General features: G+C 40.2%; 8 protein-coding genes across 9 annotated transcripts; 2 read left to right on the forward strand and 6 right to left on the reverse strand.

Annotated features, from left to right (window-relative positions):
- Positions 1-627: 627 nt before the first annotated feature.
- On the reverse strand, positions 628-2,957 carry gpr84 (G protein-coupled receptor 84). Its single transcript, XM_034138744.1, has 2 exons — positions 2,880-2,957; positions 628-2,067 (listed from the first exon to the last, which is right to left on the reverse strand). The coding sequence occupies exon 2, from the start codon at positions 2,064-2,066 to the stop codon at positions 828-830; it is 1,239 nt and encodes a 412-aa protein (XP_033994635.1). The 5' UTR covers position 2,067; positions 2,880-2,957; the 3' UTR covers positions 628-827.
- A 2,025-nt stretch (positions 2,958-4,982) lies between these two features.
- On the reverse strand, positions 4,983-31,350 carry LOC117489455 (zinc finger protein 385A-like). Its single transcript, XM_034138742.1, has 8 exons — positions 31,042-31,350; positions 19,989-20,134; positions 15,872-15,982; positions 8,981-9,152; positions 8,049-8,366; positions 7,279-7,466; positions 6,934-7,020; positions 4,983-6,809 (listed from the first exon to the last, which is right to left on the reverse strand). The coding sequence occupies exons 1-8, from the start codon at positions 31,049-31,051 to the stop codon at positions 6,573-6,575; spliced, it is 1,269 nt and encodes a 422-aa protein (XP_033994633.1). The 5' UTR covers positions 31,052-31,350; the 3' UTR covers positions 4,983-6,572.
- A 12,027-nt stretch (positions 31,351-43,377) lies between these two features.
- Positions 43,378-45,001, reverse strand: LOC117489457 (neurogenic differentiation factor 4-like). Its single transcript, XM_034138745.1, has one exon. The coding sequence runs from the start codon at positions 44,999-45,001 to the stop codon at positions 44,003-44,005; it is 999 nt and encodes a 332-aa protein (XP_033994636.1). The 3' UTR covers positions 43,378-44,002.
- Positions 45,002-50,992: 5,991 nt separating this feature from the next.
- On the reverse strand, positions 50,993-57,087 carry endou (endonuclease, polyU-specific). The gene is made up of 9 exons (XM_034139527.1): positions 57,010-57,087; positions 56,337-56,459; positions 55,634-55,756; positions 52,609-52,792; positions 52,319-52,524; positions 51,813-51,926; positions 51,616-51,722; positions 51,375-51,517; positions 50,993-51,288 (listed from the first exon to the last, which is right to left on the reverse strand). Exons 1-9 carry the CDS (start codon positions 57,065-57,067, stop codon positions 51,168-51,170), a joined length of 1,179 nt encoding a protein of 392 aa, XP_033995418.1. The 5' UTR covers positions 57,068-57,087; the 3' UTR covers positions 50,993-51,167.
- A 2,492-nt stretch (positions 57,088-59,579) lies between these two features.
- Positions 59,580-63,206, forward strand: tsfm (Ts translation elongation factor, mitochondrial). The gene is made up of 6 exons (XM_034139359.1): positions 59,580-59,698; positions 59,967-60,116; positions 60,222-60,350; positions 60,853-60,975; positions 61,355-61,436; positions 62,277-63,206. The coding sequence occupies exons 1-6, from the start codon at positions 59,651-59,653 to the stop codon at positions 62,669-62,671; spliced, it is 927 nt and encodes a 308-aa protein (XP_033995250.1). The 5' UTR covers positions 59,580-59,650; the 3' UTR covers positions 62,672-63,206.
- Positions 63,207-65,021: 1,815 nt separating this feature from the next.
- myl6 (myosin, light chain 6, alkali, smooth muscle and non-muscle) lies at positions 65,022-69,787 on the forward strand. Its single transcript, XM_034139360.1, has 6 exons — positions 65,022-65,116; positions 65,383-65,410; positions 66,797-66,940; positions 67,441-67,614; positions 68,114-68,191; positions 69,420-69,787. Exons 1-6 carry the CDS (start codon positions 65,114-65,116, stop codon positions 69,446-69,448), a joined length of 456 nt encoding a protein of 151 aa, XP_033995251.1. The 5' UTR covers positions 65,022-65,113; the 3' UTR covers positions 69,449-69,787.
- Positions 69,788-70,614: 827 nt separating this feature from the next.
- smarcc2 (SWI/SNF related, matrix associated, actin dependent regulator of chromatin, subfamily c, member 2) lies at positions 70,615-84,015 on the reverse strand. 2 transcript variants are annotated; one of them, XM_034139358.1, is made up of 26 exons: positions 83,897-84,015; positions 82,491-82,610; positions 82,123-82,208; positions 81,916-81,991; positions 81,236-81,328; positions 80,646-80,715; positions 80,492-80,561; positions 80,200-80,275; positions 79,457-79,701; positions 79,145-79,269; positions 78,438-78,491; positions 77,916-77,953; positions 77,694-77,824; positions 77,186-77,257; positions 76,953-77,066; positions 76,712-76,865; positions 76,369-76,485; positions 76,220-76,282; positions 75,867-76,125; positions 75,199-75,360; positions 75,012-75,073; positions 74,800-74,920; positions 74,546-74,709; positions 74,327-74,461; positions 72,868-73,240; positions 70,615-72,637 (listed from the first exon to the last, which is right to left on the reverse strand). In XM_034139358.1, exons 1-26 carry the CDS (start codon positions 84,005-84,007, stop codon positions 72,573-72,575), a joined length of 3,156 nt encoding a protein of 1,051 aa, XP_033995249.1. In that variant the 5' UTR covers positions 84,008-84,015; the 3' UTR covers positions 70,615-72,572. The 2 variants fall into 2 exon arrangements, with proteins under 2 accessions (XP_033995249.1, XP_033995248.1); XM_034139357.1 differs by having other exon boundaries at positions 81,916-81,997.
- An 8,885-nt stretch (positions 84,016-92,900) lies between these two features.
- On the reverse strand, positions 92,901-109,376 carry LOC117489769 (complement C1q-like protein 4). The gene is made up of 2 exons (XM_034139301.1): positions 108,103-109,376; positions 92,901-93,368 (listed from the first exon to the last, which is right to left on the reverse strand). Exons 1-2 carry the CDS (start codon positions 108,640-108,642, stop codon positions 93,189-93,191), a joined length of 720 nt encoding a protein of 239 aa, XP_033995192.1. The 5' UTR covers positions 108,643-109,376; the 3' UTR covers positions 92,901-93,188.
- Between the last annotated feature and the right edge of the window lie 29,803 nt (positions 109,377-139,179).

Consider the following 139,179-nt stretch of genomic DNA (forward strand, 5'->3'; position numbering starts at 1 on the left):
ATACTACCCTGCAGTATACAAAGTCATTACAACTAGCTGCACCTTTACCAGCTTTGATAACACTTTAATTATTAATCATTATAAAACACATCATATATTATATTATTCTGAAATTGACCAATCTGCAAAATGATTACTTTTACTTTTGGTACTTTAACTATATTTTGATGATAATACTTTTCTACTTTTACTTGAGTCACATTTTGAATGCAGGACTTTTAGTAAAAGTAGACACTTTTTTAGTGTTTTTTACACAAATATGACTCAGCCTCTACCCCAGATCATGACATGTGCCAGGTAGTATACGATTGATGATTGTAATTTGGCTTTGTCAGTTATAAATGCTTTGACACTATTTAAACATGCTTAAACAAGCACACTCCACCCACATGTCAAACCTAAGGCTAATTCACCAGAAAACGTTATCATGAGTCATGTATAATCAGCGTGTCAAAGGCAATACGTGGATGAAACACAGTCATACAGTAGGTTATTACTTAGGCATGTTTGTTGGACAGGAATATCCTGTGCTGATGTTGTAATTTGGTGGTTTCTCATATGTAGTCACCGATAAAACTAGTGGTGGTGAAATATTGGCTAACTCAACATTCTGTATCCAACCATGGATTGTGTATTACAAAATGTAATTTATTCCATACAAGACATAAACACACATTTTATATGGATATTGTGAAGTAAATGTAGCCTGGAATGTTGGCAATGCACGTAAATGCATTATAGGAAAAACATTTAAAACTTGATTGTTCCTTAATGACAGCTATTTGTATCAGGAGGAGAAACATCTGGCAAATTTGAGCTCACAGAGTTTAGAATCTCAGCGTTGACCTCCAGGGCCAAAGGCAGGAAAAAGGTGAGGCAGCCCTGGTGAGCAGCACGTGGTAGGCCTGTCGAAACTGTCTGTTCATGACGGCATAAAGCACGGGGTTAATACAGCTATTGAGCCAGGTGAGGTTTGCACAGAACATGTGCAGTACTTGAGGGGCGCGGTTCTGTTTGTCAGCTATGTTGAGCAACAGGAAGGGGACAAAGCAGAAGACGAAACACAAAAAAACAGTAAAGCACATGCGTGTCACCCGCTTAAATTCATCAGCATCTCCTGAAGTTGCTGAGTTGGAGGAGGGTGCTGCATTGGCGGGAGCAGGTCTGGTTGAAGGTGATGTTTTGACAGTATCAAGGGGTTGCTTAGTTACTGATGGATCTAGAGCCGTCACTTGGGTAGATTTGGAAGGTTTTTCACAGGTGATCTCATCTGTATTTTGAGTTAGATCCGCCTGGCTGCTCATCTCACAGCTACATGTCTTTGCCATGCCACTTTCTACACCACTGTCATCGGTCTCTTGTGTCGAAGAAGCTGGTTTCTTCCTGGAGGATCTGCGGCTGAATCTGTAGCGAAGCAACGCTTGAGACGCAATCATGACACGTCTGTAAATAAGGAGGTAGAAAACACCAACAAAGCCCAGCCCAATGAAAAAGTAAAAAAAGAGCAAGATGGTACTGTAGGGACGACCCCTGGTGCGATGGAAACTGCATGTGCACACCTGTGGCACAAATACGTAAACAGGCCAGAGTGGGCCAAAGCTGGCCAAACCCAGTGCCCACGTTGAGATCAGTAGTAAAATAAGACCACGGCTAGAGAAGACACGCTCAAACAAAGCCCTTTTTGCCACCAGAAGATATCGGCTCACAGCAACTAGGCAGAGGGTGATAATGGAGACAGAGTTGGAGAGGAAGAGGAGCAGGCCGAAGATGCTGCACCAGAGCTCACCACTGCGCCATCTGAGGTGTAGATAGGAGTCGACTGATATGGGCTGCAGTATGGTGCAGTATAGGAGATCAGCTACAGCCAGGTTGAGGATGAGCACGTTGAAGCGAGTCCTCAGACGTGGGTCTAGAGCAAAGGCCAGAATGGTCATCAGGTTCCCCACCGTACCAACGATGGTCACCGCACATCCCCACAGCACGGCAAAGTACCGGTAGCCCACGACTGAAGGACTGTAGCAGGAGAAGAGGTCCTCCTCTGTTTGGTTTGTGTAGTTCATCAGCATTCTGTCAACCAACAAGATTCAGAATACAGGTAATGCTTTTTTGTAGTGTGCCTACAGAAAGTTACACTCGAACAGAAACCAAGTTGTCCCCACCCCTCTTTGAAAAAACAAAAAGGAACTCACAGGCCGTTACTGTGTTCACCACTTCCTTTTAACAAACTTCTCAGTTATTTTAGTTAAGTGAAAATAGCATTACCACAATGAAGAATTACTGCATTTAAATGTTATAAAAGTCCTGCATTTATTATAGAATCATAATATGATATATTATTGGATTGGAATCATTGATGCACTAATGTTTAATTACTTTAATGATGCAGCTGGTAAAGGTGAAGCTTACATTCAAGTTTATTGTAATTATTTGATATATTGCTCAGTAACTTCATATAATATGACATCATGTATAAGGTGATTTATAATGTGTATCAATAAGCTGAATCTGCAAAGTTACAAGTTATTAAAACTGTCAAATAAATGCAGTGAAGTGTTTCTCTGGTATTAAGTCAAAGTATAAAATAGCCCTTAAGGAATGTATAAATAATAAACAATACAATAATACAATGGTCCTGTATTTAAAAGCCCTGTCATTATTTGATATATATCATTATCCTCTTAGCCTATGTTCAAATCACTGCAGTAAATTCTGCACATAACTCAAATAATAAAACATGCCATACAAAAAAGCAAGAATTAGCAACATTGATAAAACAAACAATAACAAATATTTTAAGATATTTTAAATAAATGTATAGATTTATTAAAAATGTATAGTGTAAAGCCTCTTATTATAACATATCATTATACAGGTCTTACCTTAAAGCAGAAGATGTGGCCAGTCTTCTAATTGTGTGTGTGTGTGTGTCATTCTCTGCTGTAATCTGGAGCTCTGAATGTCAGGCTTCCTGCTGGTGTTACATTTTATGTGCATCCTCTGTGTGGCCTAATAACAATCTACCCTCTATTGCACGGTATGAGGTAAGGTTTTTCCAGTTCATAGGTAAATTGGGGAAGAGTAAGTTTGCTAAACATCATTTTCATCAGAATGGAATAACCAAATGTGGAGAAAAAGGGTATCATACTGCATCTAAGTCACTTAAACCTAGGGACTGTATATTCATATATATATATATATATATATATATATATATATATATATATATGGAAAGTACTTATTGTCTGCAATTTCAATGATAAATTAGTGATGGACATATGAGAATAAAGGCTTTAATACACAATTTGACAATTTTTCTGATTCACATAGACGTTTATGTCAAACAGTGGTGGACCAATCTATACCGAACCAAGTGTGAAAATCTAGTCATACGGCAAATACCAAACAAGTACTTTAATGTCAGTGACTTTTTCCTTTTAAGCCACAAAAACAGAACTCAGGTTTTGGTATAATGCTGCTACTCAGTTGTATTGAGATGACAGTGTGTTTTTGTGATGGCTTGATGTGATAAACACATTGTTTGGCGTAGTTGAAATTGTATTAATAAACCTTTACACCCATATCCTATAATTAACCTGCGATTCTCCCCACCAAGTGGAAGTAATGCACCCAATACGGTTTCCTGAACTGTTAATATAGAAGTTAAGACATCTTAAGAGCCACAGTATGGTTAGGGGTTTCCAAAATGAATTGTGATTGTGCACATCAGTAATGTAGACTCCAATTCTTGCAACTTGTCTTTTGTTTAAGAATAATACAAGAAACATAACTTCAACATCCAGGAGTTTTGGATGACAGCGATGTTGAGAAACAGGAAGGGGTAAAAACAGAACACAAAACAAACAGGAACATGCTTAAACATGTGTCACACATTTTATTTTGCTTCTCATCCCCTAAATCTGAGTAAACCAACAGGTTTGCGATGGTGGGAGCAGGTGTTGTTCAAGGTGTTGTTTGAACAATATCAGGGTAACTTTGGAGGGTTCTTCAGAGGTGATGTCTTGTGCTGAAGAAGCTGCTTTCTTTCTTTAGCCCACGACTGAAACACTTTAGCAGGAGAAGAGGTCAACCTCTTTTTGGTTTGTGTGGTTCATTAGCATTTTGTCAACCAACAAGAGTCAGAATATAGGTTAGCTTTTTTGTAGTGTGCTTACGGAAAGTTAAACTCCGACAGAATCACAGCCCATTTTTGAGTGTTCTAGGTGAAAGCAAACTCAGGTTGTCGCAATAGTTGACCACTTCCTTTCGAACAGACATCTCTCTCTGAAAGAAACCTTTGTTTTCAATCCTCATTATGTCTTTTTTGTAAGTTCTGGCATAGCTCAAGAATAGCTTTTTACATTAATCGCACAAAATGTAACTGCACGATAACATATTTTAGGTGTTACCAATTGTGTCAGTTCGCATACATATTAGTAATCTCCTAATACTTTGTGTAAATGATAAACAAGAATAAAGGTATGTTGGGTCAGAAGGGCGTCAGAAGTAGGGGCTCCAAGGGGCTCCAAGGGGCTCCAAGGGGCTCCAAGGGTCCCCTACTTCACCCTTTCCCACATTTCGAACAAGATTAGGTAAAGGGAACGATTTCAAAAATTCCACAAGCTTTGATACTTGCTGTACTTTTGTGTGAAAATGATCACGGCTGGGTTAATAAACAATCAATATATTTACAAATGATATTGTTGGTAAGATCTAATGTTTTGCACTTTGGTGCTCTGACAGTTTCATGATAATCAAATGTAATTTATATTACAACTGTTGTTCGGCAAAAACATATAGAATATTTCGTACTGTATGTCAAAAGTGACTTGAAATAAGTAGTATTCGATTATCACATTACTAAACTACTTGTACAACCAAATACATTTGTGATTTATTGTTATTGTCATATCTCATTACATTTGAAAAACAGAAAATAATTAAAAAAAAATCAACATTGCTTACAATGGTAAACTCAGTTTAATGATTTGATATAGAATTTAGTTTAGTTAACAACAAGTTAACAATTAGGGAGCCCCAACATGTACCTTTTTCATATGTTTTCAATAATCTACAGTTACACTATATGTTTTAATACACTTGTCCTAAATAACAATTCATACATTTGAAGACAATAGTCTTTTTATTGCAGTTAACAAGAAAAGTTAGCAGGAGTGCTTAAAGTATTGCTACTGTTTCCTAAAACGTCCCTCTAATGTTTCACAAACCATCATGATAGTTTCACAGGGATAGATCGGGCTCATGTAGGGTCGGAGCGCACAAGGCAGAGCAGAAAAACGAACAAATGTTAACCCACTACAAGCCTATAATACTACCCAAAATGTTGTGTTTTTTTTTGCATACAACTACTCAGCTGTGTATGTGGCCCTTTTCCGTCTGTAACATATATCTGGTGTCCTTCATCCCCCTTGTTTTGGTGAAAATGTTGTAATTAAATGTGCATATATTGCAAAGACCTGCTACTAAAGTTATTCATCAACCATGTTCCTCCTTTGCTCACAGTGTTGAAACGATCTGATTGAGACACTTAAACCTTTCTGTGATGCGTAGTGTGGTGAAAAAAACATATTGTCATTTTGTTTGAATTTCAGCTGTTTACATTGAGAACTTTCAACACGTATGTGCTTTGTTGGACTTTATGCACATGGTTGTCAGTAGCCATTTAGGGAGAACATGGAGAATCATCTGGAGAGACCGTTACATTGTTGCCTTCACTAAAGAAACTAATAGCATAGGTTTACCTTCTTTTCTCCAAACTTACTGCATTTCACACTGACACTGATATCTGCATATTGCACTTTTTTACTACAACTACGCTTCCCAAAATGTAAATGGGGTTGACATACACATCAGTACAGTTTTAAGACATAATGTAAATTCTTCCCTTTTTCTGTTCCTCTTTTACTTCCTGTTTCTGTTAGGTTAATATACACCACCTGGGACAGCTACGAAAATGTAGACGTACAGTACAGACAAATGTTTACCAGTAACTGCAGCAACAATATGGAAATTATTGGTACCTTTTTGTCTTAACAGGCCACAAAAACAGAACTCTACAGTGGTATATTCCACTATACTGTGACAGATACCAGCTAACATCAGACGCAATGACTATATCTAACCCAGCGGGCATGTTTCTGACAACAATGATGCTTTGGATATGTGATGAATTCTTGCAAAGATTAAAGTGAAAAACATAGGAGAGGTAGGGTTTTGAGACGGATACAGTGGATCATATGCTAGATGAAGATAATGATTTGGTTGCAGATTATCCAGACTCTACTTGATGATTGGCAGATAGTTGATTGATGAAGGAAACTGGGGAGGGTGGAAACATACAGACTCTTTATCATGTCTCTGGTTCTCCCTGTTAACGTAACAGCAGCCGTCTGCAACCGCAGAATGCAACATTAGAGTCATATTTATGTCCGCTGTTTTTATTCTATTGAAACAGCAGCTGCAGCCACAGCAGCTGATTGGCTCTTGATGACACAGGGTTGCAGGCCTCCACTTCACAGTGTGCTTCTTCCTCATTCTACCCCGTTCTCTCACCGTCAGTAAGGAGTGAAGAGGATTGGCCCATGCGTGGTGCGCATGGGGCCAGGGGCGGGTCTCAGCAGGCTGAGGGGGGTTCCCTGTAAGAGGTGGTGGTGGGGGTGGAGGGGGTGGTGGTGGGAGGTTGGGCAAGGGGGACGTAGTGCCAGCTGATTGGAGGAGACTGCGGCTGCCATCGCTGCAGCCAAAGCCAGGGGATTTGGTAAAAGTCCAGCCCCCATTGATTTTGGAAGTTCCTTCAAAAAAGTAATGGGAAAAAAAGGACATTTATTGAGGCATGCAATCATTTTCATAACCTCTAAATGATAGTGTTGGAATATGGAATATGGAATATGTGAGAAAGATCCTCTGAGTTCTTACCATAAAGTCTGTGCGCTTCTTGTGCCGACTGAGAAGGGGATTGGGTTTCCCTGCAATTCCATCCCGATGCCTTCGGCTAGATATATGCTGAAACAAAATGAAAAAGAATGATAAATATAATTGTATTTATTGGGATTGCTAGTGCCATTATAACCACCGTGGTTAACCACTATTCCCTGTGTTTTTGTTTTTAATATTTCTGTTGTAAATTATTGTCTTTTATTGTGATTGTAGTAATGTGTTTTTATTACATGTACAGCACTTTGGCTCGACCAAAAATCGCTTTTAAATGTGCTTTAAATAAAACTTGATTTGATTTGATTTGACCGTGTGGGTTTTTCTCACTTGTTTGAGCTGCAGTTCTGAGTTGACTCTGACATTGCAGATCTCACAGTGGAAGGTGCGTTCCTGAGTGTCGGGGTCAGAAGACAGCTCCCCCCCCTGCTCTGGGCTGAGTTTAGGGCCCAGACGTGGGTATGCTTTAATGGGCCCCAGTCCACTGCGAGCCTCCAGAATGGTTTTGTGTTTGGTACCTTGAAACAATAAAAAAACGGTTTAATCTACAATGGCAATTAAGGGGCGTAACTTTGTAATGCATACACTGAAAACTAAGGCTATTTCAAAGTTAACGTTGACGACTAGACATTAAAGTGCAAAAAAGGAATGACATTTAGGAAAACTACATCAAGTGATATGACAGAGCTCTCCAGAACAGCTACTAAAGGACCTTGTCATGACATTGTTTGCTCAAGCTGTCAATGTTATAAAATATATCCACTTGAGGTATGAGGGTTTTCCTGTTATTGCATTTACTGCTTGTGACAATATATAGTGTAGGTGGTAGGAGGTCAAGTTTTTATGACCACCAATCTAACCATTTAGATCATGCAGTTTTGAACCTATCATTCTCTCCACTAGGTGGTGCTAATGCACCTGGTTTAGCTTTTAGGACTTAAAATGCAGAATACAAGTGCTTTGAAAGAGCCATGCTTCAGGGTTTCTGAAGTTTGTTCTAAAAGTGAATAATACTTAATGCTGTTGTTTGTCGGGATTAATTTATTGCATGTTTGGCATACTCAGTGATGTGATGTTCTTGTGAACATGTTCACTCCTACCTTTGTTATGTGCCTCCAGTTGTGAGAGGGAATTCACAACGACTTTGCACAGGGAACAGTAGAGAAGCTTCTTGGCTTTCTCTTCCTCTGATTCTCCTGAAGAAGGGCTGGGTGCTGGAGACGGGGTGTCGGGAAGACCAGACGCTGCTGGTTCTACTGGGGGGGTACTGAGGAGCGCGGTGGGGGAGAGAGCGGAGGGTAAAAGTGTGCTGACAGAAGGCATGAGGGGACACTCTAGATCTGAGCTTGGTGTTGGTGTTGGAAGGCAGATAGGTGTCAAAGGTGAATTGTTAAAGTTGGGACAGGATAGGATGTCATCTGTAAAAAGCACAATGTTTTCTGATTAGTCAACTATTTGTCCAAAGTCAGCCATATCATTAAGTCTTCAACCCTAATTGTCAAGATATAAAAGTATGAAAACAACAACTTTACAAAAGATTTGCATATTTTCTTATTATAAACTTGGGCCTGGCAAAAATCACATTTGATCATCTGTTATATTTCAAGGCAATCAAATCTTGATGAAATCCTATTTGAAGATATTGTGATACGTAAATACCTTGTGTATCAATAATAACAAGCATATACTAACTCGTATTTCTCAGGAAATATGATGCAAAATATTTTTGAGGAATATAATATGTGTTGCTTTCTGTATGTTACCTAATGTAGTTATTGACCGGAGAACATGCTATATCGAGATGTAGATAGTTTTTGAGATATGAAACTAGCTATACTGGGAAAAAAGATTTTGGCCATTTTACCCATCCCTATTAGAAAGCAGAGCATCAACACTCATCTCTGCTTAGTTTCTATCCTATTACTTCACACAACAGCTGTGCTGTGCATCTGTGCCATTTAGAGACAGATTTGAATGTGTGTGTGTGCGTGTGTGTTTGTGTGTAACTTCATATGTCACAGGTGATGCTCACCCTGCTTATTAGGATCAGGCTCAGGGCTAGATGGTGACATGCCTGGTGGGGAAGGAGATGCAGGGGGAGGGTGCTGCTTGTCGCCATCTTGGAAACGAGATGTTTTGGATGTTTCAATCCCCTTCACCCTCCGAGCATGGCGGTTCCCCTTGTAGTGGGCCTCTGCCTGGCTCTGGTGGAAAAACAAGACATATCTGAGGTAAAATGAAATCCTGGATTTAATTTGGCATGACTTGATTCATGAAAGTGAATCTTCCTCCCTTTTTTCTTTGACACTATGACCTTCAGTTAGAGAGTCATTGAGGTCAATAAAGAGAACCACACTCCAAGTGAGCTCGGTTCCATTAGTAACACTGGTATTAAACATTTTACTTTTTTGTTGCCTTTGACCTTAATAGTTACATTGTTGTGCCATAATTAGTTGTTTGTCTGTTTATTAGTAATTAATCATAACCTTTTCAATTTAATGGATAAACATGGGCTTGATCGTTTTCTATTACCAAAGAGCCTCATCCAATACAGGCAAATGTAACACCAGTTAAACCTTTAATATGTAAGTCCAATATATATATATTTTAAACAAGTGAACAAAGCAGAAAGCACCTACAGTAGATGCAAGAGCTATCCAGTGATGCAAGTGTGGATGTGTTGATAAAGTAGCAGGAAGTGATTTTTGGTTTGATACGAGGGATGCTCAGGAGACTTCAGTGGACTTGTATTAAAGAAAATGTTACTGAACAAACCCATGTCTTTTTTGTCCCATGGATACTCCAATAATTCCTCACAAATTACGGCACTCTGTGTTGGGATCAGGGGAGCACAGGTTCAAACCCCACTGCAGTCAGCATGTCGTTGTGTCCCTGGGCAAGACACTTCACCCCAAATTGCTCCTGTGGGGATTGCCCACAGTATTGAGTATGTAAGTCGCTTTGGATAAAAGCGTCTAACAAGTGACATGTAATGTAATGTAATGTAATATTAACTGGCTGTGGAGACGATGGTTTGCGGGTCTGATGTGCTGATGAGGTTGTCAGGGAAGATTAGCCTCTAGAATATTCTTGTCTTTCAACACTACTGGTGTAATCACTGAACTGGCCTGCTGAGCTCATGATGATTATTGAGTGGTGGGATTATCTAAAATGAGTTGGAGGGCTGGGGGCACCATTGACAGTTGAAAGCTACTGAGAGAAAAAAGGGAGACAATCAAGAAGTGTTGTTATCTGGATGTTTGCCTGCTTGTCCATGTAAATTGCAAGGGGTTAGTTTAGACTCAAGGGAAACATCAAGAGGAGTGGACATTTCAGTAAGTCCTCAGTACGGGTGTAGAGTTTTGTGTCAGGTTATCAAAGCTAAAGTTAAAGTAACAGTAGACTATATACCTGTTTAAGATGTAATCCTTAAGATTTGCAGGAAATCCGACCCCATTTTGTTACTATTTTTAAGGTTGGCTTTTTCAGAAAAAGCCATTCAATATATTTACAATGTGTTAGTGCCTGTACTCTGCAATTTGTATTTACTGAAAACACTGTATGAATGTAATCCAGTGTTTTGTGTTCATCTGATTGATAGCAGCCTCACTATTTACTGTTCACTCACTCATGATAAACATTTTCTACTGCTGCTTCACATTCAATATATTCAGCTGGTGGAAACTCTTTTATTTGAAGCAGTGACAGGAAACAAAATGTATTGGTCAGAGCTGACAGCGATCATTCATCAAATCTGCACATGACGACAATAACTGGTTGTGGAGAGATCAAGGTTAAGGTAAATAAACTATTGTTTAGGACATAATTAATATTCGGCATCTAAAACAAAGACAAAGGCCTGTCCACACCATGATCGCTTACTATTATGATATCTACAGTATACATTTAACAATATGAACATTGGCTCCAAGCTCCAGCTGAGCCCCAGAATATGTATTGATGAGCTGTTCCTGCTGTGTTTTGCTCAAAAAAAGAAATTAAGATAAGAATATAAATAATGAGAATAACAAAGTGTTGAAAAGTTTCCGCTGCAGTGTCGCACAGCGTGGGGTCGAAATATGCACAGTATTATAGAGGCGACGAGAGACCGATGCTGTTTATTTCCCTATCTACTTTATTGCTGTTAAAGAAATAGGACCACAATTTATTAATCCACCCTCAAAAACGAATACTCTTTTGTATTTGGATTTTAATTGTCTCTCAGAGTTTGTATCGGTCATAAAATCGCTGTGATCCCAACAACATAATTTCCCACTGTTGTTGTTATAGTTGTAGTGAGGACTCAGCCATCCTCTTGAGCTAAACTATTTTCAGAAATGATATATTTACAGTTATCTTTTTGATGTGGCCAGCCCTTAAGGTTTGAGAGATTGAGGTTGTGGTTGTATAGTCAATAAAAAGGTCTGTGTTGGACGCCAACTCCTGCACTAGCACCTAATATTGGCGTTAGATCTCAATTGTGAGGTCCACTCCCAATCAAGTGAAATCAAATGAAAGAGTGAGACTTAAAGGCAAATATATAGTTCCTGTTATCTTCTCTCTGTTACAGTAACAAAGATGATATGTGACTGTGTGTGTGTATGTGTATTCACAAGCCGAGGCCTGCGGAAATAAGATAAGGTTTCATTATGTCAGTAACAGGACTGAGGGACCCGAGGCACGTGACGGGTACATGTTGGGGACTGAGGGGTGGGATGCTTCACTGAGGCAAAGGGCCCACTGGGACGTGTCCGCAATGCCTCTGTAAGCTGGAGGTATTAACTGCCAATGATAGTTACGCATATAGCCCTCATCCTGATTGGTGATGACAGAAAGGCAGATATAGCTTTGCCTGTGTAACCCAACTCCTCTGGCTGCTGCTATACCCAAGGCCCTGCAATTAGACAAGGAGATGAAGCCCTACAACTCCAGGAACAAATGACAGCAGAGAGTTTGAAAAGCTGACGTACTCAAAGCTACTTCTTCTCTTCGCAGTTCACACAGTGCGCTGCCATCCTACTTATTTTCCTCTCCCTTACTGCAACTCCCGATTGTTTTCTTTCTGCCCGAGCTTTGATACTTTCACTCTCCCTGTGACCTTCAGTGTCAGATCTTAGGAAATCAATGAAGGTGTGCCGTCAATTCAAGCATAACGTGCCCAATAGCCTCAGAGGTGGGGGATGAAAGCAGTTGAAACAATAGGATGTAAAAGAGATTAACGCATCCAATCTTTTGAACAAAAGTGAATAATGATAACATATAAATGATGTACACTATTGTGTGTGAGAGAAGCTACGAAGGAGCCTATGGAAATAAGGATTAAGATGAATGAAGAAGCAGAGATGGGATTTAAGAGGAAGAAAATGAGAGCAAGTGAATGTCCCTGAAATCCTTTTTTTCTCTAAGCAGGATGTGCTTTGATGTTTTATCTATAAAGCGACAAAGGCACAGAAAGCAGAGAGAGTGGGTCTAGCGAATCTACTGTAGGGGGTACAGGCAGCAGCGACAGGAAGAGGGGGTGGGAAGTAGCTGGAGAGGTGGAGAGAAGGACAGATGATACTGTATACCCCACAGAGGGGGAAGCACAAACAGGAAAACTGACAAGGAAAATAGTGAGCAAACTGACTTGCTGAACAGACGGGAGATATGAATGAAACAAGGTTTGCTCTGGGCCTGAGAAGTAGACGGAGAGAGCAAAAGAAAGAGAGAGAAGTGTCCAGTATGGTACTGCAGTGGTGACGATGGCTAATGCAGCATGGTGTGACGTCAGCCTTGCAGCAGAGCTGAGCTCTCAACACTGGCAGGCTAATCTGTCCTCTGTGGCCAGAAATGAATTGCATTGTTATAATTGCAACATGTGTGGCTACAGCATAGTAGCAGTGAGAAGCACCTGCTACTGAATGGCCACTATCAATCAATCTGCCTCTTTCACTTTCTGTTAGTGACCGGGGACTCCCGTTTAATCCCCCACCCCCTCAGTAATATACATGAAAGAAAAATGTTGGTTTTATTAAAGCACTTTAGTGGCATATGACCGGAAGAAGTCTTGAGTGAAAATAATGAGTGTTTGTCTGCCTTTGAAGTGCAGCCCAGCCCAGACAGCGCGAGTAAGCCCAGCGCTGTACTGTAAGCAGAGTATTCCTTCATTATTAAAGAATGTCCACCGTGCTTTAAGCTCCCAGTCTCTCAGGTTACTGTGCAATGTGCCGTAGAGCTGCAGCAGAGCAGATGCACACAAGTAAAACAGCAGGCAGGACAAACAGGTGGCTCAGTATTAGACATCCCAATGCATCTCACTCACAGACGGGACACCAGTTACAGACACTCAGGATATACATATATGTGGGATTTTTTTAATTCTCATCCAACACAAGCACTGTTTAAAAACAATCTCTGTCTACATAAAAACCACAAATCCACAAGAGGCTGAACACACACACCGTCAGCGTGTTGGTGGGTTCTTTGTCGTGGGAGTGTTGGGTAATGAGGCAGTGACCTCTGTGGCGCATTCTGGCTCCTTATATAATGGAAGACTAACTGTACCTTAATATATACTTGTGTAAAAAGTCCTTTTAGAAAGGTTAAACCAACCCTACTTTGTAAATGTCACCTCATTTTGTATGCTTCTCAACGGAGGTATCGGCACAGACTCTGATTTTACAAGCAAAGACTGATCAAAAGCTCAGTTTTCCGTGAGCGCACAAAAGGCAAAATAAAGCCTGGAAAAAGCTACGTGTGTGTGGACTCGTACACACGCTGATTTTCATAGATAAACATGTTTATATTCATACATACAGTTTGTAAATATGAACATGCGCTTTGCCTCCCCCAGTCATGTTCTGTATCCAATCATGCTCATATAGACCATGTGAGAACATGCAGGTCTGAGCAGGGGAGATATAATTAAGCGGCCCCTCACAGAGAGAACAGGGCAGCGTTACACGAGTTTCAGATGACACACGCTTGTGTCCTTTACACACCACTGCATTTAGAGTGCAAGTATTTAGCGCTTCATCCCTGGAATGCATTCATATTTTTAGCCAGTCTTGTATATGTCAAGTTTTTGTTTGATTTCCACTCATGTTAAAGTTAGAGTTCACAGTGTAGATCCTAAAAAGCAGGAATGTTTCATCTGTAAAATTATTTTACATTACTCAAATTCAGATTCAAATTCTAACCCTTAAAAAGCATTGCATTCAAATTCAGCTTTTTCTGTAGAAATAAATGTATAAGAGCGAGGCCACACATAGTTGATATGTAGAGAGGCAGCGTGATCAGAAAGGTTGTGGTCCACTGGGAAATGTGCTGTTTAGTTTCAGATATCTCCATGCTAAGAAGGAGTCTCAAACCATCAACATATTTCATCTAAACACAAGTACTTACAAATGCACTCACACACACTGTAAGATGCCCAGTACTTGACTCTCAACACATCAGTCATGTCATTCAGTAGCCGGGGTTTGGATGTCCACATTATGAGTTATTTGCTTTTCAACTACTGCCTCTTTAATGGGGACACTCAAATCATTCCTCTAGAGTTTCATCACTTCTGTCCTTTTATTTTGGTCCCTCTGCCTCATGTTGGCATAGTCCCGTCTGTCAAGTGTGAAATGCAGAAAATGTGCTCCATCAGCTTTAAGGCATAGCTTTGAGGACAAGCTCTTGTAAGCTGTGGTTCACTCTCACATGTCTCATACCACTTATCACATTGGACTTCAATACTTGTTATACTCAAATGTGTTTTCCAAGACTCAGCTCTTCTAAATCTCCGTACACTTAAAAGAAAGGTTCTTCAACTTGCTCGCTCTCCTTTTTGACGCCACAATCCCTTTAAGCCTTTGGTTCTCGAGTGCAGAAGGACATCACAAATGATACTGGGACAGTCACAGAATAAATTAGGCAGGCAGGGATTTTCTCAGTCGTCCTCCCCCACACCTCTTCCTGGACAGGCTAAAATTAGAGCTGTGAAACTGTGAACCAAGTTCTCACCTGCTCCAGCTGTACAGTCAATCACCAACTAACTTTGACTCCAGCCAACAAAGTCTTTGGGTCTTGATTTAATGCACCATGACTGCAGGTGCAGGGCTCTGCTACAGGTTGACTTTTGGCTAAGCTCTGCCGGACTCAATTACTGTTGCTACGCTTGTCAAGCTTACGGTTGCCTTCACAAGAACGGTTGGTTTTGGCAGCTGAAATGACAACTGCCACTGACCAGGCCCTCAGAAATGGCACAGGGCAGTGAAGTGATTTTGACATAGTGGCATCAGCGATTGTTTCAACTTCCTCTTTAGAAGGAATTACAGTAGTAGTTAGTCAATGACGTGCTTGATTGCTACTGTAAGCTAGTTTGCCGGATATGCTAACATTTGTAGCTAACAATTGAGCAGTTCAAGATTAAAAGGTTTTAATGTCATATGCACATAAACTACAGTGTAGAAATGGAAATGAAAATCGTATGACCCGAGCCAATGATGCAACATATATAATAAATACAAATAAAAAATAGTGCAAGAAGTCTATATACACGTAAATAGAATATGATATATATATAAAGAACAGAATGTAAAATGTAATATTGTACAGCAAAATGAAATTAAACACGGTGTACATGTATTACGCTGATAACTATTTAGATAAATAAGTAAATTGCAAGATGACAAACAGATTAATGTTTATCGAGGCACTGAACAGATTGTTAAATTACACTGTTTAATCCATTTCTTCCATTTTGGCCTATATGTTTTCAAGTTGAAAAGGCCACAAGAGGTTAACGTTCCTTTAAACTCTTCAAATGTCAAGTTTCACTCTTATGCCGCCCGTGCACACTGCTCTGGTGTCTTTTAGAAATCCAAAGGTTAACAGGTCTGCTGTGCCATCTGCTATAAAAGAAAATCCTTCACTTGAAGTATTTAAGGTTTCATACCTCTGAGTTGAAGCGTATTTGACAGACATTGCAGGAGATGATTGGCCGCTTTGTCTTCACCATAGGCGGCCCAAAGGTGTGCGTCATCACAGCCTTCTGGACGGGGTCCATCTGAGAACAGACAACCCAGAGGTCACATCGAAGATTCAGCAACACAGGAGGAGCTCAGAGAGGCTGTCCAGTTATTGTGGATGACAGAGAAATGTTAAAGGAAAGGTGCAGGTGAATGACAGGGGGTGTCGCTGAGGGGGGAGAAAGCTGGGAGATAAAAAAAGAGTAGAGTGAATTGTAGAGGGAGCAGAGATTGATGTGGACAGGAGGGTGTGTGTTATCTCAGTAGAAGCTGCTGCTGCCGAATTCTTTGGCATGCCTAATGACAGACTCCCTATCTCCAAAAATGCGTTCTTTGTTTGCGCTACGAGTCGCTGCTTTTCAAAACATCCTGCTAGAATATTACACAAAACAAGAGAGATATTTTCTGTAAAGTACCTGTGGAAATGTATTTTAGATAAGTAGGGACAGTAGGGTTCTTGCTCTGAGAAAAGCAATCAAATATGGCTGCAGGGTGATTTAATTTAACATTACGAATAATCAGCACATTAAATAATAAAAATACAGAAATAAATATAGAAAAAAGACAAGAATGGTTGTACATGAAGTATGCTGAAAAACAACAACTGAGATTTGTAACATTTATAGATACATTTGAGATGTATTACACTTACAATACATATTGGGTATACATATTAATTTAACAGATTTGAAATGAGTAAATGATGAGAAATGTATCCTATTTATCATAAGTAAATCCAATTATAGTATTAAAACAATCATACAAATCTATTAAAATAGATATAACCGAACAAATGGACATTTAAATGTTAAGTAAGATTACAAACAGTATACTCTAAACACTTTATATTTACATATGAAAAACAATGGGATTAAAGACTTGGGTTTCTCCCTCAAAATTCCAAATTTAAACATCTGACTCTTTTCCTTAAATAAACCGACCAACCCTGTATTTTTCGGATCAAGCACAGATACTGCATTTGCCACATCACTCTGAAGTGTTACCCCATTTCTAGAGGACTTGAAGGGACACGTGTGAGCTCTCTGACCCTTCGGCAGGGTTAAAAAACCACAGCTCTGGGTGTTGCCCTCATTAAGCAGCCAAAAGTACTTTGTGGTTTTACTTAGCCTCTCATCTCTTGCTCACTGTGCTGACTGTGAACGTCTGCTGCCAAATGAGAGACTGTTTACGTTCTCAAGCTCCAGGCACAGGGGGAATAGTATAATTGGTCTGAAAACTTAAACCCTGTTTGAATGCATTGTTCGGAATATTTATAGAGTTCACTCTCCTGCCTCGAACTCATGCCTCCAGTTCACCTATCTCTTGTTTTGTGCTTGTATGTTAAGACCTGTAACACCTCCAAATTGGTTTGTTTACATCTGGGGCAACATTGTGTGTGGTTGAGTGTATGACAGCCTTTGTGTGTATCTGAGTGAATTCTGTATGTGTGTTTCCATCCACCTGTTTTTAATGAGCACATTGCAAAAAAAGGTTTTAACGCTTGGCTGAGGGGGAAAAGTTGTTGTTTCGATAAAAGCAAAATACAGCAAAGTGCAAAGGAAACACATCTAGTGAATTAATGATGACATACATTGAGCATGGGACTTCCACATCCACTAAATCTTCTGCTCTGCTGAAGAGTCAAAAATAGCCTGAATGCTTCACACAAATCAGATGTTACCGTCCTCACATTAATACATGAAATAAACAAAAATGACATGGTTCTCCCTAAAATTACGATAGCAGTTGGCATGTTCTGTCTAAATGCACCAACGACTGTTTACCTCGTTTAACCAACTTTGCATTTTCTTTTTCCAATTTTTGAATGGAAACTCGTCTAATGTATCCCAATTTGCGCGCTAACTAGGTTTTCAGTGTCATGGGAGGAGTAATGATTGATGAAGAATGAGTTAGTATAATGAAAAAGAAAGCAGAGCCTCTGATCACAGTTCCTTTCTGCCATTCTTTAACCACCTGTTCTCGTCATGATCTCTTTCTTAACACCTGTCCCTACTGCAATACCCTCATTAACCTATTAGTCTGCTTTCTGTCTCCTCTTTCTCTTTTTCCTACCTCAAACAGTGGAGATTTTGTAGCAGCTACAGTAGCTTACACTGTGTGTCATATTGATACATGTGGCTCTCTTCAGCTCCATTCCTAAATATCAAATGTACACTGTATAGTGTGAAGAGTAAGATCATTCAAGTATTACTAAGATTTTAGTCTTGATAGATTTGGAGGTAGCAACTAATGTATTTTTGTATTACAGGTTCCATTTTTCTGTTGAAATCGTATGTTATTGACCACAGGCTGTAGCCATCACATTCAGAGTCTCCACAATGGAAAAGCAACTTATTTAACTGTTAACAACACACAGTTTGTATAAAGACAACTAAAGATGACAGGAAGCTTCTTAATCTGGTGCTCTTTGACAGCTAGTTGCCGTTAGGGAAACAACTGAACCAATCAGAGCTTTGCAGGGAGAATAAGGATTGGGGTCGACATCTGCGCCAGAGCCAGGAAAGTGTTGACAAGGCTCCAGATCCATGCAGTTATACAGGCTCATTTTAGTAAACTTAAAGTTATATCAGCTCTTAAATCAATAATATAACTTCACTCAACATGAAAATTGTAAACTGCTCCCGGCAAGCTGTCCTGCAGCTTCTGTGTCAGCTGAAAATGATGTGGGACAGATATATTGCCTGCTTCTGATTGGTTCGGGGGAAAACTAACATCCTCTCCCTCACAGAAAACTGCCGCTATGTATTATTATTATTGCAGAAGGGGTGTATAAATGCAAACTGGATTATAGAGAAACACAGAATTACAATTGTAGTCTGTTTAACAGGTTAGATGCCCATTGTATTTGACAAGGTAACAATTAACTATTGATCTTATCATGTACTACTGAACACGTCCGATATGTGCATACATTGTTTCCTATCAGTTCATTGTCTATTGATATTCAATGTGAAGGGTTGGTAGAATCAATATAAACTTAAACCATAAACAATATCAAAAAGAGCTTTGATATATTGAAAGTAATAATAATTATAACTTTGAAATAATATTTATTTTCCACACTGAGGAACTATAGATTGTACAGAAAATGCATTTCTCTCTGGAGCAAAATCTCTGCTGTACTGCACAGCTTTTGTCTCAATGCAAGAAGGTGAGACCTGCAGTATCCTCCTGAGAATCTTAATTATTTGGAAATTAGCTGTATTCCTGGTAAACTACGCCTTATATAAACCTCTAAATAACTTGCATAACTCCACACTCCACAGAATGTGCATACCCCAACTGAAGCATAATACAGAAATATATTTAGGTAGTTTGTCCTTCTCTGTGTCCTTTAAGACTTTAAAGACGTGCTGTCCACTTTTTAAATTAAAACTTGCTGATCTACGGCGTTCTATCACTGGATGACAGCTGTGTTTTAGACTTGTTTACATTTTTACTGTGCTGACAGAGAGTGATTTGAATTTAGGTGGTCTGGCATTAGTGGCCACACTCATGTCCTCGCTGAGGCAGGATGAATGATTGACCTGCTGAAGGGTCATTTTGCCCGAGTGCAGATAAGCCTGATGATAATTTGTGTGTGTGTGTGTGTGTGTGTGTGTGTGTGTGTGTGTGTGTGTGTGTGTTTGTGTGGATGTGTTGCATGTGCATCCCTGTTTTCCGCCACGCTGACCTTCACATGGAACCCAATCTAGAAATGAGAGGAAGCTGCAGAAAATGCTGACTGGAGAATCCAGCCCTGTGCCTCTTATACAATTGATTAGCTGTAATTCATTTTATTGCAGTAAAACAGTCACCAGGGCATTTTCTCAATTATGCTGAAACTCACTCTGCGGAATAAAAAGTAAACAGCTGTCACCTTATCATTTTAGATTATACAGTATAAATCCTCAACACTTTATCACTTGGAGGCAACGCTCCAAAACCACAACAGAATACCGGCTCTGTCTTATGTTAAGTGAAACAAGACAAATATCAGAGGTGTGTTAACGCTCGTGTGCAGGTAAGGCTGTGAGCACTCACTGTATTAAAGTTGTGGAAGAGGCCGATGCTGGCGGGGTGAGGCGACTCCAGGGGGAACTGGAGGAAGTGCTTCATGTCCAGCGGGGTCGGGAAGACAGAGGGGCTCCTGAGGAAGGCAGGGACCGGCCCCGGGCGGTTTACACTTCCTGTGGTAGAAACAGGGAAATAAGAGAATACAAAATTAGAAAACAATAAAGCCCTATTAGTCATTTATACCAAGTGTTGCTCTGACAGACGAGAATCACAAACTGAAACGTGTGCACAAGGTTTCTTGGTGAAAATGTTTTCTCAAAGGACTAAATGCACATACGCTTTCTTGTCGATATTTAGATACCAACTGCGAAAAAATGAGAAAATCGTGTTGGTGAACACGAATCAATAGATTACATTTTGTGACTATAACACGAAATGCCGTGAGACGGGGTTGTAGATACAGCTCTCATAACAGGTAATGGGGACACAGATGGCTCTGGCCTGGCTACAGTACTGTATGTCCAAAAGGTAACAAAATATGCCTACCGGGACCTCTAAAGGTCACTTATTAACAAGTAATATCTTGTATGTTTATTCCGTACTATAAACGTAAGTGTAAAATTATACGTTGTGGTTTCACAGGGTGTTTCCAGGATTTCTTGGCCGGGAGCAATACGTTCCCACAGTACATTTAGATAGAGCCAGGCTAGCTGTTTCCCCCCACTAGTTATGCTAAGCTAAGCTAACCAGCTGCTGGTTACATTACTGTTCGAACATAAGAGTTGTATTGAATTTCTCATCCACTCTCGATAGAGTTATACTAAATCTCAAACTATTTATTTAAAGCTAAGTATTATATTATAAGTACCTGCTAATCTCATATTCCCCTTTTTCTCATTGCAAACCCTCATCTTCTGCGTCATTTTCCCCTATTGAGCCCCGCTAACCACCCACACTTCTCCTCTCTCGGCTTCTCGCTCTCACTCTTCCCTCAGCAGTAGCTCAGCAGCGGTGAATGCCTGCACTTGAGGAGTCTTCTGTGATGGGCAGGGGGGCTAAGCTCCTTAAGCCTCGCAGCTGGGGTGCTGCAGATATCTGCCTTTTCTCCATTTCTGCCTGTCTCTCTCTCGCCAAGCACAGTATTCTATCCCCATTTCATGGTCCCATACTCTGTCTGCCTGCCTCTGTATCGCTCATCTCTACTTCTCACTCCAGCACTAGTCCTTCTAGCTGTTTTGTTTCTTCCCCCTCATCCTCTTTCTATTTTGCTCCCTCTCAACTTCTGCTTGCCATTGTTCTTCTTCGATTTAGTGTTAAAATAAAAACAGCAGGGTGCTTCAAACCCAATTTTTCTATACAGACAGAATTTGTATAATCTTTTCCCCTGAGATTAGATGCAGTAGACATCTTTTATTGTCACTGCTTTGTGATGACTACTTGCCAATTTCGTTACATTTGAAAAGAAAAACTGGTCACTTGTCGAAACAAAGGGAAGAAAAGGCTATTTTAGTGACAGCAGAGGAGGCTCCTTTCACTGACAGCAGGGGAGACGTAAAGAATGTGCTGTCAGCATCAGAAATAGATGGAGGGGAAAGTCTCTCCCTCCTCAGACTGCTTTAGGCCTTGGGAGGCTGTGGCAGCGGAAGCTAAGCTGTAGCAACTGTCACTGCTGCTTTTGCATATGCTGCATGAGAAGTATGTAATCTCGGAAGCAAAACAAGATATTAGAGTGGAGGTCACGGTATAAGTGTCCTTCAGGCATCCCATGGACCCCCACAGCTCACATGGCGGCCATTATCACCTCTGTAAACCAAGCACAGCAAGGTCTGTGCTGAGCAAAATAAAGCGGTAATAACACACCTCCTGCATGTTCACACCAGCGTACGAACATGCAGGAATGAGTGAACGCTCAACACCAGATATCCCAAAAGAATGTAAGCTTAAGTGGTACTACACTTTAATGATGCCACAAAGTTTGACGTATTTGTTATTCATGTGGTCAAAAAAGTCAATATTAAAGGATGGTGATATTCTTCAGTATATTTGAAGACATAAAATCCCATTAAAAAAAGCCAAACTGACCAAGCCCCTGCCATTTTGTTCCTACTGATCAAACAAAAAAACGGATAAAAACACGACACAGATAAAGACTTTAATTTTTAAATGATGTAGAGTTTTCTTGAAAAGATGGACACTGTTTGTAGAAGCAGGAGTAAATTATGATTCTGTTGGGGAACATTCTCCGCCAACGATGAATGCACATTTTGTGGGCTACTGAGTACGGTGTATGTGGGATTGACTCAAAATCAATAACCCATATTAACGGTAGTAGAGAAACATTTCATCCAGTCCAACGGTGTGTTTCAATAGTATTTGACCACAGTGGAGCTCTACAGCACAAACGGTATGAACTAGATAATCAGGCTTTATCTACACAGTTGCTTATTAGTAGGATCAATGGTTTTGGTCTTCTCGTGGGATTTGTGAAGAAAAATATAGAATATTACCAGACCTCTCCTTTTACATTTCTAAAATTCTTTATGCACCTAATTATTTTTTTTCAAGCTATAAGCAATAAAGGAGAAGGATAAATTGTCCAAGAGGCAATTAAACATTTGGCTAACAAAGCATATAGTGGGACAATAGTGTTTCAGCTTGATGGATCGGCTGAGAGGTCTCATCAATGTGTGTCTAAGGTTAGTGAAGCGTATTCCCGGCAGCTTCTGGTAAATCCGCAGCTCATTTTACGCCACATTACAATTTAAAGGTCAAAGCGTGTCTGTCGCTTATAAATCTGCATTTGCTGTGCAGACGCTCACAATAGAGTAATGTATTTAATGCTGGCACACAGTCTTTTCAGGGTCAAATTATGCACAGCAGCTCGATGCAGTGTGAGTGTAGTGGCAGCATCCCCCGACCTACCCTCCTCGTGAGTGATTTACAATGACATCAGATAAGTGAAAGCCACGACTCTTAAACAGCATCCACGCAGAGAGGGTCTGCATTGATTGGACACATTCTGAGGTGTGTTAAAGTGTTAAAGTGCTGCCAAACTCTATAAATCCAGCCTTCACCATCTATCTACACTGCAATGAACAGACAGGGCTGTCTCACCCAGACCCTCATCTTACTGACTTTTTTTTTTCTAATGCAAATGTTTGGGCAAGAAAAAGATCAATGCCTGTGTAATAGCTTATTGAATTTGTGTGTAGATTGTGAGCAAGAGGTAGTAGGACAGAAATGAAGAGACGCAGAGAGGGGGGACAAAAGAAAACAGACAAACAGAGACTCAATCTGATTGTCACAGTAGATTTCACAAACCCTGACGTGTGCACACAGAGGCATGCACACACCAATATGCTGTGACTAAGGCCTCTCAAATTGGCAATTCATTTAGCCAATTTAGGTTTAATCATCACAGAGGTAATGTCAATGTCAGTGAGGTTCCTGGAGCCTCTCTGTATTCTCTGCCTGCCACCATCTTTGTGCTCCATGATGGGACAGGAGACTGGGTGACATGCTGTCTGACAGAATGAAGTCTGACGAGAGGCAGAAGCACTGCAGGGTCCAACCGAAAAAAGATATTGAAATAAAAAAAGAAAAGAAAGCCAGCCACCTTTTTAGTTCCAGCTCAACACTCGAAGCTGGCTTGGCACACGATGCCAGTCGCCTCACATCTGCATCTCAATGGACTGCTGTGCTCACAAGACTCTGAAATGTGCTTCTGTGCTAGATTGCCCAGCCTCCCCTGACAAAACCCATTGACTGGAGATATAAAACCAAACACAAAGACAATTCTTGAGGCAGCTCGTCTGTTCACCTAAAAACCAACGGATGTGCTGTGTTCTTGTTCGTCTTTGCCCTAGGTTTTGTGTACAAGGCTATGTGAAAAAGAGCGGATCCATCATTAGGCAGCAGATGACACCATTAGTATGTTGACGATCGTCGTCTGTTCAAGTGATTTATGACTTCAATTTGTTGTTATGTGACAGGAATGCTTTGGCACCAGGTGACATTTTTAACCAGTTCTCTGCGAGATAAACATTTTAAATGATTTGTCACATCTGCTATTTCCCATGTGGTGTAAATGTAATGGAACTGTGTTAGGTGGTCTAACCTTTAAAGACACAGAGTGCTAACTTTGCGGTGATGCAGAGGGAAGATGGCTCTGTCTCAGTGTCGCATACAGCTGCTGTGAAGGACTGAGCATAAAATCCAATTTACTGCAGCTCAGTTTACCCTCAAGTCAAAAGCAGCTATTTCAAACTAAGCCGGGGACAGGCGACAAAACACACACACACACACACACACACATACACACACACACACACACACACACACACACAAACCTTTGTAGTCTAGAATGAACGAAGCTCTAAATGAACTAACGTATAGGCTCAATGCTGATTAATGTTGTGTTTGTCTGTGTGAGATCTGGACAGTGAGGAGGGAACACGATGAAGAGGAGAGCTGAGTGCTGGCGGTGAAGGAGAACACAGTTGATTTCAGTCTGCACTTTGTTTTAATGATAGATGCTCTGCGCCCCAGTGGCCAGGCTTAAATGCCACCTCCAAGAGAACTCTCAGAAGAGCTCTTTCACTGGAAGTGTGTGTGTGTGTGTGTGTGTGTGTGTGTGTGTGTGTGTGTGTGTGTGTGTGTGTGTGTGTGTGTGTGTTGTGTGTGTGTGTGTGTGTGTGTGTGTGTGTGTGTGTGTGTGTGTGTGTGTGTGTGTGTGTGTGTGTGTGTGTGTGTGTGTGTGTGTGTGTGTGTGTGTGTGTGTGTGTGTGTGTGTGTGTTTTTATGCAGTGCTCTTGAGATCAGCCAGTCCTTCTGCAGCCTCACTCTGATTTAATGCAGTATTTGTAACTAATGAAGACTTTAGTTTTCCCCAACAGATTTGCACTGCTCTCATTAAAATGAAAATCATTATGTAATGATGGAAGTACGTTGCTGTGTTTAGACTATTCCTGGCTAACAATTTCTCATGAAAAATTCTGTCTGTCTTTCCGTAGTGCCAGATAATGAATCATCACAAAGAGGTCAAAACTCCCTGATTGGCAAAGAGGAGCTTTGAGAGAGAAGATGATGGCAGTGGCAACCGGAGAGAGTCGGTTGAGCGAGGAAAAGAGGTCTGGACGACGGGGGTAGATGAGGTGGAAAGAGAAGGAAAGCATCGAGGAGGGGGAGGGAGCCGCATGTTTTGAGGTGAGTCCAAGGTGACCAGAGGAGGTAAAGAGCCATGTTAACCTGCAGGTTAACTGCCTTCTATTAAGAAAGCAGTTATAACCCCCACAGCTAAACAACATGCTGTATTGTCCATGTGCTAAATTCTCATAGTAGTGTTTTCAAAATGGAGAAAGCAATCCAATCGGTACAGCTGCTTGTGAGGGTTAACCTTTGGCTGTCACATGCAAAATGTTATACACGCATGAACAATTTAGGGTTATTTAGTTGCCCTCCCTGTAGCTTGTCTGAATGTCATGTCTTGTTTTAAGCATTTACTGAAATCTTGAGACATTGATTTGGGAAGACAGGTCATCTTTGTTTGTTTTAGTTTTTTTAAACCAATTCAATTGTATTGAATTTATTTACAATTGCATTACGAAATAAATCAATTCTCTCTTTCCCTCACACATATGCAAACCAATTCCCTAAATAATCTGCAGGTCTCCTTTGCAAATTAGACAGACATAAACAATAATGATAGTGATTAGGGGTGTAACGGTATACGTATTCGTAACGAAAATATTCGGTATGGGCCCTTCGGTTTGGTACACGTGTGTACAGAAGTGTACCGAAGTGTACCGAAGTGTACCGAACAAATATAACGTTACACGTAAAAAATTGAGAACGTGAAAAACCTTTTGGAAGTAATCTCAGGTGCTGCGTCGCAGCATTCAGTGTAATTTGCTCACATTGGGTTCAACGTGTCATAGAGCGACCAAGTCGACCAGGGATGCGTTCAAAGGGATTTAGTCAGTAGTTTGAGGAACTGTTGAAATTGCGAACGCAGATAAAGTTGACCTCGAAAATCCTCCAGCATCATTGAAGTCTCCGGTTTGGGAACATTTTGGTTTCGCAGTTACGTACAAGGATGACGGACAAAGACAGGTATGACCAAACCAAAGCTGTTTGTCGGCATTGTTCAACTAAAATTGGTTACGCGGCTGGCAATACATCAAACTAGCACACTCGAACGTGAATATCACCGGTACCACAAGAAAAATGACTGAAATGCAAACCCAACTCCCACTAGCATTTAAGCCTCCACCACTCGCAAAAAGTCCAGTGCCATCTTAGCAAAGCGCTACCTGGCTGTATCTGCTACCTCTGTCCCTAGCGAGAGGGTGTTCTCCACATCAGGAGACATTGTTAGTGCCAGCAGATCTGCCCTTTCGGCAAGCAATGTGGACAAGTTAATTTTCTTCAAGCAAGTCCTAATGTCAAACTAGAACAGTACAGTTCAAGTACAGATTATTTCAGTTCATCGAAATGCTGCACCTTAATGTTTATTTTATTATATTTTGTATTTATTTGAGTGAATACATTATTCACAGTTTAATAATCATTAAAAACCCCACAAAAAATATTTTATGTGTTGTGATCATTTTTTCTGCTTTACCGAAAACATACCGAACCCTGACCTAAAATCCGAGGTACGTACCGAACCGAAATGTTTGTGAACCGTTACACCCCTAATAGTGATAATAATAATCATAAACAAATAACTAAATACAAGTAACTAACAGGACATACATCAAATAACTATTGGTAAAGTGGACTAGTATTAATGTAACAAATTGGGTTCATTAATGATGCGTGTTTGCAGCTTTGTTTAAATTGTCAGTAAGAGTGGGAAATGTTTTGCTACATTAACTGTTGAGTGTTTGCATCATATTAGAATTGTTGAAGTTGATTTTCTACAAACATTTTGACAAATGTTCTTGCATTGTGGTTAATAGAAACAAATGATTCTATTCCAGGCTTTCTGTAATCACTTTATTTCGGACCCTCTGTGTGTTCATACAGAATCTATGGATTTGTTTCCTTGCCCTATTCATGTGATTATCTAATGCCAGGAAACGTGTCACTTACAGATATTAATTGTAACACTTCAGACTGACAGATCTCAGAAAGCACTAGAAATTCCACTTCTGTTTGTGGTTGTCTTTTTTTCCTTATATCTATATTGATGAAGTTGAATTATAGACTCAGGATCAGCTAAAAAAATGTCTGCTCAATTTGAAACCTTTTGATAATACTCTCCTGAGGAAATCATGATCTACGTGAACAATGATCTTTCCATAACCTTAATTTTTAACAGTTTAATAATGTCACCAAGATGATGAGGGCCTGGCCAACAGCCTATCATGTCTTTACATTTTTGTATAAAGGGTAAAACATTCTTCAACTCATGCAGATGCGCCTTTGTCTCATTTAAGGTGATACAGTAGGTAGCGTCTATTCACGCACACTTTGATTATTTCCATAAGCTTTGTATGAAGTCACGCTTATGCAGTCATGAAAAAATATATAGGGTGCTATTTTTGCTGGAATATGTGTTACCTAAATATCTAGAGCAAAGTTGTGAGTAAAAAGTTATCATTCCCAGTAGTTACAAAAGATAGGAGAAAGCATGGTAGACAGTTCATATTAGATTTTTAGCAGTATGTTACCATAGTTGTAATGATATAATCCATCTGTGCCTTTTTGTTCTGTAAATGGTAACAACCTGGATCCTGGAGCTCATGAGTAGCTGTAGCTCCTCTCAGGCTTCAGCTCTGTAGGGCGGTGTCAGAACATCCTGAACCTGGCTGTCAGCCCTGCGGTCATGATGTAGCACAGTTTGAGGCAAACAGAGAGCACTACCGCATGCAGAGCAAAGTAAGAACCATTAAGGGATCCACCATGTCAACATCACCTGCAGCCCTGCCCCACATCATCATTCTGTGTGTCAAACCATTTACACACCTGCTGGGAGCTGGCAGGACACACGGCTGCAGATACAGACCTACAGAAACCTGAGCATGTAAAGTACACAAGCAAACACACAAAGGCACATGTGCAAAAGGATGAACACACAACACGACAATGGCATCGGACGTAAAGAAGCCAGGTGCATGTCCTTATGATGCTAAACAATAGAGAGCACACAAAGGCAATGAATACTTGATTTTCAATAGGCAGAGAAATCTAATCAAACAACAGGAGTATGTATGCAGCTGATCTACATATAGCACATTGTTTGTTCCCGCAGACGCAGAAATTATAGGCTTCGTTTTGGAGTCTTGAGGCTAGAGTGTGATTTTATGCTATATGCTTTGTGCTTGTCTGGGTTGTTATGCTGCGTAAAAGGCTGGTGGCTGGTGGCTCAGCTGTGACCTGCATACCTTCAGGACAATAAACAACAAAGATACTTTATGTTTAGCCTATTTGCCCTCTTGCCATTTTTGGCATCCTTGTAACCAGTCAAGTAAATACACTCGTGTTTTGTGCTGCAGCTATTCAGGCCTTCTACTTTTTATAAATATGGTCAAAAAGTCCTTTAAACGTATTGACTAATATGTCGTTGTCATGCCTTCCAAAACAACATATACGTCAATATCTTCTGATGTTACTTGCAAATCAGCAGGATGAGATAGTTTGCATTCATGCACCATCACCTTCACATCACCACTACTAAAACAACAATGATTAATACTAGAGTGTAGTGATATGGTACTGCTATGGATATGGTTCAAGCTTAAAAAACCTTGTTGGTTAATGTTGGGATCAGTATACACATATTTATTGTGTATACATGTTTTGTCCAGAGTGAAATATCTCAACAACTACTGAACTACTTGTACTGTAGTCTACTGTTCCAAAAGCTTGATGCTCAACGCTTGTGTGTCGACTCTACATTTAAAATCTTAGTCTGTCCTGCTCCGTTACCATTTCTTTTCTAGATGCGCATGCTTCCTAAATACTTAATAATCACCGAGTGGCTGTGATTCCCAGACCCACCTGATAGCACTAATACCTCCCATCTTTCATTCCCACATGTTTACAGTTGTGTGCACAGGGGCACTTTGGACCGTTATTAGGCTGAAAGCATGCAGTGAGATGTAGTCCTGGCAGAAGGTCAGACAACCATCTTGGTCATGGTTGATGTTGACTGGGGTATTTAACGGGAATGTGTCCTGTATCTCACATTGTTTGGACATCAATCCACCCCAAGCTCCTCTAAAAGGTTGCTTTTTAAAGTCACGCATCATTTTCCTTACGTTTTGAAAGACAAGAGTCATATGGTCGATTAAAGCTTGTTGTCAGATAAAAGTTAAGGTTGTTTTTAAAATATGAATAAACAACAATTGCTTTATCTTGTGCGGAGAGACAGTATAGTATACATACTGTAACTATGGCCCGTCAGAGGTACTTGACCTTCACTTCGTTGCTTACCATTGCTGGTTTTACTCCGTGCGTCAGTTGGCGGCTTCAAAGACGTTTGAAATCTGTGTCAGTTTGTCAAACACACAGAGTGATGCACTACGCATTTCTTCATTTTAAATGTCAATACTTTTCATCCCTCGCTGCAATGCCTCTCTTCAAAGGTCATGTTGTTTATCAGGAACAACAAGCACCTGCAGGACATTAATGAGGGAGGGTTTTCTGTGTATATGGATTACTTCATATTGGTTGAGTGAACAGTGATGCAAGCTACGAATCTTTTTTCATAGGGCTGAGTGAGGTCCTTGCGTCATTCTAGAAGAAGCCTTGGCCTATTTTTTAAATAAATAAAGACCTGAAATATTCATCATAAAAATCACTAAGTTGCTAAACTGCGATGCACGCTGTTCTGCACCAGGGGAGATAAGCCTGCTTTAACACATTTCTTTCATACTTCGCTGCTGATCATGTAGACGTGTTTGAATTTTGCCTTTCATTAAATAAATACAGTATTCAGATGGCAGTGAATGGATTGGGAGATTTTTTTCTGATGATGGACAGCCGGAGAGGAGACTTTTTTCTCCATGTTTGTTTTTCCATCTCTTCCTGTCCACACTGTCACTGTCATCGCCTTTCATAGACACTATTTTAGTCCCTGGATTTACATCTATATCTCAGTAAAAGGAAACTAATACAGTATATAAAACGCCGGAGCCCCATGTTGATGTGATCTTGTGTCAGTGTGTTTAGTATCTCGTGCATACAGAGTTAAAGCTTCAGCTCCAGGGAGGGATTACCACAAGCTCAAACTCACACTCAGATCACAGGAAGACTGAGGCAGGGGTAAGATCAAGCAAACAAAAATAAAGTATTGTAATATTTAGTTATGGAACAAGGTCATTGCATTTAATGAAAGACGAGAAGCAAGTATCAATATTGATGAACTAAAAAGATAAAATGTTTAAACTAAAAATGTAAAAGTCTACTGTTTAGGACTGCGTCACATTGATACAAAATAAATATTTTATAAAATGTGCATTTTAGTCTATTAATACCTATCTAGCACAGGCTGTGAAATGCATTAGGATCACTCTAAATCATATATTTTATAAAACATATTTAAACTAGATATATACATGATTTTTACAAAACATAATTTGCAAATAACTATTATTATTATTATTAATATGTATACAGGATCAGTGTTATTGAACCGCTTTGGGCTTTTTTAAGGAAATACAATGGATAAGCAAATGGCCTTTTGACCTCTTCTTTTATTGCTATTTTGTTTCAAAGCTTATAGGACACGGAATTTAGCGACTACAATGTACACATGCGTTTATGAACAATTGTGACGACTGCAGGATTAATGATGAAAGTCACATGAACAGGAACAGCAAGGAGCCTCGCTCACACCATCCTACAGATTTTCCAAAGAGGGGAATCCTTCTATCGTGCATCGCTCTTCTTTTTATGACTATGTGACAAAGTCATCTAAGATGCATCTGAGTTTCCCATAGCAGCGCATGCAGCCGAAAGTTTGTACCAGAGATAAATGATAACCTTGGCATAAGAAGAATGTAACTGTGAAAAAACAGACCGATCGGATCAACGAGAGCAAAAAGAAAAATGCTTTCTGATATCCTCTTACCCAAGATCATCCTGAACACGTCCACTGTCAACTTCTTGTTCCCACGCTATCTCCTTGCTCAGTTCCTCTCTCCCTCGATCAGCAGTGACTCCAACCTCTCTGGCTCTCAAAACTCAAAGTGAGACAAAAAAAGACGTCTCAACACCACAACCATCACTTTGCATCCTGCGCTGTGTCTGTTCCGCTGCCTCCGTCCACATGAGAAGCTTCTCCTTCTTCAGATCTTGACACGCTCAGCCAGCTGTTGCCAGAGCACAGCAGAACCCCCGACTGCAACACCACACGCACTCAGTCTCCTGCAAGGCAGCCTGTAATTTATTCACTGTTATATATATTCACTCAGTGGAGAAACACCACAGTGTACAGCTGAGATGGAGCCCTGCCTCACTGGAGGAACCTCTGCACCACAGTGTGCATATCTCTTTTCCTCTCTCTCTCTCGCTGTCTCTCTCATATTTTGGGGTTGGGTATAACCTAAAGGCACCTTGCATTCCTGAGCAGCGATTGGCCGGAGGCTCGGCCAATGAGAAGAGGAGGTGCTGAGCATTTTCTTGGTGTGTTTGAATGAGGAGGCAGAGTGATAATGCTGCTGTCGATTTTGCTTTCCCTCTCCCTCTGGCACCCCTTTTCTGCTGTTTACTATTGACTTTTTCTTTCTCCCATGTGTCTCACTCTATGCCTCACGATGACGGCATCTGAAACACGTGTGCCGTCACAACATCCCCCCCACATATGGAGGATTTATGTAGAATCTACCTGTATGTAGTGTCAGGTGTTACATTGTGAAAATACTGACACACAGTCCACACCACAGTGGCTTTTCCAGACAACTGTTTGAACAGAGAAAAAAGAAAAGCAGACACAGAGGTTCAACAGAGACTGACAGCTCCAGAGACTCTATGAAGCAGTGGAGGGAGGGGGGAGGGGGGAGATTGAGGTTAACACAGACTGACTGGGGATGAAAGCGGTGATGAAATGTGGAAGATATGATGGAGCAGGAGGATGAAGGGGCGTGCAGACAGCTGTTTGACAGGCAGAGTGCTGAATGAGCACAAAAAGAAGCTTACTCAAATTATTCAAAGCTTATTTTCCAAACTTCATCAAACTATTTCCCACAAGATCCGGCAGCATGCCCTCCAGCTTTAAGCAACGTGAAGCTACCTATTTCTACATAATTAATAACAAATACATACATACAGTGAATCCGATAATGCTCTGTGACAGACTGTGTGTATGTGTGAACCCAGGATTGTGTGTGTGTGTGTGTGTGTTTGTGAGCGTGAGATAAGGTTTCCTCATTAGTTGAGTCGGGCTGAATAATGCAGGTTGGTGTATTGTTGTTTCCAATGGGCCAGGTGCTAATGTGGCTGTCAGAGGGTAAAGGGGCAGACACAGCATGACTTTAATGGATGTCACCATGGGAAACTGAAACCGGACCACTGGACTCGGGTGACACACCATCCTGTGTGTGTGTGTGTGTGTGTGTATGTTTGTCCTGTGGCTTTAAGTTGTTCACTTATTAAAACACTTTGCTGGTTCTCAGAGAACTGCTTTAGGGTTACAGGATGTTGGTGCCATGTTGATAGAATACAGTTACATTTATTAAAGAATGAGCTGAAATAAGCTTTTACTATTCAAATATATGCACCTCTTCATGCCTTATTGCATGAAGGAGCAGGAGTAATGTCAACGTTATATTAAAAAGCTTTGACAAATGAGGTTGCAATTATTTTTTTTAGTGTGGGAAAATGTTCTAGAGTAGTGTCAGTTTAAAGAGGAAGTGAAGTCTTTCTATATGCCTAAAATATTTTCTATGATTGTTTCTGTATTCTCTTAATTGATTTACATGTTACTGAGAATCTATCTGTCTAGTTAAATGGGCTATTGATTTTGACAAAACTCTCATCTTTTTTTTTTCAACTTAAAAGATAAAACCTTTGGCTTCTGTCGGGTCCTAAATGTCTTGTTAGGGGATGAGATTTGTCTCAGTGGATAGCTGCCTTTTGCCATTTACTGCTTTATTGGATACATCGTGTCTTTTTTATTAGACAGTTTACAAAAGATCAACTGATTTGAACATATACAGCTCTTAAGGGTTTCAGGCAGATGCATTGTAATATTTCAAAGTCAAGCATAATGTGGTTTTAATATTGAATTTAATTGTGATTCATCAAATATCATTTGCAGAGAGATTGTGTTTTCTTATATATGGAGTCGTTTCTGTGTCTAATGTAATTTAACCGATGCTAGCAAAAATAACAAAGCATAGTAAATACAGCGCATATACAGTCGAGTTGGACTGTTTCACACAAAACTCTACTTTTCTTTTGCATAAAAAAGTCTAGATATATTGAATGCAGTTTGTATCGGTTGTGCAGTGCAGTCGGTGTACCTGTTCTCCGTGTTAGAGCATGTGACCTCAGCCATCCTTTCATTCTCTCATCTGCCCCTGGAGGCCATAAATGTGTCGACAGGCTTGTTGAACTCTAATTTTAGCCGTGATCGTTAGCGGTGAGTTCTGATGAGGCCTGCCAACATTTAATGAAGTCTTCATTTCTAGTGTAACTCTGATGAAACAGCCTAAAGCATTGTGTTAAAACAGCCACTTGCAGGTTAAAGTGGCCAAACAGATTAAGATAAAGAGATAAAACCAACCTGAAAATCTTTGTCATTTACTATCCTGCATGCACAAGTATAATTTAGTAATGGTATACAAAAAAAAAATGTGTGGACTTATTGACAAACCCTAGTGACTGATAACAATATTATAATTCAAAAATGTGTCGTTTTGTTACTGGTTACTGGTTGTGCTGTTTGAGCTGTGTGGTCAATCAGCTCAGGTCCAGACACAAAGTGAACAAGCAGCCAGCTGTTTGTGGTTGTACATCTGTCAGATGGAGAGTTTCTCCTCTCCTGGCACAGTGAAGGAGGCTCAGAGCTCACTACTCGTCTCTATACACTGACTGTAAGAGGTAGTGGTTCACCGCATGTACAAAAGAAACATGCTTTGTTAGGGAGGGGGTCGACTGGTCATGGTTTAGTACACTAAAAGTCTTTATTTTTAAGTTTAATTTTTCCAAAAATGTGTTATATATGTTGTCAATGTCTTTGACTGAATTATAAACGGTATCCTTTAACAAATCCTCCCACTCTGACAAACTGAAGTTCAATATACAAAAAGCAGAAAATACAAAAGAATACAAGTTATGAAAACATGAAACTCGATTCAGAACTGCACTTAATTGACTAGATGTCCACTTACTAACTTTTGTAGAGCATTAATAGCCAACATTTGAGACAGAGGTTCTAATCCCCTATGACAGACCAACCCATATTATGACCCGAGTTCATTACTCATATCAATAGAGCAACTCCCTCCACTGAAGAAGTTGAGTGAACCTAATATTATCTTGCTTTTGTCAAACACACTAACATCATTTCCACTGAGTTATGTTTACATGGAGTAATGACTAATGACTTAATCCTGACATCTGATCAATTCCTTTCACTCTATATAATTAGCTCTTTTTTAATTCCAGGCACATTTCAACGTGTTTATGACGGGGTGAAAGGTCAGTGTGCTCAAGTCAATGAACCTCAATCTAATCAACATGCAAAAAAACACACAACTGTGTCTGTTATCTGCAGTGAGAGTTTAGGCTGACACTGAGTTAGTGTGAATCTTGCAGTTGAGTCCCCGTACACCGGAATCAGTACACCCTTGATTTTATTAGTTAATTTGCAAAGCTATAACTACAAGTCTTCCTCGGGCAAAATGTGTTCCTTGTGTTGCATTGATTTTTTTTGTATCCTTTACCCATATCCTTCTGACACTGACAATCCTCATTTGAACCAGAAAACTTCTTGCACACATTGCTCATTATTTCTCCCGAGTCTGCCTAATTCTTCCATCCTGTTGTCATGTCGCTTTCATTAGGGATGTAACACAGTACAGAGACAGTGCCCTCTTTATATAAGCCTCTGTCTTTTCTCTCTTCCCCTCCCTTCATCCATGCACCACACCGATGATGTATGTGAAAGGTCGGGGGTCAGACCAGGTCTGAGTGCAACTCTTGTCTGACTGCTGACATTTGTTAAAGACCGCCATAACACTCATCAAAGAGAGAAAGCTTCAAAGCCTCATGGAGGTCTGTCACTGGCTCTTTATTTCTGCTCACAATATTGCAATAATGAGGGGATCCTGGCTTATCCAGCTCTCGGTTCATTTGAAGGTGATCAAAGGAGGAATGCTCAGAGTTGTGGGTGGGTTAGCATCGCTCAGAAGTCCATGATGTTCTTACCTGAGCCCCACATTGGTTGCCTCTGTTCCTCACCAGGGTCGAAAGGATCCAGTTCTTGAGTCCAAAGGTCAGTGTGTCAGCAAGGTCCTCTTTGAGTGCGATAAATTAAAGTTTGCTCACGTTACTGTGAGGAGATAGATAAAGTAGCAATGAGCGACATTAGCGCAGACCTTGCACCGGTCAGCTGGAGAGCGCAGAAACGCTCGGGACAAGAAGCCGCATGCCCACAGTGAAGCTGCATCAAACAGAAAGCTGCATGATGTTCAGTTTCTTCCTATCCTCCTCTGTGTTTCTCTATATTCTCTGTTTGTTGTTTTTAATTGATCCTTCCTGCCGTCAACTCTTTCCTGGGAGCTAAGGAATCAAGTGCATGAGATTCCAGAGGCTAATTCTGCCTCTTAGGACGGGGGAACCTAATATGTGAGGACAACTGTGGAAGGAGGGAGATACAGGCAGAGAGAGAGAGAGAATGTGAGGAAAAGGAGGGGCAGGACCGAGAGGAGGGGGACCCAGCGACGGATGGCAGATCAGACGAAACAAGTGTGTGTTGTCGAGGAGGAGCAGGGTGGCAAGCCGTTGAAACTTGAGAGACATGAAGCAGAGCAGGAAAATGTTGACATGGTGAAGCATAGAAGAATATGATTGGCGGATGAATCAGATGGCTTACAGGCAAATAGGTTGTTTGTTTTAGGAAATGGGTTCCCCCAGAATTGGCTCTGCCTAACAGGTTCTTTTCTCAGATAAGGTTATTGGCTTGAATAAATGGTTTCTTAAAAAAGTAAGTTAATTAATAAGAAATAAGGCCTCACATGGTCTTAAACTGTCTTAAATATGTTTTTAAAACATGGGAAGAAGGTTTGATGACACACTTCTTTCCTGCCATTACAGCAAGTCAAATATCAAAATAATTGGTAGCATCACTTTTTTGCAATACATACGTTTGGGATAGCGGAAAAATAACAGTTTAAATTCGTCTTAAATGTATTTCTCTGAGGCATTAAAAAAGTCTTAAATAATCTTAAATCTAACTTGCCTTTAGCTTGCGGAACCGTGAATAAATGATATAAAAAAAATGTGCCCTACAATTTTTCAAACCATGGCTGAGGGGGACTCTCATGAACTTTTGTGCTTTCATGCACAATTTTGAGCTAATATGGAGATGAAAGCATTGCAAAAAGCTGTAAGCACATGGACAAATCTTTAAAGCAGTGTGCACATATTTTGTCTGATTCTTGCCTTTCTTTTAATTTTTTCTCCATCACCTATAACAGTTCAAGTTCATGTGCCTACTCAACAACCGCTTAAACGTAGTCATACATTCCCAACTGTTTTTACAGCCTCCTGTGGATGTTGCTTTCTCACTCTCACATCGCACAGTTAAAAGCATCAATTATCAGTAGGTGGCTCTTTTGTTTATTTGCACATGCATGTAGAACAGACAGTACAAATCAGGAAAAAATTGCTTTTTTAAGATATCTGCTCTTTGAAATAGCAAGAGTTATACTTCATAACAAATAATAGCAAGATATATACAAAAACGGATGAAAACAAAGTAAAAAACATTTTTAAGTCTAAGCAGTTATACACATTGAGTTGAGGTGCATGTTTTATTAATGTTGCTAATTAAAGTCCTTAAAACGCTGATCCACTGCAAGTCCAAAACTCTCTCAGCCTCTCAGTCATCCATTGCGCAGTTCAACTAGTCATCCACTGAAACACCCAACGTAAAGTGCTGAAATAGCTGGGATGATGAAATTAAAATGTGGATGGCTGTGAGATGAACAGTGTCTGACAAAATGTACAAACATGATACTGTTGGGCTCCTGTGTGTGCTAGCATGTCGATTCCTCTCTGCTGCCAGTAAGTGTATATTCAGATTGGATATCGTAAATGTGCTTGCAACTGTGGTTTTAGGAAAGTAGGAGAGTATAAGGTGGAGGAGCAGGAGGAGAGGCCGGAGGTGAGACTGACGCATGGCGCAATGTCGACTAAATGTCAGCCCAATTCTGATATGCTAGAAGGCGGGTGAAGAATCGATCTGCTCTGCATCGAGCATTTTACAACTCACCTTGCAGGACATGCCGGATAAATGTGGGGTTAAGTACAGGCTATCAAATGTAAATGAACAGTTTATTGGCATTTACTATGTGAAGTGCTTTTGTGTAAATGAGAGTGAGGCTGTTTAGAAAAACTAAGTGTTTTAATGTTGGCATTAAAAGCAGTAACAGTGCCGTCCTGTCAGCCTTGGCAGGGTCCCACTGTGACACTTCAGAGAAAGAGATGCCCATGTAAACTTAGAGCCTGGTTTAATTTGAGGCAGACACCTTCCCTTTATTTCATTTGCATAATACACACACACACACAAACACACACACGCGCACACACACACACACACACACACGCACACACACACACACACACGCACACACACACACAAACACCCTCTGGCAATATCCCACGTAGGGGTTAGGTTAAGGGACAGTGGGGAAGGACAGCAAACTGAAGCAGTAAGCACATTTCATCAGGGGATACAGTTACGCACACACACACACACACACACACACACACACACACACACACACAGACACAGACACACACACACACACACACACACACACACACACACACACACACACACACACACACACACACACACACACCCCTCCCCCTCAGGCTCGCTGTTCTCTATCTAAGCCATTCTCTCTCTCTTTATCTGCTATAAAATGTTAAAAGAACGCCCAGCATTACTTCCGGCAGAGTAATGCAGGACGTGTCTCTGTCTCTGATCTATAAATGACTCATCGATGTTTACGTACGTTTCCATTCCACTTGACATGTGGATCTGTTTGGACTGAGGCACCTCTTCCAAGCAGCTAATTACAGTAAAAGACTGTTGGCCGAAACGATGCTGTTACATTTTAACGGCCCTCTGCTCACCTAACTTTTACCCCAGGTTGACATTTGCGTCACATAATTAATAGTAACAGGACACCTGAGACTACGTTGAGATAGGGGATTTCTGTCCGCACAAGGTCAAGGAAGGTTGAATTGTTGGACACTTGCTTCAGAAGATCATTAACTTCTCATAATGGACCCTTTACTGTCTTCTCCAAAATGATTGAACTCCAAAATCAAAAGTATGTATGTAAGGATGAGAGATCAAATTAGAAACAGAAAATATTAAAGGTTTTCAATGTAAGATCATTGAACACATTTGAAAAAGAGATAGATGTTAGATAATAAAACTCATTTGTGTTGGTCATAAGTATTCAAATCTTGTTCTTAAAGGTGGGGTAGGTAATTTTGAAGAAACCAGCTCGAGTGCGCTAGAATTTGAAAATACACGACCGGAAAAAATCTACCACTTCCTTATAGAGCCCCTCCTCCAACACACAGGAACGCGCACATGACCAATGAGGGCACGATATAAGTTTGTGCACAGATGGAAGGCTGACAGGCAGGTAGGCCATCCAGTTGTTTTAGCCGGGCAGGCTAAAATGATTGGTCGTGCTTTTTACAGTACTACGGCTTCCACAGATGACATTTTTTTATGGATTTGTTGTCAAAGCACTTAAAATATTCATTGCTATCGGGATGTTAAGAGCATTCCATGGAATATAACAAAAAGTGTATCTCGAGCAGGTTTCTCAAACGTACCTACCCCACCTTTAAGTACAAATAAAAACATGTTACATTTTGCATAGACTCACCTACATCAGAATAATTTGTCTCATTGTATAAACAATAACATTTAAACCATTAAAAGAGTTTTACTTCAAATAGTAGTTGTGTTGTTCCTTCCATGTTGTTGGCTTCTTTTCAGCCCACTGAGCCAGCAGTCCTGGAGAACACTGTCTGTTTTTGTTCTTGGTTTTTTTTCCTCCGCAAAGATAAAAGCACCAACCACATCCCTCTTCCCTGTTATAGACCTTGCTCTTCAGCGCCGCCTTTGAAGATTTAATCAGTCAGATTTCCTTGATTAATCCTTTTTCATGTCCTTTCACGGTAAATAATTACAGATACGATCGCTAGCTTGATAGAGAGGACAGCATGCAGATTTCTGATTGAGCCGAGTCCCCAGGTACCTCCATTAGCCTGATTATTCTGATCCAAACACACTCCATCAACCAGTTTACATGTAAATAGGTTCATTTCATTCCCACTGCTCGCTCACTCTGCTGGCAACACTGTATTTAACAATGGGAATCTTACCAAAATGTTTCTGTTTTATTTAGTCTTTACCTTGTGCAACAATACTGTCAAATGTTTAATTTGCACATTAAAAAGGCTGATATTTAATCCAGTTTATTGTGTTTGACAGATGACTAATATTAAACCTCTTACTGTATGAAGCTCAAGAACAGGGACTCTCTTTCTCGACTACAGTATTTCTAGAAGGCTTGTATCAGACTCCACAGTTACAGCAGGTTGTCTAATGGTGACATCTAGCGGCCAAATACCCATCATCATCTCGTTTTATGATTTTATTTCAGTCACAAGCTTTCACCACTTGGTGGCAGTGCAACTCTACCTTTTACATTCATTGAGTCAGCACTAACAAATTAATCTCATGACAGAAACATTATTTCTCATTGGCACAAACATAACAGGCTGATGCTTTTTCCTGAACTATGAGTTAAGATACCTTTATCTGTGCCTGGGCGAGTCTTTAGCATCATTGGTTCTTTGTTGTGGCTGTAGCTGCGAACCGTTGTGAAACAGAGGAGAAGATGATCTGCTGCCCCGACTGCCCCTCTCCCCTCAGGATTAGTGAGTTAATGCAACCATTCAGACACTGAGCTCCGATCAGCTGCTTAATACTGTTTCATCCCAAATAACACAACCATGCACGCAGCATGGTGCTTCACGGACGCGCACATAAACATATACCTACTTAATCCAACAGATTAAATATACATTTTATATGTTTTTGAAATGTAGATCGCTCACTCGAAGCTACAATATGAACAAAAACTCTGTGAATGCTTTGTTTTCTGGATTTCTAATTTTAAAGAATTGTCTATATATTTCCCAGATCTTAAGTCCAGAATTATTACAAATATAAGTCTCTTTGAAAGAGGTGCTTCATTTAACCCATAGTAAATATTAATGTTTTATTTTAAACTATATTATCCATAAATATAAAATGGTATTTGTACATTTGTGTATGCTCAGTTGACCTGTGCAACAACTAAAAGCCTTCGAATGCAAGGGTTAGCGTTGAAAACTGTCTCTTTTTTTATGATTTGTACCAATTTACCAGAAGAAAACGTAGTATTTTACATACATGTAAAAATGGGATTTTACATTAGTTTTAGTTAGCATGAGATATTGCTGCTGCCATCATGGTCTCATTTAGACCATTTTGTCGTCACAGTCAGAGGGGTCAGGGGTCAAAAAGGACGAATTCAGCCCTTTGTTTGTCTTGGGTGAAAAAGTGGCCTTTCAAATGGCAAATCCTTTTCCCCCTAAAACTCTGGTCTATCAGCGGTCTATCATCTATCATGAGGGTAAATCAGGAATATCCCACATATCGTGTGAGACGTCCTGTGCCTTCAAAGAGCAGAGAGATGCCCTGCTTTTGTTATTCATCCGGCCCCTTCAAAGTCACTCCCTGGTCCCCCTGGTTAGTAGCGCAAATGCACTACAAACACACACACACTCACACACACACACACAGGCTTATCCTAATCCTTGTGAAAACAAAGTCATATATTTTTCCCACCACGGGTCAGGCGTGGGATGTTCATCAGCATGTTTATCAGGATTATGAGCATTTCATCCATAATATAACCTCTCACATCATACTTACCAAACACTCAGTGTTCCAAATGAAAAGCTGTGGTGACTTTGTGCAGGAATAGATGATGAGTTGACCAGCAGAAAGAGGACTCAACTGGCGACCATGACTCTTTCAGACCATTCCCACCAGTGAGCCATGACCCAGTGTGACCTTGTGACCCCCGCTCACTGACCTCTCAGTGGGTGGCCCTCACACTGACCAGCCTGGACCATGAATCAACACAAGTGGCTGCTCTTAGATCAGATCTTTGTTATTCTTTTGCCATTGTCTTCTCCACTTTGACAGTACATTTCCAGCCCGATATATTTCTACTCAGTCAGTTATTTGTTATAACGTTGCCCTTTTCCACCTGTTGTCGTTCAAACACACAATACTTATTTTTCTGCCCCAAGGGTTTCTCAATCAAACAATAGCAGGAGACGGAGTTTGATGGAATCCATTTCACTCAGATTTGTTGAGGAGGCTTCAAACAGCAACCGAGGTATCTGCCGATGTCTCCACGCCAAAACAAACTGACCAAGTGAGTGAGACCAGTTTTAGCAGTTTAAAAATGCAGTTTCTTCAACGGTGGTCAACTGCTCCTAGTGTCTGCTCAGATTATTTTTCTGTCCTAAGATCTAGATATCCAATGACTAAAATCCTTCCAGCAGTTATGACAGCTTTTGGTAGACAACCACAACGATGCTTTAATGAAACGTACCGTTACCTTGTCTTAAATCACAGATTGCTCTTGGTTTGAAAATTGTTGAAACATATATACAATAAATGTTTATGACTAAAAAACATAAATAAAATAGGTCTGGTTGTTTTTAGACTTTTAAATGTGGAAAGTATATATCATAACCTAAATGTTTCTCCATTACTTTGTAATCCTCAGATTCACTCGTGCTTCTTCGTAGAAAAAATGGAAAGTCTTATATTTCCAACCCTATCAATCCTGATTTAGATTGCATTAGGAATGTGTGTGTTCCTGAATGTATGTGTACAGTATATATGAAAGGTCACCAGTGTAAATGTAGAGACATGTGTTTATTACATATGTGAAGGTTAAGTTGTGGTCTGAGTGAACGTCATGACGGGATTATGCCGTCCCAGTGTGAGTACAGAAGAAATCTGTGGCAGCCATGTTAATCATAAATCTTTATCTTACAATCCTGCCTCGCACATCCGCCCTTTCATTAAAAGACGGCCAAAGGATTAGTGAAGCTAAACCATTGAGATCTGGGGAGAAAAATGAAAAACAACGTAGCGAGTAACAAGGATCCTCGCCCTGTTGATGGTGCTGCTGAATTGATGGGTTCATATGATAAAAAGAGGAAGAAGAATTGCTCTGATAAATAATGTTAATATACTTTGTGTCTACCTACACTCACCTAAACAATCAACCAGAGTAATGACTCATAGCATGCTAGTCCATCATAATCCATGCTTAATCATAATACCGTTTACCGATGGTAAAACAGCTGTGACTTGTTTTCTTGCATTGTAAAGACTCTATGCTGCATTATAATGGATTATCATGTAAAACAGCAACATGGAGGGAATCCCAAGTAACCTGTCTCAGCATTTTTGATGGGATTTTAAATTAATCAGAAATCTACAGTTGTTTATGGTTTGTTAGAATATTCACTTTTAATATCTTAAATACAAATGTACAAAATGTCTATCTTCTTTTTCTTTGAATATATCTATATGTCTTATACCCTTAAGTACCGTTCCGAAAGCAGTCACATTTGACTTGTGTCTGCTTTCAGGTATCTTCCATAATAATCACACACAGTATAATGCAGCATAGATTATTTTAAATGGTGACATGGCTTTCTTTGTGTTCTTTCACTTTGTATGTTTCGCTTCGCCTTTAAACATCTTGGGACTATGTTGGATACAAGTTATTTCAAAAATAAGGCGTCTGTCTATCTGTGTGTCTGTCTGTCTGTGTGTCTGTCTGCCTGCCTGCCTGTCTGTCTGTCTGTCTGTCTGTCTGTCTGTCAGTCTGTACTGTCTGTCTGTCTGTCTGCCAGTCCTTCTGTCTGTCTGTCTGTCTGTCTGTCTGTCTGTCTGTCTGTTTTACAAAAAGCAAACACAAAATCCACGGACTGATTGATTTCTTAATATTTTAATAACATAGAATTTTCAAAAAGACAACAGAAATGAAAAACACTAACAAAATGGACATGTCCAAAGCAAATGTGTTGAATTTATTCATGAATAACCTGAGAATGACATTTCTGCTTCTTCACCTTGATCCTTGAATCTTGATGTTTAATCAATACATCTTTCTTCTTCAGACAACAGCTTCCGAAGATCAACTACACCGCGCTAGGAATTCTACATCTGAATTTGTTTGGAGTGCAAAACATGAAATAATGTAACGAACAACAAAGAAAATGACACAAAAGTAATATAATAGATTGACCACAAATATGTACAAAAGGAAACCAGACACACAACTGCACATCAGCACAAAGTTCATTTACACTGAATTAAATAAGAGAATAAATAAAAATACTTTTAATTTATGTAGAATATCTGATGTTACCAAAGTTAAATTAGTGCTTTTATCACAGTAACAGGACATCTGGTCCAAATGGTCAATGTTACGTTTCTTGTAAAGACCCTTGGAGGTTCTTAATTTATTTGGTAATCAGAGATTTAAAAAAATGTATTGGTTTCAAATGAATTTCCTAATTTTACCATATTCAGCCGTGCTAAGGTGCACAACACATGCTAGCAAACCATGTTTTATTCTACGGTTCCTTCACAAGCATAGAGACTGATCCTGCAGCCAGTCAGTGTTCATGAAGGATCAGATCAGTTCATTGAGGGTTTGAAGCAGAATCGACACTCCTGATCCGTCTTAGTCTCTGTAGACGGAGGTGATCTGTCGGGGGGGCATGTGCTGGGGGTGGTAGGAGTCATACGGCCCCTCTAAGTGTACGTCGTAGCCAGTCTGAGTCTGATACAGACCCTGCTCCACCGGGGAGGGGGAGTAGTGGTGTTGAGGGGGGTAGTGCGGTGACGGCTCCTGTTTGGGCACCAGGTTGCTGCTGATGCTCAGAGGCGGTGTAGGGGGGCCATCGTACGGAGGGGTCCCCACACCACCGCCATTATACTCATTTGGGGAGTGATTCTCATAAACTCCTCCTTTCATGGCCCTCAGGTGAAGCATGTGAGCAGAGTCAAACGTGCCGTACGGAGGGCTCGGCAGGCCAGGAGAGGAGTAGCCCACCACGCCACCGAGAGGAGCAGCCGCCGCCCGGACCCTGTGTCTGTCCTCAGGCCTCATCCCGGGCCCAGACCCCGGCCCCAGCTGCAGGCAGCCCGCCACCAGGTTGCTGGTGGGCTGTGAGAGGCCCTTACACAGGGTGTCCATGAAGGACCTGCTCTCTGTGGAGATGCCCCCATCCAGGGCTTCGGACAGAGCGCAGATGTAGTTGCGGGCCAGCCGTAGCGTCTCGATCTTGGACAGTTTCTGTGTTTTGGAGTGACAAGGCATGATGGTGCGCAGGCTCTCCAGAGCGTCGTTCAGACCGTGCATGCGGGAACGCTCCCTGGCGTTAGCCTTGACTCGCCTCACACGGAAGCGCTCCTGCCGGGCCTTTGTCATGCGCTTTTTCTTTGGCCCACGTCGTTTGGACTCGTTTTCATCCCCCTGTCCCTCCTCGTCATCCTCCCCGTCTTCTTCGTGTGCATCCTCGCTCCCCAGCTCCCTGTCCTGTTCATCTCCTCCATCTCTGTAGTGGTGTGATGAATCTGATGCATCTCCATCAGGCGAGCTCATGTCTCCGTCCACCCACTGCAGAGGGCTGGCGGCCTCCTCTCCCTCGCCTTGTCTTACATATGGCTTAATCATCATTGTACTGTAGAAACAAGGAAAAGGGATTGTCAATTTCATGTGCTGTGCAAATAGAATCATCATTACCATTTTACAGCCAAAGAATGCCATTGGACAAAAGCAAATATTTACTGCATGTAATGCTAAATCAAAACTAAGTAATGCACTCACTGTGATTCATATTTGATGCTACTACACCAATTAACGGCGGCAAATGTTGTTCTTTTAATCCATATTTAAATGGTTTGTATAGATATAGATGACCAGTTTATAATATATGTATTGTTTAAAGGTATGTTAACACAGCTACAACCAAATAATGATGCATTGAAATGTAGCATCAATGCTTTTACCTAAATAAAAGGTCTGATTTGTGTCCCCTTCTAAATATCTCTTCCCTGGCTTCTTCTGAGAAGACACTGAGGTCAAGTCCCTTTAATTCTTTCTCAGAATTGTGTTAGTAGGGCAGGACAATCACATATTAGAATTTAAAACGTGTGTGCATTTATAGGTTATAGATTAAAGACTGATTAAACCTTAATGTGATTGCTTTGATTGAAATAAAAACAAAGGATTCTGTATTTCTCCACCTCAGGCTGTGAAGAAGGTGAGCCCTCATTTCAGATATAAAAATATACGGAAATGTAACAGTTAACTGGAAAAATAATCAGAACACTAAGAACATTTCTTTGGTGTCTTCTGGTGTCTTTTTCTAAGGAGTTTAAGGGGATTATTTGGGGCTGTAACCTGGAGCCAGGTCATTTTAACTTTTTTATTAACCAATAATAATAATCTAACTTCTAAACCCTGCCTGCCAGCAGTTCTCAAAGTATTTCAGCACCGGACAGCTCCCTCTCGCTCCTCCGCCACAGGTGTGGGTGCTGTTTAGCCGACACAATAATGCGGAAGAGATTATCTAAAACGAGTGACCTTTATAGTGAGCGTTGGAAATGTGAGTTTTCATAGATGCATTATCTATTTTCATTCCTTTTCTCCCCCTCCCCCGTCACAGTAATCCCGGTTAACTTGTGAACTAGTAATGCCCGGCCTGCGAGATAAAGTCACTGACAGGACTTCAATCTGGGGCATCGCAGGATTTTCTCCGTGGATGAAGCGACGACCATGGGATTAAATGAAAGATCGACGTCCCCAGATCAGCGACAGACAACTCAGAGTGAATTGAAATCAGACCTTTTCAAAACGCACAACTATTATTGCCTCGACACAAATTGCTTGCTTGAGCTGCTTTTTGCTAAATGTCAATATTAGAATAAGCCTCTTTTACTAGTTGTATACTGTCTGTTGACTTGTTGTGTTTACCAGGAAATCATCAGCCAAATAAAAGACGTTAAACTCATGCGATTGAAAATAAACATGAAATCGAGTCACTTTAACTCTACCAGCCAACATAAATAACTTTAACATTTTAAAAACTTAAATCATACCCGTGTTAATATGCCCCGGTCCTCCACAGTAGGTCTGGCGGATGATACTCGTTTTTCAGAGTTATGTCTCTGTCAATAAGCGGTGAAGTGTCGCTGTGTCCCACAGTGTGAGCCTCAGTGTGGGTCACTCTGCGGGGGATCGGGATTTTAACCTCCCCGGTGAAGCTCCTCCCCCCGTCCCTGTCCTGCTGACGCGCTTGAGCTCGCGCGTGGCCGACCCGTGGCTCAAGCTCTAGTCGTGTGTGTGTGTGTGTGTGTGTGTGTGTGTGTGTGTGTGTGTGTGTGTGTGTGTGTGTGTGCGTGCGTGCGTGCGTGTGTGTGGTGTGTGTCACTTAAACTCCAGACAAACAGGAGAGGCCCGGGCCTTTGTTGCTTTGCGCCAAATCCGCAGCACGTTCGCATTGAGCGGCGCAGAGACGCGCTCAGTCGGCTGAGCCTAACTGTATGTGACAGCTTGAAGTTGCGTGTGAGCAGGTGTTTGCTCCATCCCTTCTTCCGTCCAGCCATCCATCCCTCTGCTCTGCGGAGACAGGCTGTTGAACAAGTTCATCTCACCCAGGCGGCAGCTCTGAGCAGCCGGGTGAGTTTGCTCTCATTGCAGCTATAGCATCAGTATATCTCTGGGACTCTTTAATGGCCTCCTCTCTGCACTATGGAGGTCCTTCTGCAGCTTAAATAACCACAACTCACACTGAATGTTCTAGGAGGACTTCTGATTGAAGTGTATATATACTTTGCCATCACATTTTGTCTGATCTCAATGTTTTGATTTACAATTAGGTTGTCTTAATTGATAAAAACAAGCACATAACTCAAAACTCTCAGTTGATCTGAGCACACTCAGTTCAATCTAACTGTTTGCTTAATGTGATTACTTTAGTATTTGTGTGTACGCGCATGTAAACAAAGTCTTTAGCTGGAAATATGATTTGTTTGTCTATACAGTCATTTCATTTGAAACGCTTGTTCTTAAGATATATACTATTTATTCATTAAAATACAAGAAAACTTGTAAGTCAAAGCATGATGAAAGCAAGCTGAGATTATAATTATCATAATTCCATTTTCAATTAAAATAAAAGAAGGTATAGGATTTGTTCATTTACCAATGATTTAGGGAGTTCATAAAGCTGGCAAAGAAGCCCCAACAAACACTGCTTTAAGTGACATCACTAAAGGCAATTGATCAGACTTCATGCAGCTCCCTCTGCAGCCACAAAGCTTCTTATACAACTTTTAATCACAAATGCAATAAAACACCTTAAAATGTAGTATTTGGGTAAATTATCCCATGTACTTTCTTAACCATAAGGATTGTGACCGTTCTTGGAGTGATTGTTACTGTGATTCATCACCCGATAATAATAATTATAGATCAAAGTTCAAACTTAATTCTAGTTGTAGATATGGCATTGATATACATAGACTAATTAAAGTGTATGGATACATTAAGGGTTGCAACTAACAATTGTTTTTGTCATTGATTATTTTTGCAGATTATTTTCTACATTAGTCAGAAAATAGGAAAAAATGTCCATCCCAGTACCTAAAAGTCTTAGGTGATGTCTTCAAAAGTCTTGTTTTGTCAGTCCAAAACCTACAAATATCTAATTGAATCCGATATAAACCCAAGAAAAGACGTCTTTACATTTGAGGGGCTGAAAACTACTTTTTTGCATGAAAAATAACAGAAAACAATTCAAATGCGACCAAAATAGTTTGTGATTACTTTTCCGTCAATAGATAGGTTTAATTGTTGCCGTTTAACATTCCTTAAATATTCAATTATAATTGAATATTTCTCTGAATCACACTTCAGTGACAAAGACGTGCACAACAACATTATATATTATAGACCCTCATCAACACTGATCGGGGAACAGAGAGCAGGGAATGTGCATGATTTGGAAACAGAGCACCACATGCCCTAACAGGGAGAATTGAGGTAGGTTACGAGGTTATCCGCACACCCAGACAAGGCTCTTCTCCATCCCCGTTCACTCCCAGGCCGACCACCTTCCCCACTGCCCCTCCCTGTGGGTCTCTGCCTTTCCTATTCCACACCTGCAGCCTGAAATGGGAATAGCAGAGCCGGGCCTCTTGCATCCCAGGAGTGGTACTAGCAGGGGAATATAAGAGCTGAGGCCCTGTGTCCCCATTACTTATACTCATAACACCTTTAATACAACTTAATCAAATCAGAATTTGTATTTGAAATTGTTTTAGGGCTATAAAGTTGCATACATAAACACCTGTAATGTTGAAACTGAAATGTTTCCTTTATTTGGATTCTTCTCTGTTTGACCCACTTACTGTGTATCACTGTCTTCAGGTGGGGCTCAAGTGTAATTCTCTATGTGTGCCATAATGTCCCATAAGATCCCTCAGTGCTGACCACACATGATGAAGTCCTGCTGCAGATGGCCCTCTCTTAAACATATCTCTTATTATAACAGTCTGTGGCTCAGATGCTCATCTATTCTCCACCGGCTGCTCAGCGCACTCAGCATGTTCACATGGCTCAGAGGACACCGCCTCACCTTATCTAGGTATGTTCGTGAGATGGGAATTGTTTATTATAATGAAATACGAAGGACAGATACAACTTCACTCCAGTACACACACAAACATGACCTTGCCATGAATCCCCTGTGAATCTGTTTGTGACAGTGGGGGAAAGTGGGCTTTTTCCATCTGTCATACTGGAAGTCCTCCGAGAGATGTCATCCCCACAGCACGAGGAGTGTGTGCATGTCAGTGTGTGTGTGTGTGTGTGTGTGTGTGTGTGTGTGTGTGTGTTTAGAGTAGTGGAGGGATTGCATATGCAGCAATCAAATACATTTTTCCTCCAACAATATCCAAAGCCTATAACAAGGTCAGCGCAATGCATCAAGATTTTATCCATCACTCTGCATATGTCAGTAACCACTAAGAATGACAATGCGGTCTTCAAATTGTTTGGAAAGTACAAAAACAACTCCAGAGAATGAACGTTGCTCTGTATTTCATGGTCCCGCATCAACTTTAGAAAAGGCCGGCATCTAAGCCAAAACCTGAACCTCCCTCCAGCCGAGCACCGACCCTGGGGAGACAGGGGTGATGTTGACCATGTGTCCTACTAATCATCTCCATGATGGACCCCACTACTGGGTAAAATAGACACCCCCCTGCCTGAACCCCTAAACCCCCTTAACCCTTCCCTAAACCCTCTGTTGGCCCCCCGTTGTGCGTGCTCATTGGCTGACCGCCTTCAGGCGTCCCTTTTCCACAGGCCCATTGTCTGGCCCCATAAGCAGCTTTGTTTCTGCATGTGCAGCTGGGCTGGCCCGCGCAGCCATTAGCCACAACACGCTAAAAGGAGAGCGGGATAATATAATTACAAAACAAAAGTCAGGTGGCTCACGAGATCTGCCAGAAAAAGCCCATTTGGGGGAGATGCGAGGACACGCTGGCGGGTGGCCAGCTATAATTCGATTATGAAGTTGTGTGAGTGACAAAAGAAACAATTGAATCTTTTTTTTCTTTTATTTGCCACACTGTGGTCTAATTTGATTTCATCGGGGCCTTAAAAAGAAAGCAGTCTGAAAAGAGAGAAGATTTACTCTTCTAATTTCTAGAGTCACCGGCTCAGAAAATGTAATATGCTCGGACAAAAAAGCGAGAGAAATTCTTCCCTGGGCTGACTTTATTGTTGCCGAACACTTTGACTGCATGTGAGGCCCAATTCAGATAAATCGCTGAGGTTTTCCTGCGAACTGGTCTTGTGCTCTTGTTTCGCATGAATGCACACAGACGGGCGGACAATGGGATCAGTGGCAGATCCATCTCCTGTTATACTTTCTTCAAACAGGGCTGCAAGTGTGTCCCCCTGTTCTGTCGGCAGACCAGAATTTATCCTGTTAGTCACCCTAGATGAGTGAAAGACTAAAATCAACCCCCATCCCAGCTGGACTCTCACACACACACACACACACACACACACACACACACACACACACACACACACACACACACACACACACACACACACACACACACACACACACACACACACACGCACACTTTACCCCCACACTGGGGAGTTAGACACACAGCTTTATGGACAGCTGATAAGAACAGGTTTAGCTGGTGGCTACTGTTTGAAGCAGGTCAAGCAGAACAGGATCTGTTAATGTCTTTTTGTTTCTATAGTTCATTCTGAAAAAGACTGCGTTTTGTTTTTTGTTTTGCTGTTTTTATAGACAATAAGCAATTGTGTCAGATGCACACATGCTCTTAACGCTGAAGGGTTGGTGTCAGTATTGTGCCCACGCGGGGTGTGTAAACGCCCATTTTTTGCCCCATTAGGCACAGTTTGATCGTGCCCCTGGGAGATCAGCACATTCTCTTGGTCTGTGAGACTGTGCACGAGAGGCTACACTGCAGATTAACCAACTCTCTGATTTACCGTTTTATTTGTACAAGTGGAAGTGCCACTGAGGGCTCGAGAAGCAAAATGTGAATATATAGGTTATTTTATTCCTGCTATCGAAACATTTCAGGAAACAAAATAAGCAGATGCGAAACATTTATATATCCATAAAAATCTTTTTTATTTGTATTTTATTTTAAACAGAAAAGTTGAATTACATTTATGAAGACCTCTCACTGAGAAAATCCTTTTTCTTGGGAATATTATTATTTCAAGTGATTACATAATGAGGGTTATGAAATGTTTGCTTGTTATTTAGAAGATGTCAGCTTTAGTTCCTGGGGGTTGCAGGAAAGGCAGAGGCGATGTACTTCTTCCCATCACCGTAGAAAGAGTTTTCCCATGTGTAGGTTTGGATCATGAGCTCCTTCCCTTCCAGGCTCAGGTGACACCTGCGGATGAGGGATAATATAAACAAATCGGAATCAGGAACGATCTACATGCAAGAAAACATCGCAGGTCCTTTAGGTATACTCACTGTTTTCCAGGGCGAGTGATGTAGCAGAGGCTGTACAAAGCAAAGTCAAATTCAGGGCTGCAGCCAATGACTGCAGATCCGACCTGCTTGAAGTAGCCCTCCCACATGAACTGCATTCCCAGGACATCAGGGTAAGAAGTCCACTGAGAGCAGGGGAAAGAAAGAAAGAGGAGAAATGACGGAGTGCTACACATTTCACATTTTAAAAGAACACATTGAGGTCTGTGTTGTGTATGCTTACAGGCCCATTGAAGCTGTGGCTGTAGTAGTTCAGCTTTCCGCTTTTCTCCAGAAGGTAAAACTGGATCCAGTTGTGGAACCCAGACACTTTTCCTCCCTTGATCTCACCTGTCACAGAATGTGTTTCTTAATAATCATGAAAAAACGTTTTGGGGCAAAACATCTGTGCTTTTTGGAAGTAATGTGCACTGTCCGAACCTGCAAAGATGTGTTCAAAGCCGCTGGAGTCCTTCTTGTTGTTGTTGCGAGAGTACAGACCAAACCACATCATCTTCAGGTCCTGAAGGAACTCCTCCTCTGAAGCGTACACGCCTTAAAATACAGAATCATATACAGAACACTGTAAGCACTATATATGTTAAACTGTGAGAGAAATACATGAGGCAAAGATACTGCACGTGTACTGTAAAAGGCAATCGTGGAATTTGAAGAATCCTTTAAAATCCTTTTACCTGTAACGTTATCCAGTAGATTAATTTAAACACTGACAATAGGATCATGGAGCTCACCTGATACTTTAATGGCGCCAATTTGACAACATATAAACAAATATAGGCTTGAAAGAAAACAACTGGGCTTAAATTGTAACCCAAGGATGTTACTTTAATACATATTTTGTCTCTCAATTTGTGATTACAATTTATTTTGTAATGTTGTCATGTGGCTGGTTACTCCCCCCTGCTGTTACATGTGGACGTAGTTACCCTTGGTGTAGAGGAAAGCAAACAGCTCGCGGCCCAACTCGGTGTTGGCCATGGTCTCCCTGACGAAGTGTTCCTGCTCGGCCAGCTGCTGCGGGCTGAAGTCTTCATTCTGACCGGTCATCCTGTTGTAGTTGTCCAGCACCGCCAGGAAGGCATTGTAGGTGGGCCTGGAGAACAGAACCTCCTCGTTCAGGTATCGGAACAGGCTGGGGGCACAGAAACAAACACATGATGAGACAGGAAAATAGGGTAAAATATACTGAACATTAGTGTCAAGAAGATCTCCTCACTTTTCAGAGGAGAGATCGTTCATGGAGCTGGTCTGAGAGTCGTGCACCAGAGCCTGAGGGTTAATGATCAGCTCTGAGGACGAAGCCTTGTTTGAATCCAGAGCGTAGAGCGCCTCAGAGAGAGACTTGATCTCAGCATCAGTGATCACACCACCACTGCCGCCGCCGCCGCCTCCTCCATTACCTGCACAACACCACAAACACAGATTATGTCTTCATCATATTAGTGTTTCAAATGGGGACCATGCAGGTTAAACAAAAAGAAAGCTATATCAAAACATAGGTTTACAATGTCTCACACAATTTATCATTATTTAATAAAAACACTTTCTCAAGTCTCACACTTCAACAAGCTGAACTACTCATCCATGCAAGTCCTGTTTATGCAATATTCTACTGATAAAGCATGTGTTTGGGAAGTGGGCACACAACTGGAAAATGAAACTTTAAAATTATACTACCCAAGAGTTTGTGAACTTGTGTTTTCATATAGTTATGCTGTTGTCCAACGGGATCCTAAATGGGTTCAATTTATCAAGACTTTCTCTGTTGATATTTCATTTACCGCGGAGGCATGCAAATAAAACAAAGTTTTCTTGAAGAATTTAAGGTAACAGGTTGAGTGATTTAATATACAAAAATATTGTTTTGAGGGTTAAGTACAGTATATAAAATAAAATGGTATAGTTACTAAGTTCCAAAAGTTCATCTTCCCTCATGATATTGTAATGATAATATAAAACACTCCGCAATGGTCATTCTTCACAATGAGTACTTTTACCTACAGAGTTCAAGTTGAATTTGTAAGTAAGACTTCTGTAACTTTACTTTAGCACATTTTTTAAGGAAAGACGTGTAATGGAGTACATTTATATTGTAGTATTGCTTTTTGTATTATAGTAAAGGACCTTAATACTCCTCCCACCACTGAGTATTATAACTGTTGAAGAATGGTGCCGTTTAGAGGGAAGAGCAAACTGAACTTTGTTTTGCTTGCAGTACGTTTTATAGCACAACAGCAGCACCCGCTGGTCAAACACTGAAAAAAGATTTGACACAAGGGAGGTCGGCCACTAAAGCAAACAGTGTTGAAATATTCAGCCTTCACTGAAGGACACTTACTATTACCACCATTTTAAAGATTTTTATTACGAGTAAGTTTCTTCATTTAACATCTTTCTTTAGTTAAAGTTAAGATTAATTATCAGCAAAAATGTAGGCTACTTGAAGTATCAAAAGTCAAAAGTCCCTGTGATCAATATGTTGATATATATTAAAATAAATGACTTTATTAATACAAATGCATACTTCCTCTACAGTTGGGTAGTTTAGTCCAGTGGTTCCCTACCTGGGGGCTGTGACCATACAAAGGGTCCAAAACAAATCTTAGGGGTCGTGAGGTTAGAAGGAGACGTAGAAAGAATAAAATAGTTGTAGTTTTCTTTGGATTCTCCTATAATCTTTGCTTTTTTGTGAAATGTTGGATTATTTCACTCTTGAAGCCTCGAATTATTGTTTGAATGACAGTATAAGGGATAATCTCTTTTTTAGCACAACTCATAGGTTTCTGACTGTTTTTGAGAACAGCACCATGGGACTGATGATGGGTTAGATTCAGTGTCCACCATGGGAAAGGGACCAGGGGCCTCATTTATAACGTCTTGCGTAGGATTGACGTGAGAAGGTTGCTTACGTAGTACAAAGCAAAAAAATAGGTACAGAAATGTTCCGACATTTTCCGATTCACAAAACATTGCGTACCGGCGAGGGAAGTGCGTACCGGCACTTCCTACGCCTGTTTCCCTTTATAAATCACAATCGACTCGAAATGCGGCGCAGCTTTTGCAGGCTTCACGTAACGCCCATATTTGCCTATAAATAGTCAAAGAAACACCCATTCATTCATTCATTTTGACTGACTGCATCAAGAAGATCGCAGGAAATTACGACCGAACAGCTAAAAAAGACATCTCACACCGTGTCAGATTTTGGTTATTTTGGGAAGGTCGAGATAAATCATATTGTTTGGTGGATGCAGTTTGAACCAGAGTAGCAGCATGGAGGTCGGATCGTCACCAAAATAAATAAATAAGTGGTCCGAAAAAAGTTAATGACAAAAAAAATACACATAACCTTCCTCATGCAGTGTGTTTGTCCCGGGGACAGGAGACACCCCCTTGATGAGAAACTGTAAGAAATGATCGGGGAATCCCTCCGGAGTGGAGTCATGACGACTGGATCTGAATTATTTTGTTGTATTTGGTGGTTTGTGTTCCAGCTTTCGATCAGCAACTATATATCCATAATCCACCAGTTAAAGGAAATACAACTAATGTGTTGTGTTATATTAGCTGTACAATTTACCACATATGGTGTTCTTAGTTTCCATACCTCCTGTGTTTTACGAGCGACTTATCAAGTCTTGGCAAACGGCATAAAACACGATTAAACGTGATAGTATATAAAACCATGCTCGTATCTACAACCTATAGAAATGCAAAACGGCGTCAGTTTAGACGTAATTCTGTCCTCCTGCTTACCGCATCATTTATGAGAAAACATTTCATAACATTAACACAACATATTCGAGGTGGTTTTAAATAACATATCCGTATTTATTTATTTCTCCAAGTTATGTTTTTGTGTGCACTGAGGAGTCGCAAACAGGCGTTTGTTTAATCATTTTAAGATTGGCTTTAATCAATGTTTGAAAATGAATTCTTCATATGATAAATGAGAGGTAACATTTTATTTATTTCCACATATTTCTCTCCATTCTTCCTTCTGCCAACGGTGTCGCAGTTTCTCGTCTCTCCCGTTGTTGTGCTTAGTGCGTACGCATGGGTTAGAGTTTGCGTGGAGGACCGCACATTTTCCCGTTAGTATTTTATAAATCGCAAACATTGCGTAGAAACTGGCGTACGCCATTTTTTGAGCGTATATCCCTTTATAAATGAGGCCCCTGGTGTCACGAGTAGCTGCTTAGGAAAAACAAACAGATAAACACAGGGTGGGGGGGTCTTACTGTCACAGAGGTCTGCGTAGTCGCTGCAGCAGTTTTGGTGCTGGGCACACTTGGAGTTGCAGTGGCACTCGTTCTCAGAATTGAATTGCTCATCACATCTGCCTTTACAAGATAAGGCCGAAGCTAGAGAGGAAAATAAACCGTTAATTTTCTACAGAAGTCTACTGAGTGATAAAAAAGAATTAAACCCTCATGGATGAAAATGTAATATAATTGAATCTGTGATACAAACAATAAACATTAAGCTTGTATCTCTACATGAAGATATTCTTTTTGAATTAATCTGAATTGTATTCAAACAGAAGACATTGTGCATGTTTTCTCAACTATGTAATGTCGCATATCTTTTTAGCTACACCCACACAAGAAACAACCAGAAGTATTTCTCAACCTCCAAATGCACAATGGAGAATATTGCATCACTGGAAAAAGTTAATGCTTTAGCAGCAACGGTTCAAAGGTATTCAACGGTCTGAATCAAAACTGGAGGTGTAATCAATTATCAAATGCACTGCCTGTGGTTTTAATCATTATCCAGTACTACTAAATATGTCTTATAATCATTTAATCTAAGTACTGGTTTTGCTTGATCTACATAATAAGTCAACTTAAAATAGTAAATCCTGCTTGATTTGCATGATAATCAAATTCAAGTACATCATTCAGAATATTTTAAGTTATAAAATAAGCTTTTGTCACTCACTTTTACAAACGTCGGTGTAGTCAGAGCAACAGTCTTTGAAGCGCTCACAGGACGGGTTACACTGACAGGAGAAACTGTTGTCGGTGCCGTAACCACAGCGACCCACACATGTGTCCAGAGAGTCTGAGGAGCAATTTGACACATTAGTAACTTAAAAACAATCCTATTTTAAACTGTAATCAGTGTTTGGGAGGCTACTTGGAAAGCAAGGTTTTGCAAGCTTACGTCACTTTTGAAAAGGTTGAACTACAGCGAAGCTACCCTAGGGAGGAATTTAGTTTAACTGAAGTTACTTAAAAACAAGTTGTTTAAACTAATCTGTGGGGGGGGGGGGGGAAGGGTCAATGCAGGCCTATGGAGACAAAAGCAAATGACATAATAACATAATAAAGTCACATGCCAACAACTTTTTTAAATATTTAACTTATATTTAAAAGCATTGATGGCCAAAGGGGGTTTCATTTAATTAAATAACTGTATTTTTATGGCACATTTTTTGGATATATTATGTAGTTAATTACACAAAGAAGGCACAATAAATATAAATGTAGTTGAACCACTACCACTACAAAATATAGTTAAAATACCAGTCCAATCACATGTAGCTAACTTCTCCCGAACAGTGCCTGTAGTAATAGCTTATGGTGATAAAAGAGCATAAAAAGTATCTTACTGCTGTATCCCTGGTGGAACAGGGTCACCCAGAGTGCGAGGAAAGCGATGACCTTCATCTTGGCTCCGCTGCAACGTGATACTGACTGTTTCAACGTTCCTCTTTTATAACAAGTTTTGCATGACCCACCCAACACTGACTTAAATCCAGCCCATTAGTCAGGATGCATCACTTCATTGCAATGATGTCCCTTAGAATAGATAACTTATGTTGTCAGGTCTTCCTACTGTAACTATGAGCTTTTGTTCCTTATTGTGATTTGTGAAGGATTAATAATCGATATGTTGTAGGACGTTCTATCAATTATACATTTCATAAAGTGTAAATATAACTTTCTCTCTATCTTATCTCTGTGAAACTGCTCACCTGTTTAGCACACAGTTTAATGTATCAAAGCAAATCCATATCAAGGTGCGAGCTGCGATACTGACTACTGATTTGAATGTAATTGTTTTAACATTGATACTAAGAAACAAAATGTCCCTTTAATTTTATTACAATTTAAGGTGCTACTGTCAAATACAAGTTAAATTTAAAGAAAAGAAAATTACAGGACTAGACGTTCATATTTCTCCTGCCAAAAGGTCCAGATGCTGCATTTCACAGGCTTTGTGCAAGGTCAGTGAACTCAGAATAGCTCACTGCCTCTCTGTCCGAGGGCACATGCTCCCCCACTGCAAATATTACACTGTAAAGGTGCATGTGGGCTCTCTAAATAATGAATATATGTATACAATAAAATGGTGATTATTACTCTGAGGCTTTTACATGCTTTAAAACAGACACTTACAAAACAAAATGACAGCTGAGTTTCAGTTTGAAACAATAAGAGATAACCTCAGTAGATCAAGAACTGTTTGCAGTTTTACCTGCAGTTGATGCCTTTCTTGTCCGTGTAGTTTGAACAGTAAAAGTTGAGGTATTCAGATATTTTACTGAAGTAGGAGTAGTGAGACTACAGTGTAGTTAAATTCCTGCATTCAAAATTGTACCAAATGCAGTTATTTAATTAAATGTACTTTAATCACCCATCTCTATTTCCCCAATAACCATACATTAAATTGTAGCTTTTTATTTCCCTTATCAAGTATAGTGCCCAGTAGTGAGTTAGAAAAGAGAAAGATAGAGAAAGTGTTTATTTCACAAATTAGAAGCATAACCCAAAAGCTAGTTAAAAAAAATAAAAAAGAGTAGGCCTATTGTATTAAGAGGAGAAACAGGAAAGGTGAGATAGAGGCTGAAAGGTACTGGTGGGGTGGGGCTGAAGAAATGTCAACGAAACAGGTACGAACAAGAAAATATATGTAATTTATTTGTTGTTTTGTCTGTCTGACTCTTTGTCTGACTGCCTTTTGTTTTTGTTTTGTTTGTTTTTACTCCTGTTTATCTTTGTAAAGCGACCTTGGGCCCCATGAAAGGCGCTATATAAATCCAAGCTATTATTATTATTATTATTATTATAATTGTGATTTGAGTGATATATAGTATCCGATGCTCCTACTGTATACTAGAAGGATAAAGCAACCAGATACAATTTGATAACTAGGTAAAATCTGAAATATTATTTTTAATTACTTTACGAACTGCTGGGTAAAAGTTTCATTAATCATTAGTTGATTTATATTTAATTCGGATTCCCCAAAGTTACTGGTAACTAATGTTGTCAATAAATGTAGTATTGTAAAAAGTACAATATCTGCTGTTCAAATAATAGCCTTTAAAGTAGCATAAAATGGAAATAGTGAAGTGCCTCATTATTGTAAGGCAAGGCAAGGCAAGGCAAGTTTATTTATATAGCACCTTTCAACACAAGGCAATTCAAAGTGCTTTACAAAAATGGAAGACATTAAGAAAATGGCATTTAAAATCAGTCATTAAAAATAAAAGATAATAAAATTAACATTAAAAGAAAAAATACATGGATAAAAGTTACAGTGCAGTTTAAGATATGAATAGTTCAATTAAAAGCAGCGGCAAAAAGAAAAGTCTTCAGCCTGGATTTAAAAGTAGTAAGAGTTGCAGCGGACCTGCAGGTTTCTGGGAGTTTGTTCCAGATATTTGGAGCATAATAACTGAACGCTGCTTTACCATGTTTAGTTCTGACTCTGGGGACAGAAAGCTGACCAGTCCCTGAAGACCTGAGAGTTCTGGATGGTTCATAATTTAGCAGTAGGTCAGACATGTATTTTGGGCCTAAACCATTCAAAGCTTTATAAACCAGCAACAATATTTTGAAATCTATTCTTTGACACACAGGAAGCCAGTGTAAGGACTTCAGAACAGGAGTGATGTGATCCACTTTCTTAGTGTTAGTGAGGACTCGAACAGCAGCGTTCTGAATCAGCTGAAGCTTTCTAATAGATTTTTTAGTGAGACCTGTAAAGACACCATTACTTACATTGTAAGTAGAATACATTATTAAATATCCTTAGTAACATGTATTGTAACCACAATGAACACGTATACTGTATGTAGCCTACCATGTGAGACAGGCTGTGAGCCCTCCCGCTCTGTAGGGGGCGCTGAGCAGCGATAAGAGCCTTCTCACAGTCTGTTTGACCCTGCGCGGCTTCCGTACACAGCGTGGATTCAATGACACTCTGAGCTTTCATAAGTCATTTCAGTCCAACAAGGTTTAAAGATGTCGTTTACCTTTTTATTCAGAACAATTACAAAAGACCTTGCAAAGGTGAGCACAACTAGCTTTACACTAAGTCTTATTTGTATCATTTTACCTAAAGCTCGAACTGTCATTCACTGGTTTGTTGGTTAGCTTCATTACTTTCTGATTTACCGGCTTAACATTACTCTGCCAGTCTCAATGTGTTACCTCGCTAATATATTCTTAATTAATGTGTTATCTGATATCACTCTTGTTAGACGTCTCGCTGTAATATCTACTCAAAAGATCAACTGGATTTTTGAAGTTATGCAATTCTCCCTTCTGTCATCCTCAGGTGAACACTTGCCATGTACAGTCACTACACACAGGTCTCCAGCTCCTTGCAGCTGATAAAGCCCTGCTGATGAAACTGCGGAAAAACACCGGCTACACTTTCATTAACTGCAAGAAAGCCCTGGAGAAGTTTGATAATGACATGGCACAGGTAACCCACCTCTCTCAACCCCTCTGCACAACAATATCTGTATGTTGTCTTCTGAAACTACTATCTTTGTGAATGTGTTACTGATGTTAATGTCCAATCTTTCAGGCTGAGACCTGGCTAAATGAGCAGGCGCAGAAGGAGGGCTGGAACAAAGCAAACAAGCTGGAGGGTCGCAAAGCCAAAGAGGGGCTGATTGGCCTGTTCATGGGAGATAAAGCTGCAGTTATGGTGGAGGTAAGGCCCGTGATACAGTGCTTAAGGATGCATTATAAATATTTCTACATTTATTTTCTTAATAGAAGAAGACTTTTCGATTATTTGACTCTTGAGAAACAAGCCAAAGAAAATAACCCTACCTCTGACGTTTTAAACCAAGCTACATTTTGAGAATCAATGATTTATTTGGTGGGATGTTTATGTATTTAGCATTAATGTTTTTAGTGGGTGAAATCATAGGGTCGGATTGTTTTAGAGAGCAGTGTACCTCTGGAGATAATTTGTCTCCTGGTAAAAACCTACTGAACAATGAACGCTGAAATAATTCTAACCGGTAAAAGCACTCTCAAACTTTGTCTTTTGTCATTCTCTTAAATAAGTGATACCCACTTATAGATAACAACATATTATGCTTTTAATTACCAGAAGCATCAATACTTAAATTGATCACTTTCTAGTTTGTTTGATGTAGTTGCATTCAGATATATCTGTCTCTTTTCTTCTTGTGCGCTTGGTGCAGGTTAACTGTGAGACAGACTTCGTTGCCCGCAATGAGAAGTTCCAGCAGCTGGTTAAGGAGGTGGCGCTTGCAACCTTGGCTCACCACCGGAATAAAACACAAAGCCAGGGTGGATATGTGAAGGTAAAACCACATTCAGGAGCTGTACTTGGGGAAATTCCCATCATTTGATGTCATGTCGTTTTCTCTAAATATGTAAATAGACACATACAGAGGCCTAGTTGTCTGGATGAGCCTTTTATAAGAGAGACGCAAACAGCAGGACCACAGGCCGAGCACGGGCACTGCTCGAGTTAAACCAGTCAATACGTCGTCATAGTTACAAAGTTATAAGTATTGCAAGTACTTTACATAAATACACACTGCTTCATCTGCATACTACATTTTGGTGTTTTATAAGCAATTTTTCATATTGACTTCTTAAACATGCAAAGGTTATACATGGTAAGGCTGTTTTCTTTGCCCTACTGTAATGCTGCTTCCATACATTGTTTGTTTCCAGAGTGTCCTGGTAGGCGATGAGTTAAACAAACTCAGCTTGGAGGCAGGAGCTTCACTTTCTGACAGGGTGGCTCTCACAATAGGTCAGTAAGAAAATGTTTCTTTAATTATCTCTAAAACATTGTTGTCTTGGTTTCAAACACATATACCTCCTCGGTCCCTCTACTAGAATTTAAAGTTTTTCTTCAATTTGGGTTTCATGAGCAATGATGGCAGTATAAAACATCATTCGGAAATAAAGTTAATGTTTTCTTGTAAGTTTGTTTCCACGCATGCTTTACATTCGAAACATTGTTGGGCATAAACATCCACATCTTATAACACAACTGAGAAGTGTGAGAGGGATTGTGACAGATTTACAGTCACACAATATCATTGAAGTGTTGTTAATATACCAGATGTTAAGTATGTACAACTTATCATCAATTAACAGCAAAAAAAAGAACAAACAAAACATCTTTTGACCTATACTTTAAATATTCCATAACACTATCAAAACTGTTCTTTACCACTGACCCCCATTGACACAGACTCATAACTCCCATAGTCACTATGTGTTACATTAACGGTAGTGTCCCATTAACCGGCATCTAGTGACATGTTTGTGTCCTTCCTGATTCTCTATACTGTAAACCTTTGCATATTCATAGGACTATTTAGCACATTCCTTACAACACTCACACTTTTATTTATTTGTATCTTTTATAGTACTTTTTACAATAGTTTGAATATTATTTCTATATTTGCTCTTTTTGACATCTTAATTCCTCTTACTGTGTTTATGTACACACCATTATACACCAAAGCAAATTCCTGTCATCTGTAAACCTTCTTGGCAATAAACCCGGTTCTGAAGTAAAACACGTTTTGCTGAAATCAGTATATTTGTGGTTTATAAAACATGTTTCGTTCTTTCTCCCCAGGTCGCCTCGGTGAGAACCTGTCAGTGCGGCGGGCGGTGACGGTGGGTGTCCCGGCTGAGTGGAACATCGGCTCGTACGTTCACGGTGGTGTGAGCGGCCAGACCGAGGTGGCCATGGGTCGGTACGGCGCCCTGGTCGTGTTTCAGGGAGGAGAGGAGGGAGCGCAGGAAGTTCTGGGGCGTAAGCTGGGACAGCACATAGTGGGGGAGTCCCCGGTGTCCCTGGGCAACATGGATGACCTCCCCTGTGGGGAAAGTGAGACCCGCCTGCTGCCTCAGACCTTCCTGGGAGACCCCAGCAGGACTGTGGCTCAGTTCCTCCAAGGTCAACAGGCTCGAGTGCTGGACTTTGTCCGATTTCAGTGTGGCGAGACAGCCAGTGAAGAAGCCAAATGAAGGATGAGAATGTATCTAAAAGGATTTGTCATGTGTCTTAATTAAACATGAAAATTAGATGCCCATTTATCCAACAGTCACACAGTATCAGTGTGAATTACAAAGATATACATATATACAGGTCAACCAACAAATTACCAATCCAACAATAAAATGTGTTTTTTTTTCTTGGAAATCTTTGTCCAAATGAATTTGTTTATTTTTCAATTGTTTTGAATTATAAGACTTGTTTTTAATCATGGGTCAACCTGCTGACATAATTTACATATCCTTATGTTTTCTTAGTTCCTTCTATCCTTGTATGTATTTATATGTTGTTGAATTCAAGAAAATGTATCTATTTGACCTCTGAGATGAAGTGGAGTAAAATTATAAAGTAGCACAAGTAAATGCAAGTAAAGTACATTACCAAAAGTGTTGTACTTTACTTAGCACAAAACGCGTAGTATTTAATAAACATTGCATTTGCTTGAAGCTAAAACAAAAATGTAACAGTACTATTTCTAAGATTACTTTTATTAAACGGTGTGCCAATTGTTGTATTTTTTTTTTGAATGAACCATTGTTTTAAACAAGGGAACGTGGACACAGACATGGAATCCTTCTGTCAATGGTAGAAGAATAAGGTTGTAGTAATATTCATCTTAAATGTATCGATATTGTATAAAATAAACACAGGAAAATGCTTTAAATCATAATAAACTTAACCCTCTATGGCATACTGTTGCCCTCAGGCAACAAACCACTTTTTTCGAACTCACACTGGCCCTCTAAATATATATATTTTTTTGAATATACCCAATGTCATCTGACATGCTGGTGTCCAATAAAATGAGGGAATTGTATGGGTGTGGCATTTTGTCTGGGGGTGGAGCAGTCCTTTCTGCAAGCAAAGCTGCAGGGGACTCAGGGCCACCACTTGGTAAGATACATTTCACTTTTTAACATATTTGAAATGTACACAACTTAAAATAAAAAATATGTGCATGAATACGTAAAGAAGTATATTTGATTGTTTAAATACTTATGTATTTATTAATTAGCTAAAACTGTTTTTTTGTTCGTTGCCTCAGGGCAACACTGTGCCACTTAGACCACTTTTTTCCAGGCAATATCATGCAAGTGTGCAAATGTGCTCAGCTGTAAAATGATAAACCTAGTCAATGTTTTTACTTTACCATCTACTGATATTTACAGGAAATGGACACCAAAACATGTTATGGGCAGAAGGGACACGATCAGGCTGTTAGGGCTATTCCGTCTGACAGGACAGTGAAGGTCAAGATAGGGTTAGGCACACAGACACATACACACACATACACACACATAAACACACAGACACACACAGACATACACACACATACACACAGACACACACACAGACATGCACAGACACACACACAGACATGCACGCACGCACGCACACACACACACACACACACACACATACACAGACACACAGACATACACACACATACACACACAGACATACACACACAGACATACACACACACACACATACACACACACACACACACACACACACACAGAGACAGAGACACAGTCACACACACACACAGACACACACACGCATACATGCACAGACATGCACAGACACACAGACACACGCACACACACACACACATATACACACACACACACACACATACACACAGACATACGCACATACACACACACACACATACACACACAGACACATGCACACACACACACAAACACACACACAGAAACAGAGACATAGTCACACACACACAGACACACACACATACACAGACACAGACACACACTGACACACACAGAGACACACATACACAGACATACGCACACAGACATACGCACATACACACACACACACACACACACACACACACAGAGACACAGTCACACACACACAGACACATACACAGACACACACAGACACACAGAGACACACACACACACACACACACACACACACACACACACACACACACAGACACACACACACACACCTTTTGAATTCATATAGAGTTGTTTTTTCTATTTCTTCTGAATTGTAGAAATCCTTGGTGTTTCAATACCCTCGTAGCACAGTGTTGCCCTGAGGCAACAAACCAACCCCTGGTTGAAGGGTGTGGGGGGGTCACATTTTATAATTTATATAATATCAGGGACCCCTAAGCTCCTAAAACACATGGTGAAACATTTTTTTCATGTCATGCCATAGAGGGTTAAATAAACGCAACATAATTGTAAAAAGTGATGGTGGGGCATTTTGTTGCTGCACTCCAGCAAAAATGCGAACTATGCAACTGTGAAAAGGAGGACTGTGATTGGCTGTTGCTATAGAAGCTGCAGTGACGTCATCGTTGATGTAGTGCCGGTGTCCTCCTCATTATCTGAGAGACCCTCGCCCGTCTGTCATCACAGCCACAAACAGACATGGTGAGTACAGATATTTCGCAGACTAATTCATATAAATAGCTCAAATTAATAGATTCGTAATAAATGAAATTACGTTGTTCTTCATTCAGAGATTTTGAAGCGACTCCCACAGTTAACGTTAAGCTAGCTGCGTATCTACTGGCCTGCTTCTCTCTGTTTAAGCCTTTAGCCACAATCCTTGTCTGTACGCTGGCTCCAATGGAGGATTAACTTGAAGCATCTGAATAACACTAACAACGGTCTGTTTTTCCTTTTGTCTCCACCAGTCTGACTTCACAGAGGACCAGATTATAGGTGAGTTAACATCTGATTACCAAAAGGGATTTCTCTTTTTTTATATAATATATTAGGTTATATACACATACCCTGTCGTAGCATTTTAACAAGCTTCATGAATTCGTCCATCTGACCCTGTAGTTTGACTACTGTCTCTGCAAATCGCTGGACCCCTTCAGGTAACTCTGACAGACTGGGATAAAATAACACATTTTCTAACCGTGTGAGGTTCAATGCTTGTCACGACTTACACCTGGCAAATACCATCTGAATGTATCACAAGCAGTAAAGAATATCCTACCAACCAGTTTCAAACATGTCAGCAGCAGTCATAAAAGTGTAGACAGTTTGTGTTTTTTTAGCCATATACAGTCTATGATTTTAGCAGACAGCATAAGGATCACTTCATGTTGCCAGCAGGGGGCGCTATAAAAATGATTTAAACTAGTCTTCAGATTAGTCGTTTTCCTCATGAAACTTTACATTTGGAAAAGATGGGACCATGTTGAGTGCTATAATAAGCCACTCTACTTAGTCCATACACCCAATGGATCATGGTGTAGGCTCAGACTTAAAGGCGTGGCATGTGTCACTAAAACTATCCTTTTGTGGCACTAAAACAGTTTGTCAGAACAGATAGTATGCATGAATGATTCAGGTCACCAGCTACTTGTTGTTTAACATGACAAGTCTTGTTGGAGTTGGAAACAATTGGTGCTTTTAAGAATAGCATTTATCCAACAACCCCCACCACCCACAGGCACAAGAGCTGCTGCAGGCAATGAGTGTTGTAGATTATGTGATAAAACACAACACAGCATATTTCAGTTTTTCCTTTAAAGTGGGTCAGCTGTTGATCTGATGCAAAGTAATTCCCTGGAAAAGAAAACCTACTAGCCTATGTAAAGCTGCTGATAACATTACATTAAATGTTATTTGGCTTTCAATTTTTTCTAAAGCGACTTACATACACTTATCATGTAGACATGCCAACAGCAGCAATTTGAGGATAAGTATTTTACACTAACATGTTGACGGCAGGGAAGGGATCAAACCCTAAAACCCCTGATTGGCAGACGTGACGGCATCATTAACAGGCCAAAGTACTTTAAATACTGTAGGTGCTGTGTTATTGTTAGCAGCACATTGCTATAATGCTTTTGTTGTTGTTGAGCAGTTTAAACTGATAGGACTCTTTCCTACACAGAAGTGCTCCTGCCATGCAACTACAGAAAAGAGTAGACTTAATGACATGTCTCACTGTCAAATACAACACTTTTATTCAATGAAATTCCACATGCAGTGTTTTGAGCCCTTTGGTGTTATGCATATGTGTTTGTGAGTAATGGTTGTTAATGGTATTTTCAGCTAAATCTGACTTCTACCTCTCTGTCTCCATATCAGAGTTCAAGGAGGCCTTCCTTCTGTTTGACCGGACGGGTGAGGGGAAGATCACCTACAGTCAGTGTGGGGACGTGATGCGGGCCCTCGGACAGAACCCCGTCAATGCCGAGGTGCTCAAGGTCCTGGGAAACCCCAAGCTAGAAGGCAAGGCTCAACTATAATAGCCCATTTCATCTTTCTACATTATCGTTCCTTTGCCTAACAGTTAGGTTGGATGTTGTGTAATCATTATAGCCCCTTATAGAATCATGTGCTGAACCTTTTGGGCTTGTTTAGGGTATATATATTAGCATTTATTTTATTTTTGATGACCCATTAAAGCCTTTCATATTCACTAAACAAATCAGGCCTCTTTTTTTTTTAACTCAGTAAGGTCTGTATGAAGGTCTGTGAAAGGTATGCTATTTTGTATATTTAAAATCAATGAATATATAAGTTTTTTTGCAATCCATGAATTGATGCATATAATTAGTTAGAGACCATCTTGTAATGGGATCATCACCCAAGCCCCTTCCATACTCATACCCCCTACTGAAAGCACCTACTCTTGCACCCATCTGAAATTTCAACAACATATTTGCATACTTTAATCTTGCATGTTCTGAGGCTATAACGTTTGACAATATCTGTCCACCTACAAGCAGAGATGAACTACAAGATGATGGACTTTGAGCAGTTCCTGCCCATGCTTCAGGCCATCGCTAAGAGCAAGGACCAGGGCTCCTTCGACGATATTGTAGAGGGTCTGCGAGTGTTTGACAAGGAGGGAAACGGCACAGTGATGGGAGCAGAGCTGCGCCATGTTCTCACTACACTGGGTGAGTCAAGAAAAACCTGCAAAACAAGAAGATTTGTCTTTGATCCTGATCTCGCTAAGAGGACCCATGTCTGTCCGTCTTATCTCCAAAGTGAAATCCCTACAGGCACTTATCTGTGGCAAGAACTTTGTAAACAAGCGGGCTGTTTTTATTTCATCTTATGGCCCTCCGTCTATGAATTCTTTCATGGCATCCTATATTTTACGTTTTTAACTTTCTTTAACATATTATAGTATACATGTTCTTCTTTTGACATTTTGCACCAGGACATTTTTTACTTTGTGACAAAATATTACTTTTTCTATGACTTTTCTGCTACATACTAACATAACCAACAAATAAATAAATACAACAAATAAAATATTAACTATGACCTTTTTTCACATTTTTACATCATATACTAGGATTTTAGTACCATCTGATACTATTCATTTTCTCTGACTTTTTGATGACACTTTTATCACATCTTATGTGCATTGTAATTCTTTGTTTGTTCCAGGTGAAAAAATGTCAGAGGAGGAGGTAGAGACTCTTTTAGCGGGACATGAAGACGCCAATGGCTGCATTAACTATGAAGGTAAAACTGCACAGTGTATGAAGACACTATTTGTTTACTGTACTTGTACTTTACTGTTCAACATGAACATACACTACTGTTCTGGATAGTCAAAAAACAACTAAAGCCATTGTGTTTTTGTCTCATATGCTCATTAATCCGTGGTCTCGTTCCAAAGCATTAGTCCCCCCCTTCATGTCCTCTAGCTGAGCAGAGTAAGAGCAGACCCCTAAAGCCTCCTTAACTGCCTGTATCAGGGAAGCCCATCACTGCTCAGGGGCTTCACTTTCAGTTCGAGAGTGAGTGTAGACAGTTTTATACACATTGTAACATGCAGAGGGAGCGCAGTGTAGCAGGTTTACTAACAACAACAGATGTGTAGGTCAGACACAGTCATTCACATAGGGAGATGTGCTATTAGTGGCAGCCGACCCGGTAAATAAACGTTCATTCCTTAACCAGAAGAGTAATGGACGCTTTGCAAACTGTTTCAGAACTACAGCCCCTGCACTGAGAATATGATTCATTGTAGCCATTTCTGTAAACAATTTTGTTGACTGCTATAATGATTAAATTATAGCTTTCTTAAGCATCAGAGCCTTTCATTCAGACATTGGAATCCGGACTTAAAGGTTGGGTAGGTAAGTTTGAGAAACCGGCTCGAGATACACTTTTTGTTATATTCCATGGAATGCTCTTAACATCCCGATAGCAATGAATATCTTAAGTGCTTTGACAAAGAATCCATAAAAAAATGTCATCTGTGGAAGCCGTAATACTGTAAAAAGCACGACCAATCATTTTAGCAGGCCCGGCTAAAATAATTGGATGGCCTACCTGCCTGTCAGCCTTCCATCTGTGCACAAACTTATCTCGTGCCCTCATTGGTCATGTGCGCGTTCGTGTGTGTTGGAGGAGGGGCTCTATAAGGAAGTGGCAGATTTTCTCCGGTTGCGTATTTTCAAATTCTAGCGATCTCGAGCCGGTTTCTCAAACTTACCACCTTTAATAATCAAATCGCCTGAATAAATAAATGAAAACCACACAACCAAAACCATAGTTACAATAGACATTCTGGCTCTGTAAACTAAATATAGTTTTTTGTTAATATTGTAAATCAGGAATTTCTGACCCGTCCAAGTGTTCCAGGAAGGAGAGACCTTGCATTCCCACGAACAGATGTTTTTTGTGCAGTTTTCTCTGACATTCTTCAGATGAAATGCTGATGTTGTTTCTCTTCTCCTGACAGAACTCGTCCGGATGGTGATGAGCGGTTGAGGATTTCAGAAACACACTTCCAGCTTTAATTGTATTCCTAAATATTTTTGTATTGTTTGACCGTTCCATCCAAGTCACCCTACAAGTCTGTCTTTTTCTTTTTTTCACATCTTTATCTTATTTTGAAAGTGCCTTTTCTGTCTAATGTGAAGAAACCCTCTCATGTTCAGCCTCACAGGTTCAATCGGCACGAAGGTAAATTATTTCACCCGTTCCATTTTTGTTAATCAGCTCGTCTTGCTGTCAAGTTTTCTGTTGTTTTTTTTTTCATTTGGATGGCTATGATAATGTGACATGTTACACCTAACAGTGTTGAATAAAAACCCTGCTTTCCAAACAGTCTTTCAGTCTTTGAGTCTTCAGCTTGGATTAACAATTTTTTTATAGGTTTTAGATCACATACAAGATATTATTTGTAAAATAAATGTAAAAAATTGGAAAAAAATATATAAAAATGTATATACCTGTATAAGTAGAATAACAGACATTTGTATTAATATATAAACATATTTGATGTATTGTTGGGTAGTTTGATCTTCTGTCCTGTGGAAAACACGTATCTAAAAGCTTTCATGAACTCAGACAAACTGCCATCTTTTCAGCTTTGTGATGATACATGTTCCAGCTGCTCAAAAAAGCTTTTGAAATCGTTGATTTAGCTCAAGAAGTAGAAACATTTTCTGATATATAAAGGGACACATCGTCCTTCATTTTGTCTCAAATATTCAAAATAAACACGCCCAAACTAGAGATACAGCACATGGTCTTCATTGGATAGGAGATTGGAGAAAGATGTGTAATCTGAAAGGAACTAAAGCTAATAAATGTAGTTGAGTACATTATTTCCCTATGAGATGTAGATCGGTAGAAGTGTTAAGTTAAAAATAATGAAATAAGAACAAGTACCTTACGTTTGTGCGTAAGTAGTGCTTGAGTAAATGTACTTAATTCCATTCCAGGACTTTGCTTTTTCTACTGTGAACACGTTTTAACAATCCACCTACACCTGGTAGCCAGTCCATTACATAACAATTACATTAAATAACAGGAGTGTGATCTTTAAATATCCTGACAAACCAGTAAGATACTTTATTATGTTGTACCTTCTCATATCCTGTTACCAGTCTGCTAATTGATGACAGAAGAAAAACACTCATCACAATGACTTCCTCTTCACATCTTTATTTTCCCCCCAACATTTTGTAATGAAAACCTGGACCTCTTTTCTTTTGCCTCTTTTTAAAATACAAACTGAGTAACTGTCAGCACGAATGCGATGATTTACTGAGGAAAAAATGATTTCTACCGTATAATAATCAATGCAATCTGCTGCTAGCTTCAGCATAGTGAAAAACATACAGAAACTAAACATACACTTATTTCATATCACAAAGTCCACACAATGTAGTAATTACAGTTAAAAGAAGTCCAAGTATTCTCACGGCTGTGGTGAGGTCTGTAATACTGGCTTGACGGACACCGACTGTAGAGCTTCACCTTCTGACTGGATTATATTTCATGACACTGACGTGGTGGCCGTGTGCACAATGAAGCCTGCTTTTTTTTTTTATTCTGGAAACGTTATGACACACGGCAAATGGCACTGGAAATAAAACTGAACGGAGGTTTTACAGATGTTCATGGCATGCGTTCACATACACACATGCTCACACTCACATCTGGACGGATCCAACAGACCTGCCTGAATCATACACAACAGTGGAGAGGGTAAATATAGGCTACAAAGGGAATAATATACAGGTACAATTCTGACATATAAAGAAAAGATGGAAAAAACATACAGTAAAAAATATAAAAATTGATAGGATATAAAGTGAGGATATTGTTGCAGATATGAAGGACACAATTCTCCATTGTCAGCTGTTTAAGGTGCGAGCTCCCTTGTTTGTTTTTCTTGACAGCATTTACATTTCTTCCATGTGTAACTTGAAATGCACCAGAGCTGCTAAAAAAAAAATCCTCTTTTTTCCCAAGAAACCACAATAAAACTCACTGAATAAATGTGAGATAAAAATGATTATAAAAACCTTTTGGTTTAGCAATGAACACAAATCATGAATAAAACACTAATGCGGTCGCTGGTGGAATTATCATATCATGTCAGTCCTTCTGAACAAAACTACATTCCTCACAAGACTAGATGCTTTGAAACCACCCAGATTTAGAAAACATGAAACCCTTCGCTGACATGTTTTCTATAAGTGCTGTTGAAAAGAGGGACATTATTGAGATCGATTTAAAGAGCTCTTTTCAGAATGAAGATCTCACGGGGTCAGTACTTTCAAATATCATCGTTATAGGGCAACACAAGGTGTGTTCGTAACAGAAAATCCAGTCTACAGTACATCTCCTCAAACTGTATCCAAACTTAATTTCCAACCGGCTTTTGATTTGTTTCCATTCATTACTGACGCAACCTTCAGGCCATGCCCTGTAGAGTGACCGTTTGACCATTTAACACAAATAAAGGTAACATTCCCAATCAAGTTTTCAAAACCTCCAGCATGAAAAAGTATTTAAGACAACAAAGGGATAATATAAGTGCTAAAGTTCAATTTCATGGATGCGTCAAGTCTTTCAATGAGAACTTGGGAAACATGTTAAAAGTGCATTTTTTGTCTTACATATCATTTAACTTTCGTACCTTCAGAACAAGCGGGGGAACTCTGGAGAGATTGTGAAGCTTAAGACGTTACAAGCAAACTGTTGCAGACAATAAATGCAACCATTTCCAAAACACTGAAAACAAGTCTTTTCTCCTCTTCTCCTCGAGCGGCAGCATGTCGGTGAGACTCTCCTAGTTCAAATATGTCGTGAGATGTTGCTGTCCAATCGACCTCACCGGAGGGACAGCTTCTGTTTGAAAGTACATTTCTTCATTGGCAGATTACATTTGAAAGGGACTTCTTTTTATAACAGAGTCAAAGTAGAGCTGGTTTGATTTAGTATTTTTTTCTTGCATTAATTGTCCTGTTGGAAAAAAAAACAAGAGCTGAACATGTGAAATGTGTTCTCTTCCTTCATGTCATGACTTCTTCATTTGAGATAATACCGGCAGGATTCAAAGTGGTCAGAGTCATTGGGAGTCTCAGGCAGGTTTCTCTCACTGTGGAGGCGGGACGGGAGCCGAGGGGTGGAGGGTTTCCCCGGAAAGAGGGGCGGCGGCCTCTGTGAGGGGGGGGGGGGGGAAGAGCAGGAGAACTTTTTTAACACATTTAAAAATAACTTAACCTTAACAGTCATACATTTAAGATGTTATCCTTCATGGAACCTTTTGGCGCTAACCCAAATCATATTTTTACCAACTAGTGGTATTGAGGAAATGAACAAAAAGTCTCTCTGTATCATCACATTAACAACTTCTACATTTGGTACATTGCGGTTGACTTTAAACTCACCATGGAGTGGAGTAATGCTGGAGCTGGAGCTGGAGTTGGCAGCGGGGGTCCCGCCGGGGGGGCAGGAGGGCGAGGTGTGAGCACTCTGAGGGGGCTGGGACTCAGGGGCCGGGGCAGAAGCTGAGGCTGGAGGGGCGGGGCTGGGGGGCGGCTGCGGCGCTGGTGTGCTGGGAGCCGACTGACCTGCGGTGGGACCCTGGCTCGGTGGGGTGGGGGCCGGGGCCGCCTGGTTGGCATGAGGCCCCCCCGCCTGGTGCTGCTGGTGCTGGATCTGCTGGAAGTGCTGCTGGCGGGCCCTCATCTCCGCGTACTTCAGCTGCTCCATGTGGAAGGACTGCCGGTCAGCCAGCAGCTGCTGACGCTGGTACTCCAACTACACACACACACACACACACACACACACACACACACACACACACACACACACACACACACACACACACACACACACACACACACACACACACACACACACACACACACACACACACACACACACAACACACACACACACACACACACACACACACACACACAAAGTTAGTTACTCAGCCATGCTGCTGGTGAGAATAGGATGATTGATGGTTCATCATGCTCATGTTTTCTGGTCTTATTCCCCCTACACACCTGCATTTTCCTTTGGGGATTGATAAAGGTTTACCTAATCTTATCTTATCTTATCCGGATTTAAAGGTAGGTAAGTTTGAGAAACCGGCTTGAGATACACTTTTTGTTATATTCCATGGAATGCTCTTAACATCCCGATAGCAATGAATATCTGAAGTGCTTTGACAAAAAATCCATAAAAACATTTCATCTGTGGAAGCCGTAGTACTGTAAAAAGCACGACCAATCATTTTAGCCGGCCCGGCTAAAATAACTGGATGGCCTACCTGCCTGTCAGCCTTCCATCTGTGCACAAACGTATCTCGTGCCCTCATTGGTCATGTTCGCGTTCGTGTGTGTTGGAGGAGGGGCTCTGTAAGGAAGTGGCAGATTTTCTCCGGTTGTGTATTTTCAAATTCTAGCGATCTCGAGCCGGTTTCTCAAACTTACCTACCCTACCCTTAATGAAGGATGTGGTAACAATCATCTTAAAAACATTCCATATTTTTGAAGCAATCAATCTTCTAGAACAGTCCACCTTATCCATATGATTACAAATAGACCAGGGAGGAAAGGTGGAACAAATTGTGTGCTTATTTGAGACAAACTTTTAATATTGTTTTATAACAGTATGCAATATTTTAATTAAAAATAGTGAAATCTGCTTGACTTACTGACCATGACCTCATCTTTGTTTGCTTTTTTGTTTCTTATCATATCTTTTAGTTACTGTTCTTATAATGTGACTTTTTTTATGGCAAATGAATACAAGTATTTGTAATGAATCGTTTTGCACTCTTATAAGGTTGTCTACTTTCTTGAGATACTACATTTCCCAGAATCCCTCACTCACAGCCTCCCTCTCTCTGTCCATGATGGTTTCCAGTTCTTCGAAGTGTCGCAGTTTAATCTCCAGCTTCTTCATTTGGGTCTCCACCAGCAGCGCCACGAGAGATTTGATCTTCCTCTCCTCCACCGCAGCCAGGTGCTACAAAGACAGGAGGAGGAGCTTAGAGAAGAGACCATTGGAAGCAGACGGGGAAGAGTGTGCTGCAGGACACGGCTGGTTTACCTTGGCTTTGACAGCAGCAGCAGCGAGGGCAGACGCAGCGGCGGTGGCCAGGTTCCCCTCTCCCACATCTCGCTCCACTTTAGCCTTCCTCTCTCCTTCGCTCTCCGCCTCTCTCTGCCCTTCCTCTGTGCCCTCCTTTCCGTCCTTCTCCTTCTCCCCATCGCCTACAAGCGGGAACAAAGTTACATTTGTATCACCTTTGACACGGAACCTGTATTCACTGTGTCTGCTTTACTGAGTTGCTTTTTTCTTACCCATCTCCACCTCTGTTTTGTCCGCCTCCCTCTCTCCCTCTTGTTCTCTCCCTCTTTCTTCTTCCTTCTTCCCATTCTCCGGCTGCTTCTCCTCTTCCTCAGTCCCTCCATCTTTGTTCTCCTGCACGGGAAAGCAAACAGGGCACAATGAGCTTTGCAACAGCAGAACTCACAAATCAGAAATACAAAATAATAATCAACATGCGTCATACCTTGGCCTCCCTCTTTTCTTCACTTGGCTGGTTGTCACTCTTGTTTTCATCACTGTTTTCATCTAAAGAAAGACAAATGACATGTTCTTATCCTGTGTGTGTGTGTGTGTGTGTGTGTGTGTGTGTGTGTGTGTGTGTGTGTGTGTGAGTGTGTGTGTGTGTGTGTGTGTGTGTGTGTCCCTCCTACCAGGTCTCTCCCCCTCCTCCAGGCCGGTGCCTGCGATGCCGCTCCCCTCCAGGCCGTACAGAGGGTCTTGTCGCCCGCTGACCCTCGCTGCCTCCTCCACCCGTCGGACATGAGCCTCCACGAGCGCCGCGGGAACCTCCTCCTTCATACGAGAAAACTCCTCTGAGAGGGAGGAAGACAGGACGAGGTTATCAGTGTAAGGGACGACTACGAGTAATCAATAACTACATTTATTGGAGACCGTTAACTTATCTTAGCATCTTGTATGAAAAGTTTGGTATCTCTAACAGTAAGACGTGACAGGCATTGTTTATATAGTATGTGAAGCCGTTAATGGCAACTTGCCAGCATATATATCTTCCTTATTGAATCGTTCCTATAGTCTTGATTTAACTTGTTCAAGGGTTTAGTTAATGCTTAAAGTCCTGGGTGCAAACTAAACTATTTTTTTATGTTTTACGTTTCACAACATTCATCAAAATGTACCAATGTAACTGTTTTGAACTGTGTCCTGTTCTCTGGTTGCTGTTTTTATGTTTTATTGTGTTTACTACAGGTTTAGTATTTAAATAAGTGTCATAAGTGGAATGACCAGGAACATTTTAGTTTGAAATTAAAAATAAAACCCTCAAAAAGACAAATGAAATTCAAAATAAGCTTCTTCTCACCCAGAGCAGACTTGGCTGCAGCCGAGGCGACGCGGGGGTCGACGACCGAGGCGAGGAAGGCGACTGAGCTCATCACCGGGTTTCCTGCCTGGCTGAAAGGAACCGGCTGGAAGGCGAGCGGCCCCAGGGACGAGGAGTTTTCCTCCAGGTAAGGGTCTTCGATGGGCAGCCGCAGGAAGTGAAGGATGCACTCATCCTGCGTACGGCTGCCCACGTGTTCTGAAACCTTGTTCCAGTCGTCCTTGAACATCTCCAACCCCTGAAGGGAGTAGAGCAACATTTAACTTCACATGTTTACTTTTACCAAATACTCAACTGCATTCTAACACAATTACTTTTAGAATCATTTGTACCTCAAGTAGTAGAAGTGTTTCTTGTTCTGTCCACTCCCTCATAGAGCTCGCTGTACTCTTGCTCTGTGCAAAGACACCACCATTTGTTAATATGAGCAAACAATAACAGCAAACATTTGTTACTCTCGCGCAGCTCCCTAGACTTGTACCTTCACAGGGCCCGTCTTCTTGCTGTACATGTCAGTCCTCAGCCCAAAGTTCTGCAGATCTGCTGGTTTCTCCTTCACTTTATCAGGGAAGGAGATCATCTGCTGGGTGGCTGGGGTCTACAGGTGCATAAGGTAACATAGGGACATGTGTCAAAGATAACTGCTTAGGGTTAGGGACATTTTTGCAGCCTATGGCAAACAAAAGACCAGAGTGTTATTGGTTCCACTATCCTGATCAAGAAGTTACTAGTACTTGTATCAGAATACCATTTTTTAAAGTAACGCTCCCAGCCCTGCATGTGTCTATTTTGGTGTGGGTGTATATGTGGGTGTAAATATGGACCTGGGACGTTTTGGGCTGCAGGGGAACCAGACTGGACGGAGTGTCTGCCAGGACGTGGAAGTGAGAGGTGGGTGGGGGGCCCATGGGTGTGGGTCTGCTCTCAGAGTCCACCTGGTAGTTGATGAGGCCCCACTGCTCCAAGAAGGCATGAACTCTGGACGTAAGAAGCACAGAGTGAGCACGCTGACAGCAGTTTGAGAAAACACGTGAGCTTGTGTTAGAATGATCCACCTGCACCTACCTCATGATGGCACAGACGTCTCCGGCCAGGTTCCTGCGGCAGGCGGTGGACGTCAGGTACTCCTGAGGGTTCAGTCTGTAGGTGTCAATCATGAAGTTCCTGTACGCCAGGTAACTGAAAGAAGCAGGTGCATAGAAAGATATTTCTGTAGTCCCACGTGGGAATCATTATTTTGGTGTATTTAGTGGAATAAAAACATGTTATATTGGGATGTGTGCTGATGAAATACTTACATCTCCGGAGTTTTGGATTTGTTCTTCCCATTAAAGAACTCTGGCAGGGCTCTGCGCTCAATGGCATGAACACTGTGGGAAAACAATTACAACACGGTGAGGACTCAAAGCAGAAATACTAATAAATGACTGGCCTTTGAGACATGTTACATCATTTGAAACAATATTGACACCAGCTGATTTCAACCCATGCTTCTTCACATGTCTGATGTCTGAATTGTATTAGAACATTACAGATATCTTTACTTTCACATTATCCCAAACATTCATATATGTCATGTTCACATAAGAAACGTGTAACGTATCACTGCTGTTGTCTTACCATCTCCTACAACTTGACATGTCTATCCTATGTCATTATAATTATATGATGTATTCATATCTTTTTTTTTTGCACATGGAAGGTTATCCAGTGCAATAAGTCAAAGGTGTTTATATGTAGATATTTGTATTTATCACTCAAACATTTTGTCCATTACTGTTGCATCGCAAATGTATCTTTCCTCACCTGTTGTAGTCGAACCAGGCAGCGTAGCTGGGTATGATGATGTGATGAGTCTGCTCGGTCACGTTGTCCTCGTGGAGGTCCGAGCCTTTCACTGGTTCACCCTTCACGCTTGGAGAGCCTTCCTCCTCCTCCTGTTAGAACACAAGCACACACTCATGTTGATTTATAGCTTTACTGGCATCATGTTTCCATCTTTTCCTGCACTTTTACAAACTGCCTTACCTTTCCTGTTGTTTCCATGGACTCATCCTCTTGCTCGTCTGTTCAAATCCAAAAATAAAGGTAAGTAATTATAAAATGGACAAGCAGACGAATAACATTTGCTTATTATAAAAGCACTTATATACTAATAAAGGACTGGCTTATCTAAAGCCAGTTGAGTAGCACTTGAAATGTGTTGGCTCTATGAAACCTGATGTACTTATATGATTCTGTTTTCTTCAAGTTTGTATCTTCTTGGTCGAATGCACTTATTGTAAGTCGCTTTGGATAAAAGTGTCAGCTAAATGAAATGTTATAAAATGTACTGTCTCTCAAAATGAATAAAGGACCTTCACAGTTCACAGAGACAACAGTCATGTGAAAAACAATTTGATCTAAAAAGAGAGAAACCCAGATCAAAGATAAAGTTATACAATGATATCTTATGACCTGATTTCATAAACAGAAAATGAGGATCACAAAGCACACAAGGTTTCTTTTAATAAAAGTATTTAGAGGTGAGCACTGTGAACTTCTGCTCACCCAAATCTGCTCCACCCTTGACTGGAGTTGAATCCGAGTCTTTCTTAGTGTTATCTGCAAAAAGAAAGAATGTCAGCCAGAAGAAGACAACGACTCATTTAATGTCTAGAAAGTTAAAACTGAGGATAATTTATGATTATATTTAGGTGTGTTTTGAAAATAGGTGTACTTGTTTTAGGTGTGTTTTGAAAATAGGTGTACTGTTAGGTGTTTGAAATAGGTGTACTTGTTTTAGGTTGTGTTGTTGAAAATAGGTATACTTGTTTTAGGTGTGTTTTGAAATAGGTATACTTGTTTTAGGTGTGTTTTGAAAATAGGTGTACTTGTTTTAGGTGTGTTTTGAAAATAGGTGTACTTGTTTTAGGTGTGTTTTGAAAATAGGTGTACTTGTTTTAGGTGTGTTTTGAAAATAGGTGTACTTGTTTTAGGTGTGTTTTGAAAATAGGTGTACTTGTTTTAGGTGTGTTTTGAAAATAGGTATACTTGTTTTAGGTGTGTTTTGAAAATAGGTGTACTTGTTTTAGGTGTGTTTTGAAAATAGGTATACTTGTTTTAGGTGTGTTTTTAAAATAGGTGTACTTGTTTTAGGTGTGTTTTGAAAATAGGTGTACTTGTTTTAGGTGTGTTTTGAAAATAGGTGTACTTGTTTTAGGTGTGTTTTGAAAATAGGTGTACTTGTTTTAGGTGTGTTTTGAAAATAGGTGTACTTGTTTTAGGTGTGTTTCCCTCTTCAGATGCTGGAACGGGTGAGGCTTCATCCAGGTCTTTGCTGGGGTCTTCCTGCTCCTCCTCCCTTTGGCCCCGTTTAGACTTGGTGTACGGGGTCGTTGGCCTGCTCACACACACACACACACACACACACACACACACACACACACACACCCACACACACACACACACACACACACACACACACACACACACACACACACACACTACATAAAGTCTCTGAACCAACTGGCCTTGCAACACAAAGCTCTTCACGGCTGAAAGATCGATCGTTTCCTCAAGGCACTGACCCTTTTTTGGTATTCTTCTTCTTGCTCTCCTGAGGCGGGGGGGTGGGGGAGGGGGACGGCGACCTCTTCCTCTTCTTGGCGCTGCCTGGTTTCTTGTCCCTTCGCTCGTCTGGCGTGGTCACCTCATCTGTCAGGGTCTTGGCGGAGATCCTCTTCCTCTTCGGGCAGCCTTCGCCCACTTCATAGTCTTCCTCGTTCATCCACTCGTTATACTGGTCTAAGTCTAAAATCCACTTTGCATGGACCTGTGAAAAGAGAGTGGACAACAAACTTATTCCACAGTTTAATCAAGTAATAATGCACGTTTTCAGCCACTTCTTATAGATATCATCAACAGTCAATTTAACATTTAATGTCACAATGTAACCTTCTATACATGGATTTAAATGCCTAGTCTGGAAATGAAATTAACGTTATTTAAGTGTAGCAACAGCAGAAATGACTTATAAGGGTGTTTTCTGATTTTCCTGTGCATCCTCCACAGATTTAGATGCTTCACTGCTCTAATGATCATGTCCTAGTAAGCGCTTCATGATTTAAAACAATGTAAAAGCAAAATGCTCTGGATAAATAATAAGAGCTTCTCACTGTGCAATCATTTATAACTAAGCGACAGAGAGCTCTCTCATTCTTGTAGGTTTTTATAGAGAGCGTTTGTTTGTTAAACTGGGCACGGATTTCAAAATGTTTGTATTGGATGACAGAAAAAATAGGAAGCAACAACAAGGGGAGGAGGTAAATACCTTTCTGGGCTTTTCTGGGCTGGGAGGATCCTCCACTGTAGCCTCAATCTCACTGGATGGGATCCAGGTATCATAACTAAGTGGTGAGAGGAGAAAGGTCAAAGGTCAGTACAGGGGAATGACTCCACGTTTGTGCTTTGTGCGTAAAAACATCTTGGGTAGACTAAGGGGTAACTTAAGCTTGTAGAGTTTAGAGCAGTATGAAGCTCAAAGAACGAAATAAGCAGATTCCCTTCGCATTGCAGGAACCGTGTTATACTTACAAAAATGTTAAATTCTGATGTTCACCTACCCGTCAGGAAAATATCCCCAGTGGAGCAGCACTTGCTTATCTCTCTTCATCACGGGACGAATCCATTCCTCTGGACCGAAAAGAGAAATGGATATTAGCCCAAAGCGAGCAGAATCACAATGAATAAAATAACAAAACAAAATGTGAGCCTCACCTTCCTCCAGGCTGGTGGGAATAGGAACCACAACATGGGAGCTGGAGGCCTTCTCCTCGGTCACTGAGCCCTGCAGATGAAGTCACCAGAAATATTGGTAAATGCACAATAATTAGGATTTGTTGATTTGTAAACAAAACATTCAGTGTTGGCACCAGCTCCCCATCTCTAGAGGGATACGGTTGTTCACCAGCGGGTAAAACCAACTGCTTGAGTACTCTTGTTTTCAACTAGCTTTGGGGTTTTGCACGGCTATTCTTTTGTTTGCTCATCGTGTCTGCGATTTAGTTTGCTTCCTCTTGGATTGAAAAAGGTTGACGCCAGGAAATATCCCTAACAAAGCAAAAACTGAAATACATGTACAGGCAGAGGGCCGCCACACACTTGTAGTAGTTCATAAGTGATGATTGAGAGGGATTACTTATGTAAGAGTTAACACTATATTTAAAGGAAAATCCTACTGATTGTGCATAAACATACAATATAATATACGTTTTGAAATCTGCCTAAGGGCCTCTCGTGCAGGCTAGTTTTGGAAAAAGTTGTAACTGTGATACGGTGACTTTTAATAAACAAAATAAAAACCACACCTGATGTCTTTTGATGATGTCTTTCAGTTTCCCGAGCAGCTTGGGCTCTATGTCAGAGCTCAGGTAGATGACTGGTCTGCTCAGGCAGTTGTTCTGAAATGAAAAAATACAACAGATATGTGATACCCATACATTAGAATGAGCAGGAAATATCTAAAAATATGAAATATTTAAATATTTAATATCATGTGATCTAAAACAAGAATCTGTGTATTGGAGCCCTTCAGATCAGAGCTGGATGATTGTGTGGTGTAACTGCAGGACTGATTAAGTCCTTAAGTAGGATTACTGCTTAGGTCACATGACTGGGTGCAATTCATTATCTGTAAAGCTCAGGCAGCCTGATTCTCAGACACGTCACAAATATCATGTAACCACAGGAGCACAGGAGTATTTTTCTTTGCCCTCATATAGATCTGGTGCTTTATGCTCAAAACTAACAACATAAATGCATGACCTGACTCCTAAAGCAGCCCACAACAGTTCATCTCTTACACAACAATAACAACAGTGCTATTATAGCATGTTATAGTAAATGTTGTCTTCATGTTGTTTAAGTGTGTGGAGTGAAATACGCTTTATTTAATCTAACATTTAAGAAAACACTGCCGTAACACAACAAAACATAACATAACAAATATAATTGCATTTTCGCTGTCTAGGTAAAGTGTGTCACAAACCTGCACTAAGGACTTCTCGATGGTCATGAACATCTCAACATTTCGGTCCATCCTCGATGGATTCTGGAAGTCAAACCTGCGCCTACCAGGAAATTAGACTGGAGTTACACACGAAACAGCAACAAACACTAAGTACAATTGTGTACTTGAAGCACTTTCACTGTCTGTCCAGCAAACATTAATGCAAGCTAAAAAGAAAAGCCTTACCATCCTTGGTCACTCTTGAACTTGTAGGCAGCGGCCAGGATGTGGCAGAGAGATCCTCCTGACTTAAAGTCCAGAAAACACTTCATCTGAAGACACATGGATTTAAGAATAATGAATTATCATGTAGAACACAGGGTTGCACAACAAAATGCAGTTGTAGTTTAGTCCATTATGTTACAGATAAAAACCATGACAAAACAGAACAAGCCACAATATGTGTAGCAGTGCATTATTGAAGGCCATTTTTTGGAGGAATGTAAAAAAAAACAATGGTATATCCTCTGGGCAGATAATATGAAGGGCATCGTTTACATCAAAACAATTTCAAAATGTATGTGTTTAAATTACACTGAGATAAAGAGACATACTGGCAGCTTGGTGAGCGGAGGGTTGCTGACATGGCGACCGAACACCTCCTCCTGGAACTGGAGCAGCTGGACCACCAAGCTGGACAGAGACTTGTTGGTGGGGGGCTCGGCCTGGATGTACTGAGGGGAAACAACACAGAGAGGCAGTCAGAGCAGGGCCACAAGGGGGGAACATGAACGTTAACTAGTGTGCTGATAGGCAGTGGTGGAAGATGTTTTCAGAAATTTAAATTAAGTAAAAGAAGAAACACTACAGTGTAGAGATAGATCAAATGAAATAAGATCAAATGTTTGGTCTGTCACAAAGCAACAGAAATGTAGCTTTGAAAAGGATCACTGTCAAACATACAATGCACGCATGCAGTAAGTAATGAATTTAAATCTAACTTGAGTAAAACAACGAGAATTTTAGCATCAATATATTTCCTTAATTACCTCAAGTCAAAATACCCATTATGCAGAATATTCCATTTATGAGTAATGTAGCATACATGATAAAACTGGATTATAATGTATTGATGTGTTCATCACCTAATGTTGCAGCTGGTAAAGGGGGATCCCAATTTAATCACTATATATATTCCTAGGGAACTTAATCCACTATATATATGGAAATGTATTGTTGGTTAATGTTTTGCATTAATAATATAAACCTATAAAGTAACTAAAGCTACCAAAGGAATACAGGGGAGTCAACAGTACATTATTTCCCTCTGAAACTTAAGAAGAGCAGAAGTATAAAGTAGTATTAAAATGGAAATACTAGTCAATAGAAGTATCTCTAATTTTCATTTAACTGCAGTAGTGGAGTTAATGTTCTGTATATTTCACCTTTTGCTCATGAATGATGTGTGTGGTGAGATGTGCTGAAAAGTGGAGGGAACATTTCAATCTGCATTAATATTATCAATAACATAATGCTTTGTACATCCTAAATGGGGATTTAATGGTAAATATGGCCAGTTCCATCTTTAATAATGCATTGTTTTTAAATGAATAACCCCGTGATTGTATTTAAGAGCCTCAGTTTTGATCCAGATGGGCCACGGCTTCAGTCCGCGCGGCAGCAACATCTGGATCTGAGCTGCATTACCGTTAGCATTAGCTACCTAGCTAGCTAGCAGGCTGGCCGGCTTTACTCATCCCTTTTGCAAAATACCATCCTCACAGAACTGATTGTGAGCTGCCTTTGCATTTTTTCAGCTACAATAGCCCTAAAGTGATGCCGCCATGCGCGGCCGCATCTGTTGCAGCGGCCGGCTCAGCATCCTTTTGTATCCCGGCTCAAACAGCTGGATGTTCTCCTCCTCTCTTTGTCACTGCCTCTGCCCAATAGGTAAGTGACCACATTTCAGGTGGAAATGTGTAACCTCAGCGTGTGTGGATACAAAACATGCGGTCAGTACCTTTTTGTAATTCTTTCCCAGCCAGACGCGGACATTATCAAACTGAGAAACGGTATCAGACGCTTCGAAATATTTTACATTTGGGCCGCCGTCTTTCTTCCGCACCGCCATCTTTGACTGCAGACAACTGGTCTGTGCCGCGCGCCGCCCAGCGGACACAGCGCGGTACTGCAGCGGCCGGCAGGGGTAATAACCATGGTAGTAACAGCCACTGTCCAGCAGGGGGCGTGCCTATGTAGAGAATGAGTTTCAAATGACTTCTTCAGGATGCTTGAGATTCAATTAAATTAAATTCAAAGGTTTTATTGTCATATGCACAAAGCTACAGTGTAGAAATGGCAATGACATTCTTCTGACCTGAGCTCCTCCAACGATGCAACATATATAATAAAATACAAAATAAAAAGTAGTGTAAAAAGTCTATATACATGTAAATAGAATACGATATGTACAAGAACAGAATATGAAATTAAATAATGTAAATTAATACATTAAGATTTGCACACATATTGCAATACGTATTCAGTATATTTACAATCAAGCAAGACCAACAACTCATCGATGTTAAAATACTTACACTCACTGCATGTACTTCATGCATAATGTACCTACTTTGGATTCGCATTTCCAAATCGGCGTACATTAAACAAATTCATAGTTATCCATATCTGTATAGATCTAAACTCCTTTAATTTGACTTTATATTGTTTTTCTCATTTTTGTTTTTCTTTCTTACATTACTTATTTTATTATCCTTCAGTAAACTCGTACCTTTCCCATCCTGTGTTTCACTCTTATTACTGTTGCTGATATGACACCAGAATTTGACTATAAGGATCAATAAAGGTTTATCTTATGTTATCTTGTTGTTACAGTCGTTTTGTATTAAGGGTATTTGTCACTCACACACAAATCCTCTTATTCATAAAGTTATATTTCCATCTATTTATCATCTCATTCCCTTTCGCTTATTAAAATTGTGCAAAACTGTTTGGGACTTAACTTTTCATCAATACTCATTAACACATATGTATATAATGCTACATTTTATTGTCATTTTATGGATAGAATGTTGTGATGTTATCATCGTTTTATATTACCATCATCATTGTTGCATCAGTGTTAACATGTCGGTGGACCTTATTTGAACTTGCATGTGCTGCTGGGTAGTATAATCATTATATCAAAAGTGATTGTGATTTACAGTATATTAAAAATACTGAAATGTAAAGGCATCTGTAATTATACCAGTTAGATACCGTAGATGTGGGCAAAAGTATTTTTTTAATATATTTAAGTTAAGTGCAAATGGAAAAACATGAAAGTATAGTTGGAGCATAAACGGCCACAAGATGGTAGTAGTGCTGAGCAAAAGAGTAAATGTATCTATTTCTAGCTGCTTATTACATTTTCTCTTTTTTTGTGTGACCTGTTCTTGGCTTGTTCTTCCCATGGTTCTTCCATGTCCTGCCCAAGATTGACATTCAAATAATGAACAATGTATTAAGAAAAGAAAAAGAAAAAGCATTTGGCTGTGAGATGTTTTGTCTACAATCTAACTTGATGCCCCGTGTGTAGTTGCAGAGAAAAAGCGACAACACAGTAAATTCAAATCTAAATAAAACTCACTCAGCATCTTCACAGGGACGTTCTTCAGTGGTAGTTCAGGTATCTGTCCCACATGTCCTGCTAGCAATTACTTATTTTGATTGCATACGACCTGAACTATTTGTTCTCTTCAAAGCGTATGAAGTTCATTTCACAATTTTCACAAAATTCAGTTATACAGGAACTATGCGCTATATGTCTTGCTAATTATTTAACATCTATTTTGAGTTCAGGAGTCATATTGTGACAGCAGTAGGAGAAGTGATGCCATCTAGTCTTATAGTGTAGGTGTAATTCATTATGTATTTCTGGCTAAATTAAACACGTTCTTTCTTCATCTGGGTTATAAATACAGAGAATGTGTGAGGAAAAAAATAAACAAAGGGATGGGATAATTACCGAATTTGCATTTGACTTTTTAAGTTATATAGATAGATAGATAGATCGTACTTTATTGATCCCAAATTGGGAAATTGTTTTTGTTACAGCAGCATAAAAGGCATTTTACAATAAAACAAAATATACAAGAATAGAAATAAAATAAAATAAAATAAAATATAAAATAAAATATAAAATATACATGTCAAAATACAAAATAGAAAATATACATACAGATATTATATATATATATATATATATATATATACACAAATATACAAATATATATATATTCAAAATATATGGAATTATGGAGTATTAAATATGAAACAGATTATGTGTGAGTAAAATGTACAAGGTGGTTTTATTTCTAGAGAAACTATGGAGCAGAGAGTTCTCTTCCAGCCAGAGGTGATTTGTTGTACAGTGTTATTGCAGTGGGCAGGAATGTTTTCCAGTATCTGTCCTTGTTCTAAACCTGAGGATTTGGGCCCCCATGAAGGGCTCACATATTTAATCTAAGTTGTATTTGAATTATTAACACGATGAGAATTTTCTTGATACAAAACATTGATGTGATTTGTTTTCACTCAAACTTGAATGTTTTTTAAAGACTGGATAATTTTCTCTTCAGGCCACCAATTAATTCAAATATATCAATGATGGAACTGCACACAATTCATCGACATGTGCAACATTGACCAACTCTGCAGTCTTTCACTTGACGGATCATTATCTCAATTATGTTAAAATGAAAATATTGTCTTGCAGTCATTATTCAGTTTGATATCTGCAAATAATCCTGATTGGGTTAACAGGTACATACCTCCAGTTACTGCAACAGGTAAATAAGGTAAATGACAGACCTAAAAAAAAAGGCATGCTCTGGCACAGGCTTATTATATTATGTCCAAACAAATTAAAATCATACAATGCGATATATTATTAAATATGTATAAAAAAGAAAGTAAAATACCTAATGCAAGCAGTGCCTATAGTCTGTAGGGAAATATATACCATGCATTACATTAAAAGAATATCACAGGATGACACATGTCATCCACATTCCCCATAATGAGTTACTCCAGAATAATACTTTGTTTAAAAGTCATAGCAACTAGAAATTCAGCAGACATGAGAGTACAGAAATAACTGCTTTCATGTCTCTGACCTTTTAACTGGCTCTGTTAGTCAGAGGCTCAAATTAACCCTCGTTAACAGAGAATAGGTGTGTGTGTGTGTGTGTGTGTGTGTGCGTGTGAGTGTGTGTGTGTGTATCTTACATGACCCAGGCTAATTTGTTAAAGTCTAGAGACAACATAGAAGAGAGTAGTGCTTCTTGAACTCCTCAGGCTGTCTGTGTGTTTGTATTTGCTCATGAGCGTGTGTGTTTGTGTGTGTGTGTTGTTCACCCGTCTGTGCTGAAGGAGAGAGAGTGAAGCCTATTGATTATTTTAATCCTCCTATTTGTGAGTCTGTGATCCTCTCTGCTCAGCCTTCCACAGGGGGATTGCTAATGGGGCTGAACGCTTCCCTCCTCAGCCCTCTCTCCCTGTCCAATTAACTTAACGCTGGAATCTGCGAGGAGGGAGCTCTGGGACTCGGAGGGTATAGTGCTGGAGGGGGGTGTGGACACACTGCTGAGATACATCCACCAACACCCCCCAGTCCAACATCTCCCAAACCTCTCGTTTGTACCACACCGCGAGAAGCTCCGCATCCAGAATAGTATTACCTCTCACCTTTAATTAAAGATCCATCTGCTTGTTTGATTCTGGCAAGGTGAGAACACGCTTCAGCCAGTGTTTCATTTTCACAGGGTGGCTTTGCAGAGGATAAAAGCATCACTAGGTGAAGAAGCAAGTCGTACAATGTGAGAGCCACCCTCAAACAAGCTGCTGCAGCTGTAGTTCTGTCAGATCTTACATATCAATAAGTATTTGTCCAATTACTGTAAAGGTTCAACTGTCTCTTGAAGCCTGGATCCAGAAAACCAAACCTTTGATTTTTGACTCGTTATTTAAAACGTTTTACATAAAAAACCAATACATTTAATACGTTACATTAATTAGGGGGCATCTGAAGAACTTTACAGACACGTTCAACTCCTGCTATTGTGTAAATTATTATTTCATTAGTGCAAAAAATGTGTTAACAATTTGAAAAAAGGAAACAAGCACCAGGGGTGTAATGCACATTTACCTGTTGCACAATTCTTTAAAATGGAGGGTTCTGTATATAATAGCAAGAACCCAAGATAAAGTTGGCCCTAAATGTCTATTATACAAAATGCAGATATTACAATACCAACAAAAAAAAACAGATACAAAAAAACTGGCCCAAATAGACAATTGTCCACGGAGATTAACTGAGTCTGTTTTGTTAGAGAAGAGCAAAGCAAAGCATTAATAGCAGAATAATGAGTCAAGCAACTGTTATGTTTAGGAACCTTTATTAGATGAATTTATTTTTGCAGACTTTGAACTCCCGTTAATTGTAACTGCCCGGTTAGATTGGATTGGTTAAAAAATATTTGTTAATGCAGCAACATTAGCGTTAATATAAAGCTACAGATATATTGAACAGCACATTGTGTAGCTAGTAAACACTTACCTGTGGGCCCGTTTCTAACTCCCTGGGTGCGCTATTAAAAGATTCCCCGGGGAAACCAACACCTGTTTATCATTCCGGTAGGGTCACACCAAGCAGCATTGAGAAGGGGGTCGTGAATAAATATTAAATGTATGTATGGTAACTTTCTATAATTATGTTAATTAATATATGTTGACTATTTCTGATGTCATGTTTATTCATGTAAGACTTGTGTTTAGTTATTCCATGTCTGAATATAGCACCCCTTTTTTGGTAGCACCTAAGGGTGGGGTCAATATAACGCTGCACTTTTTCGCCGGTGCAAGTAGTGCGGCCCTGGCAGCAGGCCTTTCTGTTCAGCGTGTGATGCTATGTACATATGTGTAAATTAATTCCCCAATGCTGCTGTTTCAGACTCTGCCTCGCCCTCCTAAGGTGAGTCTAAAAAAGCTTTTGCATTCAATGGGAGGAGAACTACACACAAATTGTGTTTGTTAGTGTATAATTTACTTTTTTCTTTATTTTGTTCTCGTTTTGGACCGTTTTAATTAAACACAAATAATAAATGAACATCTATGATTGTTTTTTCCAGGCCCCGAAATGCTGTATCAAATTAAAATGTTTTAAAGGTCTTTATGTTAATTATATATCAATCAAGCAAATAAGATGGGTACTTGGGTGACCTTTTTGCTTTTCTTTGCCTTTCCCCCCCCCCCTTTTTGCTTCATTGTTTATTTGTCTTTAAGTTGTTAACTTAAGCATCTTAATGTCAATAGCAAAATATTGTCCACAAAGTCAGATAATGTACCTTATTATTTCTTCTAAATGAGGAAACAAAGATATGCCTTATGTGTATTGTTTGGCTCTTATTTAAAGTAATGGAAGATATTTGTCAGCTGTTTTCATATCTGAACCTCACTCTGTGATAAGTTTGACAAAGCTGATAAAATCTTAAGGTGGTTGTAAGAACCAAATACACACCCTGAGCAGTGTGTGAACCTATCTGGATATAGGATGTAAAGTACAAGGAAAGAATAAGACAAGCACCTGATTTACAGCAGTGACAGAAAAATAATTTCAGAATTTTCTTTTTTTTAATTGTGTTTCAGCATTAGAGAATGGGTAGAGGGCAGAGAAAATGTTGATTTCATACATAACAAATACACACAACTCAACTTGCAAAGTACAGCAACACCAATGAACCCAGACTGCTCGTGAACAAAGGTAACAGCGCCATAAAACACACACAGTAGAATGCAGCATGACACAGATTATGTAAAGTCACTCATGATAAATGTATTTTGTACATCACAACATTTGGAGGGGTTTTCAGTCACAGTACAAGAATAATCGTAAAAGCTCACACCCAAGTCCCATTGAGGTACAGTCATGCTATCGGGCTTCAAAGCTGGATCTGTGTCACTTGTTGGGCCAAGTCTTCTTCCATTGGCACTTAAACTACTATAAACCTGTTCATAGGAGTTTTATATTATACCCATTTAAGCATTATATTATGGACAAAAATAGAATTGTTATACATAATAATTTGGTTACATCTACCTATTTATAACTTGACTGGATGCAACCTTTGATCAACACAGTGACATGCATATGTTGTTCCCATAGGTGTTTCCCACCAACCAAACAAAGCCTGAGGCCTGTACTACGAAGCCGGTTCAACATAACCTGGATATGTTTGAGTTAGCCGGTTGGCCTAATCCAAAACATACGCGCTCTCGCTAAACGGTCCTACGACGCTGGTTATCAAGTGGATCGCTCAAGCCAGCCGTGTCCTATCTAGTTAAGTGCGCGTTCACATGAAAGGGGTGGTATTTGGAGCATTCGACCAATCTCAAACATGGACAAGCCGCGTACTGACAGCGCAGCGCCATATTTCCTGAATGAAAAGTGAACTTTAATATTAGTCAAATATGAAGAAGTTAAACTTTAAACATCCATGACTTAAACACTTTATCCAGGATAAAAGCCACATAGCTGCACCTGCAAGGTGAATACAGCTGGTAAAAGAAAAAGCGTTTGAATGCGTACATTAACAGGTTTATGATATCACTGCCCCGTTAAGACACTAGTGGATCTGACTTTAATTACATTTGACTCGAGTGTTTCGTCAACTTAATGTGTTGCTTAAAATAATACTTCTGCATACAGTATGTGACACTGTGAGTGTTGCACGTCCAGATACGGCTCAAGAAGCTGACTCAAATAAGGAAATATATGATACATTATGATGTGATATGAATGATAATGGGACACATCGACGTCTGCACTCACAGTGCCGCGAGGAGGAGAAGACAACAGCCTTCACGTGGCCTCCTCTGTGAGTAGCAAGAAATGGTGCAAGACCAACTTGCGAAACGAATGTCGCCAACCAAACGTCGAGCTGGTAGGCCTAGGAACGGCGGACGGGCAGTCATCCCGACTGTCGATAACCGAGGCCTGGCAGTGCTTCAACTCAATGTCGAGGGCCTAACCACCGCCAAACTCGAGGTTGTGCGTCACAGTGCCGCGGACTGTACTTAATGTTACTCTGATCCGGTTACTTATGTTGTGGCAGATATTTAAGTAAGCTTTCTTAATGCTAATGTTATAATAGTCAGATTGCTCTGAAGATGGGAGGTGATACTGTATTCTATTAATGTTCACGTTCACACAGTCGGTGATTTTTGCCGGCCGTCTTTCCTGCAACGGCAGTTTTTCCTGTATTTCCTTTCTCCTGTAATATGACTTGATAGCTTTAAACTCCGCACACGGAGCTCTGATTGGTCAGCAGGCGGTGCTTTCACTGAGTTGATCTCTTAGCCTGCAACCTAACCTGCTCCGGACCAGGTTAGCCGCTCAGCATAAGTTACCATGGAGATCTAGCCCGCTAAAAAGAGAACCAGCGTCGTAGGACCGGAAACCCCGAGTTTTCCCTGAAGTTAGCCCGCTAAGCGAAAATCCGGCTTTGTAGTACAGGCCTCTGATCCCCATTTGGGCATTTATTTACAGCAGTTACATCCAGTTACATACATATACTCACAATCATGGTCCTCAGTTAGCTTCTGCATTTCTTAAAGTTGTTGACAACATTTGCATGGACTGTTGCAGAAGTTTTCAATCGAAATCCTCATCAGATTTATTATTGTACCAGTTTGTTTGCATGTCTCATGCATAAGAATGACAAATATAGTGTAAGGCACAGAAAACCTATGGGTATGGCGTATGGCAGTATAACATCAAGAGTCACGTGCATTTTAAAATATACCCTTATATGGGTTACTTACTAGTACAATTAAAGAAATAGCTTGACACTTTATTTATTAGTTTTTTTGCAGAGTTAGATGAGACACGAGTCTAATGTCCGTAAAGTTAATAGGAAGTGTCAGCTAGCAGCCGGCTAGCTTAGCTTAGCACAAAGACCTTTCAAAGATATGCCAACCATTACAAATGTTTGTTTCTATGTTTTTGTTGTTGTACGAATTGAACAGACAACAGACGCATGTTATCAGACTTTCAAAAGTCCCAGGCTAGCTAATTCTACAACCTTTCCAATGCTTTGTTAGCAGTTTATGTTTATGAGGGGAAACTCAGGCAACTATCTAAGCTTCACAGTTACGAGACTCCATAGACAAAAACAGTATCTTTACCTTGCAGAACCTACAGAACGTTCTGGTCTAACGCTGCCTGCGTCACAGTTGGTGGTGTTGTGTGAATTTGGGGAAATCAAACCACTTTTTTTCTACTATAACCCAGCCTTTACAGTGAATGGGCAGAATCGGATAGATATCAATGTTCTCATCTAACTCCCGGCAAGAAAACAAACAAGCTTTTTCCCCCACAAGGTTAACCTATTTCAGCAAAGTCGTACAGCAAACTGTGGATGGCAGATGTGAGTGTGACTTACAGATGAGGCTGCAGAGGAAGCCTCAGCTCATTAGCAGGACATCATGAGGCTCTGCTATGAGCTCTGGCTCAGGGAAAATCTCAAAGCTAAACCTCAGTATCGATATACTGTGTGTGTTAAGGGACTGTTACCAACAACCTGACACCCCCTCCCTTAACAGGAGCCAAGTCAAACTAACAGCTACGTGATGCTTTTACACCCCAACACAAACTGAAGGGTAAACACACGTGTACGCTCGCTCACAGGCATGAAGACAGACATACTACACACTGGATTATGTTCATGGTGTTGGCTGTATTATCAGCTACGATCAATATATTCATGAGTTTTCTCGTTTGGAAATCCCTCTCACAGTGAAGGCGAGAAGCTGCAGTCGCACTTCGATTTACAGTCTACATTCAGAGATCATTTCAGTCGATTTCAGACCAATGGCTGAAATGGTCATCTTTTCTCAGCGCAACAACTGATAGGTAGAGTTCTATTCATGTGAGCACCTCTCGTGTGCGTGTGTACAAGCTGATTGTGCATGTGAAACAGATGCGAGCCATTTGTTTTAGCCATGCTTACACATACTGTACATGGCACAGAATAATGATTACACAAGTGTGTATCAGAAGTAAATGTTAACTGGTAATATATACAATACTATATTCATTTTAACACACATTTTCTATTTGTTAATTGTGTTTTGTATTTAACAGCATTGAAATGACAAATTACATCATGGCGTCATGGTGGTGTTAGATGCAGAAAGGGGAGGAAACGTTTTGCTTGATAACAGCGAGAGAGTATATAAATGTGGGTATACTGTCAGTCGGGGTAGATGAGGAAGCCAGAGAAGGTGCTGTATTTGTTGGTGTTCCCGCCGTGAACTTTTCCCCCGTCCAGCTGCACACACACTTCGTCCCCCACATCCAGGTGCAGGATGACACTGTTGGAGGCATAGTCGTAGTTCTGATCTGCATCTTGGGCGATTGCACTGGCCCTCACCTGAGACAAAGAGGAAAAACTGTGTTAACAGGCTGCTAAAGAAAAACGAATAGAAATATGGCAAAAAAAGAAAGTTGATAACCATGTCATGTGGAGGTTAGTTGGCATTTCAAGCCGTTATTATGAAGATATGAGGCAGAGAGATACTGTATATAACTAGGGTCTGGAGGTGCTGTGGCTGACAGTTGATATCTTAACCGCAAGGTTGATATTAAATATCTTCAACTCTGACTGTTCATATGAAAAGGAGTTAATGATTTTTGCCCAATTTTAGGGCAACTTCTTTAACAGCACAGAATTTGATGGGAAAACGTAATTCTCCACTGACATAATGTTTTTAGTCTGAGCTACTTTTTGAAGTGAAATGTAATATAGAGTTAGAGCCTCGTCATGAAAATGTGAGGCAGGTTACTTTCTAAAGGCAAGACAACTCAGCTACTACTAGCTACTCTTTACAAACACTATTTCATATTAGTTACATTCTCTTTCTTTCTCTTTGATGTAGATTTTGCATTTAGCTTTGACGTATACAGTATAGATGCATTCACGGCCATTATCTTGAATAAATATGAATGATTGATTTTTACTGGCTAGTTAGCTAGCAATATTTCATTAGGGAAATTGATTAATCAGTCTTATCCATATGTCCCTACGAGCCTCTGCTCCCATAATCCTCTGCTGAATCTCAGCTCCTCTTGTAGCCCCAATACACTTATGATCACTTGCAAAGGAGGCATGTTCACTACAGCTATCTAAATGTTAATTGCTGGTTTGAGGAGATAGTCATGGCAGAAATATGGATTAGTATGCATGTAACATTAAGAAAGTATCCATATATACAGTGATATAACGCAGAGTGGTTATTAAGAATAATCCTAATTGAAACAGGAAATGTTTAAGATTAAGTGTTTTATTTCACAGGCTGATGACTTTAATAGGTTTATCGTTTTCATCTATGACCCTAAAACCAGTGTGTTCATGTTATCTGGATGTAACTGGTGCCATTTCATTTCCTGTTGCATTCTGTGATCTTGGTGTAATGTCATCGGTACAGATGCCTTCCTGTCCACTGGTTAGATAGATGAGATGTGCACTGATCTCTGGCCTCAAACCTCTATCTGAGAGCACAACCTTTCTTAGCCGCCATCAATTTTCTGCTCTCACACCTGATCCACTTGTTGCAGAGGAGAGGCTGATGGGGATTGCAGGAAGGGCATCAGGGAGGACATCAGTTCATTCGTGGAGCAATATCAGTAAACACAATGAGCGTGCAGACATACACCCACTGGGTGCTGATATCTGGATATTTTTGGTTGCAGCTAGTTTCAATTGTTTATGACATTAGCTACCAACTATTTCAGGCAATTATGGTATTCAGTTTTCTAAGCTTGGCATATGTTCACCTTTTCGCTGGTGAACTTAATGGTAAACAGTTACCTATTTGTCATGGATATGGAGCAACATGAGCATGAATGTGTGCCCCTGATTAATCATATCCTATACATTTAGCTCTACTCTTCACCAACTCCTGAGAAAAATATCTGACTCTTTGGCTGCTAAATGATTCTCTAGGTTTACCAGCAACTTTTTGACCAGCCTGCTACAGCCTCAGATTTTGCTGGTGATAATGAACCAGAACAGTGAGCTGAAACTTACAAAAATGCTTCACAGCCATACGTGGAAAATGTTATGTGGTAAGTGGCTTCACACTTTTATGTAATAAAATGTTATCGGGCCACCTATAACTAAAATAAATGTACAGCGAGCGAGTGAGTGGCTTAATTATTTTTGAGCAATTTAAATTGATTAACATCATCTTTATCTTTGAGTTTTTAAATAACATGAGGAAACTGAAATACATTTAAATATGAAAAAAACGAATTAATATACAGTATATATGTTAATCTAAACATGAAAAATACACATTTGCAAGGACAAAGAGGGTTGAATGACACCACACCCTCAAAATGACCAATCAATGTAATCAACACCACACAGTTACAACAAGAGCCTGCTATTGTCAGCTTCATAAACTGCCATTCAGGCCTGCCATACAGCAATTGCTGGTATTCAAAACAAACACACTGAAGATGCATCATCTAGTGTGAAGAACACACAACCTGGAGCCTGACACAGTTTTAAAAAGTAATACCGTCTGATGAGCCATTCTTCACGCTTTTATCTCCATCTGGACAGGTTTATGTGTGAGGATGTCTGATTAAAACATTGGATTGAACTTGATGCTGGAGCTGTAATGGTAGTACCAGCCGTTAAAAAGGAAGTTGTTACATCTGAGGATTACCACACGTGTTTACATAGCACTTAACACAAATATGATACCGCAGAACTAATGATGGCTGCATAGTCCAAGATCATAATGTTCCCATACATGTTGCTCTTAAGAAGAGGTTTCATTATGACCTAAATCAAAGAAACACCTGCATTAGCCTTCCTAGTCCTAATGTTTTACACAAAAGATGTGCAAAAAGCTTTTTCTTTAGCAAATAGGATAGGCTTATTCATCATGAAGGTGTTTCTGTTAAATTCCAAGATGTTTTCGCATCAAATAAGCAAATCTGATAATAAATTGCACTATCATTTGGTAAGTAAGCAACTATTCAAGCAGACGATCCATTTAATACTGGAAAATAAAGTACACAAGCACATACATATTAATGAATGCAAATATGATACCCTCACTCTATCCTTGTCTCCTGCTCTCGTCCATCATCTCCACCAGTCATCAATAGGACAAATGAAGAAAGACTAAACAACACATTTCTACTCATCCTCCATTAAATGGTGATTTTTTTTTCTCCCACCCATTTAATCAATTCAGCGTTATATATTTATCCATACAGGCGCTTCTACCACGTAAAGAAGGTGAACATTTTTATTCCCCACCTGGGGACAGAAATGAATTGGTGCATTTCTTTTGTTTTAATTCAACTCACATCACTGCATTAATTGTTGTCTTTCGCTCCACACCTCACGCCCCTTCCATCACCCCTTTCCCATTTGCAACCCCAACGCTATCTCTTCATTCTGGACCCATCTATCCATCTTTTTGTGTCCTTACACTCCAATTAGATGCAGGTCACGTACACATTTTCTCTCCCCCGCCATGGCAGTGTTGGCGGGAGCAGCGACTAAGTGTGTCCCTGTCCGGTCTAAATCGGATTGATTAACGGCGTGCTGCTGTGGCAGGTCTCCTGAGGACCCCTACATCCCTCCCCACATCCCCCTCTGCAGCATCCCTCACCCCTCCCTACCCCAAAATACGTCAGGGTGGGCTATACACGGCTGCAGGCTACGGTAATTGGTAGTCGGATAGCCATGGCAGCTCCCGGACTAATAGGTCCAACTCCTCAATAACTCCATACAATCACAATAAATGGGGGCACAGGATAGGCTACGTTGGTCAAATGGGCCCATGAAACACTAGCAAGGGGTCACGATAAGATCCCACATATATACACACACACACTCCATCTCGTTCTCCCTCTACATCAGCTCTCTTTGTGTTTTATGAATCTCAAGTGAACACCTGAATAAAACCACGCAGCATATGAGACATTTGTTATTTTACTGTTGGAGTGTTTTGCTCTGGAGGGACTGAACAGCTCCCCTGAGTAGACCTAATAGGTTTTAGGAAATATATAACAGCAAAGAGATTCTGACATCTTGTACGTCCAACATCTGTCTACATGGTTGAACGGCAGGATTCCCCTGACAGTATAGACTCTAGAGTTAGAGGCTGACAGGCTGCTGTAACCTGCTACAAATACAGACAATATACAGTTACAATTAAAAGCTGGTTTTCCTCTTTGCATGTGCATACATAAATGCATTTATCTTAATAAGTCTGTGATAAACTGCATGCATGATATTTTTTAAACGTCCTAAACAAAGAAGATCGTACAATTTTCAAACATGAAATACTTAAGATTGAAATATCATGGAGAAAACTATATAAAAACAAAGATACAATAAGATGAGACTGCCGGGTTCTGCCTACTCGTATGTTTACGGGTCCTATAGGTTGCGGCAGTGATATTCACACCACCTCATTGAAATGGCCTTTTAAACGTGAACATCAGCTAATTATATTTGCCAGCCAAAAGGACACAATGTTATTTATGGCTTTTTATGGTTGACTTCATTATAAGACACCCAGGTTTACTTATCCTCGACTCCACTAGACAGTGGAGATGCTGACATTTAGTGTGTTATGTTTATGATTAATTCATGGTTGCATTCCCCCTATTTATAATACCCCAATGGACAATGTAGCTACTTTATACATTTAATGCACATATTTGTAAGAGTGTGGCATTTAAGATATTATCACAGTCATCAAAATGAGTTGATAATGAAATGATCAGCATCAAAGTGATTGAAGAACAAGACTACAAGATTATTTTTATTTATTAAAAAACCAAATATGTGTTTACATAATTTGACCATTGTAAAATGGACCATGAGTAGAAAGGGAGAACTGTGCTGTAGTACAATTTAGTTGTATTTACTGTACTTGAGTATTTTGATTTTATGCTGCTTTATACTGTCCTACTTTTATCTAACTGATCTTAATTTTACCGATTGCCTTAAAAAAAGACTTAAATGTAGCTAAGATTAAGATTTGTAAGATCTTTTGCTTCCTGCTTTTGAGTGAAAGACTTTAACTCGTAACTGATCATTTATACATTGTTTCATTAGAGATCATTCTTCACTTAAGGATATAAAATAAATACTATCTCCAACACTATGCAATATATTATAATGTATTTGACCAAGCCGGAGCCTTTGACATAGCAGAGCTGCAGGTCCGGCTGTCAGAAACAATCACAGTGAAATCCTTTTTTCTCAAAGTGTGCAGGAAGCGCACCGGGGCTTTGAGAGTGAAAACAAGAGGGAAAGGCAAATCAGGATTATTGTCAACAGCGGCGGAGATTGATAGCGACAAGGGAGTGGGTTTCTGTCTGTTGGCTCAATGCTGTTCTGACTTGATCTGCTGCTGTTGGGGAGAAGGGAGACCCGCGGGACAATAGAGAAGATTACACTGCCTCCGCTTTTGATTAGGGGCCAACACTAAATGGGGAGAGAGCGGTGGAAAGGACTGAGAAAGGTGTAAGAGTGAGAGGAAATTGACAGCGTAGAAATAATTCACAGACGGTGCTAAATGCTCAATAAAATCTACATTTCAGCTGTGTTCCACTGATTTGTGTGACGTTTTTAAGGGCTGACATACTGTATTTCAAATGTATTCGACCAAAGATGTTCATCATTTTTATGTGTATCGACCCAATATCAAAGTGTGTTCATAATGTTTATGTCTGAGCTTAGGTAGGGCGTGGATAAGAAAGATAAAGAACGATATGTAGTTTTGAAAAAAACAAGGGTGTAAAACCAGACATTTTTACAAGAACACTTTCACAGACGAGCAGCTGCACACTCCTTTAACAGTCTAATCACATGATTCGGGTAAAGAAAGCCAAAGTTGAGAGGGGCTTTGAGTGATGGGGAGGGAGCCTGTTGGATAACAAACTGATCAAGCATGCCTGCTTCAGAGGAAGGGTGGGTATAAATGAGGTTGGGGAGGCTGGCTGTCCATGTAGTGTGTTATTTTTTCAGTTTTGTTTTGTTTCGCGGTGGTGCCTTGATCCTCTGGTAATAAAACTGACAGGATTCATTCACTGTGATGTACAGACCTCTCAGAGCAGAGCGAGGCGATTGAGACGGGGTCTCTTAAACTTACCTGAGGGACCTCTAAGGGTAAACTGGGAGAGAGAAGAAGGGCAATTGAAATGGCCCTTTTTGTAAAAGCTGCTGTGTTCTCTCTACCTCCCCCCTTGTGCAGCCAGAGGTACCCTGCTTCTATTATGCAGGTCAGCATGTAACCCTTCTCCTGCACTGCAGACTCACACACTAATTGGCATACTAAATGTTAATATTTTTGCCATGACACTCAAGACCCAAGGTGTCAAGATGTTGATTAAAAAGTCTCTAATTGGCTCTAGACTGAAACCTTTGAGGGTAGAGGAGATGCCTTAATTGGATATAAATGGATTTTGTAGACGGCCTACCTGCAGAGCATCAGCCTGATCCAAATCTTCAGCCCCTGAGTTAAATTATAGTATTCCTTTATGACATATTGTTTACTGCTTTTTGTTTTACAAAGTGCACAGGGACACAAACTGCGATACTCGTTCATTATAAAAGAGCTGTTTCAGGTCAGACGTTTATATCTCTCTAATTCTAATATACATGCACTTAAACATTTTTATAATCCAATATACATTTTTCCTTTGTTCATGTTACCTTGTCATTATCAAACACTGAAACACTGCTGTTTGTAAAAGGGAGAAAATGCTGCTGCTTAATAATGAGGGGAAATAATGATATAATGTGGAAGCAAGAGGAAAGCACAACAAAGGCTCAACAAAACACGGTAACAACCAGCCGAGTCGTTTTAGTCGGTGGAATATAATGGCTGAGACCATTATAAGGGAAACATATAGTCAAATAATGGCTGTGTGCATGAACATGTGCATAAATGTGTGTGTACTCAGAGAAAAAGACAGGAAGACAAAACAAGGGCAAGCTGCAGGGTATATGGGAGGACGCGTTCTGTTTGCTCTACAAGAAATGATGTCTGAAAGGAAAAACTTTCATCCTTTATCACAGAATGTTCCCCATTATAATGTGAGGCCTTTGTGCCTGACACATAAGCAATGCACCACAAAAATTACTCTTATTATTAATGAATCTACCAACACTCACGATTGTTGGAGAGAGAAAAAACACAGCTACCAAAAAATAAAATAAATTAGTGCCACATGAGGCCCATGTTAACACCTTTTCTGACAGATCATAATCAGGAGCCTTCACTTCTCACAGGAGCTGCCTCACACCTACATACCGGAGGCGAGCTGTTCCTTGCCTCTAATTGAGTCCAAACTTGTCATCGCCACAACTTGTGTATTTAATTATGTAATTAGCTCATAGATCTTATTAGCTTATTTTGTAATGTACACGCATGGATCTTCATTACCAGTTTGTACTTTGCTGCTTGGTAAAAGTGTTCTTCTCACAAACTGCTCAATCGTAACCTCCCCCACTCTCACCCTGAAAACTGCTGGAAACAAGAGATGTGCTGCCATTTTCAGCGTAACTTTTAAACTAGCTTCTGTTTTTACATATAACTTGTACTATTTAACTATCCTTTTACCTTTTTAACTTTAATTTGCACTCCACACTTTAAGGGAGGGCTCTCCAACACGTCGATCGCGAGCTACCGGTAGCTCGCGGGCAGCTTTTCAGTAGCTCGCCGCTCGATTATCGATTATAGCGTAGTAAGGTTGCTTATTGATTTTTCGGCCGCGGCTGGACAATAACGTTTTTTTATTTTAGAATTTTTTCTGTCACACGAATATCAAATGGTCGGTGACGCAGAGATCAAGGAACAGACGTGACAGCGGCACAGCGACACCACACACGGAGCAGTCTGCTTTCTCCACCAGCACCAGTCCAGAACCAACAGCAGAATGACCCGCTCTGAATCAGGCCCTGTCGCTGCGGCTCAGAGACACACAGGGAGGGATTTGTGTTTTTTGAAAAACACTCGTTATCGTCATGTCAGGTTTTTGGTGGATTTAATCAAGTCTTGGATTGCAGAGTATGAATGTCCTCTTGCTATTTTCAGTTGATAAATACTTGTGTAAAGTTTGTGAAGGCAGGAGGAAAGCTTCCGCGATCACCGTCTCCTCTCCGTTCCTCCAAACCCCGCCCCCTCCCTGAAAATAATGAGTGACAGGCTGATAGTGACCCGATAGAAAGTTTATTATTCACTTAATCACTGATTGAGATATGATGAAGCTAACTTAATCTCATACATTCATGGGATTTATGTAACAGTAAGACAGAGAATGTAAGTGTGCACCCACATGCACTATTTTTGTTTTTATAATGCTGTTGTAAATATACTCCTGTTGTCTGCTGTGTTCAGACTTAAGTCATGTGTGTGATGGCACATTCAAGACATTCAGTGTCTTTTTTTTTTAACAGAAGACTGTAGCTAGAAGCTGCAGCTAGACTGCAGAAGTATTAGTTTTTTGTTTTTGAGGATGGAACCATTTTCACACACAGATATAGGGAGGCTAGACCTATACAATTGATTTATTATGGTTTATAATTTAATGTCAAGACGAAGAAGAAGAAAAAGATGGCTGAACAACTGTTCAGTGTCAATCCTGTGGAGATCTCCAAAATAATGTTCAGCTTAAGTCTCAGCAAAACTCACAACATTTCTGGAGCCTTGTAGACCCCGAAAACTATAGAACATTCACCAAGCAGCACTGAAAATGTCTGCTTTATTTGGTTCTGTTCTACATACCTTTGTGAAGCAGCTTTTTCTGACATGAATGTCATGAAATCTAAATACAGAACAATACTGACTGATGAACATTTAAATGACTCTATTAGAGTGAACCTAAGTGGGTACACTCCAGCATACACCTGTATGGTGGACTGCATGCAGTGCCATTCATCTCACTAACAAAAGAGTGAAATGCTTGTAAGGTGGTGATTAAGGACATTTATGTGAATTTTCAGTGATGTACTTATTATGTGGGCCATAATAATATGTGAGAAATCTTCGTTTTCTTGGACCTTGATGTGAAGTTAAGATTTTTGATAAGCTTTAGGTATTGCAATTTCACACGTGTACAAAAGTATAGCTTAATTCAACTGATGAGGGCTATGTGAATAAATGTAAGCGATGTGATGCAAGTAGCTCTTGGCCACTTTCATTTTTTGAAAGTAGCTCTCAGATGAAGAAAGGTTGGAGACCCCTGCTTTAAGGTAATGATGGCTCAGGGACTGTGCTATTTTTTGTTGTTGTTTTCTTTAGTTTTTTTTTAAGTGTTATATATTTTGCTCCATTATCCCAGAGAAACGCGGCTGTCTGCCCTGCCCAGTGATGTAAGGTAAAAATGACAATAACCTTGATTAGACCTGATTTGAGCAAGCCTAAAAGACAGCAGTTTTCTGCCTAAATTCGAACCCTCATTTATGACTGAATCTTCTCCAAGGACAACGCTTCATTCACATGTTCCTAGGAAGGTCCTATTTCCTGAGTTGGTGTTTACATGGGCCCTGAATGTGGAAACAACATGGATGCTACAAAATGTATTTCAAAGCTTTCTTACCAGTATTAGCATGACAACAAGGAACAAGGAAAATATCATGTAAGCCATGAAAACGCGTATACATTTTTATGCTGGCTTTCCGAGTTTTTTATCTGATTTGAGGGGGCAAAATCTTTTGGATTATTCAGGAGAATTCAGGTAGTGTGGAATTATTCTGACACTTCATGAATGCAGAACAATCTTGCAATGTTAACACAAATTAAAACTTAGTTTGTACATCTGCCCCATGATTTAGATCTGCTCCATAATGTGGTTCTCTTTTGGCCCATCCTAACCTTCCACCAAGTTTCATGATGATCTGCCCATAGTTATTCCATAATCCCGATGACAGACAAACATACTCCAGCCTATATACAATATAAAATGAAATAAAAAAACAACATAGGCACCTTAATAGGAACCTATCTATAATTCCACCCTGTTCCCCTTTAATACACATTATTTTAAACTTTATTTCCCCACTTTTAATTACTCTTTCCCTCCAACCTTTACACCTTACATGGTTAGGGCTGAGCCCCATGTCAGAGCATTTTAATAAGGCACAGCTTTGTCCCGCCGTAGGTCAGATCCAGCCTAATGCCACTGCCACATAATGAGGTCACCATGTCAATAGCATATGAGATGCTACTATACTACACTAATTTCATAAAAACATATAGTGTGTGTGTGTGTGTGTGTGTGTGTGTGTGTGTGTGTGTGTGTGTGTGTGTGTGTGTGTGTGTGTGTGTGTGTGTGTGTGTGTGTGTGTGTGTATGGCATGCATGTGTGTGTGTGTGGAGGGCGGCATAGCAGAACGACCAACTGACCAGTTTCTATCATATATTGGCCTCGCCATAAATATTCACACTCTCTCTCCATGCTCATCACTGTAAAGGGCAAAGTACATATTGGTGGTGAATTATATATCCATTGAAAAGGTCATCTACCTCAACACCAATCTTTTGATGAGTTATGGGACAAGATGAGTGAAGAGGATTCCTTGCATTGAGTGATTTATTTTGTCATTGTTCATCAGATACACCTTTCGTTTTGATTTCACTAACGGCTGGGATCACGATTTTGATTTGTTTCATTATGTTAGTTTTCCCATCTCGTAAACTCCTCGCTTCACCAGAGGACAAAAATGCTCTCATGTTGCTTTTTCTGTCCTCCTCCCCCTCTGTCTACTCTCCTGTGAATATTCATCCATCTCTCTGTGACTTTGTCTCTGTCTGTCTGCAGGGACAAGTCAGCCCACTTGTCTGTGTCCTGCCTGTCCCTGCAGTGATCTCTCCTCAGGATGTGTCTTATAATCAGCCCCCTTTGGCAAGACATTGATCAACACCACACATATCGGTCTGACAATTGTTACACACACACACATACACACATCCATGAATGCTGCAAAACACATTGTCAAAAGGCATTGCTAATAGGAAAAGTTAAAAACGTTGGCAAATAGATAGAATCGGAGGATGACCCTTCTTTAATGGTCACACATACTTGCACACAGCACACACAGTGAAATGTGGTCTCTGCTTATGACCCATTCTATTACTAGGAGCAGTGGGAAGCTATTGTACAGCGCACCAGTCCACACTCCATATTTTAAGTCTGTTCGGGGACTTGAACCAGCGACCCTACGGTTCAGTCCAAGCCCCTACTGACTGAGCCACTGCCGGACACATTTTATTTTTTCTATAAGTCTATATGGTAAATAAGTGGAGCCAATGTTTGCTAAACTGAAATTAGCATAACAGTTTGGCACAAGTCTTCCCCATACACGGCAGGCCTTTACACTCTTTTTGAAGATATAGGCCGGGTCGTAGGGTTGTGTATTGGCAAGAATCTGATTCATTTGTATAATGATACAGGGGTTATGATTCAATGTATTGCAGTATATTGTGATAGCTTTGAGTAATACTTTGTTATGCAATCAAAACAGTGGGATCTGTATGTATCACAGTCCTTATAACATCAAACACCATAGCACTACTTTTGGTGTAATCTGAGCAACATTTGCCTGTATCAGTATAACAAATGGGGGTTGCTTGCTGGATTATTTAGTTTAATAAATTAAAGGTTCTTTGTGTAACTTGCAGAAAATTACCGTTTTTAAATGACACCTGTGGCCGTGAGGTGAACAGCAGTCATCATTCTGTTGCAACACTCACACCTTATTGTGGTTTACACTGGCTGCTGTTAGCTGACTTGCTTGCTTACACAGATTTCTAGCGTGCTAATGTTAGCAAAATACTTTCTTGAGTGAAGAACGTAAACTAATTCATCCAGAGTCGATGAGTTGATCTTGCTGATAATTGTTAAGTTTGTCTTCAAATAACTATCAGCTCAGCGTTACGAAGCAACCAATGCCTAAACCATGGAGCATAGTTACAGCTAGCTGGCTGGAGTTGGAGCTTCTCCTCTAACTTTTGGCATAAAGTAAAAAAGTGTATTTCCCAAAATGTAAAACTACTCCTTTAATGCATTTTCTCTCTCAAAATCTTCATGAACAAAATCTTCATCCGGATAAATTCATAGTAGTAACGTTTTCACAAGTTTCTAAAATGCCAAACTTTTTCAGTGTGATTCTCAAGGTGTTTCTTTGTGACCTAGCAGGTTTTACTCCGCTGTGAGAGCTCTTTTTCATTCCCAGAAAGAAAAAAAACATGAGGTGCAATGAAACTGAGAGGGCAAGATCAGCACTGAGTTGGGTTCAATAATTTAGTTGATGGAAAAGATAATTAATGGGGGAAGGAGTCAATAGCCAGTGTGGACATTAAAAGTGTATGCGTGCGTGCGTGCGTGTGTGTGTGTGTGTGTGTGTGTGTGTGTGTGTGTGTGTGTGTGTGTGTGTGTGTGTGTGTGTGTGTGTGTGTGTGTGTGTATGAAAGGAGGGGCCCAGGTGGAGGGGAGAAGATCTCATCTAAAAGCTATGAAAGATTTAACAGCGAGAGAAGACAGGAATGACAATGTCTGTGAAGGCATGCAACAAACCAAGTCCCCCAATTATATCTGGCATTTGACTGTCTGTCCTCTTTACTCTGCACTTTATGCACACCCTATACAATGAAAGAGGTTAATACTGTTTTTATGGACTTGATCCGTCACAAAACGATCTAGGATGTGTGTATTTGTAAAGTCTATAAAACCAAAGCAGTAAAGACCATCTTGTGAAGGGATTACACTGGCTAGGCCAGGGGTGTAAAGGTTTGGGGTGCCAATGGCCCTTTTACCCCCTTACTATCTACCTACCCCCTACTTCAGGCTTTCTTTCTCAGACACCTCCTATGGGCAATCGCAATCTTTTTTTTTCTCAATTACACACATTTGGCACAGCTGTGACAAATTGGAGTGACAAATCTGGATGACAGAGGTAAAAAAATACCAATGGTCCCTTTACCCCCCCCCCCCCCCCCCCCACTGTCTGGGCTGTTCAACGTTTAAATATTATACTGAGCATCATATTGCTTTGATCTTATTTGTTAGTTCATTTGAGCTATTGTAAAACATTTTAGTTGAATTTGGTGTAAGTGAGACCACAGGTTAACAAACAAGTGCTAGTTTTTATCCTACCAATGTAAAGCATTGTGAACATGCTCCCGGTGTGGAGGGTTAATGGAAGACAAACAAAGTGTCCTTTCAATCTTTTAATGTAAAGAAAAAAATCCTGGATGAGTCACAAAAACATTTCTCTGCACTCATTTTGACCACATTTGACTGTTAAACCAGGATGGTCTTGGGGGTCTGCAGACAGTAAACATGGCTGATATTGGGTAACACTGGGTTTTTGCACACATGTAATGACGTTTCACTGAAAACTGCTGAGCTGTCCCCTGTTGAATGCTTACTGGCCCTCTCACTGAATCTTAATGTTTTAAGAATTAGAGCAATGAACAGCAGCCCAGCAGGATGAAGGTCTGCTCACAAGCAAATTGCTGTCTGATCATGTACCGTGTAAATGATGTTCAGAGAAAACACTGTTAGCCATCAAACACTCAGCCTACGTTGACTTGTACCAATGCAGAGCATTCCTCTGTGGTAATTCCCAGGACGTCACTCTACTGTTCTGCAGCACACATGTCAGATTCAGGGCTCCTCCACAAAGTCAGGGCTTAGTACTTCAAGCTTGTCACGGATCTCCAGATGGAAGCATTCAAGGCTTTTTTCCAAGCATTTGTACTTGTTTATTTATTAGTGCTAAAGTCATAGTTCCTCAGAGGACAGTAGCCAGCTGTTGCATTTTGGCTTTGTTCCACCGAGACCTGGAGGATTGTTATCCTCTGATCGCTTGGCTGTCACTCTCTCTTTGTCTCTCTCCCTTTGTGTGCAAGTTGTACAATTAATTACAGTTTTCGTTTTCAGTGTAAAGCTGTTCTTAGTCCCTTCTACTTTCATCCTGCCCTCATTTATGCTTTGTCCTGGTAGTAAATCAACGACTTTGAAGAAAGCTGAGAGGGTTGATCATTATTCTTCATATAAGAGATTGGAAACAGCATGAGTGATTTCCCCTAGTTTATTTTTGAAGTAACCTTCCTTTGGATACTTGTGTTGATTATTTGGTTTGTTTTGTGGAAACTTTGCTTTAGACATTACTTCTTCAACACTTTATCACGATGCTCTTGAAACTCAATTGTTTAGAAACAACTTCAACAAATTCAGAGAATCTGTTTGGAAGCTGGAAGAAAATGCAGCAGCAGTAGTTTCAACAAATGCCCTTAAGCGATGTGTTTTCTGTATGTTTAGGTGACAAAGCCCTCAAGGGTCTGTAGGAGATATCTTGCCAGTCAGAAGAAAAGGAGAAAGTTGTTTAACAATGTTTCCGAGCCCCAAAGTCTGCAGACAGAGAGGTCCATGTAGAAAGAGAGGTCCACATACTTGGACATGAGACTGCTGCGTTCTTCCTCTAATATATTCATAGTAAAAGTTGGTTTAATGTTGCCTATTCTTAGACATGTTTTATTGTTACCATGCCAAACATGGTACCCTGACATTAACAAATTACTATTTTAACCCAAAGTAGTATTTTTCTCCAGCTTTAAACTTAACTTAAAGTTGTTTTTGTGTCTAATTACCAAATCTTGTAAGTAGAATTACTTTTTCCAAAAAAATGTTATGAAGACTCGTACAAAAGCAATCATCACTAATGATACACTATTGTGGTTGTTGTAGCTGGAGAGACTCTGCCCTCTTCATGGATATTTTTATTTTGTAAGAATATCCATATCCATATCCAGTCAGCTTTTACAAATCTTAGCAATAACAACTTGTTTTTTCGCCTTTACATTACCAAACCTTAGTGGTGTCAGATTAGAACATTGTCAGCTCAGAAAATATGTATCCATGCCGGATTAAGTGTTCCTGTTATTGTGTCCAATGCTGCTGGCTGCACAGAGTGACACTGAATCAAACTCTGTAGTTTGACTGTGCAAAGGATTTCCCCCTATTTTGGTTGATTAGTATCTGCAGAATCTGCAGTTTGTTTGAACATGTGGAGCTTTCAGATCACAGTAGCACTTCATAAACACAAACACAGACACGCTCACCTGCCCGTTCTTCTTCAGGTCGGCCCACATGCTCGTCCCGTCCCCTCCTCTCATCAGGACGTGGTAGGTGAAGTAGTAGATGCCAGGCAGGGGGCAGGTGAACTTGCCGGTGCTCGGCTCGTAGTAGTTCCCGACGTTGGTCACCACGTCATCAAACTTCAGTATTTCACTCCCTTCGTGTGGTTTTCTGAGGCCTGCGTAAAAGGCGATTTTGGGACTGTAGAAGGATTGCCCGTAGCCCCCGGGTCCAGGCCCCGGTGGACCAGGTGGGCCGGGCTTGCCAGGCTCTCCAGGGGGCCCTTTAGGACCCGGAGGACCAGGAAGTCCAGGGGTCCCTCTGAACCCCTGTTTGCCCTTGCGGTTTGCGAAGTCTGGGGGCTGAGGGGAGACGGCTGTCAGCTCTCCCTGTGGGGGGGTGAAAGTGTCACACACCATCTTGCAGCTCCCAAGCATCTCGTAATGCGTGCCCCCTCCTCCGGACCCTCCCCCCTTGGTGGTGTGCACCAATAGGGGAATGGCCACCAGCAGGACGAGGACCATCGCCACGCCGACTCCAGCCCCAATCACACGTTTCTTGCGGCTGAGCCGGGAGGCGGCCAGCGTGAGGAAATCCTCCTCCCCCTTCGCTGGAATCGTTGTGCCGGCCAGACTGAAAGCTAAAGAAACTAGGCCTACTGGATCGATAAAGTGGAGGAGGAATTGTGGGCCAAAGAAAGACAATGGGGGGTGACTCTATGAACAGGACAGGCAAGTCTCAGACAGGAGAAAATCAGAAGTCTGGGGAAAGGGACAAATAGGTTTTTCCATTTCTTGGTTTTCAGTAAATGTGTTTTGTATCCTTTTAGTTTCCTCTGGTTTGCAGTGTCAAAGGGTTAAAGATAGTGCATCATTTTGCAAGACAAAAATAATTTGAATATTTTAACAAAAACTGAGCATCACCGTTGGATTTTAGGCGAATGCTTTTCTTTTTCCAGCTCTGTGGACGTGGTGGCTCCAGTGAAAGCTTCCGTTTCTTAGGCAGCGAGATGTCAGGTGGGGTCTACAGTATTCCCACTGGAGTTCATCTCACCCTCCACATATAGGGATGGGCGCTTTACTTGTCTGTCCAGGAATGGAAAGAGAAGAAAGAGGAAATAGCTAAATCTCTGCTACTTTTCTACCCTATTCTGTTTTTGTTAATTGGCCTTCACACCTCTTCTCTCTATACATACATTGTTGTTGTAGGAACCTGGGTTAGATTTTTCTCAGCAGTCTATTCTTCCATTCAAAGTGCAGATTTGCTACAGGTCATAAAGAGGAAAATTGTGAGGACAGAGCAGGCCAAAATGCATTGAATGTGGAAACTTGTTTTAAAGGCAGCTTGGATGACGCTGAGTACATTTTCACTGAATCTAGAAAGAAAAGAACAAGCAAACACAAACATATAATTATAAAATAACTAACAAAACCAAATACATTTGCTCTTATATATTAACTTTTATCTGAAAATGTATGAATATATGTATCAAACTAATTCATTCATTTTTGTATCTACATTTTCAATTTGTAATAAGCCATTTAAAATAATAATGGCAATAATAAATGCAAGATACAGATACATTATTCAATGTGCCATACTCATTTTATTCAATGTCATTACTGATTTTTTTTTTTTAAACCTATTTTAATTAATAAAACAAACTGAGATAGCTTCATGTTATTACAGGCCTGCATGTATTATACTCTACAAACTCGACGTTTAACAGCAAACATATATTCCTAATACTTATATACTTATCCCCATTTTGTTCACATTATCACTAGATTTTAAACACTCACAGGAAATAAGGATTTCAGCAGCCAACTTTTAAGAAACTCATATCGGCTTACCTAGTTTCTTCTTCTTCTATCCTTCCCGGTTCTTAGCGTTTTTAATGCCGCGGGTTTAGATGGAAACGCCGCAGGAAAACTGCTCCAGGAACGGAATGAAAATCCCCTCCAACCCTGAGCGCTTTCACCGTCGCATCGGGTGAAGTTTCGTTACGGAGCAAAGTCACAAATCTCACTAAAATACTAACAATTGAACTTGATCCAGGACTCCTGCATGGTGGCCGGACGGCACCGTCCAAAGATACTGACAGCAGCTCCGAAAAGACAAGGAGAGAATAAAAAATGAAATAGAAAGAGATATGATAAAATAATTAAAAGTCGCGTCGCACTCCTTCAAATAAAATCACAAATTCTCACGAGTTACTTTGAGAGACTTTCGCCCTGCGGAAATCCCGCTGCAGAGCGACTTTATTTGTAGAGCAACAGTTCACTCACTTGTTGTATTTTCCGTCCTGCGTCTCTCTCCTCAGCATCTGCCTACTACTGCTCCCCTCCCTCCCTCCGTAACACACACACACACACACACACACACACACACACACACACACACACACACACACACACACACACACACACACACACACACACACACACACACACACACACACACACACACACACACACACCACCCTCCTATCCTGCATGTGACCTTTTCACAAATTAAAATGACTACATCTGTTTAATAGTTTAATCAAAGTTTGTCGTTTTCACTTAAAATATGTATTTGCACCACAGTTAGATATCAAACAAAAAACTGATATGACGATAATATTTATAATTGACTGTGTGTGTTTGACATAACACCTGCAAACTGTAATAGCAATTAATGTTTTTTATTGTGTCAAATCTCTATAGTTTACTTCTAAAATGTAAGTTGGGATTGCCTTAGCATTTCTTCATGAGGCTTAATGAGAACACCTTGTAGAAATGTATTTTAGTCTTGCTTGGCCATTAAAGGTTTTCAAGTAGATGTAGCTTCTTGTGGTGCTTTTAGGCTGAACAGCAGGTGTGAAGAGACGTGTAGTAAAACGATGTGGGCTGCAGATGTGAGACTGACGCGCATCACGCAGGATGTTGAAGTGAAAAGGATAAGGTGAAAGGAGGAGAGGGGTGTTATCAGGGTTGTTGTCAATGTCTGTGTTTCTGTAGCTTTCAGACCTCGTTAGAGATGAGAGATGTATCGCTACTGACAGGCCCCTCCCCTCCATATCCTTCTGGTCTCTTTCTTATCTTTTCTCTCAGACTTTATAGCATTTACAAATGAAGTAATCCTCAAACAATGCTGTGTTTTTCTTATGTAATTATTTCTAGGAGTGCTTATGCCTGAAAGAGCAGAGCTTTCTTTCAGGGTTAGGGTAAGGACTGTATCAGTAACACACACCTGACATCCAACACATATGTAGTTTGAAATGCAATTTAATTTGTTTAAATTTGATCAAGAAATATATGTCAGGCACGGTCAGCAAAGCATTTAGGCAGCCCCCGGTCCTCTAAGGCACAAGTGTAGTTGTATGAACTGTCAGTTCTGCTTCTCATTTATTCATCTCCCAACTTCAGGAGAGTGTAGCAAATATTGAATATGGATCAATAGATCACTCCCCAGAATGCATACTGTCAGCCGACTGAGCCCTGAGGCAGAAGCCAAGCCTCTGGTCACATTTGCATTTGGAGATAGAATATAACTACTGCTTGTCAGAAAGTGGAAAACTGTGTGGTCTCTGCATTTTTACAAAATTGGCAAAACAGGTAAAGAGGTTAAAGTCTACATGTGTGAGTATATGCTTTTAACAGTATAGGCTACTCTCTGCTTTTATCCACTGCATTCTTGGCCGTGCTTCTTTATGCACCCTTTATGGCATGTGTGTGAGATGCTATATGCATACATATGTGCACACACACATGTAATTTACATTTGAGCTCTGACACACTGGTGACATACTCAGAGGCCCCCTGCATTTAAATGATTATTGCCAAGAAGGGAGGACAATTTAGAGAGAATTAGGTTTTTAGAGCCCTATGAAATATTAACTAAGCCAATGAATATATCAGCTGTGAAGCGATAATGTCTGTTTCCTCTTGATATATGATATCATGTTCTTGTCTGTACTATCCTGTGTCCTATGTTTAAGTAAAGCTCAGGTTTACAGAAATAATCAGTTGGACATTTTCTTTTGATTTGAACAATTTCATTTGACAAAATATTAGCATGTTAAATCTTCTTCCTTGTCCCTTACACTGATTTCTCCTTTATGACCTTCATGTGTCTGAGCTGTGAACATTTGATTGATATACATGTAAGGGCTTCACAACAACAACAGATCTGAAAACCAGAGGGCTACAGGGTTAAGTGTGATGGGAAATGGCTGCTGTTGTTAACACAACGGTCCACTGACTCAACCCCATATATAAGCAAGAGCAGGAGAAAAACTGAGTCAAATGCTGTAGTACACGATAGCTGCTTATAACAGAAGGTTTTTCCCAGGTTAGTAAAACTCGGTATGTCTGAGTAATAAATTGTCATTAAAATCACAAGAGCAGCTTTAAAGTGAATCCAGTAAATTGTATTTATTGGCGTCAAGCCTTAAATCTCGACTTAAATGATAACTTTAGTATCCTTCAACGCAGAACTTCATCTGTGTTTTTGTGTCTAAATGACTCAGTTTTTGTTTGTGTTTGACAACATTTTGGAAACATAATACAATGCAAAAAATATGTACCTTTTGCCTGATGGGTCCTCTTATGATGATGCCTAACCAAGTGTCATTCTTAAATCTTTCAAATAGCATGTCTAAATATTCAACAATGACATTAAAAATCTTTTAGATAACATTAAACTGCTAACACAACAAACTCTCACAATTCCCACCGTTGTCTTCCAAGTCAAGTCGCATGACACAATAACAAATAGACAGGATCAAGGGAAAGGTTTTGCAGACTCCTTTCCATAATATTGTCAGAAACTTCAAATAATAATCTGAACTTGTCTGTGGCAAGAACAAGCACTTTAAGCACTTTGGATGCAAACTCACGGTGTGGAATTGGCCATTAGGATTACATAGTAGCTTGTTTGCGGCTGCAGCACTCAAGCCACAAATTAATGTGCCATGTAAAGCTAATAAAGTGGTGAAATTGGCACAAACTACATATATTGCACTGACTTCACATTAGTTAACAGTAACCGCACACCTAATCGATGGCAAATGGTAACTGCACTCGTTTTATTTAGGTGTGGTGAAAACAGAGGAAAGGCATTTTGCTGAAGCCCTACCAGTCTCTTGAAGTTGCACAAGAGTTAGAGATAGTGGATAGTCAGCAATGGGAACAGATAGTGCTTGCAGCATGATAGCAGAAGAGAGAATACAACAAATATATGTGCCGTGCAACGCACATTATACAGAGGGTTTTTCAATGCTTCAGCTTAATGTCGGAAAATTGTCGGAATTCATGCTGATAATTCAGAAATCATGTTATAATTAAGGCACAAATGAACATGATTACATTTTGTAAACGATTGACAGCATGTTTTTGGAATATAGAAATGTGTGTGTTTACATATATTCACGAAGCACTGATATAGGACTATACAAGGAACCCGAAACACACTTAAAGAAATCTAAGTATTGTTTAATTTGACTTGTTATTATGTATATATTTGTGCTGTTGTTCTTGTGAAGGTGTTTTTGGTGACATCACTTTTGGCAAGAAATTGAAGGGTTAGCTTTTTCAAAACCTTTTTAAATGTATGTATGTATGTATAAAACCTTGGTGGCATGATAACAGGTGGATGCATTGTTGTGATCATTGAACCACAATTATGCATTATCGTAAATGTAGTACATTCTTTAGGGTGAAATTATCTTCAGTTACATAACAGAATTCATGGAGCTGGTTGGAGTTGTATGACTTGCTGAATCTTTTCAACACGGCAGTTTGACCTCAGTTCTCTGCAGGCCAATAGACTACTCTGTTAGTGGATTTACGGTCATGAAAAACAGATGTTATGTATTGGAATGAGTCATTGCAGCTGATGCACTCTGGTTTTCCGGGCAGCGGCACAACGGTATAGATAAGACTGGACAGAGGTGATTCACCAGCAGGACACTGTTAAGAACAATCAGCAAAACCAATCAGGACATGAGCGGAGAGTCAGCATGTGATCCGAGGGGTTACCATGGTATTAACCAGCTAATTCAAGGTGGAGGTGCTATCTACACGGCAGGACACACATACAAGCCAAGCAAGTGGCTGTGGAAAGGGCTTAACCTGACCTGCAATCTCACAGGTCAGAGAGCGAGCGTGAAGTAGAGAGTGAGAGCCAGACAAGGACGCAGAACGGAGAGGCGGCGAGGGTAATGGAAATGTTGGGGTCACAGCATCACATGGTATACAGTAACATGGGATGGTTTAGTGTGTGTGTGAGACAACGTCAGTGTAAAGTTAATTTTCAATTTGTCTGGATGGGTTGTCAAGACTGTCTCCTCAAGAAGTTGCTTCTTCAATTGCAACCTATGTTTACGTTTACCTGACAAGGACCTCTTGTGGATGTGGAAGTCATTACTCCTGTGCTCCATCAGGAAAGTAAAGTGACAGTGTTATAGCTCCTCTTACCATGAAGACCCACTGCAGCTTGTCCATCAGAAATGGTGTCTCTTAACAATGTATGTGACTTTGTGGCAAGCAATGTTCTTTATTGTTATCTTGACAAGGGAAATACAAACATTTATCCACAGCAAGTGGAGAGGGTGTTTAACCCTTTCACTTTAAGGAGAGCCCCATTTGAGACTCATATTTCCCTGATAGGGATGTTAAAAGGCATTTTAATTCAAACGTATAAAGGTAAAATATCGATGATACTATGGCCCATACGAAACGTATTGACAGACTTGAAAAGTGTCTGGTATTATCTGGTGTAGTCCACTGTTCATGTTTCCTCGTGGGTTAAAGAATACACACTAATTCACTTTGCTCTATAATCGATTTGCTAGTCCCCTAGACTCTCTCGATGCTAAGAGCAAGGTAATATCTCGGTGCAATTGAAATTCCTTTAATTAAATGAAGAAATTACATTAATTAAATTAGTCATTGTATTTGCAACAAAGAGGAAAGAATGAAAAACATTGAGAACATCATTGCAGATGAAAACCCGAGTTAGAAATGTTGTGGCTTTAGTGGACTCAGACCTGAGATCTAACAGTCCCTTGAATGCAATCATTTCAGTAGTTATCCTGTCACAGAAATAGCAAAAATGTAATGTTAAAAGACACTCATTCTTCCCTTTTTTCCCAGCAGGGTGGACTACTATATTGGTCTCTTGTCTGGTGTTTCAAAAAAGGCTGTTAGACAGCTTCAGCTCAACCAGAACTCTGCTGCCAGAGTCCTAACGAGAAGCAAGAGGACTGAGCACATTACTCCTGTTCTTCAGTATTTACACTGGCCTACCTCATACAGAAGAATACATTTTAACTGCTGCTATCGGTTTATACACCGCTCAGTAATCTCTGGCCAAAATAAATGTCTGAATTTAAAACCAGGGAGGACCCATTTAGAAAACAATCAGCTAGCAAAACCTCTGCTGCAGTCAAGTAGTGAAATACATGAAGTCCTGTCCTTTCCAAACTATACTTTCTATAACCTTGTTGGAATTGCTGTCATAAACAATTTAAAGCTCCAGGAGATATACTATGACAGTGTTGACATTGTTTTTTATTTAGTTTGGAGGACTTTTTGTTTATGGAAGATCTACCTCAAGATTCATTTGAATGTTTTATGTTATATTATTTTAATCAGAACAATTATTTTCTAAATCACTTTGAAGATGCAGATTTAATAAATACAATTAATTTTTGTGATCCACATTTGTTTTACTTGACTGATAAAGTTCATTATATGAATTGTATCTTATATTATCGTATTAATGAAAGTCCAGCAGGCATGAGAGGAGTGATTTTGAAAACACTTCTAATTGTCATCATCATCCAACAGAGTATTCTTAGTTTAAAATGTTATTCTGTGGACATTTCCACAATTATAATTTAACATTTGAGAATCCTCTCCTCTTAAAAGTGCCAGTGTAGAGTTCAGTGTAAGGTTCAGAGCAGAAGTAGGATAAGGATTTGGTCAGGGTTAAATGATCAGGATAGTTTAGGCCCCAGGATTGAATTCTACTGTAGATATTTCTCAGAGTAGAGGAACAAAATGGTGTGTGTGTATCTGTGTGTGTGTGCAGGAACCCCCTTCTCTCGCTCATGTACCTCTGTCTGTGTGCAGATCTGATTATGGTCCTTGATTGCGAGTGACAGTGTGCAGATTGAGTTGCACAGCCTTTCTAATTCTCTCTATTAATGAGTTGCGCTCCACACTGCTGCCCCGGACCCCATCTATTAATCACAATTTGTCATCTGTCTTGTGCTCTCCACAGCTACCCCCCCCCCGCTCTCCCATTCTCTCCCCTCCCCTCCACTATCCCTCCTCTACCTATATCCCTTACCTCCTAGCTGCTGATTCCATCTCATCCCTTTATCTCCTCCTGACTTACTTCTCCACACATTGTCCGCACAACACTTGTCTCTCAATTCGCTGTCTTTTTCTGTGTTGTTCTTTGCTCTGCACCTGTTTCCTTTCCTCCTGTTTTTACTTGCATTTCCATCTTCAGCTGTAGCACTCCTTTTCTCCCCTTTCGTGCATTTTTGTCTTTCTCTCCTTCCACGGCATGGTCGAGCATACTGAGTGGGTTTTCCCCCCTGAAAATCCACATTTTAATTCTGCCAGCACTCCAAGGTTAAGTAAGCCCTCTCACATCGGTAAATAATGATTTATCACATCAATTCATATCCGTATTGGTACTTTGTAATTATATATATTGCCATAGATATATGGCTGTTTGACACATTTTAAACATACTAAACAGCTTATTTAAAGCTTCAAACACCACAGTTATGGATGTTATTCTTTAAGCATAACATGTTCATAGCTTTGATTGTGCTAGACTTACGCAGTGTGGAGTTACAGTAACATACAGGAAAGTTGCATGAAATCCAGCATGGACAGAAATAAATAAGAGTACAAAGTACAGTTCATTACGCATGGATCAAAAGTAGCAGCCAAATCCCTGCTGAGCAAATGTGTCAGAAATCCTCCACCTCACACTGAACATTAATTAGAGCTCATGTCTCTCCCAACAACCTGCTGCTACCGCCAAGCTCTGAATCTCTGCGACACAGGAAACACAGAGCGAGACCGCACACGAGTCTGGAGCAGATGTGAAGCAATATTGTAAATGTCATGAATTATAAGTGATAATGTTACACTTCTGAACAAACAGATGCCAGATTTGTGCTGTCTGCTTTCAACTTAAATAACACAGTTGGTTGGTCAACAGCAGAAACTGTTATGTCACTTAACCCTGAATTAGAATTGGTGATCAAAAAATAAAATAGTTATTTATGCTTAAGATATATACTGTATGATACATACAATTTTCACCTCACATTAAATCTGTCTGTTTAAATGTCCTAATTTTTTTTCTTTGACATACTAATTATCAATATCTTATTATTTATACTTATTACAAGGTAGGAAAGTAATTAAAAGTGTTTGTAAGAAAATTAAATACTAATTTGTTATACTACATATGTTATTAAGAAAAAGTGCAACACCCAACACCATTGATTAGACAGATAAAATTAGACAGAGGTGTGATGAGGTGTGTGTGCAATGTGTTAGCAGGTTTGACTAATAGGACTCACATGTTAGCAGGTTTGACTCTTTGGAGACAAGAGCAGAGAAATATATGAGCTATAATGCTGTTTCGTGCAAATTAAGTCAAAGGGTTTTGTAAATGCAAATATCAAAAGCCTTACAATAGGTCTGTAAAATGACAAGACACTAAATGTACAACCTGCGTTAGGCTTTCATATACACATACATTTTTGATAAAGCCTTTGTTTTTTTTGCACCCCAAACAGATGCTTAAGTGGACTCACACAAAAAAGAAGACAGAAAAAGAAACAATGACACAAGGACTCACACTTAAACATAAATTATGTCAGCTACGTTAGCCTAGCTAGCATTAGCTTTAGCTCAAAGCACCAATGTGCCTGAGTGCAGCCTCACAGAGCTGCTAGCATGAAGAAAGACATACTATGGATAATGTCCAGAGGAACATATCTGAACGGTGTCCTTAGTTTCCTTTTGCATACACAACAGGAGATTGTCCGTGGCAGGAATTGTTTTCCCCTACTTGAAATACTATGTTTGGGTTAGCCGAGGGTTAGCATATATCGTACAGGAGCCACCTCATGATGCAGAGAACACGTAGCCGTTTTGTAATCTGTAAAAAAATAAATAGAGTTTACCCTTTTCCTATCATTTGTCTGACGCTTTCATTGTCAACCATTTCTGACAAAAACTACGGAAAGTGTTCATCCCTTGATTAAGACATTTTCTTGTAAATGAAGACTTGAATGTTTGGATGCAAGTTAGACAGTGCTCGTTGTTAGTGACCAGCTCTATTTATGCAGTGGATTATTCAGACATAACACCAACTTCATTTTATGGGAACTGCAGGGTCAAAAAGTCAAATTGATTTGTAGTCTGAAAGATTTGGACATTTGCATTCTAACATATTCCACTGCTCCTCTGGGTAATAACAAGATCATTTTAGGGTTGCAATGGTGTACAGAACATTGACTCACCATATCATGTTTAGATATAGGTGAACTGCAGACCCAACCTAGCACAGCATTACACCAAGCTACAGCACATAGATGTAGATATCTAAGAGGTGATATGGTTGATTTTAATCTGATATTCATTTGCGAGGGCCTGTCAGGGGATGCAGCCTCCTGCCACCAGAGATAACGACTTTCAAAACACTCAGTAGTTCATTTAAACCAGCCCAATTGCACGGAAACCGACCCACACACCCTCACGTTCCCACATAAAAAAAAAGGGTTGTGAATAATTTAATGGTGGTGATCCTCTCGCTGCTCAGAGGTCGCAGCCTCTCTAAATGATGACAGGAGATGGATCTGGCGACTCTGTCTGGTGGCTCGGAGCACGTCTTATTCCCTGGGACTGAGTGACGAACCTGGGCCGGTCTGGGACCCTTGTCTTCGTATGTAGTGTAGCTGTCTCACAGTTTTTACTTCACAATTTACAAATACTTCTTGCCATGGACCGTGAATCGCGCACAAATAAAATCAGTCCAGAGGAGTTGAGTTCAGCACGGAGCAAGATGCAGTTAAAAAAAAATAAAGAAAATGGAACACAGCAACCCGTGACGAAGGACAGAAAGACAGCCGGGGTGGAAGAGAGAGCGAGGGATCATCCAGTAGGGATGACAGGGGCAACAGAGAGAAAAGAGAAAAGGAGGGAGAGATAGTGAAGCGAGACATCGATGACCTTCTTTTAGCTCTTAAACCATGCTGTTCATGCCATCGCATCACTCAGAGACAAGAACACCTCCTATACCCTGCTGCTGCGACATGAACATGACAGGGGCTGTCTGATATACTGGACAATGCTCTCTAATGCACACACACACACACACACACACGCACACACGCACGCACGCACACACACACACACACACACACACACACACACACACACACACAATTTTCCTTATGAAGCTTTGTGTGATTCAATCTACAGTAAAATATCAGATTTCATCTATCATGACTTGCCTCATTATAACAGGTTCATGTATGCTGCAACCCATGACAGCAATGGGCCTCACATTAACATACAAGACCTCTTAATCATGTACAAGTATACTGCTGGAGACATGCTACAATCCACTATATTTATTTGATGGCACAAAACGAACTGAGTTTCTAATTGTGCTTATTTTCTCCTTTTTTTAATTACGTTTTCCAGTGACCCCACATCTTTTTAGTATACTTTAATTGGCTTTCACACATCTTCTACATGGACCAACAGGTCAAGATAAGGCATATTTGCCTTTAGCATGTCTTTTAGCATGTTTCTTTTGTACATGTCATGAGCATATTTAAGAATCTTTCAAAAACAGCCAGGGAAAAAGTTTGAACCAAATCAGGTAGACTTATAGACACACTATGTACAATGTGTGTGTTTTGATTGTCTATAGATTAGAATCAGCACTTTATTCAGAGTTATCCATCTTTCACCATTTGGCTTGAATGAGCATTCTAACTGTGACAAGCTATCCAATTCATAATCTGTCTCTCACGCTGATCTATCCATCTGTGTCCGTAACCTGCAGCCTCTACCTGTCTTCGCTGCTGGGTAAACAAGTGCTCCAAACACAATTACAGTAACAAATCTCCCCCCCTGCACTATTTCTATTTTCCTCCCACTCAGTCTGACCCGTTCTCCCTCTTTTCAAGCTTTATCTCCAGCTCTCGCTCTCTTTGCCTTCCCCTCTCCACAAGCCGCAAGTACAGCGACCTCATTTGCTTTTATCTTGTGGTTAACAATGTTTCATTTGCCATGTGCCTTGGTGGGTTGGTAAACTAAAACTCTCCATCTTTCTCTGTAAGAAAAACTTGTGCAGGAAATGATAATAGCTTGAGCTTTATTCAGACGTCCTTGCAAAAAATAATTACTTTTTCTGAGCCCTCTCAGTTTAATTGTGCTATTTTATGTCAGAGCTTTGGAAATAAATGACTCCTAAGAGTTTACGGTGTATCGATCTTTTCTGATGATCAGGATAATAGTAACTATTCATCAGACGTGTTTATCAACTGTCTAATGGCGCATTTTACTGAGAATAATGCTTTGCTTGGGCTTGTTTAATGGACTGTTTGATGCCCTTATTGAAAAAGCTGGACAAACAGATGTCACTTCTTCATCCTTGAATGCTCACAAAGCCTATGAGAGAGGAAAAGCCATCTAAATATGCTACACTCAGGAACATCAGGAAAAGAAAAGCTCCTAATGGAAACATTTCCATAAGAGTCTCCTGTACTCTCTTCCCTCTTCAGCATCTGTTTTCCCAGCTTCAGTATGTATTACAGAATTTTCCGATGCTGTCATCCCTCATTTCTCCACTAATCACTTTCCATGATTTTTCTGCCCCTGCCTATCACCTGATTAGTAACCTGCTTGTACTACTGCCCTCTATTAGTCATTAGCCAAGCATATATGCATATGGTTTGTTCCTCTCTGTTTGCTCTTAGCTGGAAACCTGTTTTTTCTCTGAACTTACATTTGCCTTCATTCGAGTCCTTACGAGAGTAATTGGCTGTATTTTGGGGAGAAATGTACTGAGTACTGTTTGCCAGATTTTTCAGCTACTTGGGGGCAGTAATAAGAAGTTTTGAACCCACACACATACCATGAGAAAAACATGAATATAAATCCGTAGAGCAAAAATGACAGTAAAAATATGAGTCAGTCTGCTGACTCATATTTACCTGTATGGTAAAATGCTGATTGTAAAATGATCTGACTCGTTATTCTGCATCATTGTACAAAACATGTTTTCTTTTTAAATTCCCAACCCCCTGTTTTACTAGTTGTACGATGCCTTTAAACGTTTCAGTGAAGACTTTATCTTTCTGTGGGCTGAAGTAAGAGCAGTTTATCTGAGGAGGGAACAGGGGCTGAATGATGTCTTGAAAAAGCAAAGACAAGACGGCCATGGATTTTAAGGATCTATCGAAGCTGCTTAACTAGTGACTTATTATTTGCTGCATTCACAGCCCGGACAGTAAATCTCAGCTTACCAAACATACCCCCTCTCTCTTTTTCATCTATATTTTCTCATGAGGCAGTGTTCTAACATTTCTCTCGTGTCCCTCTTTGTCTTCTTCTATTATTGTTGAAAAATGGCCGTGCCTCACAATTGCTTTAATTCAGGAAATTGCCTTAGTCATTATCTCTTTAACCCCTCTCTCTTCATTTGTCAGATGTTGCTGTCTATTGTAAAACATTAATTGTTCCCTCTTTATCAACAGGCTGGATAGATGCTCACAGACTGAAATTCAGCTCTCTCGCTTTACTTACAGTGAGAGTCAAAGCGGCGGTGCATAGATACCGTAGGACCTGAATAATTCATGCCTGCTCTGGCTCTGTCCATGTGTTTTAAATACTGACTATAGACCAGGACACTATAAATCATTCATCAGAGGCGTTTAAAGTCTGCTGTTAACTCTGTGTGCCTGGCTTTGCCACTTTGTGCCAGGCTTTGCCAGGTTTAGTCTATTCGTCATACTCATTGGTGTAAATGCTGCGTCAGTCATTGTAAAAGGTAGAGTGCACCCTTCTTTAATTAAAGCTCCATAAAGTAAGTGTTTCTCAATAGGTAGCTAAAAAACAAACCTTGATTTTTCAAAATAAAAGCCCTATTGCGTAACTTTTTCCTATGGGGAAGCTCAGGATGAGGCTTATATTTCAAAATTAAAGCCCACAATAAGTTAACAAGAAAATAGATACAGGACTTGTTTTTCACAATGAAAGCACCACAACATTTCTTAAAAGCAAAATCAACTGTTTGTGTGCCTGTGAGAGTGACCCATGAATGTCAAAAACAAAGATGTTTGCAGTTAAACCTGTCATGGCTGCTACATTTTATGATTATGTGAACCATAAATCTCAGCGTCTTCAGTGTCAATGTCGCTCATAGTAAAAGAGATTTTACAATATCGCTCTCAGTTTTCAAGCAATGAGATTTGTTTTCATAAGGGTTACAGATACTATTACACATAATGCTTCAGGTACTCCTGGATAAGTGCTACTATGACATCCTACTACCACACTAAACCCGCCCGCCGTTTCGGGAAACAGCGGCATATGCACCTCAACAATACAGCTGTTGCTACTAATAAAAAATAAAAAATGGTTTTATAAGCATTGGGATGTGCGCCAAGTTTGAAGCACAAAGTAAACATTTCTTGATCGCATTTCTTTCAGTAAACCCTTATCGTTTCAGAGTAGTATGTTTGGGGTCACTGACCACCTGCACCCTTCCTCAGTCACTCCCTCCTTTATTCAACTATATGTCTTGCTGTACTGTAGCGTGAGGCAGTGTGCAGCAGTCTAAGATAGAAAAGATTAATCCGTTTGAGATGCAAGGAGTTTTTCCCATTCGAAATTCCCCCAAGATTTTTTTGTGTATAACCGATGAGAGTATATATATTGTTTGATATAAAATACACTTGGAAGATGTTTTGAGTGTACTGTTAAATGTTAAATGTGTGTATGTGTGTGTATATGTGTGAATGTGTGTGTGTAATTGCCGTGACGAGACAAGATGTTGAGAACTCAGTGGTGCATGTCGTCACAGCGCTTGAACGCTCCACGGATGGCCCACAGAGAGGAGGATTGAAGGAGAGACAGAAGGGGGTAGAAGGATGAGAGGCACAGAGAATGAGAGAAATATGAATAAACAATGTTTACTGTGTTTAAACAACAGGAAACTTCACTGAGATAACAGAGAAAGCAGCTAAGAGGATCCTCTAAGAGGATGTGTGTGTGTGTGTGTGTGCGTGCGTGCGTGCGTGCGTGCGTGTGTGTGTCTGTGTGTGTGTGTGGACTTATTTCATTTCAATGTTATTGTACCCAGTTAAAACATCATTCACTGGTACAAAATTGTTTTATGGATATTTAAGATGTACAGCAGTGTTTGACGGTAAAAGTGTGTGAGTTTGTGTGTTTCTGTGATATCTGTGCGGATATCTTTATTCAGATTCAGATGAATTCACTGGTCTGTGAATGTGGATAAAGCTTTTCCACTCTTTATTCCTTCTGTCTCCCTCAGTTTCTGAATATATAATATTCCATAGCACATAGTACAAACCACCAATGGCGATATTATGACTAGAGACAAGGAGTAGAGACAATATAGACAAAAGAGAAAGGAGGTCTCTACAACATCCTCATTATTTATTTGAATTAAGCCACTTTAACATGTTTTAACATGACCAACTATAAAAACAGAGATTAAATATACAGTTCAAAAATTGAAAATTTGGATTTTGGATGCCCTGAATATAAAACCTTGATACACAATGTGTGGAACAAGTAAGCAGCAACCTCTGAAAAGTGAAGCCAACAAGGAAGTGCCCAAAACAGTTCTTAAAACTGTCAAAAAGGCTAGCTTGAAAGGGAGTCAATCCTAACTTTGCTTTGTCTTTACCAGGAGAAGATAGATTGTATAGAAATTAACTGAAAAGAACAAGTTTATGATCTTAATTGCTAGTTTTTAGTCTACTTCAATGTTGCTATATATTCATTTTGTAAACTATAGTCCCGTTTAAAAATAAAATAGACGATAAAGCAGGGGATACTTTAGGGCGGGGCTACTTTGTGATTGCGTTGTCCCGTCTGGATTTGGTCTGTGTTTTCGTCTGACATCTTTCACCCTTACTCAATGGGTTTGTTTCTGTTCATGAAAATCAGAACAGGGTAAACTGTGGAAGAATCTTAAGGGCAAGTGTTTTAAAACAATGTCAACATTTTATTAAGAAGATTGTAATATTTGCATTTAAACATACTGTCAAAAATATATCCACCTTACATTTGATGATTTGTTGGAAACAAATTGCAGTTCATTTTATTCCATTTGACTGTTGTAATGTGATGTTCCTCATCTTGCCTTACCTTTTTTCCTCACATGACACTCCCTTTAGCTCATTTTAAACAGGATTCATCTTTGAGAAAGAAAGAGAGGAGGGATGGAGATGAGGCCTCTGAGGACGCTGTTGATTTCTGTCAAGTGAGCTGCATTTTAATTCCATGTGCCAAGGCCGGCAGACTGCAGATGGACATGCACACACAAACACACACTCATATTTTGATATGCACTTTCCTGCAGTCTCTCAGTGTGATGTGTCTGTCTTACACTCTTAATACACTAACAAACACTCCACTTACTCCATCACCTAAGCTGTTAACCTGTAACCTGTCCAGGCTTCCGACTTCATTCACTACAGAGTCCGTTTTGCAAAGGCATACAGTAGGAAGGTTGGTTCTATAGACAGTATATTGTTGACAGGGCATGGGACTGATGGAGCATGTGTGTGTGTGTGTGTGTGTGTGTGTGTGTGTGTGTGTGTGTGTGTGTGTGTGTGTGTGTGTGTGTGTGTGTGTGTGTGTGTGTGTGTGTGTGTGTGTGTGTGTGTGTGTGTGTGTGTGTGTGTGTGGTGGAGGGGGAGTGACAGGCAGTGACGGTGGGTACACAGCGTAACCTTTAGAGTGGAGTCACAGGAGCATGACGGCCAGACTCCAAGGAAACAGAGAGAGAGACAGCGAGAGGTGTGCCGGGTTGTCGAGAGGAGAAGGAGAAAGTCGACAGGTAGGGGAGATAGAAACTTCAATGTATTTGTGTCTTCTGCTCTTCTGTCTGTTTGCTTGGCCCCGTCCCACTGCAAAACTGCTAGCAGCCAAGATGTTGCATTTTAAAAAACAAAGTTCAATAATTTAGAAAACATGTGACACACATCTCATGTCTGTTTGTTAAAGATCCCCATCGATATCAGGACTGCAGAAAGTCTACACATTGTTTATCGTGGACTGAAAACCAACCTGTTTCTTTTTTACCTTGGTCATTAAACCCAACACACACAAAAATTGCACATAAAGAGTTCATATTATGTTCATTTTCAGGGTAATATTTGTATTTTGTGCCTCTATTGGGACTTGCTTTAATGTTCAAAAAGCTCTTTATTTGTCTCATACTGCCTCTGCTGCATCACCTCTTTTCACCCTCTGTCTGAAAGCCCAGTCTGCTCTGATTGGTTTGCTGGCCGGCTCTGTTGTGATTGGTCAACCCCTTAGAGATTTCCGCCCCTTAACCTATGATGTCCAATGTGTTGGAGAGATAGTCAATAGAAGCGTGAGTATTACACAGTGATGTCACTATGTTGCAGCAGTAAACAAAGGAGTCCTATGGAGGAGTTTCAGGCAGGGGGGGCAGAAACTCCCTCTGGAGGTACATTTGAGATTTTAGCCTTTGCAGAACATTTACATGCACAAAAACCTATACAACACATTAAAGGGAAAACCCCCAAAAGCATAACATGATCTCTTTTAAGGGCTCGAACTCATTTGAAAGTGATGAACCAGCCCTCACAATGGTTTGTCTTGTTTGAAGCATAAACACCTGCAGGTTTCTTGTTTTTCTATATCTTGATGGTTTGTTGCACTTATTGTGTATAACTTCAAATGAAGTGCCGCAGCTTAATGAATAAGCAAATGTAAAGAGATATATTTATATGTAATCATTTACTATCTTTATTAGAATACTCACATGCCCTTCTGTATGTGAATAGAGTTATTGGAAAGGTGAATAGCATGTCCCTCTAGCTTAATGCTATAAGCTAACCCCCTCTTCATTCTTTTAAACAGTTTGCATGAAAACAGCAGGTAAAATGTTCCAACATGTTATAAAAGGCAAAGAGTTTGCCAACTGTGTTTTAGAGATATGTTCCCTGTTAAAGGTTGTGTGAGTTAAATATCTGAGTGAACTCGTCCTTTTCCACCATGACTTAATCACACAGAGAGACTTAATCATTCCTCTTGTCCGGCGGCACTGATGCTAATTGGTGTCTCGTACACACCCCGCACACATGTACGTTTCTGGCACCCTCTACATATGTAATGACATGGTGCCTATTTACACTTTACACACGCTCATGGGCACGCACTGACACGGCTGAATGTCTGCCTGCAACATTTCTCTCATTAGGTTCTCTGTCCCGTCAATCGAGGCTTGGTGAATAATTTATAGAAATTAGAGAAAAGACAGTTGGGAGGGAATGTGTGCGTCAAGCCATAGTCCCTCGTGTGAGTTTTTAAGGTTTCACAAGTCATAGGGGTCTTTCTGCCAATACTGTGTCAATACTCCAGCTAAGATCTCCTGCTCATTCACACTGAAAGGTCACACACACACACACACACACACACACACACACACACACACACACACACACACACACACACACACACACACACACACACACACACACACACACACACACACACACTTTTGTACGCAAATCATGTTTTATTATTTTATTGAATTTTTCCCATACCTTTTCAGAAAAACATAATCGCTGCCTGCACTGAAAAAACAATAACTGTGTTGAAAGTTTGGATATAAAATATTAGGCTCAACTTAATATTATTGCTTTCAACTAACCTAATACAGTTCTGTGAAATTAGTTGACATAATACATTTAATTAAAGCCAACATTTCAGTTTTTTCAGTGTGGCTACTTAAGGATAAAATAGGAATATGCAAACCATAAGTGTTTCTATGTGCAGATAAAGTTTGTATCAGTCGGTTTGGCATTTTATTAGATTTAGCTCGCAACACTTTTCCAGACGACCAATTTATATTCCTGTCTAACATGTTAACTTGAAGTGCTTGTGAAATTGTGAAATAAGTCAAGTTATGTCTTGCATTTGAATCAGAACATTTTACATCCAATCATAATCGTGTCTTAAGTGATATCCCCGCAATTTCGTCTTAGATAAGATTGGTCAGGTCGTCTTGACCAATCTTATCTAATACTTTTGTCTGAGACCGAGACAAGATCGAGTACAATTTTGATTTTAGGACTAGACACAGACCTTCAGACAATTTGTGTTTAAGAATATACTGATACATATTTTTAAATATTAACATGTCCTGTTTTGTGCTTTACATCACTTTAAGACATGTTCAATAACTTTAACCAGGTCCTTCATTGCATTACTCAAAGTAACATAACATACAAAAGTTTAAAGATATGTTATAGATTCATTAAAAACATTTACTTGATGTTTATATAAAAACTGATCAGGTAGGTGGCATCAAGTGTCTGCCTCTGAATACATTTGCTGTTGAGTATTAGCATTACAAATTGCTGCTTCAAACATACACATTCATCTATGATAGGACACACATACACACACACATACACACACACATACACACACACACACACACACACACACACACACACACACACACACACACACACACACACACACTTGCCTTCCTTAACAGCAGTTTGCATAATGTTTTAGAAAGGCACATATATTCAATGTAAACATGTAGATTGTGTTGAATATTTCTCAAATTACAACATTGTAAAACGTCTGTTTGATGAAGTTATGGCTCTTTGTCTTTAGTTTGATAAGGTTTTGTTTGTGTTTATGGTGAATTATTTTAGTGAAGGTAGTTAAGGTATGTCAACCTCTAATATATCATGTTATTTTTTCCATACAAATAATTAAGGAACGCCATCTGCCGTAAAGACAAAAGCACATTAGGGTAAACAAATATTTGTATGCACATGTTGGAACACATTCATATACACAGATGTATGCACCTATTACGCACACGCACACACACACACACACACACACACACACACACACACACACACACACACACACACACACACACACACACACACACACACACACACACACACACACACACACACACACACACACACGCGCACACACACACACACACACACACACACACACACACACACACACACACACACACACACACACACTGCTTGGACCTAGGCCTATGACTATGACAAGCCCTGCTGTCTGCCTCGCTCCTCTCCCAGGCTTTGGGAGAGGATGGGGAGGAATGCTAAAGAAACCAGGAGAAGCCAAGCATATAGTTCCACTGTCGGGGTGGAGGGAGGCGGAGGCTTGAAGTGAGGGGGGGGGGAGTGGATGTTGCTCACCACACCACACAGCTCTCTTTCTCTTCCTCTCCGAGCATCCTCTCAGTCTGCAGAGACCCCATGTGTGTCAGGCAAGCAGTGGAGCATCCCTTCCGTCTATTTTACCTATTTGTGTTGTTCCTCCTGCTGTCTCTCTCTCCCTCGTCCATCTCATCCTCATACTTTCTGTTTCATTGTATTCCTTTTTAGCATGTGTTTTTGTGTTAAGGTAGTGCAGAAGGGAGGCCTTCGTGGTTAGGTACAGCTTGCAGTGTACAGTAAATGAGTAAATGGAGATAGGAACAGAAGCAAATGGAAGTAGAGTGTGTGTTGTTACCACATCCTTAAAAACATATCAAACCATTATGGATGTGGTTGTTATTGTAAATGTAAGTCATTATCATGATATATAATCCTTTTTGAAGGAAAAAGAAAGGAGAAAAAAAAGAAATAAGTGTGTGTGTGTGTGTGTGTGTGTGTGTGTGTGTGTGTGTGTGTGTGTGTGTGTGTGTGTGTGTGTGTGTGTGTGTGTGTGTGTGTGCGTGTGTGCGTGTGTGTGTGTGTGTGTGTGTGTGTGTGTGTGTGTGTGTATGTGTGTGTGTGTGTGTGTGTGTGTGTGTGTGTGTGTGTGTGTGTGTGTGTGTGTGTGTGTGTGTGTGTGTGTGTGTGTGTGTGTGTGTGTGTGTGTGTGTGTGTGTGTGTGAGAGAGAGAGTGTGTGTTTCCTTTTAAACTTCTCCACAGCAGGTGTCAGCTGAAGAAGGGGGCTTGGAGGCGGAGACATGGAGGAAGAAGGCAATTACTGTTGTGGAGCGTTTTTGTTTTGTTTTTGGAAGCAGCATTGTTTGGCCTGCTGCTAATGAGGCCCAGTGAGCTTGATAATAATGAATTGGGGAAAAAGGTGATGCAGGGACTGTTTGTATGTTTGTGTGTGTCCCTGTGTGGATTTGTGTGACCGTGTGTCCCGGTGTGTCAGGGTGTGTAAATGTGTGTGTTTGGTGAGATGGTTGTTGGTCACCAGAGAGTGTTGACATTCTCTCTGATAGGCCCCCAGGCTGAATGTGGTATCACAGCACTGTTTGATATTGATCTGGCCACAAACAGACACAAACACACACACACACACACACACACACACACACACACACACACACACACACACACACACACACACACACACACACACACACGCACACACACACTTCCCTTAGAATTGGTATTTTCCAACTCAACCTTGTAACTTTTTTATTTTATTTATGTCTGTGTCAATTGTGGTTGGATTCACCTTTTATTGATTACCTTTTCAAATGTAATCTGTTTTAAAAGAACGATATGTTGCAAATTATTATTGAACCTATAGTGGAAAATCTGTTTGGTAGTCCCGAGTTGTGTTGATTAGACGCACATCTCCAATGAGTTAGTAGAGTAGTAAAAAGTATAGATACTGGGCAAAAAGAAAACATTTATGACAACTGTGGAATACATTATTTTATAACTCAACCATTTATATTATAATAAGATTAAAGTTGTGCATTATAAGGGTGTGTGGCCCCTATGATTGACAAATGAGTGCCTTCTCAGGTTGCAAGCCACCTGCTGTCTACTCAGCACCATCCCCTGAGTGCCTCAATTTAATGGAATATGCCCATTTAGGTAGCGGGGACGGAGACAGTGGTGTCACTAACAAGGCGGCGATGGATGGACCCGCCCACTTTGAGCTTAGCAGCAGCTCTTTAAGAACCTCTGTGCGACTGATACTACTTCCATATAACTATGGTTACTACTTTTTATTTATTTTTTAGCCTTGCTATCTGTGACTTTATAGATAGACATTTTGGTGGATTGGTCTGTCAGTCTTTCGATCGGAAATATGCTGTGGGTGACGTTCTTATCACCGATACAGCTTTTTCAGCTGATTAGCCAATGTTAACACAATCAATTAGAAAGATGAGCATGATACAAATGCTACACCTATCTTGTTGTTGTAATGTGTTGCAGAGATCAACGGGTAAAAGCACAGTGCGATTGGAAAGTGTTCAGATCAGATCAGTATTTTTCATATTTTGTTACGTTGCAGCCTTATGCTTTGATCGTTTGAATTCATTCTTCCCTCATCAATCTAAACTCAATATTTCATATTGACGGAGCAAAACTAATTATTTTGGGTTGTTTCGCATATTCATATAAAAAATAAATCAAAAAGAACATAACCAAATCTGAAATAAGTGAAGGAGTCTGAAAACGTCTGAATGTGTGTAATTTGTCTATGGCGCATGCAGACAGGATTATCTGTACAGGGGGAGGAATCAAATATGTTTACATTTTTACCTGAGGACACAGTCTGTAATAGACACAGACATTTTACAAGACACATCCAATTGAGAAAGCCTAAAGCCTCTAGTGGGTGGGGGGTCTACTGCCTATCATGTACTAACCTTTCAAATCAATACTGAAATAAATTATGTTTTAAACAGTTTGTTTAAGTGAACTAATTGTGTACGTGTTTCCTCCTCGTGGCCTCGTTGATGGGCTACTGTGAAGAGCAGAGGGATTCGGGCTGGATCTGATCTGAGAGCTGACCACCCTGATGGCATTGCTACGCTCTCACCTGGGCTGTGTAACAGTCACCTCTGCCTGCGGGTGGCTTTGGGTGTGTGTAAGTGAGTGTGTGTTTTGCGTGAAAGGATGTGTCTAGGGGTGGAGCGAGAGAGAGAGAGAGAATTATTACTACCCTCACTTTGGTGTCCAAACGAAGCCCCTCACTGCCCTCAGATCCCCACAGACTAACACCCCCCGGAGGAGAGAGGATCAGTCTGCAAGAGGAATGAACCCGTGTGTGTATGGGTGTGTGTGACCAGCAGCCATGTTGGAGGGTTTGTTTGGACCAAAGACCACTGACAGCTCGCCTACCTCTCCTCCATTACATTTCCTCTCCTCTCTTTGCACTGCAGCTCCCCTTTGTCGCTCTCCATCTTCATTGTGAATACAGCCTGATCCCTCCATTTCTCCTTTGAGTCTTTTAGTGTACCGTCCGCCTGTTAATAGCCTCTGTCAACAGCAGCAAGCTTTTCTCTGACTGTCTGTCTGATTTCTTTCTCTCCCTACTCCTAAAAGGTGAATACTTTCAGCATCCCGCTTTTGTCTATGTAGCTGTCTGTTTTTGACACTTTCTCCCGCTGCTCTATAAACCCTCTCTCCTCTCTTGTCTCTCTTCCTCTCGACTCCGCAGAGACGGTGACCAAAATATACAGTCTTATTTCTAAAAAGCACACTTGTATGCCTCCCTCTAGCCATTGAGTTTTCTCTCGTCTCATGTCTCCTTTCATTTCTCTCCCTTTCTTTTCCTCGTTTGTATCTGGCTGGCAAGAGCAGGGACGTGGCGTGCATTCTCCTCCTGACTTATTACTTAATGTATTTGTCTATTCCTATCATCTCTTTCCCCTCTCCATTTGCTATGCTTCAGATGAATGGACAGGGAGATATTTTATTTGTTTTAAGAACCTTTCTCACCACAATTAGCACATAGAGCCTACACAGGGTTTTTTAAAGGCTTTAAAACCCACTGACATTACCCATGGCCTAGCCTTTCCTTTCTAGTGTGTATTTTTGAATGCCATGTACACGGCAGAAGCAGGGTTTGTTAAATAGCAATGGTTACTTCTTTTTATTATCTGATGCATATTCATATTCTCAAAACAGAGTTGGTGGTTGTGGTAACAGTGGTTTTAATTTGTTGTATTTTGTTTGTGCATTTTTTTCTTGTTTTGTGAAAAATCTGCAAAGTTAAATGATTGCTATTGTTAATGGAGTCTGGTGGCTTTTGAGAGAGCCTGTGACATTTTTTCTTTCAGTCAAAAAGTATAACTATGTCCAAATCCCTATTCATTTGATTTATTATATATTGACTTCAAGATACGTTTCGCGCCATAAAAGGGTCAAACATTGTCTTATATTTCCAACACTGCCAATCAGAGTTCGAGTAGATGTGGAATGAATGCTGAGTGTTCCCTTTCCAAATAAAGACAAAAGACAGATGTTAGAGGGTGTTAGTCGATCTTTGTCCAATGAGAAATGGGCTTTAGAGACCTTTTTTATGCCATACTCTTGAGTCAAGTGCATGTGTCATCTGTCAACATCCCTTCACATCTACGGCAGTAACTGTCTGCTGTCACACAGAAACAAGTTGGTTTCTTGTCAGACTTTTTTATTCTCTGTCTCTGAGTTTCTCTAACTCTCTCGCCTCTGACCAGCCTGTCCCTCTGGGGTGGGGCGAAGGAGAGTGGACCATGACAGACTTTGTCTATTTCAATCCCCCTCTCCCCACGTCCCTCTCTGGCGACACAGACGGCCCCCTGGTTCCATGATTGACCCCCTCAGTCAGCGCCCATCAGCTGGACTGACAGTTGTCAATCAATTGTCTCGGCTGCGTTGTGACAGGCTGAAGCAATGATAGACAGACGCAAAGTTTGTGTGTTTAAACTCATCAATAATCTGCCTCTTTAATATCAGAGCTGTGTTATGTTGATACAAATGATGCTGCTTGGGCTCATTAATGGGGCTTGTATTCAGCCTCCTTAAAATGTTCAGGTTTTGTTATCTTTAACATACATGTTAGTAAGGTGAGGTTCAGCTCAGGAGCTCTCTTTACTCCAACATGCCTCCTGTGTTGTGTTGTCATGTAAGACTAACTTTTCCAGATGCTTGTTTGTTTTGTAGCCGTTGGCAAAAGAGCAATGTAGTAGTAGCTCGCCTCCCTTTGTTGTGTGGGAGTAGTAGACACATCCATTGTTTTTATATTTGATTGCTAGGATGGAAGGCATGCCATTATGTGCAACTGTGTGGACGCATTACAGTTTTTTTCGATTGCTAAGACACATTTCTTTTTTAATTGCTCAGTTTCTCAGAACACTAAACACAATTCACAAAACCACACACCCAAAGTGCAAAACACCTCATTTCTCCTGCTAAGTGAAGAACTGCACTCAAAACTACATGAACACTTACCAAATGCAAACTTTTGCACCAAATATAACACACTTCATTCATAATACTAGATTGCACCCAACTACACACTGCTGAGCATAATCTAAAGCACTTTCATCTTGTATGGGCTATGCTCTGTACATAGAGGTTTCTGCAGAGAAAGATTGCTTGCTTATACAGAAATACAGTAAATGAAGAAATACAAATGAGTTGTTGAAAAAAATCATATTTTATTCCAAAATAACATTGTGCAACATGCATCTCAGCACATAGTTACTATGCTTCGGATCTCTCTAAGTGTGATGGCATTGTTTGCCAAAACCCAGTTTGTAACTGCTGCTTCCTGTGCCTCATTGAACATCCTTAGCTTTCCACCTGCACCTCTTTCTTTCTCAGTCCTTCAGATAAACAACAAAGATATACTTATGTGGTTGGTCAGTGTCTGTGTTGCATAAAAGTAAGTTTACCACAGTCAATTGTGCAGGATTTTTGTACAGTTATAGTATGCAACATGCCAACAATTCAATTACAGTAATGAAGTAAATACGTTTCACAAAACAGATATAAGCACTGATATATCATGAATTATGCAGAGCTAAAAACTGGTAACCTGTTTTCAAGTCAAAGTGTCCGGATTACAGAGGCAACAGTACATCGGCTTAGATTAGGCTGAACCCTCTGTCCAGCCTCTCTCATCGTCAAACCATGGTTGATAACATTTCATTTCATCAGAGCGTATTCTTCTTTGTCCACATCCTATCCCTCCAGCTCTACCTCTACCTCTCATTCTTCCTCCTCTCACTCTCAGCCCAGCTCTTCCTCTTCCTCTTCCTCTTGCTCTTGCTTCCATGTTGGCTTATAGTTGCTGTAAGAAAGTACTCACCTGTGGTCTTTTTATAGTGCTAACATCCTGATTGATGAGCCAACAATTATGCTAACACGTGTTTGGTCAGGTGGAACGTGTTTCTTGATCATTGGTCCATGTGTGAGGCATTTAGAATATCAGTGTTTTAAACCAGCTAACACGTGACTTTATGTCAGATTCCTGTGTTTTACGTGGAGAAACGTGTGCAGTGGTTTGCAAAAAGTGCCATGTTGATTTGCAAATTGTGTGAAAAGCTGAAAACGTGTTTAGAGTTTTGGAGATTTGAGCTGATGTTTTTGCTCTTTGAGTGTCAGTTAAAATAATTGTGCTTTATGTATAATTTTAGTGTGTTAGCAATCGAGAAAAACTGTAATAGCTGAACTGTGTCGAGTAAGAAAGGAAGAAAATATCTAAGTATTTCTCTAGTAGATCATCACATCTGAAAAAATGGAGATTAAATTCTGATTTTATTCAAACAACTCGTACACATGAACATTAGGTCACTTTATAAATTACACTAGGGTAAAAATGCACTTGACACCCTTAAAGAGGGTTTCAAAACGACAATATTTAAACACTTTTTCCAGCAAGTGAAAAGTACATTAGTTAGCTTTAAGTTATTGTACTTGATTACACTCCTTCCCATAGTCTGCATTTCCGATCCAAAATCGTCCAAAATATCAACATGTATATTTTATTATTTGTATATGTCTTTAAGAGCTGTGAGCAGTAGCTAATTATATAGCACCATACATTATATCTGAACTTGTCTTATAGCAATGCCGCTGTTTATCGTCCACCTAGCAGAGGACTGTACAAAATAATGAGTGTAAGGATGATGTAGGATACAATACTTTTTATGCTGCATGCATAACTGACAGAGGGCAGTTACCCTCGAGCTATTGTCTTTTCTTCATTCCTCTTATCAAACGTGTAGCTTTAGGGAAGCTGTTGAGGTTAAAGATGCAAACAACAAAAAAACAATAACCCCCTAATATCAAAATGTAATAAATGTATCCCTAGATAAAAAAAACATTGTTAAAATGTTCTTGATAACGGTATGTAGTGTTGATCTGTTTCCTTGAAAACAAGCAAAAAAAATCTTGGTAAATCAACCATTCAGCTGGCTTAACAATTCATCATTATGTGTGAAAAATCTGAAGGCAGTACAATTAAGACTGTGATTTATATGACTGTAAATTAACATATCAATAAGCCTTATAGGAAATGTCTAATTAATTAGTCATCCGTTAATTGGCCTTGAATGCCATTAGCTCGCTGTGTGTTAACCATGCGTTCATTAATAACATTACTGTGTGACCCGGATCTGCATGGCCAAGCTAAGATTAGTTTAGTTATTGTTGCCATTTCAGCTGTGTGTGTGTGTGTGTGTGTGTGTGTGTGTGTGTGTGTGTGTGTGTGTGTGTGTGTGTGTGTGTGTGTGTGTGTGTGTTTGTGTTTGTGTTTGTGTGAGTGTGTGTATAAGGTGTGTGTGTGTGTGTGTGTGAGAATGATATGACACCCATGCCAATGCATGATGCACAGGCTGGTTCTGCTTTGATCAATGGTGCCTGGCATTGGGAGGGGGGGCAGCTCGAGGTGAGTTGGGGGGTAAGGGGGGTCTGAACCTCCCACTGGTGCTGATGAAGACGAATGAGCTAACAAGACATGACGGAATTGCTTTTGCAAAGAGGGGGGCTGAATGGTGTATCGTGATATCGCGTTGAGGGCGGCTAAACGGGCAGGTTGATTTATTGTTCCAGCAGCAGATAGCCACCGTTTTACCGCCCCTCCCTACTTATTCACAGAGACCCTTCGGTCTTTAATTACAGCCCCCAGCCTCTTCCATTCTCTCATCCATGTCCTTATTAGAAGAGTCATATCACACATCATACATCCACACAGAGGACAACACTATATAGGAGACAAAGCCTGAATGGGGGAGGATTGGTGCCCAAAATGGCAGCCATGTTGATTTTGCATTCCGTTACCACCTTTCAGGAAAACAGGGATGAAATACAGACATCGGTGGAGAGTAATGAAGCCGGGGAACTGAAGGTCAAAAAAGAACTAGAAAAAATATAAAACAGGGAATGGATTACATCGAGGAGGGGTGGAAAATGGGCCGATTAAAATATGTACATAATGGGAAAGAGGTATGGGGGGATGACAAATGGAGAAATAGAGTAATCCTCTGAGAGTGGAGGAGGGGTAAAGATATGCTAAATGTTGGGGGAGGACTGTGAGTAAGGTGGAGCACGGTGGTCCAACTTGATGAATTCATTAAATGCTTTTTGAATTAGGAGAAGGAAAACAAAACAATAAGCAAATTAAGAACTGAAATAAGACAAAGGGAAAAGTTGGAAAGTGAGGAAAAGCCAGCCCAGCATCACTTATTGCTTCACTGGCCAATTACAGATAGGTCTGTTTGTTGTAAAAATGAATATGAATAATCTAATTATATAACCAATAAGTGGACAAATAGCTGTGCAAGTCTACATTAGTGATTCTCTGCAGCGAAAGGGGGAAGAGGAGAGGGGTAAGGCGGGGGGCCGGGGGAGGGGGCCATCTCACCCCACACAATTTATCACTGCGTTGCCATTCGCTCTCTGAAATATCAGCCTATTAAAACATTCATTGAGATGATTAAACAGCAATAAAATCTAACAAAATTTGCACTGACACTTTCAGTGCATGATTTATTGGGCCAGACTTTGCATGTGCTTCTCAGTCCGATAAACACAGAGACGGGGAAGATCAGATGCTGCTGCCACCTGTTGGCTGAGAGCTGAAGGAAGTTAGAGAATCTGCACTGAAGTACAGCATAGTACTGACATTTACATTGCATTATGAATACTTTTTCTACATTTGTGTTAATCTTATGCAGCCCAGACTTGTTAAAGTGACCATGATACTCAGTTTTAACTATGTATTGCAGCTACAGTATGTGATTGTACCACGTTTTAATCTCTGTACTAAAACACAAATGTGATATCACGCAATTTAGGCCTAATGATGACCACGCAGTTTCATAATTCTAAATGCCAGATGACTTTCTTTATGCAAAATGAAATTGCATGTACTCATTTGGAAACAATCTTGCAATCATAGAGAACTGTGTTGCCGTAATACAAGTCATTATCTAACAATCCCATTCATGATCTAATTACTTACCATATGTTTTATATAATTGAAGGCTTTGAGGGGTCAGATTGTAACGATATGCAGTCCACATTTCACGGCATTATCTGAGGTGGAAGTGTTTTTGTGTTGAACCAGTGTTGTATTGATCCATATTGTTTATTACAGGCTGTGCGAGTGTTGATACTGTCCGGGAAGACAGGAGGGAGGATTACCTGGAAATGGTGCTATTGATCGGGGTTTGCCTCAAGAGAGGGCTACACGTCGCTTAACCCACCTGGGGCGCAGAGTATTGGAAAGATTCTGCACAAACAAACACCACCGGAGACGTGCGCTTATGACAAACTCACTTTTTTTCACAGTGATGTGTCTGCTTTAGAAGTCATGTTGCTGGTGGGAAAATATGATGCTAAGGGAGAGTCATGACCTTCACAGATAAATAATTTAATTTATTTATCATTATATTTGTTTTTATTGCTTTTGTACTGTTTTTGTGAGGACCAATTTAAATGTAAAAACTGTTGTTGACATTTCTGTTTTGTACCAGGACGAGTCTAGGGTTAACTATGATAGTTTGTGTGTATGGTTTATAGGCTTTTGTAATCTTTGAAAGTGTGTAAACCTCACATTTTTTTATCAAGACCTTAAGATCTTAAAAATAGACATAAACTGACTTTCGTCAATGAAATGGCTTTAATTTATTTGCGCCAAAATAGAAATTGAAGGTATTGATATATTTTGTATTGAATTGGGCTATGTTTCGCTGTTTACATGTCTCCTGCTTTTGCGTCATTGCTTCATGTTCCACTTGTCTTGAGAAAGTGTTACAGTCACATGCATCAGTAATTGAGGGTGAAAGGATGCATGCTAAACAGTAGGAGGCCAGCAAGGTTCTCAATCTACGCTGTGTTGGGTCCTTGAAATTTAGGGCATTGGGCCTGGAAAGTCATTTAAAAACGTCCTTGATTTTAATGTTTAAAAGGTGTTAACTCTCTCTGTGTGTGTGTGTGTGTGTGTGTGTGTGTGTGTGTGTGTGTGTGTGTGTGTGTGTGTGTGTGTGTGTGTGTGTGTGTGTGTGTGTGTGTGTCAATCAGCAGTGATTTAAATAACACTGACCCACTATCACCTCATATCACAGCTACGTGTATGCTGCCACGTGTGGTTTACATGAAGACATAGAGTAATGGAGTTCACCAAATAAAAAATGTAATATGTTTTAACATCAGGAATAATATAAGGAATTGTTATCATAACATATTGTGATGTATATGAGATGAATACATTTAGCTTGTTCTAATTTTGCAATTTATGTACAAAATTGAGGAACAAATACAAAAATACAACCATTAATAAGTTAATAACTTTTTGTTGATTTATAATAGAGGGGAGTTGATTACAGCTCTTTTTTTTAAAAAGCTGTTCACACTTCGTTCCAGAAATATATCAAAGTTGTTTAAACAAAATAGTCACATGACAGCACAAAAAGCCTCTGAATTGTGTCATCTTCCGTTTGTTCACTTGTCACACATAAACCCCAAAAATAATGCATATCCTTCAAAAAT

The sequence above is a fragment of the Trematomus bernacchii genome, unplaced genomic scaffold (assembly GCF_902827165.1).
Source record: "Trematomus bernacchii unplaced genomic scaffold, fTreBer1.1, whole genome shotgun sequence".
Lineage (NCBI taxonomy): Eukaryota > Metazoa > Chordata > Actinopteri > Perciformes > Nototheniidae > Trematomus > Trematomus bernacchii.

Coding starts and splice junctions, on each gene's coding strand:
- gpr84 (XM_034138744.1), bottom strand. CDS start 2,066: ATGCTGATGAACTACACAAACCAAACAGAGGAGGACCTCTTCTCCTGC.
- LOC117489455 (XM_034138742.1), bottom strand. Junction 8,367..8,980: donor GCCTGATCCTAATAAGCAGG/GTGAGCATCACC, acceptor TGCTTTTTACAG/ATGACATCCTATCCTGTCCC. Junction 6,810..6,933: donor AGAAGCGCACAGACTTTATG/GTAAGAACTCAG, acceptor ACTTTTTTGAAG/GAACTTCCAAAATCAATGGG.
- LOC117489457 (XM_034138745.1), bottom strand. CDS start 45,001: ATGATGATTAAGCCATATGTAAGACAAGGCGAGGGAGAGGAGGCCGCC.
- endou (XM_034139527.1), bottom strand. CDS start 57,067: ATGAAGGTCATCGCTTTCCTCGCACTCTGGGTGACCCTGTTCCACCAG. Junction 51,927..52,318: donor TGCTTTCCTCTACACCAAGG/GTAACTACGTCC, acceptor CTGTATTTTAAG/GCGTGTACGCTTCAGAGGAG. Junction 51,723..51,812: donor CTTTGAACACATCTTTGCAG/GTTCGGACAGTG, acceptor ATTCTGTGACAG/GTGAGATCAAGGGAGGAAAA.
- tsfm (XM_034139359.1), top strand. CDS start 59,651: ATGTCGTTTACCTTTTTATTCAGAACAATTACAAAAGACCTTGCAAAG. Junction 60,117..60,221: donor TTGATAATGACATGGCACAG/GTAACCCACCTC, acceptor CCAATCTTTCAG/GCTGAGACCTGGCTAAATGA. Junction 61,437..62,276: donor CAGGGTGGCTCTCACAATAG/GTCAGTAAGAAA, acceptor CTTTCTCCCCAG/GTCGCCTCGGTGAGAACCTG.
- myl6 (XM_034139360.1), top strand. Junction 67,615..68,113: donor CCATGTTCTCACTACACTGG/GTGAGTCAAGAA, acceptor TGTTTGTTCCAG/GTGAAAAAATGTCAGAGGAG. Junction 68,192..69,419: donor TGGCTGCATTAACTATGAAG/GTAAAACTGCAC, acceptor TTCTCCTGACAG/AACTCGTCCGGATGGTGATG.
- smarcc2 (XM_034139357.1), bottom strand. CDS start 84,007: ATGGCGGTGCGGAAGAAAGACGGCGGCCCAAATGTAAAATATTTCGAA. Junction 82,611..83,896: donor TGGGAAAGAATTACAAAAAG/GTACTGACCGCA, acceptor GTTTCCCCTCAG/TACATCCAGGCCGAGCCCCC. Junction 75,361..75,866: donor TGCAGCCAAGTCTGCTCTGG/GTGAGAAGAAGC, acceptor CCTCCCTCTCAG/AGGAGTTTTCTCGTATGAAG.
- LOC117489769 (XM_034139301.1), bottom strand. CDS start 108,642: ATGGTCCTCGTCCTGCTGGTGGCCATTCCCCTATTGGTGCACACCACC. Junction 93,369..108,102: donor ACCTGAAGAAGAACGGGCAG/GTGAGCGTGTCT, acceptor TCTTTGTCTCAG/GTGAGGGCCAGTGCAATCGC.